General features: G+C 44.0%; 3 protein-coding genes across 7 annotated transcripts; all 3 read right to left on the reverse strand.

Annotated features, from left to right (window-relative positions):
* Positions 1-4064: 4064 nt before the first annotated feature.
* Positions 4065-5193, reverse strand: TCIM (transcriptional and immune response regulator). The gene has a single exon (XM_056569187.1). The coding sequence runs from the start codon at positions 4850-4852 to the stop codon at positions 4565-4567; it is 288 nt and encodes a 95-aa protein (XP_056425162.1). The 5' UTR covers positions 4853-5193; the 3' UTR covers positions 4065-4564.
* A 37894-nt stretch (positions 5194-43087) lies between these two features.
* LOC130368021 (indoleamine 2,3-dioxygenase 2-like) lies at positions 43088-96476 on the reverse strand. 4 transcript variants are annotated; one of them, XM_056571196.1, is made up of 11 exons: positions 96375-96476; positions 89021-89202; positions 86585-86680; positions 82557-82676; positions 71798-71916; positions 70157-70171; positions 66707-66806; positions 63555-63672; positions 63350-63401; positions 44044-44192; positions 43088-43955 (listed from the first exon to the last, which is right to left on the reverse strand). In XM_056571196.1, exons 2-11 carry the CDS (start codon positions 89087-89089, stop codon positions 43591-43593), a joined length of 1203 nt encoding a protein of 400 aa, XP_056427171.1. In that variant the 5' UTR covers positions 89090-89202; positions 96375-96476; the 3' UTR covers positions 43088-43590. The 4 variants fall into 4 exon arrangements, with proteins under 4 accessions (XP_056427171.1, XP_056427172.1, XP_056427170.1 ...); XM_056571197.1 differs by lacking the exon at positions 96375-96476 and adding an exon at positions 95892-95948; XM_056571195.1 differs by lacking the exon at positions 96375-96476 and having other exon boundaries at positions 89021-89495.
* Positions 96477-109680: 13204 nt separating this feature from the next.
* On the reverse strand, positions 109681-130064 carry STAMBP (STAM binding protein). 2 transcript variants are annotated; one of them, XM_056571194.1, is made up of 10 exons: positions 129263-129844; positions 124201-124424; positions 118549-118624; positions 118373-118468; positions 117948-118287; positions 117168-117292; positions 116224-116361; positions 113891-114003; positions 111546-111645; positions 109681-110573 (listed from the first exon to the last, which is right to left on the reverse strand). In XM_056571194.1, exons 2-10 carry the CDS (start codon positions 124401-124403, stop codon positions 110517-110519), a joined length of 1248 nt encoding a protein of 415 aa, XP_056427169.1. In that variant the 5' UTR covers positions 124404-124424; positions 129263-129844; the 3' UTR covers positions 109681-110516. The 2 variants fall into 2 exon arrangements, with proteins under 2 accessions (XP_056427169.1, XP_056427168.1); XM_056571193.1 differs by lacking the exon at positions 129263-129844 and adding an exon at positions 129927-130064 and having other exon boundaries at positions 109682-110573.
* Positions 130065-142743: the final 12679 nt, after the last annotated feature.

The following is a 142743-nucleotide window of genomic DNA, read 5'->3' on the forward strand; positions in this document are numbered from 1 at the left end:
TGCTGTCCTGTACTATTACTGCCCTATACTACTACTGTCCTGTACTATTACTGCCCTAAACTACTACTGTCCTGTACTATTACTGCCCTATACTACTACTGTCCTGTACTATTACTGCCCTATACTACTACTGTCCTGTGCTATCACTGCCCTATACTACTACTGTCCTGTACTATTACTACCCTATACAACTACTGTCCTGTACTATTACTGCCCTATACTACTACTGTTCTGTACTATTACTGCCCTATACTACTACTGTCCTGTACTATTACTGCCCTATACTACTACTGTCCTGTTCTATCACTGCCCTATACTACTACTGTCCTGTACTATTACTACCCTACACAACTACTGTCCTGTACTATTACTGCCCTATACTACTACTGTCCTGTACTATTACTGCCCTATACTACTATTGTCCTGTACTATCACTGCCCTATACTACTACCGTCCTGGACTATTACTGCCCTATACTACTACTGTCCTGTACTATTACTGTTCTATACTGTAATATAATACTGCTCTATACTATAATATAATACTGCCCTATACTACTACTGTCCTGTACTATTACTGCCCTATACTACTACTGTCCTGTACTATTACTGCCCTATACTACTACTGTCCTGTACTATTACTGCTCTATACTACTACTGTCCTGTACTATTACTACCCTATACAACTACTGTCCTGTACTATTACTGCCCTATACTACTACTGTTCTGTACTATTACTGCCCTATACTACTACTGTCCTGTACTATTACTGCCCTATACTACTACTGTCCTGTACTATCACTGCCCTATACTACTACTGTCCTGTACTATTACTACCCTACACAACTACTGTCCTGTACTATTACTGCCCTATACTACTACTGTCCTGTACTATTACTGCCCTATACTACTACTGTCCTGTACTATTACTGCCCTATACTACTACTGTCCTGTACTATTACTGCCCTATACTACTATTGTCCTGTACTATCACTGCCCTATACTACTACCGTCCTGGACTATTACTGCCCTATACTACTACTGTCCTGTACTATTACTGTTCTATACTGTAATATAATACTGCTCTATACTATAATATAATACTGCCCTATACTACTACTGTCCTGTACTATCACTGCCCTATACTACTACTGTCCTGTACTATTACTGCCCTATACTACTACTGTCCTGTACTATTACTGCTCTATACTACTACTGTCCTGTACTATTACTGCCCTATACTACTACTGTCCTGTACTATTACTGCCCTATACTACTACTGTCCTGTACTATTACTGCCCTATACTACTACTGTCCTGTACTATCACTGCCCTATACTACTACTGTCCTGTACTATTACTGCCCTATTCTACTACTGTCCTGTACTATCACTGCCCTATACTACTACTGTCCTGTACTATTACTGCCCTATACTACTACTGTCCTGTACTATTACTGTTCTATACTGTAATATAATACTGCTCTATACTATAATATAATACTGCCCTATACTACTACTGTCCTGTACTATTACTACCCTATACTACTACTGTCCTGTACTATTACTGTTCTATACTGTAATATAATACTGCTCTATACTATAATATAATACTGCCCTATAATACTATTTCTGTCCTGTACTATTACTGTCCTAGACTACTACTGGTCCTACTATACTGAGGAGTCCCTAAATAGGAAGTCAGCATTGTTAAATAAACAATTCACATATGTATTGCTTTTTGTATTATGGTTTTTAACCCCTTGATGGTATTCCATTCTCAATTTGCAACCTAAAAAGTTATGCATACTTGCCAACCTGAGCTTGGACTCAATGCCAACAGTCCGCCCTCTTATAAGAGATATTCCAAATCAACAGGCATAGACGGTAGAACTACAAATTCCAGCACATCTATTAGCCTGGTGCCCATGTCATACTATGACTAATGGTCTGAGAGACTGCTGCTATTTCTAGGGGATTCATGTTTTCTTACACACGGTCGCCATCCCAGGTTATTCTTTTGTGGGTCCTGAATCCCCCAATCCTCATCATTTGTATACATGTTTTAAGTATTTATAGATTAATTGGCTGTTTGCACTAATTTTGTTTTGTCCTTTTGTACCCGGTACCCCTTTTATATGTTTTTAGCATCTAAGTGCTTTCACCTGCACATGCAGACGTAGCAGTGCTGTGTTTGCCATTCGTCACATTGAAGCATCAATAAAGAATATTATTTTAGATATTTTTTGTGCAACCTCGAGTTTTTTCATGGTACTTTGTTGTTTGATCCAAATGCCATACCAGGACTAATAGTCTGAGACTGCCCCCTTTATGTATATAGCATCTAAGTGCTTCAACCTGCACATGCAGATGTAGCAGTGCTGTGTTTGCCATTTGACACAGCGTCTGTTTTATTGTGTTACCGTTATGATGAAAGAAAAAAAAAAAACTTTTGTTAATTGACAATTTCAGCTCTGCTACATCCATACTACGACAGCTGATGAGCAGCCATGATAACGCGTGTCCTTCTGTAGATAAGTAATCAATTGTCGCCCTTTAGCTTCAGGCTTGTATTTGGCGGTAAATAAGCACACCCATGACATCATCAATTTCACTGGTATGTGAGGTATTTCTGTTGTCTCCTATGATTGAATTGAAACGGCATTAATTATGTGTGTGTGTATATATATATATATATATATACACACATATATACACACACACACACAGTATATGTATTTTATAGATATCCCAGGCTGTGTTTTCCCAACCAGGGTACCTCCAGCTGTTGCAAAACTACAACTGCCAGCATGCCCGGACAGCCTTCGGCTGTCCGGGCATGCTGGCAGTTGTAGTTTTGCAACAGCTGGAGGTACCCTGGTTGGGAAACACCAGGCTAATCTGTTTTCATAAAGAGCTACAGGTAATCCCCTGCATTATCTTTGCCCGGTAAGCAGGTGACTCCTCTTCAGAGCTAAATAACAAACTCAGCTCTGCTACATCTGCATAGCAACACCACCTCCTTGTACACCTAATACTGAAACCTTACACCTTTGTAGTGAGCGCTCAGACTCACATGTACTTATGTTTATAGGTAGGTTTATTGTAACCCCTGGTTGCCCTTTATTTTCACTGAACAGAGAAGACACACACACCTTTAGGTTTAAAATTAACCTTTTGAAGGGCAAAATCACATGCGGTAGACTTGTTGCAGAAGTTTCTGCAACTAAGGATACATTTCCATTTGTTTGAACAGGGAGCTGCAGAAATTTTTGCAACAAATTTACTAAGAGATATATATATATATATATATATATATATATATATATATCTCTCTATCTATCTATCTATCTCAAACCAAAGATTGGCACAGCACTCCAAAAGACGCAAAAAACAATGGTGGTTTATTCATTCATGACTAAAAACAGCAAGGTTTCCACTCACAAAGAGCCCTTTTCAAGCTTGAAAAAGGCTCTTTGGGGGGAGATTCCTCAAAACCTGTGTAGAGGAAGAGTGGTGCTGTTGCCCATAGCAACCAGATTGCTTTCATTTTTAACAAGGCCTTTGAAAAATGAAAGCAGCCATCTGATTGGTTGCTATGGGCAACCTTTACTCTGCACAGGTATTGATAAATATCCCATTTTGTGAGCTGAAACGCTGCTGCTGTTTTTTTTTTATTTTTTTTTTGCCATGAATGAATAAACCACCAATGTTTTTTTTTCTCATCTTTTGGAGTGCTGTGCCAATCTACATGGACCCTAATCAGGTTTTTGGGCACTGGCACCCACTACAGTTTACTTTGGTGAAGGAGTGCTGCAAAGAGAATATATATATATATATATATATATATATTATATATACATATACACACACACACACAATATCTAGCTTTCTATATATCCATCCATACACATTTAAAGAAATACATGGTTTGCAACTACAAGCCCCAGCAGAGTATGTAAGGACTAGTAGTCCCAGAGCTGCCGATAACCTTAGACCAGGAATGAGGATGCTGAGGCAACATTCCCACCAGTTACAGTTAGAAATAAAAATAGGAGAAGAGGAAATTTAAATATAAAAAATAATTTATTAACAAAATATTTAAAACAATTGAGGAATAGCTTAATGAAGTATTACAGCACCAATAAAAGTCATGTCATCTCTCGCTAGTAACAGTCCTCTGCTTCCCCCACATAGTCCTTCTTGGAGGAATCTACTGGCCCCCCTTGATGGAACAGTTTCTTGGCACAGCCAGTTGGGGGCCCCCCCACACATCCCCAAATTTCTGGGTTTCTCCTTAGTCACCCTGGAGACACGTGCCGTCTCCTTTCTCTGGAGGGAACGCTCAGTCCTTTTAAGACCAGTCTCTTTTGGCGTCCATTCTTTCAACTCAGCAGGACAGAGATTCGATGGCAAGCTCTGCAGAACAGTCTCTCGATTCTTCATCTCGAGATCAGTCTTGGCCGCGAATGGCTTCAAGCTTTGTCAGACCATCCTCTCCTCTCCAGACGGGACTTCTCAGGCTCGGACTTCTCAGCTTAGATTGTAAGCTCTGCAGCCCAGGAGCTCAGATGACCTTGATGGGGAGTTTGCGGAGCTTGAGGAATTGCAGGATTTTGTCCCTGGTCCTCTGCTTTAGGGCGAGCAGAGCCCTGGCTTTCTCCTCATTGTCCTGGTCAATGCAGAAGATGATCCTGGCACGGTCCTCTGCTTTCTTGTCGCCAGTCTTTTTAAAGAGCTTCTGCAGCGACTCCTGGTCTACGCCCTCAAAGATGTTGGCTGAGGCCTTCTTGCGGGAAGCCGTGTCAAACCGGTAGCCGTAGACTGAGGGGCTGACTCTCAATGAGGTGGACATGATGATAATGCTGGTGGTAGTAGTGTTTAGGCAGCAAGATCACTGCAGCTTATTGCTGGTAGCTGTGATCACCACAACTGGTGCTGTATGAGCCGGCTGAGCCGCCTTTTATCCTGAGCTCTCACATTGCTCAGGCGACATCATCCACCCACAGGGAGGGCCCGGAAATGAGCACTTAACCCTTTCCTCTTGGAACATTTCCTCTGGCGTGAAGATTTTCTGCAGAAATTTCACCTGAAATCTTTTTTTTTTCTTGTTTTGTTTCGTATAAGAATTCCCTACATTAATAATATACAAAATGTAGCAGAGCTAAGTTTGTCATTTGCCATAACTTTTAGTTGCTTTTACACTGGACTAATAATAGTTATATTTATTGTGCTGCAAAAACAATCCAGCTGCACAGAGCTTGGTTTAAGTCAGTGTTTCCCAACCAGGGTGCCTCCAGCTGTTGCAGAACTACAACTCCCAGCATGCCCGGACAGCCGTTGGCTGTCCGGGCATGCTGGAAGTTGTAGTTTTGCAACAGCTGGAGGCACCCTGGTTTGGAAAACACGTGGCAAGGTCCATACTGCGCTTTAAAAGTCCGTCACATATATCCGTATACTGTCGCGGAGAGCAGCGAGTGACATTTATTTTAACGTCGCAAACGCGGTCTCCTCGTGACTCCGCTCAGGATCTGTTTGCTATTAAAATAGGGGTCCGCACTTTTGAGTTTGCCTAAAATATCGCACAGGTCCCGAACTGACTAGGGGACTCAGTTCGGCTGTAGAAATCAATTGGGTTTGCTGCATTTTTTGGCGGCATGGCGACGGACACGACTAATGGGGGGCACGAAAATAGTATAAACCTAGTCATTAGGGTACGAAAACGGGATGCCATCATTCACCGAGACCAGCAAACCCCATTCCCTTCTATGGCCAGAGTCAACAGCTCCCTCATCATGAGTCCGTTTAAGGCTTCTTTCACACTGCCGTTGCACCCCGTCAAGAACGGCTGTCCAACTCTCTTTTTTTTTTTTTTTTTTTTTGACAGCTGTTTTAATTTTGACGGGGCGCAACGGGCAACAGTGGGTCCCGATGGACCCCATCATAGTCAATGTGCTCCGTTGGGTGCCGCTGTTTTTCAGCGGGAGTAGCAGGATTAAAAGATGGTGCAAGCAATATTTTTTCTCCCCCGTGGCCGTCACACTACCATGTGACAACCGTAGTGTGAAAAGGGCCTAAAATAGCTGATACGTCCCAAAGGGAGTCACTACGTTCGGCCATAGAAGTGAATGGGGTACAGTGCTCCCTAACAGTATACATAGGCATCCCGATATCGGCGGGATGCTGACGGATACGTTAACGGAAGCAGAAACATAGTGTGATCGTACCCTTAATGACACATTCAGCTCTGCTACATGGTTACATCACCTGGTCTTCTACGAAAATTGGATTTTTACTATTGCAATTATTCGGATTATTGGGTGTGCACTCGGGAAAGTTTACTATTTCGTTATGTAAGAGCGCGTTCACGTGGGGCAGATTACGGTGGAGGAAACTCCATGCGACACGTGAAAAGAAATTCACTATGCTTGCCCTTTAATTGGGTTACACCTGCATAAGGGCGGTTCCGATGCAGAAATTGATGCCACATCAGTTCCATTGATGGGATCCGGGTTGTTTTTGCAACAAGCACATGGATTTCTGCAGGCTTCATTTATATGAATGGGACCCACCACAAATATACCTGCCACGTGTGAACTCTTATATGTGGTGCCTCTGTATCCGGGCAGTGCTGCTTGTGTGTGACTGGGCACCCCTGGTATAACCCCGCTGTGTGCTAGTGTGTCATAGGTTAAACAGGATTAGGATATTAGGAGATTGGATCAGTGATCTGTACAAGATTTAGATCCAGATTACTGCAGTGATACTGTCAAGCAACTTCTGCCGCAAGGTTTAAAGCAAAGTTTTAAAACAATACCTCCCATCATGCAGGTTTTTATGGCATGCTGGGCATTGTAGTTTTACATGATGTAGAGGGACATCAGTTGCAGACCAAAGTGACGTCTATGGATTGTGATTGCTGTACAGCGCTAGGGCCTTGTTCACATCTATAGCACAGCAGTACACCAATACCTGTAAAACAGTGTTTCCCAACCAGGATGCCTCCAGATGTTGCAAAACTACAACTCCCAGTCTTTGGCTGTCCGGGCATGCTGAGAGTTGTAGTTTTCTAAAATCTGGAGGCACCCTGGTTGGGAAACATTGCTCTAAAAGGTACTTATAGGAATCCCTCGGTGTACTCATAACGGGGGAGATTTATCAAATCTTGTGCAGAGGAAAAGTTGACCAGTTGCCTATAGCAACCAATCAGATTGCTCATTTCAGTAAAGGGGTACTCCCGTGGAAAACTTTATTTTATTTTTTTTAAATCAACTGGCGCCAGAAAGTTAAACAGATTTGTAAATTACTTCTATTAAAAAATGTTAATCCTTCCAGTACTTTTTAGGGGCTGCATACTACAGAGGAAATGCTTTTCTTTTTGGATTTCTCTTCTGTCACAACCACAGTGCTCTCTGCTGACCTCTGCTGTCCATTTTAGGAACTGACCAGAGCAGGAGAAAATCCCGATAGCAAACATATGCTGCTTGGGACAGTTCCTAAAATGGACAGCAGAGGTCAGCAGAGAGCACTGTGGTCGGGACAGAAGAGAAATCCAAAAAGAAAAGCATTTCCTTTGTGGTATACAGCCCATAAAAAGTACTGTAAGGATTAAGATTTTTTTAATAGAAGTAATTTACAAATCTGTTTAACTTTCTGGCACCAGTTGATTAAAAAAAAGTTTTCCATGGGAGTACCCCTTTAAGAGACTTTTTTTTTATTTATTTTTTAAATGAAAGCAGCAATCTGATTGGTTGCTATGGCCAACTGGTCAACTTTTCCTCTGCACATGTTTTGATAAATCTCCCCATATATAGACTTCTATTAAGCCAACATAGTCAAATGTGGTATTGTTTCTGCAAAAAATTGTATACATTGGGTTTCCTTTTGAAATGTAATAAGCCAGGTCCATCAGGGTCAACACTACGGTCCTGCCCCAGTTAATCGTATCCATTGGCATCCTGCTAAAAATGGGATGCTGATGTATATGGTTAATGGGAACAGTGGATCCCGTTTCCATCTATGGCTGAATGGAGTCACCTAGTGTATACGTCATCATCCCATTTTCGGCCAGGTGGATACGATAACCGGAGGCAGAAATGCAGTGTGATTGAACCCTTAGGCTAGGTTCAGACTACGGAATTTCCGCCGGAATTTTCGCTTTGAAATTTCCGGCAGAAATTCCGCTTACTATAATGCATAGTGTAGTGAATGGTTTTCCGTTCACAAATTCAGACTTCGGAATTTGTGAAGCGGAAAATCCGGATGAAAAATCAGCTAGAAAATTTCCGCCTGAAGAAAGGGGTTGCTCTTTCTTCAGGCGGAAATCCTAGCGGAATACATAGCAGTCTATAGGAGACTGCAGTGTCCGCGCGGTCCTAGCGCCGACTGAATCAGGCGGAACTCGGAATCTCCGGGCGGAAATTTTCTGCCTGGAGATTCCGTAGTCTGAACCTAGCCTTAAAATAGTGCACAAGTCCCGAACTGACTAGGTGACTCTCTTCAGAAATAGAATTTAATGGGGTTCACTGCTACCGTTAACAGTATACACCGACATTGAGTATTCGACATGATGCCGACAGATACAGTTAATGGGGCACGAATGTAGTATGAACCCAGCCTCAGTGACATATTCAGCTCTGCTACATGATTGCATCACCTGGTCTTTTTTTTACTGTTGCAATTATTCGGATTATTGGGTGTGCACCTGGGAAAGTTTACTATTTTGTTATGTAAGAGCGCGTTCACATGGGGCAGATTATGGTGGAGGAAACTTCATGTGACACGTGAAAAGAAATTCACTTTGCTGACGTATACTCTTAACGGGAGCAGCGGACCCCATTCACTTCTATGGCCAAACAGAGTCACCTAGTGACTCCTTTTGGGATGTATGCTCAATTTCAAGAGCCCAACAGCCCCCTCTTTTGAGTCCGCTTAAAAAAGCAGATATGTCCCAATTGGGGGGGGCAGGAAAGCCTTAGTGGCATATGGTGTCATATTGGCCTACTTGTGTATACCTTTTACATAGTCCCTACTCATTTTGGTGTCAATACACAGTGAGCGGCAACCGGAAGAGGAAGTCCTAGGCTGCCATTTTCACTAAAGTACTACCTGTGGCCGCAGGCTCCTGTGATGTCGCACAATGGGCAACAGAGGCTTTTGTAGTCATTTTCAACACAACAGGTGAGATTTATCAAAACCTGTGTAAAGTACGAGTGGTGCAGTTGCCCATAGCAACCAATCAGATCACCCCCCAATATCCCCCCCAATATGTTAAATCTCCCCCAATATGTGTTGGGAGCTACGAATCTCTCCACATTAACCACTCCGAATATGTTTCCTACAATCGTAGCCAAACGCATACAATAAAAACATATGCAACGTGATTCAAATTTGATGCTTTTTTTGTATGTAGATTTGAGGTATACTTCATACGTGGGTGCGTGGTGCAGTTTTTGATTAGTGTTTTGAGGTAAATCCAGAAGTGGATCCAGCGGGATGAAATATATTTCCTTACTTTGTATATTTTGCATTCACGTTCCACTCACTCGAGGGTTTAGCACAAAGAAACAAAACAAAAGAAGAGGCTAGGACTACACAGCGACTTTAGCCAGGGCGTGAGTTGGATGATCATGGATCGCAATGTTGCACTCCATGAATCGTGCTGTATTGCAGCCATTGTAAGTGTATGGGTTCACGTTGTGACCCCACAATCTCAAATACTTCATTGTTGAGTTGACATTTTGCCCTAGCTCAAAGCCACACTGTCATGATGGTCTGGCGGCAGTATACTGTAAACTTCCTTGTAGTCTGAGACTTGCCCCAAGACCTTTCTCTAAAAACGTTTCCTCTGGCGTAAATATTTTCTGCAGAAATTCCACCTCAAATCTTTTGTTTCATTTATTTTAATTCCCTACATTAATAATATCCAAATGTAGCAGCACTGTGTTTGTCATTTGTCATAACTCATAGTTCGCCTCTTTTGGTGGTTTTAAAACTAGATTGCAGGTAAACTAATAATAGTTATATTAAGCTGCAAAAACTATGTAGAGTTTTGAAGCACCGAGCTTAGGCTGGATACATATTGCATTTTAGCAGTGCGTCACAGGTATCAGTCGGCATCCCTCTGAAAACGAGATGCCGACATATACTGTAACGGAGAGAAACGGGTGGCATTTACTGTATTGTCACAAAAACAGTTTCTTCATCATTCCGTTTAGAGACCTATGGAGACCTATGCTCTCCATTCAGGATCTACGCTGAAAAGGCAGAATTTCCAAGCAGAATCCGGTGAAAAAAATCCACTTGGAAATTCAGTTGCAGCAGAGTCCTATTGTTTTCAATGGGATTCTGCTGCACTGAGCACACGGTAGAATTTCCATGCCAGGAACATTTGGCTCGGAAATTCAAATTCCAGCCTCTGCAGAAAGAATGGACATGGCAATTCTTTCTGTGGAATCAGCTCAGAATAGCATTGCAGTTCATGGAGACGGCGCAGTTTCAAGAAGTCCTAGCGCCAGTCTGCTGTCTGCAGAATGTCTGCCGGAAACTTTCCGGCCGGAAATTCTGCAAAAATTCCGCTGTGTATTGCCAAAAGACTTGCATGGGACTTATGGCATAGGACTTCCGGCAATACACCTGATCAGATTATTCTCGGGGCAAGTCTTAGGCTACGAGATTGCCCGGAAAGTGTAAACATATACTGCCGCCAGACCAGGACAGTAACACTTTTAAATGCACACTAGATGGATTTGCTGTGGAAATTTTCTGTAACAAAATCTGCACAAAAAATCGGCATTGAATCCTGCAGACTCATCAAAACCTGTGTAGAGGAGCAGTGGACCAGTTGCCCGTAGCAACCAGAATTGGTTTTATTTTTCAGAGCAGAGGCCTTTTAAAAAATCTAAGTAGCGATCTGATTGGTTGTTATGGGCAACTGTTTCGCTGCCCCATTGGACAGATTTTGATTAAATGTCCCCCAAAGTTTAAAAAAAAAAAAATGGTGTGGAATATATATATTATTATATATTATTGTTATTACTATATATTATTTTTTCTTTTTCTTTTTTTTCTTTAAATAAATAAATAATATCACTGTATTCCACTGCAGAGTTTCCCTGCAAAATTCCGAACACAGTAAAATCACAGCAAATCTAGTGCACATTGGGGGAGATTCATCAAAACCTGATGAAAAGTTGCTGAGTTGCCCATAGCAACCAATCAGATCGCTTCTTTCATTTTTTTTTTTTGAAAGGCCTCTGAAAGAAGTGATCTGATTGGTTGCTATGGGCAACTCAGCAACTTTTCCTCTGGACAGGTTTCGATAAATCTCCCCCATTGTCCTTGACGTCAGCTGAAACGGCTGATTTCGACCACAGCTAGCCATCGCTTTAAGGCTATGTTCGTATTTTCAACCGAATGTCCGGCAGATCATGCTGGCTCTAGGACCGCTCGGAAATGTGTCGTTTTCATAGACGGCAATGCGTTTCTGAGCGGATTCTGCAGAAAGAATTGACATGTCATGCCAGAATTTCATGTTTCTGGCGATGTGTGCGCAGTGCAGCAGAATCCAATTGAAAACAATGGGACTCTGCTGCAGCTGTATTTCTGAGTAGAATTTTTTTTCTGCCGGATTCCGCTTGAAAATTCTGCTGTGTGAACAAGGCCTAAAATGTATACGTTAACAATTTTTTTCTTTTGCAATGTCGGCAAAAGAGTTATCAGTCAGGATGGATTCTTTGGTTTCTTGCAATTATAAAGTGTTTTTTTTTTTTATTTATCCTCCAACAGCGGTGTTTCCCATCCTGTGACTCTCCAGTTTGCATAACTACAACTCCCATCATGCCCTGACAGCCGAAGGCTGTCAGGGCATGATGGGAGTTGTAGTTTTGCAAGCTGGAGAGCCTCAGGAAAGGGGGCACTGCCTTATAGGTTAAAGGGGTACTCCAGTGGAAAACTTTTTTTTTTTTTATCTTTTAATCAACTGGTGCCAGAAAGTTAAACAGATTTGTAAATTACTTCTATTAAAAAAATCTTAATCCTTCCAGTACTTATCAGCTGCTGAATACTACAGAGGAAATTCTTCTCTTTTTGGAACACAGAGCTCTCTGCTGACATCACGAGCACAGTGCTCTCTGCTGACATCTCTGTCCATTTTACTAGGAGATAATCCCCATAGCAAACATATGCTGCTCTGGACAGTTCCTAAAATAAACAGAGATGTCAGCAGAGAGCACTGTGGTCATGATGTCAGCAGAGAGCTCTGTGTTCCGAAAAGAAAAGGATTTCCTCTGCAGTATTCAGCAGTTAATATGTACTGGAAGGATTAAGATTTTTTTAAATAAAAGTAATTTACAAATCTGTTCAACTTTCTGGCACCAGTTGATTAAAAGAAAAAAAGTCCCGTCCCCCCCCCCGAGTACCCCTTTAACTTTAGTGGTGATACTACCCTCCACCCATGGGAACTGACCCCCAATAGTGTATACAGGGATATTTGTTTCTAGAAGCCCTTTTCCAGCTCATCGTTTCCCTGAGCTATTTCGGATCTAATTCCATTTATTTTTGGTGTAAATCTATGCAAGGAGTCATCTCCGTGTTTATACCTTCAGTATATTACTGGATAATACCAGATTGCGGTCTGTTTATATTGTCTCTGTGTAAACTTTGCCAAATTCTTCCTGTTGTAGACAAAAAACTTTAGTAGGGATACAGATTCAGCAGAGCCATGCTTGTCAGGTGTCACAATGCTGAGTTTGTCATGTAAACCTACTAGAGGATTTCAGCAATTATCGCCGTCGCCAAACTATTTAAAAAGGTTAAATGCCAATTTTGCAAATTCGGCTCTGCTACATCTCTCGGGATAACAGAGAAAATTATACAAGTTTGGATCGCATTATTACTTAGGTGCAGATCAAAAAAATAAATAAAATAAAAAGTGTGTCAATATAAACCAGCATAAAGTTGCAGCACAGTATGCAGGTAATGCTCAAAAGCAGTCATTGGAGTGCCCTCTAGTGAGACAACATAAGTACTGCAACAATGCAAGTCAAGGTTTTTTTTATTGAGAATATTGAATAATGACTCAAACACATTTGTTTTTTTTATCCTTTACATTTAAACCTCTTCAAAAGACCATCTCTTTGAGGAGACTACTCCCTTATCCAGACCTAATGTCCTGTGACAGGTTTTTTGTTTAACCATTAAAACCCTTCTAACCATTGTAATTATTGAAATGCATTCTTTCAGCAGACTTCTTTTTGGGTGGTTGGCTTAAAGGGACTATCCAGTATAGAATTTGGATTTTTAACAAATCACCACCAGGCTGCTGGCATATAAAACAAAAACCTTGACTTACCTGCCGACGTTCCCTCTGCGCCTTGGTATTGCTGCTCCCATCTTCTGCTGCGGTCCTCTTCCTGGTTGCTGGTGGTCGGCGCGTCACACTCAGCTAACCACAGCTATCTCCCACCTCGGACAGCGATAGGCTAAGCTGCAGTGTGACATATTTGTCCCCGTCACCAGGAAGAAGACCAGTGCTGGGACTTAAAACATCACAAAGCCATATCTACAGATCCTGTATGGTGGCACGCAGATTCTGTGTAGTTGCATATCACAAGAAGTGTGTCCATACCATAGAGGCAGGCCATGCGGCTGGTATAAGGCCTTTGGAGAGAGGGGTCCTGGTGGGTCCCATACGTTTTGTAGGAACTTGTGGAGTGGAGTGACAACTCATGGGGCCCACCCAATGCGTATCAGCACCAGGCAGCTCAGTATCATGACCCAATGAAGGGGTTGATGCTGGCAGAAGTGTCTGTCTCCTCATTGGCTGATGCTGGCGGCAGGAAATCTCAAGATCCTACTTGTGAAGGTGAAGTCGGTTCTCACCAAATCTGAAACTTTAGGAGAGTTTGAGGTGTCCCCCCATGTAAATATGTTTCTAATGTATTATACCATGTAATGTGTTCAGAAAACGAGCGTTGTCACTTTAAGACTTTTAACATGTGACTTGTCATGTGATTGTTACCCAGGAGGTACCAGTGACCAGGTGATCCCAGGGGTGACCTATGGGCTCCCTGCTAGTCTCCCCATATAAGCTCTGGGTGAAGATTTTGCTGAGGTCAAGTGGAGTCCTAGAGAATGTCCAGAGTCATAGGAGGCATCAGGTCCAGTCTGCAACCACAAGTAACCACAGTCTCAGTATTGTCAGTCATCAGTCAGTCAGTCACAGTCACCAATTGACAAGTCAGCGTGACCTGCATTAAATTGGCCCCCTCTACTACAAGTCCCAGCAAGCCCTTAAGGTCTCTGAGTCACTGGTCACCTCCTTGGGCCCTGGCTGAACTGTATAGACTTTACCATCTGTCTACCCTCAGTAAAGCTACCGTTATCCGTAACTTGGCGTCGGAGTCATTATTTGCCCCCGTGCCCAGCCCAGGATCCAGCCTTATACCTTCAGGTGGTATCGAGGATAAACCACGCCCTGGCGTCACGAATACAAGGGGTTAATGCCATCTGCCCCTAGGGTAATTCCATCTGCCTGCCTCACACCCTCTACCACACTTGTCTCCAGCAGAACATCATAAATGTAACTTGGAAGGGAACATAACATTTATTTTAAGTGAATGTACTAAATATAGAACAAAGACTTCTAACAGGAAACTGCCTATAGATAATGTTCACTGGGCACAGGGGATGGGAAGATGTATTTAACAAGCAACAATAACACCACCATCGGCAATGGTCACGTAGCAGCCTGTACATTAACCATTGGAATGCCATGCAAAGATTTAACATAGATAAGTGACAGGCATGTATAATATAAAGAATAGATTATAATATATAATAAGGCTATGTTCACACTCAGGCCTCGTTCACACGATTTCAATGGGATTCTGCTGCACCGTGCACACGGCAGAATTTCTGCACCAGAAACATCTGGAGTGGAAATTCAAATTCTGGCCTTTGCAGAAAGAATTGACAAATCAATTCTTTCTGCAGAATTCGCTTGGAAATGCATTGCTGTCCAGGAAGATGTCGCATTTCTGAGCGGTCCTGGCGCTGTCTGCAAAATGTCTGCCGGGAAATTTTCCGGTCTGACAGTCCGCTGAAAATGTTGTAAGTCAACACCGCTCAATAAAAGGGGTTGTATGATACTAAAAAAGACATGGGCTGCATGTGGTATCGCAATTCAGCCCAATACATCTGATTAGGACCAAGTTGCAATACCACACATGGCCAGTACACTAGAGTGGCGCTGTTTCTGGAAGACAGCAGCCATGTTTGGTTTTTTCACCTTTAAATCATCTTGAAGGGGATAGACAACAATCTGAAGAAAAGCCTCGACTTGATCCTTCTGTATAGAAAAAAACTGTAGGGCAGTGGGGGAGATTTATCAAAACCTGTCCAGAGGAAAAGTTGCCCAGTTGCCCATAGCAACCAATCAGATTTCTTCTTTCATTGTTAACCTCTTAAGGACTCAGCGTTTTTCCGTTTTTGCATTTTCATTTTTTCCTCATCACCTTCTAAAAATCATAACGCTTTCAATTTTGTACATAAAATTCCATTTGTTGGCTTATTTTTTGCGCCACTAATTCTACTTTGTAATGACATTAGTCATTTTACCCAAAAATCCAGGGCGAAACGGAAAAAAAATTAATTATGCGACAAAATAGAAGAAAAAACTCCATTTTGTAAATTTTGGGGGCTTCCGTTTCTACGCAGTGCATTTTTCGGTAAAAATGACACCTTATCTTTATTCTGTAGGTCCATACGATTAAAATGATACCCTACTTATATAGGTTTGATTTTGTCGTACCTCTGAAAAAAATCATAACTACATGCAGGAAAATGTACACGTTTACAATTATCATCTTCTGACCCCTATAACGTTATTATTTTTCCGCATACGGGTCAGTATGAGGACTAATTTTTTGCGCCGTGTTCTGAAATTTTTATCGGTACCATTTTTGCATTGATCTGATTTTTGATCACTTTTTATTAATTTATTTATGATATAAAAAGTGACCAAAAATACGCTATTTTGGACTTTGGAATTTTTTCCCGCATACGCCATTGACTGTGCGGTTTAATTAACGATATATTTTTATAGTTTGGACATTTACGCACGTGGCGATACCACATATCTTTATTTTTATTTACACAGTTTATTTTTTTTATGGGAAAAGGGGGGCGATTTTTTTGCAGTGTTATAGCTCCCATAGGGACCTATAACACTGCACACACTGATCTTTCACCCTGATCCCTGCAAAGCCATAGCCAAAGCCTGTAGCTCAGGCTTGGAGCAATCAAACGCCGATCGGACGCGACGGAGCAAAGTATGGGGGCCTCCACTCACATGCTAGCTGATCGGGACATTGCGATTTTATCATGATAGTCCCGTTCAGCTGACTGAGCTGCCGGGAAGCTTTTACTTTCGTTTTCGACGTGGCGATCAACTTTGATCGCCGCGTCTGAAGGGTTAATAGCGTGCGGCACAATGATCTGTGCCACGCGTTATTAGTCCAGGGTCCCGGCTATCAATAGCAGCCAGGACCGACCCGGTGTGATGCGGGGTCACGGCATGACCCCGTTTTAAACACCAGGCGCAGGGTGTACAGGTACGCCCTGCGTCCTTAAGAGGTTAACAAGGCCTCTGCAAAATGAAAGAAGCAATCTGATTGGTTGCTATGGGCAACTGGTCAACTTTTCCTTTGCAGAGGTTTTAAAAAAATCTCGTCCAGTATGACTACCTACAATGACAAGATGGAAAACCCTTATCTTATTTTGATTGAAATGGGGAAAGTAGAGCCGATAAAGTGTCAGAATACTGCCCCCTGTAGCCAGGAAGGTGTGATAGCCTGGGGGAGTAGGGTATATGGAGTGTAGCTGTGTGGTGACTAAAGGGTGAGGACGCCAGGGTGAGGGCTCCTCTGCAATGCTTGTCCTACCGCCACCCTTCCCAAGAGCGATAGGGAGGTATAGAATGAAAGGTATTGAATGTCCACAACCGGAGAGTTTGCTGAAAACAGTTGGAACTTTACTGAAGACAAACAGTCTCTATACAGGCAAAGTCTCTTAGAGATTGACAGTGGTTGGGACCTTAAGCGTTTTAGAGTCCGTAGACTGATATGTGCTGTTCCACTGGATTTAGGGGATTTAGTTTTGGTCCAGTAGTCACGCTAGCTTTAGCTGGGATTTAGTTTAGGACTCATGGTTTAGTTTAGCTGAGGCCGGCAGGTTTTCTGGTCTAGCTTGTCTTTGAAAGTTGCGCAGATCTGTCTTGCTAGTCCGGCATCCACGAGAGCAGCAACCCAAGAGAGCGATCATTGGCTACAGCTCTCTTATATGAGCAGGGGCTGGACTAGCGCTAATTGGTCCAATACTTCTGTCAATGGGTAAACATGTGACCCAAGGACCTCCAAAGGTCCTCCAACATACCATAGAGGAATTAACATAGTCACATGACCTGTGATGCTAACAAGGTAAGCACACTAATATGCATTATATTAAACATACACATTATTAAATATCTACATAAACATCATAAAATTAGAAAAGGAGGAGGTGACTAGGGGCTGTCTTACCTGTGGGACCCAACCTGAACGTAGTAACTCCAATAGTAGATCCAATGATGGAAAACTGGGAAATGTGATCAGCCGTCTATGTTTTCTTTAACTCCCATTACACACCATAACATGTTTATGAGTACAGCCCGTCCCACACGTCATGTTGGTGAGTACAAATCTACACGTCCTTCCGCATGGTTGTTTGAAGGTATGAGAAGAATTTTATAGAAGGTATGGAAGCCATCAAGTCATCCACTCAACAGGTATTGGGTTCTGGTCATTGACTCTGGTAATGAAAGTCTTGCTCAGAACATAGGGGGGCATTTACTAAGATGTGATTTGGTAAAAAAAAAAATTTAAGTTCTTTATTTTTTTTTTGTGTGACTCCACCAAATTTATTAAATGGTCGCAGGGCATTTGATATATTTTGTGGAGGATACACATTTTCTGAAATTTCACTCTTCACATACACCAAAGCTATGCTAGGTCTGGTGTAGAATTGTGCCTTAGGGTACGTTCAGATGAGCGGATTTACAGCGCGTATTTCGCTGCGAATCCGCCGCTGAAGGACCTCTATATGCTGCATTTACATGTGCCTGCTCGGTGCGGCAATACGCCGCTACGAGCAGACACACTGCAATGTGCGAGACGCCGCATGCATGCGCAGTATACTCGCACATCACAGCAGCTCTCGGACTAGCTCATAGAGCAGGAGGAGCGGCCGCGATGTGTGCGCGTATACAGCGTATTTCCGCTCCGAGCAGGCACATGTAAAGGCAGCATACCGAGGTCCTTCGCCGGCGGATCTGCAGCGTAAAATACGCTGTAAATCCGCTCGTCTGAACGTACCCTTAATGGTGGGTTTTGCGACAGTCGACGTTGATAAATTCATTCCCACTGCACAAGACTAACCCTTAACATCTGCCCTGTACACTCTTCAAAAAAAAAAAAAAAGTGTAAATCGAAAAGGCGCAAAAAATTGCCTGAGCCTAAATAGAGACAAATCAACGCTTAAAAAAACGCTCGAAACACAATGATAAATGCCCCAAATAGTGCCTGGTACCTGGGGAAAGCACAACACTAGGAGATTATAAAGTCTACTCATCCGAAACTAGGACTTCAATACAGATTTGTATGTAATGCAATTGAACACCGGTTATCACTGGATACTTTCGAGGCAAGTCTGGATAATCCCATAGTGATGTCTGCCGGGAACATTTCCGCAGCGCAACTTTCAGTATTGCCGTTATTATATGCTTAGAATTTGGATACTCAATAAACGTAATAATAGTGTATGCAATATGTATGCAGCAAATATGCCACCAAATTCATCAAAATGAAGAACTTGTTTATTTTCTTAGGCCCTATTCACATCACATTTCTGGGCTTGGTCACGAAAAGATATTCCGAAATATACCATGGGGCGACCATTGATGAAATGACGTCTTCTACATCTGGCCTGTTTCATAAATGTATACATTCTGTTTGTGAAACGCAACAGCATGGTAGACTAAGATTCGGTGTCCGACAAACAAAAATGTATATGTTTGTTAGATATATATTGAACACAGTCATTAGTAGAATACATTTGGTCTATGGAAGTCTATGGCCGCAACACAGTTCTGCTGTGGGGTACTGCACAATACCTTTTCTATGATATCCCGGTATACCAGCAACAGGGCCCTAAAACAATGTTAAATCAACACTGTCAAACTGTGATATGTCCTAGAGACCTAGGGAGATGCCAAAAGTTTTGGTCCATGTTCAGACGCCCATCAATTTTTTGAACAAGTGGTAAGAAGTTTGCAGCTAAGCTCGTTCACTCCCTGCTCTGTTTATGGACTTCAATAGAAAGTGTTTGAGCCTACAGAGAGCGGGGAGAAACAGGGCTTGGCCGCACACTTCTCCCTGGTCGTTCTAACAATCAGTGGGAGTCAAGACACCCAGACCCTGAGGGTACGTCCACATTACGGAATGTCTGCCAGGAGATATTCTGGGCTAGGATTCGGTCTATAGAACCGTTTGGAGATGCATTATCACCATTGACGGCAATGTATGTTCAAGTGGATTCTGCTGAAACAATAAACATGTTTATTCTTTTGGCGGAGTGTGTAATTTGAATTTCCAGTCAAATTCAGCAGTGTGGACTGTGCAGCAGAATCCCATTGAAAACATGGGGAAGTGCCAGCACTGGAATTTCCGAGTGGAATTCCTCTGCTCCGAAATTCCATAATGTGACCGTACCCTGACCGATCAAAAGTTTTAGTCAGCTCACCCAGATAGCCCCTATGCAGTATGATGTGGAAAGTCATCCGGAATAGTGAGAAAAGGAAATAGAATGTCCAGCGCAGCAGCTCAAGAATGGAAGCTTCTTACTTTTTTCAAGCATAAAGGACAGGTGAACATGCAGGGATTGACGCATTTCGTGCGATAGGAGCACTCTTAGTCATACTACTTGAACATAAACTGTACTATTTGTACATAACTGTAAAAGCTATAATCTACTAGATTCCGGTCAGTAGGTGTGCCCAGATTTATTATGCGTCTTTACATAAATCCGGCATGATCATGTGCTGGCGGAGGAAGACCAGCATGTAAGACGCCGTAGTAAACTCCTTGTTGTCCGTCAAATAACCAGAACAGAGTTTTATCCACTGGAGGTAAAGAATAAAGATTCTTACTGAATGATGACTTTCTAGAAAACCACAGGGTATGTATAAAGAATAGAGAAAGTAAGTTGGACAACTGTGTAGCTTTTGCAGTATAATAAATATGTGTTATATGCTTATCATGTAAATGGCACCAATATATTATGGAACATGGAGTCTTGTCCTCAGAACAGTCTCTATAAATCTGTATTATACAATCTATAGCTTCTGTCTACGCATTGTCCGTGTGTACGTGCATATATATAGTATGTACCGTATTTTTCGCCCTATAGGACGCACCGGCATATAAGACGCACCCAATTTTAAAGGTGCAAAATCTAGAAAAAAAAAGATTCTGCACCCAACAGTGATCTTCAACCTGCGGACGTCCAGATGTTGCAAAACTACAACTCCCAGCATGCCTGGACAGCCAACGGCTGTCCGGGCATGCTGGGAGTTGTAGTTTTGCAACATCTGGAGGTCCGCAGGTTGAAGATCACTGGTATAGGAGATAATACTCACGTGTCCCCGCCGCTCTGGACCCGTCACCGCTGCCCTGGATGTCGCTCCATCGCTGTCGCCGCATCCCCGGGGTGTCCCCGACGCTCCGGACGTCGTCTTCCCCGGCGACCGTCATCACGTCGCTACGCACGCCGTTCCTTTTGCATGACGGGACGGCGTGCGCGACGACGTGATGACGTCGAAGGAGAGCTCCGGCCATGCAGGGGATCCCGGCACGGAGTAGACACCGAGGAGGCAGGTAAGGTCCCTCCCGGTGTCCTGTAAGATGTTCGGGACGCCGCGATTTCACCGCGGCGGTCCCGAACAGCCCGACTGAGCAGCCGGGTTAGTGTCACTTTCCCTTCAGACGCGGCGATCAAAGCTGACCGCCGCGTCTGAAGGGTTAATACAGGGCATCACCACGATCGGTGATGTCCTGTATTAGCCTCGGGTCCCGGCAGTTGATGGCCGCAGGGACCGACCCAATAGGTGTGTATTCGCCATATAAGACGCAGCAACTTACCGACAGTTTTGGGGAAGAAAAAGTGCGTCTTATACGGCGAAAAATACGGTATACATTAAGTAATGCATTGCCCAGTGTTGAGCGGGTTACATTGGGTAGTGTTGAGTGATGGGTGTATACTGGCAGCTGCGTGCTCAGGAAGGGCAGACCGGCGCTCCAGCAGACAGACCTTGGACAGATGAAGCTTCCTGTATTGTAGTTGGAGGCACCAGGAGGAGGACGTGGGGGGGGCAGACAGTAAACAGATACTTCTCCATTTATCGTCTTTAGTACTGTGTGTTCCAAAATACACAAAGCCTTGCAATAGTGCACTAAATAGGAGGTCACAGGGGGCAGCCGGCTCATTGTTATACATCTGTATGGAGACTTTTCTAGAATGCTCTAACCTACACTAGAATATTAGGCAGGATGCCCTAATGGAGAAAAAGGTCACTTATTACAAGAATACGGCTATCCTCAGGAAAGAGTTTCTTTACTCAATTGATTCATACAATTGCCAACAAGGTTTATCCAGGACATAAGTATCTGTCACAACTGGGGCAACTTATCACATTCATACAGGATCACAGTGCAAAATCCAATCCAAAAAGACATTACAGGCAACTTTACATGCTATTTGGGAGATTTCAGAGAAAAGACTTCTTTTTTTTTTTTAGATATAATAATAATAATTATTATTATTTATCTATTGTTTCATTTATTCCAGGGTTTTGTCCTTCTAAAATAGGTGTAAGTGTATAACATGTGACAAACACAAGTAACATTATCTAAATATATAACAGACTGGTACATAGGGGTAGAGGACTCGTTCCACAAGGCCTTGCTATCTACAAGAGTAGACCGAAGATGAGGGTGAAGCTGCTGATATGGCAGTGTAGCGGTAGCAGGGTTATTGTAGTCTTTAAATGGACACTGTCACCAACTTTATTTTTTGATATGTTGTAGTACTTATGTACTACAACATATCTCTAATATACTTTTATTATTTTTTTTTTTTTCATTAAAAAGGTTTAATTTACATTTAAAAACCGGCCACTGAAAAAGGACTGATTTTGGAGTGGCAATCAGTCCTTTTTCAGTTAGGCTGCACTCGCTCCCTGCCTGTCAATCAGACAGGCGGGAGCGAGCTCATTGGATCCCCGGCCACTGGATGGCAGGCCACTCCTCCAGCACATCGCCGCCTCGTTGCCGCCGCTGTCCCTGCACGCCCGCTGCTGGACTCTGCAGTAACTGCAAGTGTAATGAGGGAACGGGGTATGAGGGGCGGGGGGGGGGGAGGTAACGGGCTAGTGCCATAGCGGGGGGGGGGGGGGGGGGGAACGGGCTAGCAAAGAAAAAATATTGGATGGTGGGAGCTACCCTTTAAGCGTTCCAAAGATACCCAGCCTGGATTGACAGATCTCTTCATATTGGCAATAGGGTGAGATCTATAAGTCAAGGCCAGCAAGACAGAAATAAGGCTCCGGAGGCCACCCTGATGACTTGTGGTTCAGGCAGCATTAAAGGGGTACTCTGCCCCTAGACATCTTATAAGATGTCAGATCGCGGGGGTCCCGCTGCTGGGGACCCCCGGGATCTCGGCTGCAGCACCCACCTCAACGGCTTCCGGCAACACTGGAGGCTTCGGATCCCGACCACGCGAGCGTGGTCGGGATCCGAAGCCTCCAGCGTTGCCGGAAAGGTAACGTTGGGGTAACAAGTTCTAGAGTATGGAGAATGAACATGAAAAATCATGAAAATTAATTCATAAAGAACAGACAAGAGAAGAGCAAAGTGAAAGGTCTTGTGAGGATCAGAGGTCATGTGAGGAGGTATCAGAAGATTAGGTCAGCCACGTATAGAAGACACACGTTATGGGCAGCCTTGTATGTCATTGTTAATATTCTGAAACTGAACTGAATTCACTGGGCAATGGGTAACCAAGGAATGGATTGAAGAGGGGAGAGGCAGAGGAGGAACGTGGGGAGAGGTTGATTAATCGGGCAGCAGAGTTGAGGGTGGATTGCAAGGGTTCAAGAGTGTTAGATGGGAGGCAACTGAGAAGGATGTTACTGTAATCTAGGCAGGAGATCATGAGGGCATGCACTTAAACTTTTCCTTACTTTAGGTTGGGAAATCACAAATTGAAAAAATGTTCTTGAAATGTGGCAGAAGGTGGTAAGGCAGAGTTAAAGGTTATCTCAGGAGAGCAGATGTGTGTGACCGGGAAGGCATGGAGCCATTTGGATCGGGGGGATTGGTAAGTGAGATGGGAGAAAGATGATAATTCCAGTCTCTCCAAGTTCAGTTTCAAAAATTGGCAGGATAAGGCTACTTTCACATTGTGCCCCATCCTTAAACAGACATTTCTTTTTTTTTTTTTCAGCCTTTAACGGCCGTTATCAGGACAGGGCACAACAGGAAATTATGGGTCCCGATGGATCCCATTTACTATAATAGGGTCCATTGGGCGCCGTTATTTTGTAGTGGGAGCAGCAGGAGAAAAAGACAGTGCAAGCAGTATTTTTTTCTCCCGCTATTCTCCCCGGCTCCCCGACGGCCGTCACACTGCCGTGTCCTAACAGCAGTGTGAAAGTAGCCTCAGAGAGAGGATTTAGCCGAAACACCTTAGACACTTTATTCTTGAGTGGTAATGTCTGAGTCAGAGAAGTAAAGTTGAGTGATCAGCGTATAAGTGGTACTTAAAACCACAGGGATTCTATGAGTTGTCACAAGCTAAACATATAGATGGAGAAGAGTAAAGGTGTAAGGACAGATCCCTGAGAGACACCAACAGAAAGAGCATGAGAGATTGAGGTTGTGTGTGAGTGGGAGACACTGAATTTTTTGTTGGTGAGGTATGCAGATGTGGTGAGGGTGTTGGAAGGGCAGATGTTGTTAACCCATAGGGCAGATGTTATTAACCCTATGTGTTCATGACACCAGGGCTGGTTATCCTCTACTACACACAAGGTAAGGCCGCTGCTTACTGGGCCAGGTACGGGGCAAATATTCACTCCGATGCAAGGTTACGGATCAACAGCACTTTACTGAGGCAGACAAGTGTTAACGTCTTTACAGCTCAGCATAGGCCCAAGGAGATGCTCAGTGAACTTTAGGGAGCTTGTTGGCTCTCCGGGACTTGTAGTAGACTTGGACTGAATTGTGCAACCCACGCTGACTTTAGTGACTTGACAGACTTGACTAGACTGCTCCCCTGTATTTGTGCTTACCGCCAGGCTTTGACTTTCACCTGCAGAGGTTACTGGTAGTAGCTGCGTGGCTGTGTGACTAGGCCTTGGTCTCCCTCAGTAACAGTAGACAACTACTCAGGTCTTCACTTGGCTGTACCTCAGCATGCACTCTCTAGCCTGACTTAGGCTTGGAGGAATCCCATCGGTCACCAACAAGTCACCCGTTCACCTTGCACCTTCGTTGGTAACATAGGGCTTAACAACATAGATTTAAAGATACAAACGCCTCAAAAGATTAACCAGCATATAACATAAGAGCTTTTAACACTTTCCAGTCCTTAGGAGGGATGTGGACCCAGGAGAATACTGAAATGGAGGCCGGACGGACAGGTGTACAGGATGACAACTCCTGTACTGGACCACCACACAGAGATCCAGTAGAGGGCTGAGATGATGCCAATGCATCAGAGATTTTATACCAGGAGGGAGTGGTCACTGTACCAATGAAGGAAGAAAGGCCTAAAAGGAGGAGCATAGAACAATGAGGAAAGTAGAGAACAATTCTAGAAGGAGGAGCACAGCGTACTGGAGTGAGGCTGTCAGTAAGCATATAACTATTGACTACGTTAAGGTGGTTTCAGTAGAGTTGTGGGGTCAGATGTACCAGATTGTAATTGTTTAAATAATCAGTGGGAGGACATTTCAAAGTGAACATGTTGTTCATGCTTTGAGGCAAATGGGAGTAGTAAGGATGGGTTGAGGGATGTTTTCTTAAAAGGTGATGACTGCTTGTTTAAAAGAAGCAGGACAGTGGTAATAGGCTGAAGAGTTGGATTAGGGCTAATATAAATGCAGAAGCAGGTTAGGGAAGGGGTGAGATGGGATTGAGTCAAGTCCACAAGTGTTGAGGTGCAATTTGGAGAATAGAGCAGTGGTGTTCCTAGGTTGCCAAAAGATACGGGGCACGGTCCATGGGCGTTGCTGAGGGCGGAGCCGCAAAAAGGAGAGGCCAAGGGGCAGGGCCAGTTAATGTTGCATGACTATACAAAATTTTGCTCCACGCATTGGGGTTTGAGGGAGGGGTTAATCTTATTGGCTGTCAGCTGATGCCACTTCAGGCCACGGAACACAAGTGTGGTGACCCAGTACGGGAGTTGTTACCCCGTACCCTTGCTGTCAGACAGCCTCCCTGCAGTGTCCCCTGGGCCCCCCTGCATCTGTTCTACTGTAATTGTATATTATCCCCTATGTTATGTATATAAGAATGTTGTATCTTTAAGAAAGGTTAACATGTGATCACCAGTTGTCATGTCAGTTGTCATGTGATTGTTACCCAGGAGGTATCAGTGACCAGGTGACTTAAGGGTGACCAATGGGAGGCCACCAGAGTCTCCCCCATAAAAGCCCTGGTTGGAGTCTCTTCTCTCTCTTAGTTCCTGAGTCTTTGCTGAGGTGCAGCCGAGCCTAAGAGTCTGGAGTCATAGGAGCCTCAAGTCAAGTCTGCAGCCACAAGCTACAAGTCTACAAGTAAGATAAAGTCACAGCTTAGTCTGTCTCCAGTCAAGTCAGTCACTGTCATCTATTGTCAAGTCAACATGGCCTGCACTAAATTGTCCAAAACCACTGCAAGTCCCAGCAAGCCCTTAAGGTCTCTGAAGACATTGGTCACCTCCGTGGGCCTGGCTACAGTATATAGACTGTACCATCTGTCACTCAGTAAAGCTACCGTTGTCCGTAACTTGGCGTCAGAGTCATTATTGCTCCCAGCTCAGGATCCAGTGGTATACCTTTGGGTGGTACTGAGGATAAACCACGCCCTGGCGTCACAAACACAAGGGGTTAATGCACTCTGCCTTTAGGGCCATTACATCTGCCCTCATCCCACCCTCTACCACAACTTTTGGCTGTGCGCCTTATGCCTAAAGTTCCCCCCAGTCTGAACTGTGTCCAGTATTAAAGAGTAAAATGCACGAGCGTGTGACAAAAAATGCACTAGAAAGTGTATGGGACTTTGACTGTGAAAAGTTTATGTCAAGAGGCACTTGTGAAATAGAGGGGGAGGTGAAGAAAGTACTGTTATCTGCCATTGGGAACAGTGCTGAAGTCGTGAATACTATGTGTAAAATTTGTGCTTAAGCAATGTTATTTGCTAGGATGTCTACCGCCATATCTGAAAGGGTTAATCTGTTGGAAGAAAAGCACGCAAAGGAATCCCGCCAAAGCCAGCATCCCACCCCTGGGCGTGGAAGCCAAGTCCCAGCTTCTAATCCTAAGTGGAACCTGAAAGGTTCGCCCCTTGTTGCCAGGAGGGCGGAAGTCAGGGATGCACCGATGAGTCACTTCCGGTCCCAGGCACTGCTGATGACGAAGTTCCGGTTGGCAGCCATTTTGTTGGCGACCAGTATAAGAAGCAAAGCTCAGCCGGACCTCTTCAGTCTTGCGGAAGTTCCTGGTGAGAGCAAGAAGATGGCGGAGGCAGAGCAGAACACGAGGTCAGAGAGTCCCAAGATGGCGCGGGGGGCCCAGCAAGTTGCCGCGGTGTAGATGTTCCAGGAGTTAGCGGATCGTCTGCAGAGATTCTCCATTGTGGCCATATATGCCCATCTCAAAGTTCTGCTGCCTGACGACGATGGGGACTGGCCTGCAACTCCGGGGGGTAGAATGCCCGCATCGTCACAAGGACCGTCACTGGTGAGGCTGTCTCCCCACCACCGGACCTGGGGATCCTGGGTGGAGATCCACAAGGAGGAGTTGGAAGGGAGTAACCCCAGCCAAGGCTGCGTTCTCTACCCCTAGCCAGGTACAGAGAATAGTGCTAGTACCTTGTATCATATTTAGTCAGTCTAGCATAGTTAATAATAATATTTAACTAATTCAGTGATGTTTATAGAGTTTTGTGCATAATCTAGTCAAATGTAATATCTAGTTAGGGCTGTAGCTAAACTGTATATTTGCAGTGCAAAAATAGTCAAATGTTCACATGTCTAACCATTTCTCCTGTCCTTGTGTACAGGGTGCTCCACTGGCCATAGGGTTCCCCTGCCAGTCAAGTAAGACACGTGTAGTGACAGGGTGTCATGTATAGGTAATATTGTTATACTGCCTAAAGTATGTATAGTGTTCTGGGGAGAAGTAGCTTCTGGGCCCCAGCAGATAAGGCCGAATCGGGTGTGTAAAATGTGTTAACTATGCAGTTACAAGGTTTACAAATTCCACATGTTCAAGATCCCATAACCCAAGGAGCATGTAAGGACATTGTCAACAAATGCCCCATGGACTAGTCCCCAGTTATTTGTTATTCCTTACTCCACTGGCCAATTCAGTCATCCACCCTCCAGGATTGGGCGCCGAGGACAGCTGTATTTAAGAGGGGGGAGTTTGTGGTGGCCCCGTACAGAAGTTGTACCCCTATACCCTAGCTGCCCTGTCAGACAGCCTTCCTGCAGTGTCCGCTGGGCCCCTTGCACCTGTTCCCCTTGTATAGTTATCTTTATGCTGTGTATTGTATATAAAAGTGTTATGTCTTTAAGAACCGTTGACTAATGTTGAGCAGCCACAAGTCTACATGCAGCCACAAGTCTACAAGTCCACAACCCCCAGGTCCCAGTCAGAGCCTGGTTATGGGGTATAGTCAGTCTCAGTCAAGTCAGTCAAAGTCAACCTGTCTGCAGTCAGCGTGGCCTGCATCAAAATTGTCCCAGTCCACTGCAAGTCCCAGCAAGCCCTAAGGTCTCTGAAGTCACTGGTCACCTCCGTGGGCCTGGCTAAGCTGTATTGTCTATTCCACCTGTCTAACTCAGTAAAGCTACCGTTGTTCCGTAACTTGGCGTTGGAGTCATTATTGCCCCTGCCTAGCCCAGGATCCAGCGGTATACCTTCGAGTGGTATTGAGGATAAGCCATGCCCTAGCGTCACAAACACAAGGGGTTAATGCCATCTGCCCCTAGGGTCATTCCATCTGCCCCTAGGGTCATTCCATCTGCCCTCATCACACCCTCTACCACAATGAGCTTACATATAACTGGAACGGCATAAAGCAATAAACAGAATTTACCAACATGAAAGGCCCCATGTAGCACGTAGCCGGTTTAGCAAAGTGTCAACGATAAAGTGATGGCTTCTACATCCCATCATCACACTCCATTCACTGCGTTATACTTCTTAGAATTTTTTGCCCACATTTGAAGTTTGTATCTGTTCCTGTCACGTAGTCATGTCTTATACTGAATATTCCGGGATCTCTACTGTCCTGGGTTGACTTGGAGGGAAATAACAATCAGAAGATGATGATGAAAGACTTGGCTGGCAGTGGCGGGGGACATCTAACACAACAAGACTGGATTGAGCAGCCCTGGTAATCACGGGCACTGCCAGCAATGTTTCAGTGCAGAACACATTATTACGTGAGTTGCCTATAAACAGTGTAGTAGACATAATAATAAAATATTGGCTGAAGGACAAATTTTCAACTAATCATCTGGTTCCTGTAATTTAGCACTGGTGCTGGTATGAATTAATATGTTTACTACTCATATATGAAGATGTGCAAATCTGAGATTATCTTTTGCCATAATTGTGAACTGCTATGTCTTGCAATGCATTCAGGGAGTCCAGTGATCTTTCTGGTATTATTTTACAACAAGAATAATACAGTTTACAGTGTAATTGCTGCCATAAAAAATACCAGAATCTTAAATGAACACCTATGGGCTTATTTAACACTATTTATATGAATGCATGCATGCTTCCTCCCTCCCCCACCCCTCTCTACATGATTGATGTACAGAGTTAAAATTTCAGCACTTAGCCCTGGTCGTCAATCAGTCAAGGCAGGGAAGAGGCGTGCACGCTGCAGCTCAGCCTGGCCTCTAGGACTCTTCAGCTTGGAAGAAAAACATAATTGTATAACTTTGCAATCAGCCATTTTCTGCCCATGTCTGCAGCTCTGAGCATGATATGGAGCTGACAGATTCCCATTATTTAATCTTCTACATGGGACCTAAGGCTATCCTTTATATAAGACAGAGACAAGGAGTATTCATAGTATCATAGTATTTAGAATATTAGACTAGATGGGCCAAATGGCTCTTATCTGGCGATACATTCTTGTTTCTATGATGTTAAAATCTGCATTAGTTAGTGTGCTGGAGGTGGTACCCCCTCAATAAAGTTTTTTATTTATTTAACATGACCATATCCAATATGGCGAAATGCATTATTACATGAGATTCCAAATCAGATGAATTTGAGATATGGCTTTTTAATGCTACCCCAAACTCTGCGCACAGCTAATATATGTATAAAAGACACTTGCATTATACCTATCTATAAACATAGGGTATAAATACACATATGTACAGGTACATGTATAAAGGTCTTTTACAAATTATTAACCATAATATTTGAGGGACGCAGCCTTCATATCCGGCTTTACTGTAGAGGCCCAACAAAAAAACAAACTCTCTATTTTAGCCTAAGGGAAACTTAAAAGCAACATAAATGAACATATCCAAATTCCCTGTGTTTCCTAATACCACACAAATTATAATCTAATTGAATAATTTTTTTCTTTCCTTGGGTCACAGACAAATATGTGGCAATGTCTAAATGCCTGGCTAGTACCCTTCCTGAAAACTATGGGTGGCAGGTCTAAAGTCTGGCTTTTGTGGGTTATGTAACGGTTATTGCAACAAAGACAGGATATGTTTGTAGCTTTTCCTTGTTCATAGACTTGAGGGCTCTTTGAGTTGCTTTGGTATTGTGGGAACTTCCATGGGTTGGCACAAGAGTAATAGAAGCTAGATCTAAAGTTTTCAAATGACTCTGTGTACAACCCAGTATTGCTGAATGGGAAATCAGGTTACATTGGGATCTCTCATCAATCTTCTCACTTCCGCATAGTCTAGGAACACTATTGACTTTCCAATGATTCACAGGTCCTGAGAGTCTTAAATGGACACTCTTATTAAAACACATGTTTGCTATTGCATCCCTTATGGTAAATAAAAAAATCTTTCTAATGAAGTTATCTATGTTTCGTGTTTTTAAAAGCTGCCACTAGGTGTCTCCCTACTTGTCCAGAGCACATTTTCCCCCATCTTTTGCACAGACTTTGAACTCCTGCTGGCTTGGCAGAAGTCCAAAAGCAGGAAATGCTGAGGGGAGGGTGGGTAGCGTTAGCCAATCAGAGCTCACCTCACACGCTGAACTGCTCTGGCTTGTGTGTAGCATAGTGAGGGAGGAAGTTCTCCCCTGTATGGCTTCAGATGATGTCACGCCTGCTGGGGAATGCCCCTTCACAGTCTGTAAATCTGACTGAGACTGTGCAGAAAATACAGAGCAATATCAAGGTAGAAAACTAAAAAATTATAAAAATAAAGGCAGGGGGTGGTTTATCATGATGGGGGAAGTGAACTGGGAGGATTATAACATTTTACAAGATCATGAGAGGTACTCTTTTATGGTATCTAATCTGTGATGGCTACCGGTGACACAGGAACATAGCTGCAACTACAGTGAAGGAGTTTAAACATGCATGGGATAGGTAAAAGGCTATCCTTCATATAAGATAGGGCCAGGGACTGTTTATGGTATTCAGAATATTGGGTAGATTAGATGGGACAAATGGTCCTTATCTGCTACCACATTCTATGTTTCTATGTAACATGGGACAGAAGCTGGCTGCACATAATTAGAATTGGAACCAATATTTGCCCAAGAATTGGAACCTGGATCGGCATTAGAGTTTGTAAAAGACGCAACCAGGAATTAGAGCTGGAACCAACCAGCAACACAATCAGAACCACAACAGATGTTGGAAATCAGGATCAGGTTTTTTCAACCACAATGGGCCAATGAAGGCAAAGGTATATAGACGTAGGGTCAAACCAATGCACTAGATGATACTCTGTAAAGCCTAGGCTCTGACATCATGGTGGGACCAAAGGCCCTGCAGCAGACAACAACATTTGGAGGAAACTTTGGAGTCAGTCACTATGGTCTATTTCTTATGATGTGTCCAGTGTATTCAATAATGATAAAAAATTACAATGCATGGGGAAAAAAAAGCATTTTTGTACAGATGGAATTGGACACTCATGCATGTGTTTGTATTGGGGGTATTAGGAATGCTCTCCTGCCTTTTACTAAAGCACTGAAAATAGTGGCACAGGGGGTTCATATGTATGGCGTGTGGCTCCAATGCCATATTTTTCAATGTTTTTGGCCAGAAGAAATACTGGACGATCAGATAATAAGTCTGTTTCTGCCTTAGTGATTTTTCTTTCTCCATGGGAATCTTGTAACCTTGAAAGGTTCATGATGAATTATACTGCGCAACATCCATTCTGAGGAAACCAAAGATAGCCTAAAGCGGCAAGACATCCTTATACCAATAAGACATGCCATTCATACTTTCTGGAAAAACGCAAAACAAACATTAGTGCATCTGTCATGATCACTTCCACATGGCGACATTTACTATAGAATGACTATGGGGACCAGTTATGATGCACACTGATGCAATGAAAATTGCTGCCATTTCCTCTAAAACACCCCCACTGATGGGAATGAGACATTCCATCACTTAACTATTCTTAGCGCAAACACCTACAACTTGACCAGTATCCGGGATAGTGATGTGGGGAGTATGGGGATATTCATTAAAATAGCATGGGACGGAAATAGCTGCAGGTTAGACCAGGCATACAAAACTACAAGCCTGAGAAATTAATAGACGGAGGTGGAAACTATATGTTTATTCAACATGTCAGAAGGGGAGATGACGCGCCATTCACAAGCCAAACTGTAGAACTCTGTGAAATGCAACTTTACATGTTCCACGATACAGTATATAAGACTGAAAGGACTGAAAGAACAGAGTGATAGTATAAAACATGCCCTGGTGATATACTATTACTTTTTGGGGGGATGTAATAGGATGAACATAATAAAATCCAAAGGTCATGAAGAAAACCCCATTTTGAAATTAAGCCAAATTGGTGATCAGTTGATCACTGGGGATCTGGATTCTGAAACACAGTGGCCACTGCAGGGAAAGTGTGGTATTACATGGCAGCCATTAACATTCATGGGCACTAATATACTGTGTGAGTTACATATACCTGCTTTTCAGTTTTCTACTAAGTCTATTTGAGGCAGTTGCTATGCAATAGTCACACGGCTGATCCATTGCTCTGGATCAGCTAATCTTGACTGCCAGCCCTGGATAGTTTATAGAGTGGAGTTCCTGGTTAGTTAGCCTAGTAAGTCCAATTCTATGTAGCATATCGTGTAAGCGTGGTGCCTCTGTTTATGTGTCATTTGTGCTTCTAGTGCCAAGTTCTAGTCCAGTTTTATCATAGTATTTTCCTGCCATATCTGTTTATCTTTGTGTTTGTATTTTAATGTTGCTCTTGTGATTCTCATTCTCCTGCTTGTTTAGCACTTAAAATTTAATTTCTGTTCTTTCTTGCTTTTGTCATTGTCTCATACTGCTTACTTATTCTAGGGAAAGCTGGTCCAGGTTTCCTTAGGGATATTTGCAGGGACAGTAAAACTTTGCGGCATCTAGTGTTAGAGTTGAGGGAAAGAGCTAGGAAAAGATTAGGCACAGCCTGCTAGGGCCAGTCCTTTGTATTTGCTCCTGTTTATTTATCATCTTCTGCTTAATTTCTGACTGCCTTCATGATCATCATCATCAGCTCTTGTCACCTATTGGTGAGTTACTATTCTAGTTACCTAATACGATGATACATATCTTTAAAAATGTTTTCTTGCAATACTACATTTAGAACCCAGAAATTGCTATAAGTGAAGTCCAGTTTTGCTGCCTTGTGACCAGCCAGCGTTGTTACAATGTGGACAGTCCAGGTCTGCTACAACAGGAACCATTGATGACTGCTGAGACACAATTAGCTCCTAGCAGGCTATAACTACCCCTCCCCCTTACTACAATAAATACTTAAATAATAACTGACACAACAATTTAACTTTTCCGTGGGTGGGGATCGGCCACAGCTTTATTTATAAAATTACTTATATAAATAACAATTTAACTGTAACAAAGACACCGATTGGCTTCTTACCAACCCGAGAGGTGCTGCCACACCGTCCTGTGTGGAGGTCTACCCCGGGTTGACCCCGCTTTCACCGTCTTCTTACCGCCACGGAGGAGACCAGTTAGCCCTACACTGGGCTCCGACCCCCACCCAAGAGATAGTGGATAGCCAACACCCGGGGCCACCTCCAGCCCCCCAGCACACCCAACACATTTCCTCTCCAGGAAATCCGCTCAACACTTTTCCTCTCCAGGAAATCCGCTCAACACTTTTCCTCTCCAGGAAATCCGCTCAACACTTTTCCTCTCCAGGAAATCCGGGTACCTGCCACCAGGACCAATTTTTAAAAATTTTTTTTTTTTTTTTTTTATAACCCGTGTGAACTCATCTCTCAGACTCGCCCATACACCGAAGGGCGCTGCAGCACTCGCACCACCTCGAAAGCCGCTCTCAAAACAAAAACACACCTGGGAAACATCAAACTGGGCGAATATAGCAACACAACATGCAGATCGCCCGCGGCCGTCGTGCAGCGCTACCCTCTCCGGAAACCCAGCCACCTCCGCCGGCCCCGATACAAAAAGAGAGCAAATCCAGAACTCACAAAACAGTCATTCGCGGACCCTCATGGAGCACGAGCTGCGTGTCCCGGATCGCCTAAACAGTCTCGGACCGACAGGCCTTTATTAGTTTTATTTTTTATTTTATTTTTTTAAACTTTTACCATGAAACGCACAAAATAGGCACCCAAAAACACAGACACCCAAGTCCCATGGAAGGAGACGAGGAGAAAGAAAAAGTGCCCCATCCACATAGCCCTGAAAAAAGCTAGCGCAAAATCTCGGATCAGAAAAACAACGCAAAAGCGACAACCAAAAACCTGCAGCCGCCACTAAGCGACCCAAAAACAGATAGGAAAAACCGGTCGCCGACAGCAAGGCCACCCACTCGCGGGCCCAGCCCCTATGTATACACCACCCGCAAAGCAGAAAGAAAATCACCCCCTGCCATGTGCCGTGCAGCACAGCGGGAAAGCCACCCAACTTTTTATTTATTTATTTTTTTAGATTATTTATTATTTTTATTTTATTTTTATTTTTAGCTGATTCACATGAACAGGTGAAGATCCCACATCACATATTCAGAATGTTATTTGGATACACTGAGAACACTGCCCAAATCTCGAACCTCCTTGGAGAGGTGACACAGCAGATAACTTCCGTTATCACATCCTATTAAAACGAAACAGGAAATCAAACATTAGCCTCGTAAGGTCACTTCAAAGGGCATTCCAAGTACCGAAACCAATATTTATTTATTACTTTTTTTTTTTTTTTTTTATGTTTTTATCCCCTGTCCACAGACCCTTTAGAACCTCCGGGACCCTCCACGACTGTAGATAGACATCCCGGCCTCCACACCAACACCAACCACTCGCAAGTACCGTACCGTGAGTGCGACCAAGTCGCAGGAGCCACCAAAGCGGACCACAAATTACACCACTCTCCCCGATGACCCACGGGCCGGCCACACAAGCAACCCTCCGGAACTACAGCCAGAGAAAACAGGACAAAGCGTCAACACCCAATACCGACCCAGGGAGCATAGCCCTGAAAGAAATTGTAACTCCAAACAGCGAAGCACTAGATGCAACAGACAGAGCACAGGAAGAAAAACACGCCCCGTGATCACTCAAATCACACACTAGAAAAGAAGAAAAGCATCACAAAATTAGCGCGCAACCAAGCGCAGGGGACTTGCAACCCACACAGTAACGTTACAAGCCTAGAACATGAGCTGCCGAAGCAAGCACCCAAAGTCCCACAACCAACACCAAGGGAGAAGCACAAACAAAACCCCAAGCATGGCAGAAACCCACTGACTACCAAGACCCAGGGGTAAACCACCCCACAGCACCACTGGAAAACCAAACACCACACCAACAACCGACCAAACCAGCCACATCCGAGAACAAAGCGAGCTCCCCGTGCAGGGAACTGAAAGCAGGCCAGGCCACCGCATGACCCTTGAAAAAACCCCAACCAACCGAAATGTCAGCCCAAAGCGTACCAGGGGCACATATGCAGGGGCCCAAATACCAGACACCCTCGGCGGCCAAAGACAACCTGCAGGAAAAAACTCCGCCCAGAACCATATTACATGCGGAATTTATAGTAAACCAGCAAGGACCGGAACAGGGGCACCCAGCGAGCCCCGAGGAAACCAAAGCAGAGAAAACGCAATCACTCCCCGTCCACAGGAAAACTGCAGACCAACGCCAACGCGGCATGCGGAAGACTGCAACAAACCACACCCCAACAAGCGTAGAGCACAGGAGTATCCCCCTCCGGAAAACCACCACAAACAAAAGAAACCACGAGGAAAGACAAACTGAGACTCAAAGCGAAACCTACCCACCGCCACATCAGCTAAAGCACCCAGCACGACATACAGGAGTCCCATGCCTACCAAAGATCGGGAGCAAAACAGGAGAAAACATCAGACAATACACTAGGACAAACAGAGCAGCGGAGAGGGACTACAACCAGTGACGGAGAGAAACACCAAACAAAGGGGGAGAAAACCAAAAGAAAAAACCGTAACTGGGTGCCACCGATTCAAAATAAGGAACAAGCCTCAGGAGCTAAATCCACAAAACCCGGTCATCCAGAGCGTAAGGCCAAAAGACCACTCACCTAAGCGTGCACCGCAGAAATTGATACCACACCAAAGCACCCCGTCAAGAAGAGACGTACCCAACTCACAACCAGAGACCAACATAGACATACACCTATATCCGAGACCCAAACCCAACAAACCCACAGGAACAAAAGGTGGAAACTACCAGAACAGCCATAAGCACACTAACCGGGGAAGGAGAGGGAACCAACCCAGCTAGCCAGTTGAAGACAACTGGCCTGCCAAAGCACCAAGGGCAGGCACGAAAATAGAGCCCCCCCTGCCCCCCCGCAACAGCACACTCACTAAGTCCAGAAGATGGAGAAGGCACAAAAGCAGGAGGAACCACTTCACCACCGCAGGCGTTGAACAAGGCACGCTGGAGACCACCTGGTTGCGGGTACTCTGCCGCCGCCCGGAATGGCGCCGGGAAACCAGCAGCAGAGAACTCAGGAAGAGGGACAGCAGCGGAGAGGGTTTGGGGTGCAGTGGCTGCCTGAACCATGCGCCGTGATCCGAAGTTTACAGCGATACAATTGTCGTGTCAAACAGAGTTGCGATATAAATATATATATATATATATATATATATATATATATATATATATTTTATTTATTATTATTTTTTTTTTATAGGTATGAAAAGCGACCAAAATACGCTATATGGGACTGTAGAATTTATATATTTAATTTTTAATTCGCGCTTACACGCGGATCAAATGAGGATATATAACTTGATAGTGATTGACGCACGTGGCAATACCACATGTGCCTGTGTATTGAAATCTACACAGTTTGTACTTTTTTTTTTTTTTAATTGTAATTTTTCTTAAATTTTTTTATTTTTTTTATTTTATTTTTTTTTAATTTTTTTTTTTTTTTTTTTAAATTAATTTTTTTTATTTATTTAATTATTTATTTTTTAAATTAATTAATTAAGTAAATTTTTTTTTTTTTTTTTGCGCATACGCCATTGAAGGAATGCTGCAATCGAAGACATATTTAGATAGTACGGACATGTACGCACGCAGCGATACCATATACATGCTTGATGTAATACAGTTTTTATTTTATTTATTTATTTAATTATTATTAGTTATGTATTTATATTTTAATTCATGTTTTTATGTATGGGGGAAAAAGGGGGGGGGGGGGGAGGAGTGATCCAAACATTTATCATGGCAAGGGTTAATTTTTTTTTTTTTTTTTTGTGCGCAATGCTATAGCTCCATAGGGAGCCATAACACTGCACACACAGATCACTTGCCATGTATTAACATGGCAATGATCTGGGTTGTCAGTGATTGATTGCTCAAGCCTGAATTTCAGGCTTGGAGCAATCAATCCACGAGCGGACGCGCAGGAGGCAGGTGAGTGACCCTCCTGCTGCGTTCCAGCTGATCGGGACATCGCGATTTAATCGCGATGGTCCCGATCAGCCCGACTGAGCAGCCGGGACGCCTATACATACATTCAGATGATCAACTTTGATCGCCGCATCCAAAAAGGTAATGCCGGACATCTGCCCGATCGGCGATGTCCGGCATTAGCACGGGTCCTGGTTGCTAATAGCAACTGGGACCCGACGGCTATGATGCGCGCTCGCCTTGTGAGCGCGCATTATAGCTGGGAACACGCAAATGGACGTTAATAAACGTCCATTTGCGCAAGGCTATACAAAACAGCCGCAGCAACCCAGGGGCCGCCACCGCAGACGGAGGGGACAGCAACGGGGAAGGAGGCAAAGCGCGCACATAAGGAGCACGCCTGGCAAAGGGGCTCGGGCCAGGGGCAGAGAAGTGGATTGGAGGAACGGGCAAGGAGAAGGATTAAAGGTACGGGAAGGGGATTAAAGGAACGGGGCAGGGAAGAGGAGTAAAGGAACGGGCAGGACAGGCGGACGGGGGGGGGGGGGGCAAAGGAGAGCGGGACTGTGAGAGGGCGAGAGGTCCGCCAGCCTCCCGAACCTAACGCCAGGGTGCAACAGGAGGGGAGGCCAGCTAGCCACAAGCGAGCATGCCAACCCTCACCCTCCTGCTCCATCCGGGCCATAATATAAGGGGCAGATACATACCAACCGGCAGACAAAACTCCGGGTCCTGGGCAGATTGAGGGGGGAAGGGAGGCACCACAGCTATAAATACCCAGGGGAGGGCCTCTGAAAGCCCGGGAAACTATTAAACCCCTGATTGGTGCACTCCTTCCCCCCCCCCCACCCATGGGACATACCACTGTAGCCATTTGCAAGTTTTACAGGCGGGGGAGGGGGCTAAAAACCTTGCCTGTATATTTCTTAACCTCTTACTGCTCACCAGTCAGGGGGCAAGCTAGTTATGCACAGCTTGCCCCTCCAATTTAGCAGCCCTGGGCTCTGGCTATAGGAAGAAGATGCTTGTCTTATAACTAATAGTAATGAAAGTTATAAGTATTGTAAAAGGAGAGTTGACTTTACCCAGGAATTATTATTGGGGGGGGGGGGGGGGGGGATGAAGACATTTTTTTTCTTAAAGGGTAGCTCCCAACATCCTATTTTTTTTTCTGTCCCTGCCTATATCCCTAACCCCCTCCCTGCTTTAAATTTTTCTTTTTATTATATTAAAAATAACTTTTTGTCTGCCTGGTATTGTGCTCGCTACCAGGCAGACTTCCCCAGCAGGCACCATGTCACTGATGCCTGCTGGGGACAACACTTCTGCCCTTAGTTTATCTACACAGGGTGACTCCAGCTGTTTCACCACTACAACTCCCAGCTTGCCCTGACATCTATTGGCTGTCAGGGCATGCTGGGAGTTGTAGTAGTGAAACAGCTAGAGGCACCCTGTGTAAATAAACTATAAGTTAGTGCCATGCGGCGCTACGGCGCTAGCCCGTTCCCTCCTTCAAACCCCCATACCCCGTTCCCTCCCTCACCCCGTTCCCTCCATCACAAACCCCCGCCCGCCTGCATATCCCATTCCCTCCATCACAAACCCCCCCGCCCCGCATACCCCATTCCCTCCGTTCTGATACCTGCAGAGTCCGGCAGCGGGCGTGCAGGGACAGCGGCGGCGACGACATGTGCGGGAGGAGTGGCCTCCCAGCCAGTAGCCGGGGAGCCAATGCGCTCGCTCCCGCCTGTCTGATTGATTGACAGGCAGGGAGCGAGAGCAGCCTAAATGAAAAAGGACTGATAGCCAGGCCAAAATCAGTCCTTTTTCAGGCGTGACGTCACGCCAGGCTGCAGCTGGCCACTGGGAGGGAGACCCCTAGTGGCCGGTTTTTAAACATAAATTTCACCCTGATAATCAAAAAAATAATAATGACAACATATTAGAGATATGTTGTAGTACATAAGTACTACAACATATCAAAAAATAAAGTTGGTGACAGTGCCCATTTAAAGCAAAATTGGTTTGTCAGCTCTGTATCCTATATATCAGTCATCTTAGCCACCAGTTCCTAAGGTCTGATGGCACCATCTACTTTCAATGATCATTGGGTTACTTCCCCCACACCCTTGTTTGTCAGATCTGCTGAGGGGATCCCTGAACAGGTTCTTATTACCCATTTAAATAAGAGACTCATTTGGGAACCTTTTTTCAGGGGCCTCATAGCAGCTACATGGTACACGCCTGTTATCTCTCAGCCCTTTTGCCTGTACATTAGCTGGCAGCCATTGGCACGACTGAATATCACACATCTGTAGACTCAACATGCCAGTGTCATAATTGCTACTGTATGACCTAGGCAGTATTAATCTTTTATATGACACCACGCTTAAAGTTTATATTAATGTTGGATTAACTGATATTCTATGTCATCATACTCCAAATAATTGCAATGAAACAACATGTTCAGCCTTTTATTAGTCTATGAAAAAGTTTGTCTCCCGGAGCTGAGTTTATCCTTTGTTCTCCAGTAATTGTACCACTGAGACGCTGTGGGAGAAGGCCCGGAACATTGTGTGCGCTGGGCCTCAGGCCACAATCCAAGTGCTCCTACTTTAGAAACTCTGCAGAAACTCATCAGCAAACTCCTTAAGCTCTCATATAATGGCTTTATCATCCCTGCACCTATGTTGGGCCTAACTATAGGGGGAGAAGAGATTACTGTCGCAACCCATTCCTTTAGGGATGGGTTGCTACAGTAACCTCTTCTTCCCTACCTTTATTCCTTTAGGGAGGCCTCTGCCCCATATGTGAAGGCCAGTACTGTAAATGTTGTAGGATAGTTGTTGGGGCCATTACGGATTAAAGGTGGTCAAAGATTGGTGCCTTTTCATCACACAAATGAAGGTGACAGATGCTGACCGAAGGCAGATATCTGTCAAAAAGTTGATGTGCCATGTTGTTTGTTTTCTCTTGTTGCCATATGTTGTAGTTGTAAAGAAGTTCTTACCGAGCAACAGATCTGTATCCCATCAGTGGGAGCCCAGACAAGGCCACTGACCGATCAGTCATTTTGCCCATATTGTCATTTTAACTTACAGATGTAACGGCTGCCAAGCTTGCTATACTGTTGGTGTAGAGCAGTGTTTCCCAACCAGGGTGCCTCCAGCTGTGGCCAAACTACAACTCCCGGCATGCACGGACAGCCCTTGGCTGTCCGGGCATGCTGGGAGTTGTAGTTTGGCCACAGCTGGAGGCACCCTGGTTGGGAAACACTGGTGTAGAGCACTATGGTACTGACGTATGCTTTCTGCACTGTGGGCCAGCAGCTTTCAGAGCCACAGGTCCTGCAGCACTTCTGGTTATTGAGCGGTGATGCATACAGTATTGAACTCATTGCTTCTCACATAAACCCGGCCCAGAGAATGTGGGAAGTGGCAATGTGTGCAACGCCGCTCATCACTCACACCCAGCCCTGCCGCAATGAGGGCCGCAGCACACTGGAACCCTGTACTAACAAGATAAAATGCTGCTGCACTTAAGTTGCCTGATGCTACATCTGTATGGCATTTTCACCTAAGTGAAATCCAGGATTACAAAAACAGAGCTAATTTCTTCCAAATACAGCACCACTCTGATCCTTGGGGCTGAGTGGTATTGCAGCTACGCTCCATTAAAGTGAATGGAGCCAAGTTGTAATACCAAACCCAGCCAAAAGACAGGTATGGTGCTGTTTTAGAAGAAAAAAAAAATTGCTCTGTTTTTCCATTCCTGGATAACCTCTTTAGTAGAGGATCTACAAAATTCAGCTTATAAATTCTAGAATGATTACAGGATACACTGAAGCTTATTGGTACAGCTCACCCGCTAGCCTCCTCTGCGACTCGGATGAGACCGGACCCGTGTCCCACATGATAAGCAGAAGAAGTAGACAAAGTCCAGCGCAGTCTCGGAACAATACGTTTCACTTTATTCAGCAATCAGCCAACATAGAGAACAGGTGACGCATTTCGGCTACGGTGAGTAGCCTTAGTCATGCCTAAGTATGACTAAGGCTACTCATGTTGCCGAAACACGTCACCTGTTCTCTATGTTGGCTGATTGCTGAATAAAGTGAAACGTATTGCTCCGAGACTGCGCTGGACTTTGTCTACTTCTTCTGAGAATGATTACACGGTATGGAAAACTTCTTTCCAGCAGGCTGTAACTACAAAGATATAGTTCTGTGTTCCACACTACTGTATATTGGGGAAAAAAGAGACCACAGGAGGATCATGTCCAACTGCTACCCTTAGCAATAAACAACATAGGCGTCCAAACAAAACAATGGGCAATTACCTGGAGTTGGTCACATCACACCTTGTTTCTGGATTGTTAAAGAATTTTTTTCTGGATTAGAAAAACATTCTGCCTTCTCCAAGAAACAGCACTACACCTGCATGTCTGGTATTGCTGGTACTGAAATGAAAGGGGTTGATTCGCAGTACAACGCACATCCTATATAGAAGTGTAGTGTTTTTTTGGGAACACAGAATCTATGTTTTCTAGTTCTGGAAAACCCAATTACCACCAAGTCTTGAAATTTCTACCTCTATTATCTGAACATTTCTCCATGAAGTCAACCTGTCATAACACGAGGTGTCTCAGTTAAGCAAAACAACGTGGCACCCCACCTATGGTGTAAGTAGAAGATATTTATTATACAATCGAACATATAAAGTAATGTTTTGGTCAAATTAGACCTTCTTCAGACCGGATTGCTGCAGAGGAAGAGGTTAAGGATGAAGATCGGTTGTAGTCGTCTTTCCACTTATCTGTGCCACGGTATTTGATCGTTCTTCATCCTTAACCTCTTCCTCCGCAGAAATCCAGTCTGAGGAAGGTCTAATTTTACGAAAACATTACTTTATATGTTGGATTGCATAATAAATATCTTCTACTTACACCACAAGTGGAGTACCACGTTGTTTTGCTTAATTGTGTATACGGTTTGGGACCCTACCTGTGCACCCACGCAATTAGAGAGTGTCGTATTCTTTCCATTATATGAGGTTTCTCAGATGATATTGTAAAACATACTGGTGGTCCTTAATGTCATCAGTCACCCTCCTGCATGTACAGCCCAGTCAGCCCATAAATATCATTCATGTGTATATGTGTATCTTGGAATCCAAAATAAAAAGCAAAATGCAACAAATTGTACTTATTAGGAACACATTAAGTATAAATTTAATATATTACATTGATTACTGTAAAAGATTGATAATTTAAAGGAAATCTGTCAGCAGTATCACCCGCACTAAACCTGTCACACAAGCTTGTAGTGCGGGTGATGCTGATCAAAATGATAATCACGGTGTACAGATTCGCCCAGCCGTTCCGTCGCAATTCGCCTTTTTCTTTTTATGCAAATATCCAAACCGCCGCTGACGTCATCTTCGCTTGGCGGCTGCTCCGCCCGACTCATCAATATTCATAAACCCCACCCCCTCCCTACGCTTGCGCCCCGTGTTAGTGTACGGCGCATGCGCTGCCTCCGGGAATACCCAGGAAGTACACTAACACGGGGCACACGAGCAGGGTTTATGAATATTGATGAGCCGGGGCGGAGTGCCCGCCAGGCCAAGATGACGTCAGCGTGTCCCTAGCTCGGTTCGGAGCTCCGCCCATGCCCCAAGGCCCTCATTTGCATTAAAGGAAAAAGGCGAATTGTGGGGGAACCACTGGGCGAATCTGGACGCGGTCAGTATCGTTTTAATCAGCATCACCCACACTACAAGTCTGTGTGACAGGTTTAGTAAGGGTGATACTGCTGACAGATTTACTTTAATGGTTACAGTAGTTTTGATCATCCTCTTTAAGGAATGGCAGGAGACTTGAGACCATGGAGCTCCAATGAATCTCTGTCAAAAGCCCTGGCCGTCTAGATAGCAAATTGAGACCTAATTATAGTCCAACCCAAACCAGGTTTCCAGTTTGGGTAGAATTATAAATTCCTTTGTTAGATACATTTTAGTGCTAGGTGGTTCCCACCTTGTTTTGTGAGCACCTTTAAAGAACGAGAATCATGGAGAAGAACGACATCAGTGGTCTCCTGGAGTACTTTGCCTAAGTATTCCCTCTTTGCAGGTGTCACGGACACTCTTTAAGAAGGTCATAGCTTGTGACCCACCAGTACCCCTCTCCTGCTGGTCTTGTCCATGATTCTCTATTTGCTTCTTCTTCATCCGGGCCCGAACTCCGGCTGCACTAACGTATTTAGATACAATGCGGATATGGAGGGAGCGGTTTTCTGTGAGTGCTGAGATGCCCTGGTTGAAACTGGACAGGAGAGCTGGATCTTGAGATCTCACTACGTACTCAGGCAGGCTTTGAGCCTCTCGGACCCAGTTGATAAACTGATTGTGGGCTGGAGGCATGTAACTGCGCATCTTCAGGAGAAAATCAGCTGCAGAAGAATAGGAGACATTATTGAATAGTATAATTCTGTCCTGAAACCCCAGGCCTGCAGTGCAGATAACTTGTCACTGACTTACCACTTTCAGGTCGGTGTTGAATTCCAAACAGTTCATCCAAGGCATGGTACACCGAGCTCTGGGCAGCACTACCCCCTGAGAAATAGAAGGGGTTGTCCGATACACCTTCATAAAGCAGACCTTCCGGCATGTTTGGGTTATCCTTCCAACTACAAGTTAAAATCAAAACAAAGACTTAACTTCCAGTTCCATACAATACATATAACCACATGTACAAATGTATATAATACTACACAATGATGCAACACAATAGAATTTTCAATAGATTTTTGCCACCATTGAATTTTAAATAGACTTAAACCGTCTGAATAATACAACAGGGAAAGTACTTTGAAAGCACAAAATACCTATTATTGTGACACAAACAATTATAAAATAGTTTACATTTGATGGATGCAGTATTTTATACTGTAAGTATTTATCCCAGACTCAATACTTGGTAGAACCATCAAATTCCAGCTGCCAGACTTTTGGGGGACGTCTTTAGTCTCTACCAGCTTTACACATCTAGAGATGGAAATGTTTGCACATTGTTCTTGGCAATAAAGCTGAAGCTCAGTCAGATTAGATGGAGACGTCTGTGAACAGTGATTTTCCAGTCTTGTCACAGATTCTCAATGGGATTCAGGTCTGGGCTTTGGCTGGACCATTTTAGGACATTAACATGCTCTTATCTAAACCATTCCATGTTATATCTGGCTGTATGCTTAGAGTCATTGTCCTGCTGAAATGGAACGCTCCATCCGAGTCTCAAGTCTTTTGTAGACTGCGTCAGATTTTCTATAAGAATTGCCCTGTATTTGGCTCCATCCAATTTTCCATCAATTCTCGCCAGTATCCCTGTACCTGCTGAAGAGAAGCCTTCCCACAGCATGTTGTTTCACTGTGGTGATGCTGTGCTCAGGGTGATGGGCAGTGTTAAGTTTCCACCCCACATGACATTTTGCATTGAGGCCAAAAAACAAAATTTTGGTCTCACTTCACCAGAGTCCTTTCTTCCACGTTTTCTGTATTTCACACATGGCTTGTGGCAAACTCAAAACAGGATGTGGCACGACTTGTAGTTGTCCTGTGGACCGATTCTCCCACCTCAGCTGTTGGTCTTTGCAGCTCGTCCAGAGTCACCGTGGGCCTCTTCGTTGCTTCTTCGATTAATTTTCTCCTTGCCCGGCTTGTCAGTTTGGGTGTACGGCCTTATCTTATTAGGTCTGCAGTTGTTCCATACTCTTTCCATTTTCCAATTATGGATTTTATGGCCCTCCATAAGAAGTTCAAAGCTTTTTTTTTTTTTTATAACCTAACCCTGCTTTGTTCTTTGCCACAACTTTATCCCTGGCCTGTTTGGTGAGCTCCTTTGTCTTCATGCATCCTTTGGATAGGGGATAAGATGTCTAGGGGCGGAGTACCCTTTTAAGCATTGATGGGCACGATGAGAATTGATATTGGTGGCATGAAAGAGGAATTTAATTGGTTGGGGAGTATTAGAAAGTTTTTTTTTTAATTATTGTTTTTGGCCCCCAAAATTTTGTTTTTATTCCTTTAAAATCAATGTAAACTAAACATAAAAACAAGTTATTGGATTAGTACTGTGTTTAGAAGGTTAAAGTGGTTTGATAGCAGTGAAACAATAGCAGTCCCCATCTCAGTGTGCACTATTAATCAGATATTTGTAAGAATAAATGTAGATGTAAAAACTTTCTTTAACCACACGACTTAACAATTCATAGTAAATTCCTTTTACATCTTATATGTTACTATCTGACCTGTGTCCGTGTCCTCCACAATATGTAAACATTTTCAGCCCAATCCTACTATTTGCTAATCTGATGGGCGTCTAGGGCCTGACTTCGAGGAAAAAAATCTGATGTAAAAAACAAAAACAAAACTATTCTGGGAAACAGAGGACAGTGGTAAACAGCTGCCGGAGAAATCACAGGCTTGACTCTATTGGGGCTCTGTATTCATTTCTAGCCTTCCACATACCAAGAAAGTTTCTTTTGAGGTTACATTTTTTTTTTATTTTTTTTTTTAGGTCCCCTGGGAAAATTTCGGAAGTTTCTAAAAATAAACAGATTTTCCGGGGAGCTTGAGAATTGGAGGAGGTAGCTAAAATTATCTTGACAAACAAAGTCTTAAGTTTAAAGCCAAGGGCAAAAAGGCTGGAAGAAGAAATATAAAGGGGGTGGGTGGGGATAAGATCTATACTGGATAAGTAATGAGGAGCTCATGAAGTTCAGTTAAAGGGGTTCTCCGGCGCTTACACATCTTATCCCCTATTCAAAGGATAGGGGATAAGATGCCTGACCGCGGTGGTCCCGCCACTGGAGACCCCCTGGGATCTTGCACGCAGCACCCCAGTTAAAATCAGTCCCCGGAGCGTGTTCGCTCCGGGTCTGATTATCGGCAACCACGGGGCCGGCGGTGTGTGACGTCACGCTCCGCCCCTCAATGCAAGCCTATGGGAGGGGGCGTGACAACTGTCACGCCCCCTCCCATAGGCTTGCATTGAGGGGCAGAGCGTGACAACTCTGCCCCCATGTGACGTGAGCGAACATGCTCCGGGGACTGATTTTAACTGGGGTGCTGCGTGCAAGATCACGGGGGTTTGGATAGGGGATAAGATGTCTAAGCGCCGGAGTAACCCTTTAAGCCAGATTCACACTGTGGTATCTCCGGACGGAATTTCCATAGGAGATTCCACGGGCGGCGCTAGGACGCGCAGACTGCATTGCCGTCCCCATTGAAGGCACAGCATTTTCGAGTGGATCTGCTAAAAGATCTGCTCAGAAATGCATTGGTGTCAGTCCAGGGAGCATGTTCGCTCACGTCACATGGGGGCAGAGGTGTCACGTAATTCAGTCTCAGAAATGCATTGGTGTCTTTGGGAACGGCAATGCAGTCCCGCATGGTCCTAGCGCTGTCCGCGAGATTTACAGCGGAAATTCAGTCCGGAGATTCCAGTGTGAACCCGGCCTTACTGTTCCAAGTAGATATTTCTACAGAATCTCTTCACACATTCACTAACTTCTTTTAAGTAGATCCCAACATTAAAGTAACTAGCTAATCTAATCTTAAATCTCTTTTATTTTTTATTTTTTTATTTTTTTTAAATCAACTGGTGCCAGAAAGTTAAACAGATTTGTAAATTACTTCTATTAAAAAAATCTTAATCCTTCCAGTACTTATTAGCTGCTGAATACTACAGAGGAAATTATTTTCTTTTTGGAACACAGTGCTCTCTGCTGACATCATGACTAGTGCTCTCTGCTGACATCTCTGTCCATTTTAGGAACTGTCCAGAGCAGCATATGTTTGCTATGGGTATTTTCTCCTACTCTGGACAGTTCTTACAATGGACAGAGATGTCAGCAGAGAGCACAGTGGTCATGATGTCAGCAGAGAGCTCTGTGTTCCAAAAAGAAAATAACTTCCTCTGTAATATTTAGCAGCTAATAAGTACAGGAAGGATTAAGATTTTTTTTTGCAGAAGTAATTTACAAATCTGTTTAACTTTCTGGCACCAGTTGATAAAAAAAAAAAAAAAAAAGTTTTCCACCGGAGTACCCCTTTAAAGTAATTAGCATGGCCTCTCTTCTCTTCATGAATGATGTGGACCTCTGCTGATCAGCTAGCTATCCCCTATACCAGTGATCTTCAACCTGCGGACCTCCAGATGTTGCAAAACTACAACTCCCAGCATGCCCGGACAGCCGTTGGCTGTCCAGGCATGCTGGGAGTTGTAGTTTTGCAACATCTGTAGGTCCGCAGGTTGGAGACCACTGCCCTATACTGTGGATAGTTGATAACTTTTAATCTTGGTCTAACCTGTTTTAAAGGGGTACTGTGGGGGACTTACCAGACCCTTATCCCCTCACCTGAGCAGTGTCTCTAACATGGTGCAGATGTGAACAGAATGTAGCTCAGCCAGTGACCTTGTTTTTAGTTACTAGCTATGCCATCTAGAGATGAGCGAATTTACAGTAAATTCGATTCGTCACGAACTTCTCGGCTCGGCAGTTGATGACTTATCCTGCATAAATTAGTTCAGCTTTCAGGTGCTCCCGTGGGCTGGAAAAGGTGGATACAGTCCTAGGAGACTCTTTCCTAGGACTGTATCCACCTTTTCCAGCCCAGCGGAGCACCTGAAGGCTGAACTCATTCATGCAGGATAAGTCAACAACTGCTGAGCTGAGAAGTTCGTGACGAATCGAATTTACTGTAAATTCGCTCATCTCTAATGCCATCCATTTGCAATTGAGCCCTGGGACATCTATATACACCATGCATCCAATTATAATTTCAACTAAATTTCATAGTTTTATCTTCTCTTTAGTGTCTGACACTCCTCCACGCTCACCCTAGAAGAGTTGAATGGAAATTCTGCTCTGGGAAACTGTGGTTATATAATGCATGCTCTGTACTTTTCCAGCCACCAAACTTGTACTTTTCCAGGATAACTTTATATAGTCTCATTCTTGCATGTACAGTATGTGTGTGAGTGTGTATGTGTGTGTATTTTCAAGCATAACTTCAAATGGCTGGAGATTTATCAATGAAATTTGGTACAAATATAGTAAAATATAGGATAGTTAAAGGGTACCTCTCATCAAAAAAACGTTTGATATATTATAGATTAATGTATGCAGAATAACTTTACAATTGCATGTTATTAAAAAATATGCTTCTTTCTATTTAATTTTCCACTTTGAAGAAATGACCACTAGGGGTCTCCCTACCAGTCCTGGCAGCAAGCATTTCAGACTCATGCTGGAGTCCTAAACACTAGGAGCTGCCAGTCAGCTTTGTTCACAAAGGAGAACACTCAGAGCTGCCAGCCTGCTTTGTTCACAGCCTGTTTGGCTGTGAACAAAGCAGGCTGGCAGCTCTGAGTGTTTAGGACTCCAGCATGAGTCAGAAATGCTTGCTGACAGGACTGATCGGGAAAAATACAATAGAAAGAAGCATATTTTTCATTAACATGCTATTGGAAAGTTATTCAACATTCATTAATCTAAAATATATCAAAAGTTTATTTGATGAGAGGTACCCTTTAAAGGGGTACTCCGGCCCCAAGACATCTTATCCTCTATCCAAAGGGGACCCCCACAATCTAGCATGCAGCACCCACCTGCAAGCACTGCATTAAGTGCTGGAGGCTCTCAGTGTTTTGCCTCCCAACCACGGGGACGGAGTATCGTGACGTCACTACTCTGCCCCCGTGTGACGTCACTCCCCCTGCAAGTCTATGGGAGTCTATGTGAGGGGGCATGACGGCCGTTTGCTATGAGGATTTGTTCCTGCTTTGGTCAGTTCCTAACACGGACAGAGGTGTCAGCAGAGAGCACTGTGGTCAGACAAAAAAGAACCACACAACCTCCTCTGGAGCATACAGCAGCTGATAAGTACTGGAAGGATTAGGATTTTTTAATAGAAGTAATTTACAAATCTGTTTAACTTTTTGGCACCAGTTGATTTAATAAAATTGTTTCCTACTGGAGTACCCCTTTAAAGCAGATCCCAATAAAAAATATGTTACTATGTACCTAATCCTGACCATGAACATCTAAATGTTATGCCTAGATCACCTATATGAAAAATACCTCTTTTCATTAGCTCACAGTGTTAGAAATCCTCTCGGGGGAATGGGGCGTGTCCCTCCTTTGTGGTGGTGGGAGGTGATTGGTGTGTGGTGGAAGGGGGCGTGTCCCTCCTTTGTGGTGGTGGGAGGTGATTGGTGTGTGGTGGAAGGGGGCGTGTCCCCCCCTTGTGGTGGTGGGAGGTGGTTGGTTCATCTGCTCATGCAGCCTTGTCCATGAGTCATCTCTTGTCCATGACTCACGGACAAGCTAATGCTGCTGCAGAACTGGTAAGTGTTCCAGTAGGTATGAAAACTGCAACATACCTAAGTTTTCAGTGAGGCTACAAAACCGGATGCAGTGCAAAAATGAGTCGGGATCCAGTGACCAGATCAGCCAAATGTGGGGTGAATGCACCCAAAGACAGTTTTTGTTTATTTCACTTCAATACATATTTACCAACATTAAATGTTACTATTTGAGATATTTAGGCTCCTCCAGTGAGTGTTTAAAAGTTGAACGAATAGTGAATATATTGAGGAAGTGGCCAACTGTGATATCAAATGGCTCCCCTTGTCAGAGATGCACAGAGCAGCATGAAGGATGTAATATTGTATAGTCTCCACAGTCAGAGATGAAACAACCTGTCCTAGAAATTAAGAATGTGCAACCTCCAAACCCCTGGGGACTGGGTTGCATAATCAGAAAGTGGTTAGTTTGAAGCCATTTTTCAGTTAACCTTTTCAGTTTTTCCATGCACCACATTCTCAAATGTGGCCTATGTACTTTTAAAAATGGGGTACATAATGAATAACACCACTTCCCTAGAGGTATAATTTGTTCCACCTTTATGTGCCAAAAAGTGGTGCAAATGGTTTAAAAATATGGCACAAAAAAACACCAGAACATAAGCCGCCCCGCTTTTATAAGTTTGGCAAGAGAAGTGCAACATTTTTTTTTGAGAACCAAATTTTAGAAAATCTGATATAAAGTACATGCAACACTTTTGAAAGAAAAATAGGGCACAAATCGTTTTGATTATGGCGCCAAAAGTGTCCAATTGTTTGTCACGCCCCCTCCCATAGGCTTGCATAGAGGGGGCGGAGTGTGATGTCACATGGGGTGGAGCCGTGACGTCACAATGCTTCGGCCCCATGATAGACAGTAATCAGACCTGGAGCGAACATGCTCCGGGGACTGATTTTAACGGGGTGCGGCGTGCAAGATCATGGGGGTCCCCCGCGATCAGGCATCTTATCCCCTATCCTTTGGATAGTGGATAAGATGTCTAAGCGCCGGAGTACCCCTTTAAGAGCTATGAATTCTGGGTTAGAGTGTCCACTGTTCTTTCATTGGCAATAAAAATTCCTCCACCATGGCAAAGGGTTACTTACCAAGCAAAACAGAAGCAACATAGTCGGCCAAGAATATGCACAACCATAGTAAATTTGGGAAAGCTACCATTGCGGAGTCCGCATAAAGAGTTTAGAGAGTTAGATGGTTGAGGAACATATAACTATCCCTCACAATTAAAGGGTAACTCATTAAAACTAATTTTTGCTATTGCACTCCTTATGGTAAATAAAAAATATTTCTAATATACTTTGTTTAAAAAAAATGAAGTTTTCTATGTTTTATTTGTGCTTAAAAAAAGCTCCCCAACTCCCCCCCAACTCATACACAGACTTTGGACTGAAGCCCAAACACAGAAAGTGCAGCCTGGAGTGCTAAGGGGGGTGTCCAGCCTCAACCAATCATAGCTCCTCTCACACTTAACTGCCATATGCTGTTGGTTGGACACACCCCCTCAGCACTCCAGGCTGCACTTCCTGTGTTTGGGCTTCGGTCCTAACTCTGTGTATAAGATTGGGGGGGGGGGGGGATGTGCCCCTGAGCTTTTTTAAGCACAAATAAAACATAGAAAACTTTCCTTTCTTAACCAAAGTACATTAGAAATATTTTTTATTTACCATAAGGAGTGCAACAGCAGAATTAGTTTTATTGAGAGTGCCCATTTAAGGTATACAGGAAATGAGAATATAGATACGGTTGCAAAAATAATGCACATATTGTAAAAAAGGAGGTCCCAGCACTCACCGATGCAAGAAAATTTGATTTATTGTATATCCAGGATCACAGGACGCGTTTCGGCAATTAACCTTCCTCTGCCTTCCAGCAGAGGAAGGCTAATTGCCGAAACGCGTCCTGTGATCCTGGATATACAATAAATCCAATTTGCTTGCATCGGTGAGTGCTGGGACCTCTTTTTTTACAATATATGATTGTCTCTCCTCGTGCACCACCATCACTCAGTTAGTGCCGACCTTTCCTTTTGCAAAAAATAATGCACGGCCAAAAGAATGCTCACCCTAAAAATGTATCTAAGTTTCTGAAAATTATTAGATTAGGGTAGAGAAAGGTTACAACAGGTTTCACATGGAACATTATCTTTAGTAGAGAGAGCGGAAGACCAAATAAAGAAAGCTGAGGTTTTATAAAGTCAAGACCTCTATTCTGTAATATGGAGCCATCTTTTTAAAGGATCGGACAATGTCTAATTGAATAAAGGACTGAACAAAACCAGACATTGGCCTCCAGTTGTAGTCCGTAAAGCTAATTTCTGGGAATCAAAGTGCGTATAATAAACCGTAACCACAACCTCTGTAATGTCTAATTAACACAGAATGACAATCTTAACCTTCTAGAATACATAACCTTTCAAAACGCAACCACATGTTTATCTATTTGTGGTCAAATCAGAACGGAAAAATGGGGAATGCCACATCATCCTGCACAATCTATATATATATATATATATATATATATATATATATATATAACTCAATGTATGTGTATGTGTGTGTATGTTCCAGCATCACTTCCACACGGCTAAAGATATTAACATGAAACTTGGCCACATGTTACTTATATGTCACCAACAAACATAGGATAGGTGATTTAACCCTTACCCACCCCCATTTGCGAGAGTCTGTGTTTTTATTTAAAGTCCCATACAAGTCTATGGTAAATATAACTGCATAACTTCCAAACGGCTCTGGAGATATTTCTGTAATACTTGGCCACATGTTACTTATATGTCAAATAAAAATATATAATAGTTAAATTAACCCCTAAATCGCCCCCATATGTGAAGGATGGGGTTTTTGTTTCAAGTCCCATACAAGTATATAGGACTTCTGGTGCCTTACTCCACAGGCTCTGCTCTGCATTTCCTGGTGAATGTGTCAGTCCGGCTGGTAAGCCACACCCTCCCTGAATGCCATACCCCATCTCACAGACACGCCCACCCTTTAAGCCACACCCCTTTTATTTTCATTTTACAAAATCTTTACCACAACGCAGCCCCAACTGAGGACAGGATATGAAGATTAGAAATGAGGATTAGATATGGGGACGGGATATGAGGACGGGATATGGGGTCGGGATATGAGGACGGGATATGGGGTCGGGATATGGGGTCGGGATATGGAGACGGGATATGAGGATTAGAAATGAGGATTAGATATGGGGACGGGACATGAGGACGGGATTTGGGGTCGGGATATGGGGACAGGATATAGGGTAGAGACATGAGAACAAAATATGAGGATCCGCACCTGCCTCCACAGAGGGCGGCGACCCGGCAGCTCGGATCGGATTCACACAGCCAGCACTGCAGAGAGAGTGAGTGAGCCAGGCAGGGGCAGAGAGCTGCGAGTGCGAGCGCGCCCCCCCCCCCCCCCAGATGTTGCGCCCGGTGCGGCCGGCCCCCCCCTGCACCCCCCACGCTACGCCTCTGATGAAGAGTGTGCCGGAATGTGACTGTGTTAGCCAGACACACTTAGAAGAGTGACTCTGACTGAAGAGGACCAAGTATTCGGCCCCAGAATAAGGGAGCTGGGGAGCAGAGTAGCAACTAAGATAATGATGGTTTTGGGGCTTGTAAAGTCTAAGCCGGAGGTGGGGGGGGGGAGGGGTTCCCCAAAAGTGAAAGGGGGCTTAACAGTGGTAAATGAAGGGGTTTAGTAGGGTTTTTGGGGTACCCAGCGCATAGCATATGGATGCATCAAAAGAATAGGCGTGCTTGGAGGTAAAGTGACAATGGTGTTAAAACTTGGTTAGTCTAAGGCTGGGTCCACACTATGTTTTGTCCCATACGGGAGCGCATACGGCAGGGGGGAGCTAAAAGCTCGCGCTCCCGTATGTGACCGTATGCGCTCCCGTATGTCATTCATTTCAATGAGCCGACCGGAGTGAAACGTTCGGTCCGGTCGGCTCATTTTTGCGCCGTATGCGCTTTTACAACCGGACCTAAAACCGTGGTTGACCACAGTTTTAGGTCCGGTTGTAAAAGCGCATACGGCGCAAAAATGAGCCGACCGGACCGAACGTTTCACTCCGGTCGGCTCATTGAAATGAATGACATACGGGAGCGCATACGGTCACATACGGGAGCGCGAGCTTTTAGCTCCCCCCTGCCGCATGCGCTCCCGTATGGGACAAAACGTAGTGTGAACCCAGCCTAAGCCAGAGCAGAAGGATGGAATGACCCAAGAATGAAAGGGGGCTTAACAGTGCGAACTGAAGCAGCTTAGTAGGGTTTCTGGGGCACCCAGCGCTTAGCATATGGAAGCAGTAAAAAGGTAAGGGGGCTTGGAGGTAAACTGGAAACCAAGATGACAATAGTCATCATGAGGCTTAAGGAGTCTAAAAAAAATGTTAAGTCACCTTCCTAGCCGGCTCCTTACATGACAGTGCACTCAGCCGATCGCCAGCTGAGGTGGGACATCGCTGTGGCCGACGATATGCTGACAGCGCTGTGACGTTTCAAGCCTAAGAAGCCTGAAGCCAGCAGCATCGGAGGAACGGGACGCAGATATCTCCGCAACGGGGGAACGTAGGAAGGTGAGTTAAAGTCTCTTTTTTTTTTTTTCTTTTTTTTGCAGCCCGGGCACAAGATGAGTTAAAACATTTTCACTGCATAACTCCTGTAAAAGTAAAAACTTTTCTAGGACACAGAAAATCACATATGAATATATCAAAAGATAAAACAAATCTGTACAGAATGACAGAACCAAGTATTTACATAGCATGAAATCTTTGGCAATCATGGGAGTTTTGTGGATGGCACAAGGGCTGTGACCTATACTCTGGGGAAAATAGAACAGATGGCATTCTGTGCATGATCCTTCCTTACAATTTAAAACATTGCTTTTGCCCCATTATATGTGGTTAGAATAAATTGGATAATATAAAAGATTAGAATTGAGGAAAGATTAGTTTGGAATGCAGATTCTTCAGATTTTATCTCTCTATTGAAATGTCCAGTAAAATCTAATTGCATAAGAATAAGGACTGGATGAAACAAAGACACCATTCACAAAGTGCAGTAAAGACAATTGCTGGGAACTTATATAAAACATAACCACAGTCTTATAACTTCTAATTACCATAGAATCCATGACTGTGCTGGGATCTGGAGGCATCCACTATCCCCGCCTGGGTACGGACAATCCCTCTGATCTGTAATTGTACAATTCCTGTTCCTATTTTTTGTTCATTTGCCTTAAACCACACAATAATTCAGTAGAAATAAGGAAACCACTTGAATGGATTCTGGGATATTTTTCAGATTTCTAAATATGTCCCCTAACCACTTGTGTGATTTGTTTTTCTGTATGCCGTACTTCTATGGTGCTCTCCCAACAGTATAATGTACACTATCGGAGTACTAGCGGACAACATAGACTGGTCATTGTGATGGGAAATGATTGGCCAGGCCTATTTGTTCTCCTCCCTCTATATGAATAGGGTGGGTGCATGTTCTTGTTTCATGGTTATTCCCCAACTTTTAATCACCTATGTCTAAGAGGTCCTTCCTTATCTAGTTACAGGTATATACAGAAATGGGAGCAGTGTCTAGGGGAAGACATATCTATAAAAACATAAATGATTTAACGTAATGCTTCTAGGTCACCCATCTGCACTTTATATAATGAAACCCACATTGATTTCATGTTCTACTTCTACCCCTCTCATTGGATCTCCTTTGTTTCCTAGGGGGTTTCTTGGGGTCGCGGGCCAATTATTCCTCTATCTCCTTACTACTGCATAATGACTTATAGATACACATTGGAGAAATACATCTTCTCTGTCTCGATACAACCTAGATTTCAATATGGAGTTTAACAGCTAGCCCGAACAACCTATCGTCCTGATTTTATGCTGTATGCATCCCATGTTTCCTTTGGGCAATGTGTTTTTGTCAGAAGGGCCCCCCTTCCTAATCATAAGCAATCAGCACATAAATGGGAACCTAGCAGCAATTACAGTATTGAGTTTCCCTGCAGTGCCACCAATGGACAAATGAAGAATTACACAGTTCCCACAAAATTAATCAGGTGTCAGAGTAATGCATGGGCAGGTCTGGTTCTCCAGAGACACACGTTGCAGCTACTCTCTGCTATGGCCTTCTATTACCACAGTATTACATCGGCAGTGTTGTTGAGTATGGGTCCTCTATACCAAACAGCCCCTTAAAGGGGTACTCCGCTGAACAAACTGTTCTGAATGCTGGAGCTCATGACGTCATATCCCGCCCCTCATGACATCACACCCCGCCCCCTCAATGCAAGTCTATGGGAGGGGGCGTGGCGGCCATCACGCCCCCTCCCATAGACTTGCATTGAGGGGGTGGGGCTATGATTTCACAAGCTCCTGGTGCCTGCTTCAGTGTTCGGAACAGTTTGTTCCAAAAGCTGAGCAGCGGAGTACCCCTTTAAACTGATTATTATACAGTGAAACCTCTCCAAAAGACCACTTATTTAAGAAGACCACCGTTTATCCAGACCAGGTTTGGGAATGGATTTTTAGTCCACCATATATTAGGCACCGTGCCCATTTTCTTTGGGAAGTTCACCCAAAACAGATGACCACTTTTCAATGCAATTTTCAGTGATCTTCTCAATTTCACTGTATAGTAATATGGGCAGGTTTTTATAATGATAGGTTAGTAATAAAAGGAAGACATCTATAGTTAGATGGTTATAAAGTAGGGATCGACAGATATTGATTTTTTAGAGCCGATACCGATAACCTGTGAACTTTCAGGCCGATAGCCTATACCGATATTCCGTGCATTTTAATCCCCCCCCCCCCACAAATATCCTTGGTAAAATGAGGATGCGTATGTGTGTGTGGTTATACCATGATAAACTGTTTCTGGCCCCGCAGAAGCCACTGCAGATCAATGATTTCAAGCAGGCGCTTTAAATCAATTAACTGCAGTGGCTTTTGCGGGGCCAGAGACCACCGCTTCTCTCCCCCTGCCTGTCCTGGGGTCCTGAGTACAACCACCACCGCCGCTGCCTGATTGCCTCCCCCTGTCTATCCTCTGGCCAGAGACCGCCGCCGCCCCATTGCCTCCCCTATCCCCGGTTTTATAATTACCTGTTCCCGGGGTCCGCGCTACTTCTGGCTCCGGCGGCGTCCTGAGCTGTCACTGTTCTCTGGGCCACTGACGGCGACGGCGTGTTGAGGATGTCACTCGTCATTGAGCAGTGCACAGCAACAGCACCGGACGCCGCAGGAGCCAGAAGTAGCGCAGACGCCGGGAACAGGTAATTATAAAACCGGGGATGGGGGAGGCAATGGGGCAGCGGCGGCGGTGGTCTCTGGCCAGAGGATAGGCAGGGGGAGGCAATCGGGCAGTGGCGGTTGGACTCAGGACCCCAGGACAGGCAGGGGGAGAGAAGCGGGCGGTGGTCTATGGACCCGCAAAAGCTGCTGCAGTTCATTGATTTAAAGCACCTGCATTATCACCAAGATAATTGCCGATACAGATAACTTAGAAAATCGTGAATATCGCCTGATAATATTGGCCAAACCGATAATCGGTCAATCCCTATTATAAAGCAGACGGAGGGTATACAATTAACACTTTGGCCTTAATTCCATAAAAATAGAAACCCTACAGTCAACTACTAAATGACTTCTCTACTGAATTTACAAAGGAAAATCCAATGGCAGATAACAGGGGAGGGAACAAAGTAAATTCTCTGGCAAATCTCACCTGTTTAAACCAAGAAAAGGTGAGGTGCAGCCTTAGTAACATAAAAACACACAAATCACCGGGCCCAGATGGCATCCATCCCAGGGTTTTGCAAGAATTAAATAGCATGCTAGACAGACCCCTATTCCTTATATTTAAAGATTCTATGACAGGGATTGTTCCACAGGACTGGTGCTTAGCAAATGTGGTACCAATATTCAAAAACAGATCCCGGGAACTATAGGCTTGTAAGTGTAACATCTGTAGTGGGTAAGATTTTTGAGGGTATTCTGAGAGATGCAATTCTGGAATATCTTAATGAAAATAGCCTTCTAACAGAGCACCAACATGGGTTTATGCGGGATCGGTCCTGACAGGCTAATCTGATCAGCTTCTATGAGGAGGTAAGTTATAGATTGGATCAAGGTGAATGTGTGGATGTTATATATCTGGACATTTCTAAAGTGTTTGATACTGTGCCTCATAAAAGGTACATAAAATGAGGATGCTGGGACTGGGGGAGGACATATGTAAATGAGTTAGCAACTGGCTTAGTGACAGGAAACAGAGGGTGGGCATCAATGAAACTTACTCTGGTTGGGTGACAGTTACTAGTGGGGACCACAGGGGGTCAGTACTGGGTCCACTTCTCAATATGTTTATTAATTACCTTGTATAGGGGTTACAAAGTGGAATTTCTATATTTGCAGATGACACCAAACTCGGTAGGGTGATTACCACAGAGGATGACAACATAATATTACAGAGGGATCTGGGTAAGCTGGAGGCTTGGGCACAGACATGGCAAATGAAGTATAACCCCTTAAGGACCAAGCGTTTTTCAGTTTTTGCACTTTAGTTTTTTCCTCTTTACATTTTAAAAATCATAACCTTTTCAATTTTGCACATAAAAATCCATATGATTGCTTTTTATTTGTGCCACCAATTCTATTTTGTAATGATATCAGTCATTTTACTCCAAAATCTGTGGTGAAACTGGAAAAAAATCATTGTGCAACAAAATTGAAGAAAAACACAATTTTGTAACTTTTGGGGCTTCCATTTCTACATAGTAAATTTTTCTGTAAAAATGACACCTTATCATTATTCTGTAGGTTCATACGATTAAAATGATACCCTACTTATATAGGTTTGATTTTGTCGTACTTCTGGAAAAAATCATAACTACATGCATGAAAATTAAGATGTTTAAAATATATAACTTTTTTATTTTTCCACGAACGGGGCAGTATGAGGGCTCAATGTTTTCGCCATTATCTTTACGTTTTTTTTGGTTCATTTTTGCTTTGATCGGACTTTTTGATCACTTTTTATTCATTTTTTTATGGTATAAAAAGTGTCCAAAAATACACTATTTTGGAATTTTTTTGCAAGTACGCCATTGACCGTGCAGTTTAACTAACAATATTTTTTTTATAGTTTGGACATTTACGCACACGGGGATACCACATATATTTGTATTTATTTCTATTTACACACTTTTTTTTTTAAATGGGAAAAGGCGGGTGATTTAGATTTTTATTAGGGATGGGGTTAAATCACATTTATTAACTTTTTTTTAAACTTTTTTTATGCAGTGTTATAGCCCCCTCTAGGGGCTATAACATTTCATACATTAATTGCAGGCACTGTTCCATGCATTGCCATAGGAATGCATTGATCAGTGTTTTCTGCACTTGATTGCTCAAGCCTGGATTTAGCACATACTTGTACATTTTGTTTTTAGGGCTTGAGTACATCACCTTACATTTATCTACATTAACACCTTAACGACCAAGGACGTATATTTATGTCCGTGGCAGGCTCCCGAACTGTGAAGCGTGCTCAGAAGCTATAAGCAACCAGGACCTGCAGCTAATACCGGACATCAGCCCGATCGGCGATCTCCTGTATTAGTTGATCACGGCATCTAAAACGGCAGCATATTCTCCCGTTCTAGAGGCTGCGATCAACTAATACCTGACATCAACTAATACCTGACATCGAGTCCATCGGATGAACTCTGGTCTTTTTTCGACCTTACAAACTATGTTACTATGTAACTTGGTCCATGATCGATATCCTCAACTAGGCCCACAATAGCAATCTTTAACTAAGCCCATGATAGTAGTCCTCATCTAGGCCCATGATAGCAATCCTCAACTAGGATCATGATAGTAATCCTCATCTAGGCCCATGATAGCAATCCTCAACTAGGCTCATGATAGTAATCCTCATCTAGGACCCATGATAGCAATCCTCAACTAAGCCCATGATAGAAATCCTCAACTAGGCCCACGATAGCACAATCCTCATCTAGGCCCATGATAATTTTTAACTAAGCCAATGATAGTAATCCTCATCTAGGCCCATAATAACAATCGTTAACTAAGCCCATGATAGCAATCCTCAACTAGGCCCATTATAGTAATCCTCATCTAGGCCCATGATAACAATCCTCAACTAGGCCTATGTTTTACCAATGAGTAATGTAGTGAGATGTATATAGTACAGTGCATTACTTTCACATTTTATTTTAGGATGTTCTTATTCTTTTTGTAAGCGATAGTGAGGGATGAGTAACTCAAACCCAGAGATCTTTAGAATTTATTCCCAAGGTCAAATTAGAACACGGAAAACACTGACCTACATTCTCTAGTTGTCCCATGGATGATTTCTCTATGAGTAACAGTAGTGGAGAATATCTTACATTTTACCAGGAAATTAAGAATTTCCATTTATAGAACTTAAGAGAAGACTAGATAGAGTTCAATAAGGGACAGAGAATGATTTAAAATTTGAGACAAATGAATGAATAGAATTATTGAGTGTTAAAAAGAAGAGGAAAAAAAACACCCGTCAATAGATTTTTTCATATTATTTCCATGTATCTAAATAATAAAATGTAGCTTCTAGTCATAAACATCAGTCAAAAACCTTGTTTCTACTATATAAAATGCTATATAGCAAAAGCACAAGGGGGAATTGCCCATGGACTTAAAGGGGTTATCCAGGAAAAAAAATTTTTTGAGATGTCAACTGGCTCCAGAAAGTTAAACAGATTTGTAAATTACTTCTATTAAAAAAATCTTAATCCTTTCAGTACTTATGAGCTTCTGAAGTTAAGGTTGTTCTTTTCTGTCTAAGTGCTCTCTGATGACACGTGTCTCGGGAAACGCCCAGTTTAGAAGCAAATCCCCATAGCAAACCTCTTCTAAACTGGGCGGTTCCCGAGACACGTGTCACCAGAGAGCACTTAGACAGAAAAGAACAACCTTAACTTCAGAAGCTCATAAGTACTGAAAGGATTAAGATTTTTTAATAGAAGTAATTTACAAATCTGTTTAACTTTCTGGAGCCAGTTGATATATATAAATTAAAAAAAAAAGTTTTTTCCTGGAATACCCCTTTAACAACCTCCATTGGTTCGATATACTTCCTTTAGCTAGACATGAGAGATTTTAAACACACAGGAGGATAACTTACTTAAAATTGGATATTACGTGGAGATGCAACTACTGAATGGTACCAATAGGATGGAAGTGCCCCTCCCAAAAGCTTGGTATGTAACAAAGTATATCACAATATTTCTAGTGAAAAAGCATTGAGTGGATTTCCCTAGCTATGTAATGGATGGGTCATCCCTAGGGTTGCCACCTGCCTGTTATTTCACTGACACAGCCGGTATTTTTAACACCCTGCCGGTATATTTGTATTAAAAATACAAAGATACCGTCAGGGTGTTAAAAATACCGTCTGTGTCGGTGAAATACAGATTTTTCTGGGCAGAGAAAGGCCAGATTAACATATGCGCTCCTGGAGCTCCTGCTCTAGGCCCTGTGCAACCCATCCAAACCCTCTTCATTTTAGGCATGCAGCCACTTTTAGACAGATCTGCCACTTTAAGAGCAGAGCTGTCTGCACGTCAGCTGACATTGCCCTGATGTCGCTGCTATATCCTGCCCGCGGAAGAGGAACAGAGCAGCTGCAGAGCCCAGTAGAAAGTAAATATGGCTGACCTTCACCTTCAGTGCTCCTCCGCCTGTCAGTCCACCACCAGCCTGCCAGAGTCACCCAACCGCCGACACTTATGGGGATCTGCCTGGGCTGCCTGGGGATCTGGTAAAAAGTTTTTGTTGCCACATGCAGTGTGCACTAAGTTTAGAGGTATATACCTATGCACACCATGCATGTGGCCAGCTCAGCTTTAGCTTCAATTGTTTAGCCTACAGAACACATATGAAGGGGAAAGGTAGGCAGCAGTCTGTATATAGTGTATACAGTATATACTATATACAGCCTGCAGCCTACCTGCTCCTTCCTTATGTGTTCTGCAGGGAGGACAAATTAAGATAAAGCTGTCGTGGCCACATGCATGGTGTGCATAGGTATATACAGACTACAGCACATTGCAGTGTGTAGGGGAGATGGTGCAGAGCACATGGCGGTTTAAAATGGCACAGGGGGAAGATCAGAGAAAGGGGAATTTAAATTGCACAGTTAATAAATGTGAATTAACCCCTTGCTTAATAATTTTAAATCACCTCCCTTTTTCCCATTTTATAAATGAAATAATGTAAACAAAAATAAAGATAGACAAATTTAGTATCGCCACGTGTGTAACTGTCTGACGTATGGCGTAATCGTAAAAAGATACCAAAGTCCAGAAGTGCTGTTTTTTTTTTAATCACTTCATATACTAGAAAATAATAAAAAGTGATCAAAAAGTCCTATCGAAAAAACAATGGTATAGTTAAAAACTACAGATCATGGCGCAAAAAATGATCCCTCATACAGGCCCGTATTGCTTGATTTAGGCGTGATTTAGGAAAATGTACCCCGCGTATGTATTGTATCTCGTAAATCACTTACTGTGATGTCACACACATATAATTAATTATGCAAATTAGCATGGCCGGTATTTATTTATTTTTTTGCAAGAAAGGCGGCAGCCGTAGACATCCCATATTATTTCTGATTAGGACTTCAAAAGATGGGTACTGCCACTTACGGTAGTCCAAGCCTGATAGACACCAGTGGAGCCTAAGTCAGTAAACCTGGCGCTTTCAGGGTCCCTTAAAGAGGTAATATGGCGGGGTGCATTTTATGACTCTGGACACTACACTTTATAGTTAATGTTTGACTGGCTCCTCAGCCCCATAAAACTCCGTAAGTGGCGCTTCTTTTCGGACCAACATCAGGTTTAAATTTTTAGATTTTTTTTTGTTTGTTTTTTGAGAATTTGCTCAAAGTTAACTAGTGTAGAAGTGCCCATAGTAAGTATTGTTAATGTCAGAGCTGGCAGTGCGGGAAGACTTGCCCTGCCCAAAGGTGTTTCCCAATACATTATGCATTTTTCAGAATTAAAGGGGTACTCCGCTGCTCAGCGTTTGGAACAAACTGTTCCAAACGCTGGAGCCGGGAGCTCGTGACGCCAAAGCCCTCTCATGATGTCAAGCCCCACCCTGCTCCCTCAATGCAAGTCTATGGGAGGGGGCGTGACGGCCATCACGCCCCCTCCCATAGACTTGCATTGAGGGGGCAGGGCGTGACGTCATGAGGGGGCGGGGGTATGACGTCAGGAGCTCCCGGCTCCAGCATTCGGAACAGTTTGTTTCAAAAGCTGAGCAGCGGAGTACCCCTTTAACATTATTTAATCTATAACACATATTAGACTTACCCAGAAAGGAATGTGCGGATTGTATTATAATACACATCAGAATCCACGTATTCTAAGGAAAAACAGATTGCAAATTTAAGTGCAAATACAGCAGGACAGAGAATGGTAATGGACAGGTATTACTGGTATACACAGAGGAACTGAGGGAATATGATATACGAATTAAGCGGGAGGAGTAGTAATATAAATACACATACTCACTGACCATGCATGAGTTGCAGAGCCGCGCTCATCTTGGTTATGGATTGCTCCAAGTCTTGTAGGGTTGTTAGAAGGGTCTGTCTGTCATCTTCTTGTATGGCTTTCACTGCCCTAATGATAGCCTGCATGGAAGGTAAAATACAGATCATTGCACCATCAGGAAGTGGCCCCTGTTTAAAGGGGTACTCCACTGGAAAAAAAAAATTATAAATCAACTGATGCCAGAAAGTTAAACAGATTTGTAAATTACTTCTATTTAAAAATCTTAATCCTTTGAGTACTTATCAGCTGCTGTATACTACAGAAGAATTTATTTTCTGTCTAACCACAGTGATCTCTGCTGCCACCTCTGTCCATATCATGAACTGTCCAGAGCAGGAGAGGTTTGCTATGGGGATTTTCTCCTACTCTGGACAGTTCCTAAAATGGACAGAGGTGTCAGCAGAGAGCACTGTGGTCAGACAGAAAAGAACTTCCTGTGGAACATAGAGCAGCTTTTAGGTACTGAAAGGACTGACATTTTTAAATAGAAGTAATTTACAAATCTGTTTAACTTTCTGGCACCATTTGATTTAAGAAAAAAAAAAAAAAAATGTTTTCCAGCGGAATACCCCTTTAAACACATATACATCCCTGGTGGGAAAAATCCTGTTGAGGCAACTTGCACATTAGATATTATTTTATATAATATGATCTCTTTCACCATAGCAATCACTTATATCAATCGGAAGTAATCTTACTTTTTACTTATCTTACTGCAATAAAAAAAGAAATAAAAAAAAAACGACTGTAAAAAAAACAAAGACTGGGCTGTCTTAGATGCAGTCCAAGGTATAAGCAACAGAGGGTTAACTTTATGCAGCAAGAAAGAAATAAATAAAATAAAATTGCAAAATGTAACCAATTTTTGGGGTATTTGTGGCATGAAGAAAAATGCATAAACTGAGAAACAGCTATTAAAAGGTGTATATGCACCACAATGAGATTATTAAAGTGTCTCTGTCATCTAGCACTATATGGTCTCCTCATGCTTCAGCCACATCCGATCGGATGGGGTCTGACAGGGACACTTTAAAGGAAATCTATCTGCTGCAATTCAGATTCTAAAATGCTTACACTGTTAGATAGCTGTTAGGGCAAGGAGAAACATGTCACCTTTCATATGTCTGTGCAAAGAGTCAGAGAGGCGTTTCCAAGCCCGTGAAGTGAGAGCTGGAACGCCTCCTCACTATCACTCCCACCCCTATCCCTGTTTGATTTACAGGCAGCTGGAAGCCAAGCCCTAGATCTTATAGTGCAGTGGTCTCCAACCTGCGGACCTCCAGATGTTGCAAAACTACAACTCCCAGCATGCCCGGACAGCCGTTGGCTGTCTGGGCATGCTGGGAGTTGTAGTTTTGCAACATCTGGAGGTCCACAGGTTGGAGACCACTGTTATAGTGGGATCTAACCCAGTGGCGTTGCTAGGGGTACAGACCATACCAGGTGACACCACCAAGCAGGAAGAAATCCTACAATGGTGTCACCCCAGCAATCCTTCACTGCTTCTGTGTCTGCAGATATATAAGGGTACGTTCACACTACGGAATTCCGCGGTGTGAACTTAAAGGGGTACTCCGGTGAAAACCTTTTTTCTTTTAAATCAACTGGTGGCAGAAAGTTAAACATATTTGTAAATTACTTCTATTAAAAAATCTTAATCCTTCCAGTACTTATTGGCTGCTGAATCCTATAGAGGAAATTCCTTTCTTTTTGGAACACTGATGACATCACGAGCACAGTGCTCTCTGCTGACATCTCTGTCCATTTTAGCAACCATGCATAGCAGATGTTTGCTAAGGGCAGCACGGTGGCTCAGTGGTTAGCACTGCTGCTTGGCAGTGCTGGGGACTTGGGTTCAAATCCCACTAAGGACAACAATAAATAAAGTGTTATTATTATTATAATAACGTCAGCAGAGAGAACTGTGCTCGTGATGTCATCAGAGAGCACGCCAAAAAGAAAAGAATTTCCTCTGTAGTATTCAGCAGCTAATAAGTACAGGAAGGATTAACATTTTTTAATAGAAGTAATTTACAAATATGTCTAACTTTCTGCTACCAGTTGATTTAAAAGAAAAAAGGTTTTCACCGGAGTACCCCTTTAACATTAGTGTGAACGGGTCTCCGCAAGACCCGTTCACACTGCGGAATTTAAGAGGCGGACAATTCCGCCGCTGAAACTATTCCGCGCAAAGAAAGAACATGTTCATTCTTTGCGCGGATTCCGCGAGCACTGCATAGCCGTCAATGGTGACGGCTCAGTGCACCGTGGCCCTAGCGCCGAAGTATTTTTCGGCGGCGGCCACCAGATGGAACCTCCGCTCGCTGAATTCAGCCACCTGAGATTCCGCAGTGTGAACGCCCCCCTAAGAAGGAAGGTGTTGTTATTGCTTTTTTATGCCATGATTAAGGACATGCTCGTCCGAAACGCGTAGGCTACTACGCTCTGCCTGTATTTTATTATCAGTGGACTTTTACTCGCTGCTTGATACCAGACATCGTTTTCTACGTCTTTTACCAAAACCCCATCCACGATAAATGTGGCAAACTCCACGATTTCAAGGAAGAAAATCTTTTTGGGCGCACAGGGTTAAAGTAGATAACTCTCTTGGGCATAGAATGTGCCCTTCTTATATGTTTTCTTGTACATTCATAAAAGCAGCTGGAAAGGTTAGTGTACACTGCGTTGTTCTGTTAACAACAGACATAATATCAGTACAAATATTACCTACCCGACACTATCTTGGGTTGATCAGTATATAGTACTGACGGAAGCGGGGCACATAACAACTACCGTAGTAGCATGAGAAGTCCTCTAAGCATTAGTAACACAGTGACACATAGTGCTGACACCATACACAGTCATGTGTATCACAAACTGTGGTTTTCTAATGTCGCACTGTTTGGCACGGTGTCCTTTGTAAGTATATAACAGATGACCGAGGCAGATTATCTCCCCGTACACCGAGAATAACACACACACAACACTGATAAATGGTATCCAAGCAGCCTACACACTTCATAAACGTCATCTCAAGATTTTCCCCAAGATCTGTTTACTAGACGGATTGCAGAACCCAATGATCCAGTCTGAGGATAGGAAATTTGTACTTACATTAACTGCAGGAATGGCTGCCACCTCCACAAGCAGCGTGACTAATACAAAGCCCTGCAGATTGTCACCACCTGGGATAGACACAATGGTGGACAGGTTCCTATGGACAGGAGAGATCGGGTCAGCGGAGTGTCTAGAGCGATTTATAGCAATAGTCCATGGGGGCAAGCATAGTCTAGAGCAGGGTTTCCCCAAACGGGGTGCCTCCAGCTGTTGCAAAACTACAACTCCCAGCATGCCCGGACAGCCAACGGCTGTCCGGGCATGCTGGGAGTTGTAGTTTTGCAACATCTGGAGGTCCGCAGGTTGGAGACCACTGTTATAGTGGGATCTAACCCAGTGGCGTTGCTAGGGGTGCTGGGAGATGTAGTTTTGCAACAGCTGGCGGCACCCTGGTTGGGAAACACTGGTCTAGAGCATTGGTCTCTAAAATGTGGCCCTCCAGGTGTTGCAAAACTACAACCCCCAGTATGTTAGGAGTGATAGTTTTTCAATAGCTACAGGTCAATAGTTTGGAGACCATTGCTCTAGGGGACCTGTACACCCCACTGATATGGTCAGATATAGCCGAATTATATCCTAAAAATCACTGGATTGGTAGAATGTATCAGACTGGTGTCATAAATACAGTATCCAAGAGTCCACTCCTTAAATTTTTGTAAAACGACCCTCTGCTACAGCGTAAAGTAGTGAGTGCACAGCCAGTATAACAGTGTTTAATGTTGTGTCCCCTCAAAATAACTCAACACACAGCCATTAATCCTAGGAACAAGAGTGAGTACACCCCTAAGTGGAAATGTCCAAATTGGTGTCATGCGACTCGTTAGTGTTCTCAGGTTTTAGGTGTGAATGGGAAGCAGATGTATTACCTTTGGTGTTATCACTCGCACACTCTCTAAGGGTACGTTCACAGGGGCAGATTTTTTTGCGGGTTATCCGCTTCATATTTGAAAGTGGGCGGGCTCTTCTCGGCTGTCCGCAGCAGATTTTCCGCGGTGGAATTTACGCTGCGGAAAAACCACAGCAAGCCCCATTGAAGTCAGTAGGGACTGTGGCGGATTTTCTGCAGCTTAAATTCCACAGCGGAAAATCTGCTGCAGACAGCCGCAAAGAGCCCGCCCCCTTTCAAATACGCAGTGGAAAACCCGCAAAAAAAATTTGATCGGGTAAACATACTGAAAGTTCAACACGGAGCCTTATGATGCACAAAAAAGCCTGCAAACAGTTTGCTGAAGACAAGCAACCATGTCCTGTGGTCCGATAAGACCAAGATAAACTTATTTGGTTCAGATGGTGTCAAGCGTGTGTGGTGGCAACCAGGTAAGGGGTACAAAGACAAGTGTGTCTTGCCTACAGTCAAGCATGGTGGTGGGAGTGTCATGGTCTGGGGCTGCATGAGGACTGCTGGCACTGGGGAGATACAGTTCATTGAAGGAACCATGAATGACAACATGTACTGTGACATACTGAAGCCGAGCATGATCCCCTCCCCTAGAAGACTGGGCCGCAGGGCAGAATTCCAAGATTCCATGATAACAACCCCAAACACCTCCAAGATAACCACTGCCTTGCTAAAGAAGCTGAGGGTAAAGGTGATGGACTGACCATGCATGTCTCCAGACCTAAACCCTCTTGAGCATCTGTGGGGCATCCTCAAACGGAAGGTGGGGGAGCGCAAGGTCTCTAACATCCACCAGCTCTGTGTATAGAGGAGTGGAAGAGAACTCCAGTGATAACCTGTGAAGCTCTGGTGAACTCCATGTCCAGGAGGCTTAAAGCAGTGCTGGAAAGTAATGGTGGGCATTAAAAATATTGACACCTTGGGCTCAATTTGGACATTCCCACTTAGGGGTGTACTCACTTTTGTTGCCAAGGTTTAGACGTGTGTTGTTATGGATGTGTGTTGAGTTATTCTGAGGGGACACAACATTATACACTGTTATACAGGCTGTGCACTCACTACTTTACATTGTAGCAGAGCGTCATTTCTTAAATGTTGTCATATGAAAAGATAAAATAACTTATTTACAAAAATGTGATGGGCCTTTCTGTCCTGTGGAGCAAAATAAGCCAGGTTAAAGGGTATTCCAGGGAAATAAACGCATATCCTGTGGATACGGGATACATTTCCCTGGAATACCCCTTTGAGGGTCTATTCACACGTACAGTATTCTTTACATTGAAATCTGCAGCAGAAAATCCTGTGTATCAAATCTGCGCAGAATACTGTACGCGTGAATAGACCATAAAGGGGTATTCTGGCTTTATACATCTCAGGGGTCCCGCCGCTGGGGACCCCCGCGATCACTGTGCAGCCCCCAGCATTCTGTGCCAGGTGCTGCCTCCGAGACGGGGACGTGACGTCAGTGAAGTCATGCCCGTGCTGCCTAGCGATGTCATGCCACGCCCCCTCCATTCATGTCTATGGGAGGGGGCTGCACCGAGATCACGGGGGTCCCCAGCGGTGGGACCTCTGCGATCATACATCTTATCCCCTATCCTTTGGATAGGGGATAAGATGTATAAAGACGGGATACCCCTTTAAGCTGTGCACAGACACTGAGCCAGTAAGAGAGCTGAGATACTTCAGTCCTGAAGCCTAAAGAATTGTGAAAGCAGCTCTAGAGTATAATACAGGCTATATTATGATCAATACATGATAACTAATACAGTGTATTCAGCAATCTTCATCCTACACCAACAATCATGGCAGATACCTGCAGGGGCACCAGACTGATACTGTCAATGATCTGCAGGCATCTGCAGAGCATTATCCTATTACTGCTCATGTCAGTGAACTGGATGACACTTATGTAATTTTTCGATCATACCCCTTTATCACCTGCACGGCATAAATATCTCTGGTACGGAGATCATCACCCTGTTGTTCCAGTGCACTGACTGAATTACATGTGGTGTCTATGGGTAAAATGTATGGTGACCTCTTATATAATGGATGAGGGACATATAAATAATACCCCCTGCAGCTGCACTGCCCAAGATCTGCACATTATCCAGAGCATATTATGGGGTACAAGAACACAATGAGGGAAATTTATCAAAACCGGTCCAGAGGAAAAGTTGCCCAGTTGCCCATAGCAACCAATCAGATCACTACTTTCATTTTTGAAAAGGCCTCTGAAAAAAGAAAAGTGATCTGATTGGTTGCTATGGGCAACTCAGCAACTTTTCCTCTGGACAGGTTTTGATAAATCTCCCCCCCATGTGTTTTTTGATTCCAAACTATTGAACCCATAAAACTGTATTGTCCTGCAGGACATCCCTCCTCCCACAATGCACTAGTTCTAAGCATTCCATCCACATATCTTATAACTATTAGTTTTTATTGGCAGTTTTGTCTTGCTAAGAAAACACATTACCCGAGTATGAAACCCAGCGCCCCCTCATTAACATCAAAGAGAATTCGGAAAGTAATGGAGTTTCACTTACTCTATTGTCAGAGGCCTGAGCAAGAATCCCCGGGAGCAGAGAAAGGAAGGAAACAAACAATTAGTATGTGAAGAAGGCTGCCAAAGGCTATCCCAACCCAATGAGCGGTTTCCATCTGCCCAAAATGTATTGTGCGCGACTTAACAATAGAATATACGTGCTCTATTTGTGGAACAAAGACCAACATTTCAGCAGAAATTTTTATTGTCTTTAACCCCCTCCATGAATGTCGGACCATGAGCATATAGCTGTAGCAGCTGCTATGGGGTCAACTGAAAGCCCAATAGAATTTTTTGCCACATCAACCTTTTGTTTGCATTATGCTATTTTATTATTTTGTGTGGTATTTGTGGACAGTAGTGTATTCTTTGGTTACTTGGATCATAGTGGGGGAGATTTATCAAAACCTGTCTAGAGGAAAAGTTGCCGAGCTGCCCCATAGCAACCAATCAGATCCCTTCTTTCATTTTTGAAAAGTCCTCTGAAAAATGAAAGAAGCGATCCGATTGGTTGCTATGGGCAACTCAGCAACTCCCCCAGTATCCTTACATAATATTACTGTGTCATAGCCTACTGTTGGTCATATCCCCCAAACTTTGGTTTGTTGTTTTATCCCTCACTTTATCTAAGTCAGGGACCATCACTGTGGTTGGAGCCACCCCGTTAAAGGGTTACTCCGCTCCCCATCGTCTGGAACTCAATGTTCCGAACACTGGGTGCAGGCTTCCGTGTTTACGCCCGCCCCCTCGTGATGTCACGTCCCGGCCGTCCGAGGGGGAGGGTGTGAACACGGAAGCCCGCACCCAGTGTTTGGAACGTTGAGTTCCGGATGCTGGGGAGCAGAGTAACCCTTTAAAGAGATGGCACCTCAAGAGATAGGGTCAGAGGGATATAGGGGGAGATTCATCAAAATCTTTCCAGAGGTAAAGTTGCTGAGTTACCCATAGCAACCAATCAGATCGCTTCTTTCATTTTTCTGAGGCCTTTTCAAAAATGAAAGAAGCGATCTGATTGGTTGCTCTGGGCAACTCAGCCACTTTTCCTTTGGACAGGTTTTGATAAATCTCTTATCTTGCTATGGGGTCCTATAATTTCTAGTTACACTCCTGTGCTGGACCTTGGTCCTTAAAGGGGTACTCCACTGGAAAAAAAAAATTTTAATCAACTGATGCCAGAAAGTTAAACAGATTTGTAATTTACTTCTATTTAAAAATCTTAATCCTTCCAGTACTTATCAGCTGCTGTATGCTCCACAGGAAGTTCTTTTCTTTTTGAATTTATTTTCTGTCTGGCCACAGTGCTCTCTGCTGACACCTCTGTCCATGTCAGGAACTGCCTAAAGTAGGAGCAAATCCCCATAGCAAATGTCTCCTGCTCCGGACAGTTCCTGACATGGATAGAGGTGTCAGCAGAGAGCACTAAGGTCAGACAGAAAGGAAATTCAAAAAGAAAGTAACTTCATCTTGAGCATATAGCAGCTGATAAGTACTGGAAGGATTAAGATTTTTAAAAAGAAGTAATCTACAAATCTGTTTAACTTTCTGGCACCAGTTGATAAAAAATAAAAAAATGTTTTCTAGCGGGGTACCCCTTTAACTCCTGCCATGTCCATACAGACACTGAGATAAGAACACCACTTACCCCGTGGGATCCTTGCGTTTCCAGTTAGCCAGAACAAAGTCTGCATGGATCATGATCAGCGGCATCCCGAGGATCTGGGACACTTTGTGATATGGCACAGCCAGGTTACGAGGCAGCACCTAAATCATATGGAGGGGGGGGGGGGGGGGGTTGTCAGTACATTGCAAATTTTAGGCTGGGGTTACACAGCAATTTCTGGCCGCGCAACCAAAAATCACCATGCCGTGATCATACAGCATTGCGAATCATGCAGGTGCTTGGGGTCGCTTTGTGACACACAAGTAGCTGTGACCACAACCCTGCAGTCACAAGAAATGCATCCAATTTCTTGCAAATGCGGGGTCAAAGTCACTTGTGGGTCGCAATATGACCCCAATCACTTACATGCGTCACAATGTCATGCGACACAGTAATTTTAGGTTGTGCAGCCAGAAATCGCCATGTAGCCACGGCCTAAGAAACATTCACATTTTGCTATATTGTGTAAAGTCCCATCAATGTTTCATCTGTTCCCCTTGTTACCCCATGTTGTTCATGTAGCAGAGCAGTGTTAGTCACTAATGGTAATATTCCAATTCCACATAAAACTGCAGGTCAAGATACCAAACACAGTTATCAGCCCTGCTACACCTTTATATTCCAGGATATATTTTTTTTGCACTTCCTTGGTGTAGATGGTCTGTTTTAGATCAGTATTCCCCAACCTGTGCTGCTCCAGCTGTTGCAAAATTACATATTCATGTCAGGGATTTGACTAGGACTCAGAATCTGGTTTCCTAAGGCAGCCGCACTCTAAGGCTGCGTTCACACCATAAAATTCATCCGTTTTAGAGATCCGTTTGATGTTCCGTTATGAAAACCCTGAAAATCGGTCATTAAACGTCCGTTAGAAAATGCCATTATAGTCTATGGGATTTTTACATTATCCATTTTAATCCGTTATTAATAACAGACGTTATTTTGTGACGGGAGGATGAACGGAAGAAATAGTGCATGCATTATCTTCCGTCACATAATAACGTCCGTTATTAATAACGGACTATAATGGATTAAAACGGATAATGTAAAAATCCCATAGGACTATAATGGCATTTTCTAAGGGACGTTTAATGGCCGATTTTCAGGGTTTTCATAACGGAACATCAAACGGATCTTTAACCCCTTAAGGACCCAGCCAATTTTCACTGTAGGACCCGGCCATTTTTTGCACATCTGACCACTGTCGCTTCAAGCATTAATAACTCTGGAATGCTTTTACCTTTCATTCTGATTCCGAGATTGTTTTTTCGTGACATATTCTACTTTATGCTAGTGGTAAAATTTTGTCGATACTTGCATCATTTCTTGGTGAAAAATTCCCAAATTTGATGAATAAATTGAAAATGTTGCTTTTTTTTTTTTTTTTACTTTGAAGCTCCCTGCTTATAAGGAAAATTTATATTCCAAATAAATTATATATTGATTCCCATATACAATATGTCTTCTTTATGTTTGCATCATAAAGTTGACATGTTTTTACTTTTGGAAGACTTCAGAGGGCTTCAAAGTATAGCAGCAATTTTCAAATTTTTCACAAAATTTTCAAAATCGAAATTTTTCAGGGACTAGTTCTGTTTTGAAGTGGATTTGAAGGGCCTTCATATTAGAAATACCCCACAAATGACCCCATTATAAAAACTGCACCCCTCAAAGTATTCAAAATTACATTCAAAAGGTTTGTTAACCATTTAGGTGTTTCACAGGAATAGCAGCAAATTGAAGGAGAAAATTCAAAATCTTCATTTTTTACACTGGCATGTTCTTGTAGACCCAGTTATTGAATTTTTACAAGGGGTAAAAGGAGAGAAATCTTCCTAAAATGTGTAACCCAATTTCTCTCGAGTAAGAAAATACCTCATATGTGTATGTCAAGTGTTCGGCGGGCGCAGTAGAGGGCTCAAAAGGGAAGGAGCGACAGTGGGATTTTGGAGAGTGAGTTTTTCTGAAATGGTTTTTGGGGGGCATGTCACATTTCGGAAGCCCCTATGGTGCCAGAACAGCGAAAAAAAAACACATGGCATACTATTTTGGAAACTACACCCCTCAAGGCACGTAACAAGGGGTCCAGTGAGCCTTAACACCCCACAGGTGCCGACTTTTTGTGAAAGTTGGATGTGTAAATTATTATTTTTTTTCACTAAAATGCTAGTATCCCTCAAATTTAAAATTTTTACAAGGGGTAATAGGACAAAATGCCCCCCAAAATTTGAAACCCAATCTCTTCTGAGTATGGAAATATCCCATGTGTGGACGTCAAGTGCTCTGCTGGCGCACTACAATGCTCAGAAGAGAAGGAGCGCCATTGAGCTTTTGGGAAAAAAATTATTTGGAATGGAAGTCAGGGACCATGTGCATTTACAAAGCCCCCCGTGGTGCCAGAACAGTGGACCCCCCCCCCCCACATGTGACCCTATTTTGGAAACTACACCCCTCACAGAATTTAATAAGGGGTGCAGTGAGAATTTACACCTCACTGGCGTTTGACAGATCTTTGGAACAGTGGACTGTGCAAATGAAAAATTACCTGTGGGGCGTAAATGCTCACTGTACCCCTTATTACATTACGTGAGGGTGTCGTTTCCAAAATGGGGTCACATGTGGGTATTTATTTTTTTGCGTTTATGTCAGAACTGCTGTAAAATCGTCCACCCCTGTGCAAATCACCAACTTAGGCCTCAAATGTACATGGTGCGCTCTCACTCCTGAGCCTTGTTGTGCGCCCACAGAGCATTTTACGCCCACATATGGGGTATTTCTGTACTCAGGAGAAATTGTGTTACAAATTTTGGGGGTCTTTTTTTTTCCTTTTAACGCTTGTGAAAGTAAAAAGTATGGGGCAACACCAGCATGTTAGTGTAAATTTTTTTATTTTTTTACACTAACAAGCTGGTGTAGACCCCAACTTTTCCTTTTCATAAGGGGTAAAGACCACCAATAGCAGGGATAGGAGGGGTGGCACCTCTGCCACCTCACTCCTATCCCTTCAGGGGGTTCCTGGGTGTCTTAGACAACCGCGATCCCCCTTATATTCCGGGTCACTATAGACCCGTAATGACCCGGAATCGCGCAAATCGCAAGTGTGAATTCACTTGCAATTTGCCGCGATCGCCGACATCGCGACTGATGACCCCCAGGGCGTTTGCACGGGATGCCTGCTGAACTATTTCAGCAGGCATCCCAGTCCGATCCCCACCCGGCGCGCGGCAGGGGCCGGAATTCTCCATGACATACGCGTACGTCATGGGTCCTTAAGTACCAGGTTGTCAAGACGTACGCGTACGTCAAGGGTCCTTAAGGGGTTAAAGCGGATGAATTTTATAGTGTGAAAGCAGCCTAACAATATCTATTATCAAAGTAACAATAATAACGACTTTAATATTATAATGTAATATAGATATGTTACAAGTGAAGTCATAGAATTATCATCTTGTACTAAAATCCATTGAAGATTCCAGCTAGACCTAGTTGTAGGGACAATCAAAGAAAAATAGTCCAATCTTCGAGCACCCATCAGTATGGTTGGAAGCAGGGATGAGGCAGAGCCGTTTCCTCGGTATCAGATGAACACAAGTGAAGCAAAATGGTGTCCAGCTCCCAAACGATTAAAAGTTCAAACTTTAATGGTCCAAATTAAAAACGCTCAAAGAAAAACACCCAGTGAGAGTATGAAAACCCCATACGCAGACGCGTTTTTGACCATAAGGTCCTTAATCATGGCAGACCTTATATACCCTAGATTCAGATGCACATGTTTTCCGGGAACCTCCCATACACCATCTGGAAGTTGGAGTCTGACCTCACTTCCTGGGAGGGACCAACACGGCCAGGTAAGTTAACCCATTAATGTAAAAAAACAATTCATTATATATTGATAAACAAAACATGGAATAAACGGCAAACCAATAGCAAAGAACCAGAATCTAACTTATCATCATTGTTAATAACATTAATCCAGTAAAATGTTCAGTAAAAATATGACAGGTCATTGCGAAAATTCAAACCTTCAGCCTGTATATCTAGAAAGCTTCCCTCTTGAAAACTGCATGGGGCCAGTCACCTCCCCTTTGTGGACAAGGGACACATTCTATTCCAGTAACCTGAATATATTGCGGGTTTCCTGCGTGCACTTCCAGAATATGTCTGCTTAATCCTGAGAATGCACGGGAGCCTGCATTTTCCCCCAGTTGTACATGAAAATCTTCATAAAATAATTTTTTTCAATTTTCTGGAGGTGCATCCAATATTTTGCACGTTACACATTGTACACACTGCTGAATATACCACATGTGTGGTCTATGAATATATGTGTGGTCTATGAATATATGTGTGGTCTATGAATAAATGAAGGATTTTATAATATAAACATTTTCAGGCGGGCAAAATAGTTTGGTGTGTACCATGAACTTGTACATACGTTTAGGGGCACTACTGTGGTAGATGTATACAGTGACATTTGACTAACCCTCAAACTGTTAAAATTGAGACATTTGCCAGTATATCCTTATATGAAGGACATACCTGAGCCCGTACACCAACGCCAAGGTTTCTCAAGTGGCACGGGACCTAAACATGGTGTGTACCATGAACTTGCAAAGGTTACATCTCGGGCGTGAGCAACCTTTAGCTGTCCGGACAGTAGGTTATATAAAGGATACCAAATCCCTATTAAGTCCTATGGGTAACATAAAATGGAGAGATGGTTTGCACAGATATCTTGTGATATGGCATCATTATATTCTTGCATCCCGCATGCGGAAGCACTAATAGCAGTGGAATACCATATCAAGAAATACAGTCGGTAGGATGATGTTTTATACCAATTTATTCTGGAGGTGTTATGTTTTTTGCTGAAACACAATTATTTTCGCTTTGACAGTGATTTTTATGTTCAGGTCTCAGGATGTCCCATGGGCGCGAAGTTCTCACCTACATTGGCTAATTTTTTTATGGCCTACTGGGAGGAGTGTCATCTGTATTCTGCCAGCAATCCATTCTCATCATATATAGGATGGTATGGCAGATATATGGATTACCTCCTCCTAGTCTGGAGGCCAACAGAAAGCCACAGATTTTCTGACTCACATTAATGATAATGTGATGAACCTCAAGTTTACCCTGGAGTGGGGTGATGAATGCATTCATTTTCTAGATGCAACATTATATGGAGATAAGAAGTTAAATAGCGTCCACACAAAGCTATATGGAAAGCCAACATCTGGTAATAGCATTCTTCCCACCAACAGCTGTCACCCCAAACATGTCACTCGCAATCTCCCAGTGGGAGAATTCATCAGAGCTAAACGAGCCTCCTCTGATGTCGCTGCATATGAAGATGCATGTAGTGACATCTGGAGAAGACTTAGGAATAGGGGTCTTAGCACGTAACCTCTACCTTGGGGGTGATACCATCTGGGCACGAGGAAACAGCAGTAACCGAAATATAAACTTCAGGGTTCCAATAAGCCGATAACGTTTTCCACTCCCTACAGTATGCAATTTTCGGAGATTAAAAATCTTATACAAAAACATTTACCTATATTGTATGATATGAATAATTCAACATTCTGAGTAATGGTGTCAGATTTGTGGCCAAAAAAGGTAAATCCCTACAAGGGAGGCTATCTAACAGTGACTTTAGGAGTGACAGCAGTAATGAACGTTGATTGAGACCATTGGGTAACTATAGGTGCTCACGCCCGAGATGTAACCTTTGCAAGTTCATGGTACACACCAAACAATTTTGCTCGCCTGCAAATGGCAAGATTTATAATATAAAATCCTTCATTAATTCATAGACCACACATGTATTCATAGACCACACATGTGGTTTATTCAGCAGTGTGTACAATGTGTAACGTGCAATATATTGGATGCACCTCCAGAAAATTGAAAAAAAAAAATGTTATGAAGATTTTCATGTACAACTGGGGGAAAATGCAGGCTCCCATGCGCTCTCAGAATTAAGCAGACATATTCTGGAAGTGCACGCAGGAAACCCGCAATATATTCAGGTTACTGGAATAGAACGTGTCCCTCGTCCGCAAAGGGGAGGTGACTGGCCCCCGAAGCTTTCTGGATATTGAAGCTGGACTCTCGTTCTCCACAAGGTTTGAATTTTCGCAAGGACCTGTCATATTTTTACTGAACATTTTACTGTTCATTATTATGAACAATGAAGATAAGTTAGATTCTGGTTCTTTGCTATTGGTTTGCCATTTATTCCATGTTTTGTTTATCAATATATAATGAATTGTTTTATGACATTAATGGGTTAACTTACCTGGCCGTGTTGGTCTCTCCCAGAAAGTGAGATCAGACTCCAACCTCCCCAGATGGTGTATGGGAGGTTCCCGGAAAACATGTGCATCTGAATCTAGGGTATATAAGGTCTGTGCATAGTAACCTCCACTGCCATGATTAAGGACCTTATGGTTCAAAACGCGACGGAGTATGGGGTTTTCATACTCTCACAGGGTGTTTTTCTTTAAGCGTTTTAAATATGGACCATTAAAGTTTGAACTTTTAATCGTTTGGGAGCTGGGCACCATTTTGCTTCACTTGTAGAGACAATGGCCCTTATTTGTGTTGTGTAGGTTTCTTTGTGGGTTTTAATTCGCTACAATTTATTTTCCACGGTATTTACGTAAGGTTTTCCTACATTTTCCACTTTCCCTACACTTTGCTTTTTTTGCACCTGCTCTGATCTGTCGGGTTTTCCTCAGCTGAAATCCACTACACTTTCTGTGGAAACCTTAGTAAATATGTTGGGTTTTTGTGAAAATGTTGGGGACACACCCCCTTTCGGAGAAAACACCCCCTTTCCTGGTGGCCACACCCCTTTTCAGGTTTTCTTAGCAAAATGGAGAGTTAGTCGGGTTTTTTCAATTCTGGTGCAAATTCTGGCACAGACAGAATTTCTGGCGCAATGCGACAGAATCTGGCGCACAACCCGTCAAAACATGTCTGGTTTGCAATAGTAAATGAGGGCCAATGCCTAGATCTATAAAGCCTTTTCTATTATAGAGGTGAATTGCCTGTGACCAATACCCTTAGGAATGTCTATATCAGCGATAAGCTACAGTTTTATTACTGATAACACAGACTCCTGGATATCCGATGTTAAAGTTTTACCTTTGTAGCTTCATTAACCTCTCCTACCTCCTTTTATGCAGACCTTACATAACTTTTTCTATTACTTCACTGAAAGCATGAACTTTTGACTTGGATTTTGCATGTCTGCATGTTGGTTCAGTAGGGGGACTGATGGATGAAGGTGCCAATAATTTACTGTACCTTGTACCTTGGGTATTTACATATGGGGGCCGGGCAGCACACTGAATCTTTGCACTGGATGAAGCTACATCTGTAGTAAGCAGCCGTCAGATATCCCTGAAGTCTGTTATACTACATGGAATAAGTAGGAAACCGGCTGAAACTAAACCACATGACCTGTGTTTTACCCGCTTTTCTGGAAAGTGATAAGGATCTTAGCCAAGTTGCCAAATACCCTCCAATGATTACTTACAGAAGGAGTAAAACCATATAGTGGTACTCTGTGGGTGCACAAGTTTTGATAAATCTCCCCCAATGTGTTTAATATGTTCACCGTTGCCTCTTCACCCTTTATAATTTCTCCCTCATTACTTTTCTGTAGGTTACCTAGCCACATAGGCATAAGTAACCCTGACTCAAGGGTTAAGGAGAATAAATGGAGTCAATCCTCCCACTCTGGTCTCTAGGGAGGGGTTTTGTTGTATAGTTACGCCCATAGATTATATTTGTCTGCCTCCCCGGATGCTCCCCCTCTTGTTCTCCAGCATCTTGAGGTGAGAGCATCCCCTGGGATGGCTGACGAACTGTTTTGGTCGAGCTTCCGGGAGCGGGTATTGGCTGATGCCTCCCTTGTCCCCCGTATCCTAGCTGAGCTCGGGGACGCTGCTGCGGTGCGTGCCCCGGCTCCTGGTAACCCCCCTTATACGTTGCCTTCTGCAGTTTCACCGCCGGCTCCTTTAGCTGTGCCGCCGGTGGCTGTGTCTGCTCCGCGCGGAAGGCGCACTGACGGGTAGTCCCGCCCCCCCCCTCCCGTCTCAGTCCAAGTCCCCCTCACCTGTCTGGCGGCGGACGCCACGGCAAGGACACGGTGCGCACGTCCTCGGCGGCCTGGGCCTCTGCAGTTAGTAGTGCGGCAGTGAGGAGTCGGGCGGTAGCTCCGCCCCTTCCGGACGCCGGGGGTTTCACTTCCCGGCGCGCTCCCTATGATATCGGCCGCATTGCAGTTAGCTCAGGTTCTCTCCCCCAGGTAATGGGCACCCAGGCTTCCAACAATTCCCAGGCAACCTCATCGGCTGATGAGGTGCCTGGTACCCCTCCTGCTGCGCAAGGTCCGGTTAGTTTACCGGTGGCAGGATGCCGCTCTGCAAGTGCTGCAATTAGTGCCCCCATGCTGCCCTCCTGTTCCAGCTCAGTGGACCGAGGTAGTGAGCCCATATTTGATGAGACTGATGATAATGTTAGGGGGGGGGGGGGGCAGGGTCTGCTGTCACTCCCTGCTCAGTCACAATTTTTAACCCCTGCACTGCCTTTGCCCCTGGCCCCCAGCTCTGTCCCCAACCCCCTGCCACCCCACCCACCACCACCACCCTTATTGCCTGCCGTTGCACTTGTGCCGGCACCAGTAGTCAGCCAACCACCACGTGACCGTGTAGATTCTGGGCCTGTGAGACGGTCTCGGGGGCGTCATTCTAGATCATCCTCCCGGGGTTCTGGCTGCTCCCGCAGGAGCAGAACCACTGTGTCTCACCATGGGTGTCAGAGGCATTGTCGCCGGGAGTCTAGGAGCAGGGCTAGGTCCCGCAAGTCCCGAACCTCCCGCTGGCGTTCGCCCTCCTCCTTGGGGGAGAGTTCCTGGAGCTCCATCAGCCCGGACAGGAGGTCACACAGACGGTCGGGCTGGAGGCACAAATCCAGGCCGGCACGAAAGTCATCCCATGGAGATGATCAACCTAGGGCTGTGGCTACACCTGCGCCTGTGGAGCGTGTGGATTCAGTTCCAGAGCCGCAGAGCAGCCCTTCTTCAACTACGCCGGTAGTTCCTGCGCAGACGGGTGAGTTCAACTTTGCTGGGGTTTGGGGTAATGCGGGTTCGGAACAGTTGCCTACCCTTAAGGTGGTTTTGACTAAGTTAGAGGGTTCGCAGGCTAGTCCGGCGCCCGCGGTCAGGAAGGGAGGGAGGGTGAGATATTCAGCGAATTGGGTGGTGGCGCTCCGCTTGCTATGCTGGTTATGTGCGTCCAGAATTGCTGCTCTAACATGTTTTTCCTTTCAGATCCTTCGGTGGCTACGGTTGTGTTCCTGGGCCATTCCTATATCCACCGGGCGGCGCAGCGAGCGTCTTGCAGTCCGGGAGGGAGATCGCTGGGTTTTCATCAGGTCGATGCCCAATGGCGGGGTATTCCCGGAATGAAGTGGCCGCAAGTGCTTTCAGAAGCAGTGAATATTTCCGGTAGGATGCGATCTGGTGTGGTTTTGGTGGTCCACGCGGGTGGCAATGACCTGTGTTATACTAGGGTCCCTGAATTGATCACCATCATGAAGGCGGATGTGGAGAGGCTCGGTTTTTTTTTCTTCGAGATGGTATTTGTCTGGTCAGAGATTGTCCCGAGGGTCAAGTGGCAGGGTGCTAGGGATGCAGAGGCAATTGAGCAGTCACGCCGCCTGTTTAACTCGCGTATGGCGAGGTTTGTCCGGTCCAAGGGTGGGGAGGTGGTCAGACATATGAAGCTGGAGGTGGATAACCGGAGGTTTATGATTAGTGATGGTGTCCACCTCAATGACATTGGGCTGGACATCTTCCTTTCTGGCCTTCAAGATGGAGTGGAACAGGCCCTGTTTGTTTTGAGTGGGGGTCGGAGCTCCGTGTAGGAGTACACGGGCTCCTTCTGTGGCGTGAGATATAACGTTGTTGGATTTCCTAGGTGCCGAAGGCATTTCATGCACGCTGTGGAGACTGCGGGGCATACTGCTTCGGCTGAAGCAGTACTTCGGCAAGTTGATGAGTTCACGGTTGCTGCTATGCAGTCTTATATTTATTACAGTTTGGGATATCTTTAAATGTAAATTTAAATGTAACCCAGCCCACTTTCATTTTTACTATTTATATTTCTATCTCATATCTATCTATCATCTCATATCTATCTATCTCATATCTAATCTATCTCATATCTATATCTCCTATATATCTCCTATCTATATATCTCATCTCCTATCTATCTCATATCTAATATCTATCTATCTCATCTAATATCTATCTCTATCTAATATCTATCTATCTCATATCTATCTCTCTATCATCTCATATCTATCTATCTCATATATATCTCTCTATCTCATATCTATCATCTCATATCTATTTATCTCATATCTAACTAATTCTCCTTTCACAGTAAAAAAATTAAAATAAAAAAAAAAAGGGGGGGGGGCTCACACACACTTGTACTGCAATAATTCTTCTCTCTTTATATATACTTCAATATAACAAAGAGTTAACAGTGTATAATGTGTGATGGAAGTAATTTTGCAACAGCTGGAGGCGCCCTGTTGGGAAATCCTGCCTTACACAACCCATTCTCAGTACTCCCAGCAATGGCCATTATTAAAAAGAGAAAATAACAATGGAGTTTACAGGCCCTGTATGTGAGATCTCCCCTCATGTTGCTCTCACCTTGACTCCCCCAGTCTCTCCATTCTGCCACATGTAACCCATTAATATATGACTGAGGAACACACGGGCCAAGCGGAGCTGTCTGTGCCCCTTCAGGTGCTGTATGTCTAGTTCTGGCATCTAGAAGAAACAAAAAGATAAAATCTCAGATTGTATTATAAAAAGCTGCAATAAATAAAAGACAGAATACAGTGCACATTATTCATAAAACTATGAGATGTGTCATGTACTACTTCTATGATGAAAGCTGAGGTACTGTGGGTTTGTAATGTCCTCCTGCTCTCTGCTGGTGAAAGCTGGTATATGTGGTACACAAAAAAAAGTTATAAACAGCGGTGTCCAAGCTTTTTTCGCCAGTGAGCCACGTCATCAGAAATGTGGCGTGGGCAAACTCTTTTTTCACTTAGAACCAAAAAATCTTGTCTTTTAGCTGTGTAATGAGTGATAATATTGCACGGCAATACAACACATATTAAAAATGTTTATAATGCTAAAAATATTTATTCGGAACGGAAAATGACTATTCCTATATCTCTTTCCTATTTTTTTGTATACATAACATGCCATTGTTTGCATAGTAAAAGTATATGGTCGTTGGGTCACTGACTTGACCTGTGACAATGGTCCAGCATAAGACGTCTTCACAGGGACCAGTGGGCCGGGCCGGGGCTGCAGCTGCCATGAGACCCTCGATGCGCTGTAAACTGCTGGTCAGTTTTAGTCACTTTAAAAGGTACAGTTTTTACCTTTAAGTGGTTGAAATATAGAATAGTTAGTCCCTCACCTCTTGGTCTAGCGAGTGGGACGTGTGTAGGCAGCAGCAGAGGCAGCGCGGGCAGTGCTCCATTGCTAGCAACTAGTCCTCCTCCATGGCTTTTTGACACTTCCTTTAAACCCAAGTCAGGAAAATATTTAACCTCAGATGGCACTGCCTTCCTATGTGCCTCTACAACTTGCAGGACCTGTGGCCTCTCCTGACCTCTGTTGTAGGAACTACTTGCATTCCCCATAGAAAAACAATTCTGGGACATTATTTCTTATAGCTCTGTGTTGTGCCGTTCCTCTGTTATTCTAACTAAAATTGTATGACTAAATACAGTGACCCCTCGACCTACGATGGCCCCGACATACGATAATTTCAACATGCGATGGCCTCTCAGAGGCCATTGCATGTTGAAGGCAACGATACTTTTGTATGTCGGGGCTATCGCATAAACAGCTATCCGGCAGCGCAGACTGCTTCACCTGCCACCGGATAGCCGTTTTACGGTGATGTCTCTTACCTGTCCTCGGGGCTCCGGCACGTCCTCTTAGGGATCCTCTGCATCGTCGGCGCTCTCCATCGACATCATCACGTCGCTGCGCACACCGTCCAGTCATCCAATAGGAGCGGCGTGCACAGCGACGTGATGGCTGCGACGGAGAACGCAGTTGCCGGGGAAGCAGAGACCTTTCCGGAGCGTCGGGGACACCATGGGGATGCGGCGACAGCGATGGATGGCGACATCCCGGGCAGCAGTGACGGTCCAGAGCGGCGGGGACAGGCGAGTACAACTTCCTCTAACAGTGGTCTACAACCTGCGGACCTCCAGATGTTGCAAAACTACAACACCCAGCATGCCCGGACCACTGTAGTCAAGTGGGTGTTACCAGTGGGGGGGGGGGGGGAGTTTGGCATTGGGAATTGCTAAATAAATACCTGCCCATCTGGGACTCCCACTGTACAGCATCTAAATGATCACATGTGGCTTTCTTGCCTCTGACATCTTATAAGAAGTCTAATCACGGGGAGTCCCACTCCTTTGGCCCCGTGATCTCCCGCAGAACCTGCAGCAGTGATTGTGATGTCACGGACACGCCCCTTGTGACATAATGCCACACCCCTTTCATTCATGTTTATGGGACGACACGCCCCCTTCCATAGACATGAATGGAGGCCTCCGGCTCAGAGCATTCTCAACTTATTTCAGACTTAGGCTATGTTAAGATGGGAGAATTTCCACAGTTCTGTATAAATTCCATTCAGCAAAGCCTGCTGAACGGAATGGCGGAATTCCGACAGAATTGCAGTGGAATTCTTGTGTTTTTAAACACAGAATTCTGCTAAGATTTAAGCCCCATTGTGTTTAATGGGATTCTGCCCGCAATTCCACGGAATATAAAGACAGGTCTTTAAATATTGCGGAGTGCGGAATTTCCACCGCGGACATTCCACTTTTTGATTAGGACAGCAATTTGCTGTGTGTATGGGACTGCGGAATCCCATTGACATAAAAGGGCAGTAAATTTAGGCAGAAATTTAGACAGAAGTGTCCAACGACATACAGCTGAAATTTAGCATTCAATAGCCTCCCGATTTTGCCAGCAATTTTTTTGGGCGACATGCAGGCAGATGCCGGGGTGACCCTACCTTTATATAGTCCAGAAACTTCACTGTACGTTCACATTGGGGGGGGGGGGGGGGGAACATCCAGCTGTTGCAAAACTACAACTCCCAGCATGTACGGTCTATCAGTGCATGCTGGGAGTTGTAGTTTTGCAACAGCTGGAGGCACACTGGTTGTGAAACACCGAGTTTGGTAACAAACTCAGTGTTTTGCAACCAGTGTGCCTTCAGCTGTTGCAAAAGCTACAACCCCCAGCATGTACGGACAGCGGAAGGGCATGCTGGGTGTTGTAGTTATGCAACAGCTGGAGGCATACTACTTTGGCTGGGGATTGTAGTTATGCAACAGCTGGAGACACACTGGTTTACTACTTAACTCAGTGTGCCTTCAGCTGTTGCAAAACTACAACTCTCAGCAGTCACCGACAGCCAACGGGCATGCTGGGAGTTGTAGTTATGCAACCACCAGATGCACCACTACAACTCCCAGCATGCACTTTAGCTGATTGTGCAAGCTGGGAGTTGTAGTTACACAACAGCTGAAGGTACACTTTTCCATAGAAAGAATGTGCCTCCAGCTGTTGAAAAACTACAAGTCCCAGCATGCCCATAAGGGCATGCTGGGAGTTGTGGTGGTCTGCCTCCTGCTGTTGCATAACTACAGCTCCCAGCATGCCCTTTTTGCATGCTGGGAGCTGTTGCTAAGCAACAGCAGGAGGCTGTCACTCACCTCCAACGATCCTCGCCGCACAGGTCAGTCCCTCGTCGTCTCCGCCGCCGCCGCTGCTCCTGGGGCCCCGATCCCAACAGGGGCGCCGGGGATCGGGGTCCCCAGCACCCGGGATGCACGTCCCGCACCCGCTCACGTCCTCCGGAAGAGGGGCGGAGCGGGTTGCGGGAGTGACACCCGCAGCAGGCGCCCTGATTGGTCGGCCGGTAATCCAGCCGACGAATCAGGGCGATCGTGAGGTGGCACCAGTGCCACCTCACCCCTGCTGGCTCTGGCTAATCGGGGCCGTCTCTGACGGCCCCGATCAGCCAATAATTCCGGGTCACTGGAGACCCGATTGACCCGGAATCCGCCGCAGATCGCTGGACTGAATTGTCCAGCGATCTGCGGCCATCGCCGACATGGGGGGTCATAATGACCCCCCTGGGCGATATGCCCCGATGCCTGCTGAACGATTTCAGCAGGCATCGGGGACCGGCTCCGCTCCAGATGGTTGCGGGGGGCCGGTAAAACACATGACGTTCTCATACGTCATGTGTCCTTAAGGACTCGGAAATGGAGACGTATGAGAACGTCATGTGTCCTTAAGGGGTTAAGAAAGACCCTACACAAAACCTGCACTGGACAGAAAGGGAATAGGTGGGCCTACTTCCAACTATTCCATTTAAATGTAAGCCCAGAACTAATTTATGAACTAAAGTATCAGAGAATGAATCCTAACTTTTCTGGACTCTTTATCTCCCTTGATACAGTATGTTTAGTAGTATATGTGACGCTATGTTCCCACACCAATTTTTGAGGTTCATTTTAAGTCTCAAAAGAAGAAAAAAAACAGGGTAAAAAAATTTGTTTTTTAAGCATTCCTATTTGTAAAACCCCAACTTTTATATATGTATTTTCTGCCATACTCACCTTTCTGACCTCATCGCGAAGTTTCTTTGTTTCAATCAGTTCGGTTAAATTCTCTGCTATGTCCATCCAGGGTTTATAGTATTCAGGAAGTTTAACCTATAGTAGAAAAGAATTGAAGACATGGGGGGTGATTTATCAAAACCTGTGTAGAGGAAGAGTGGTGCAGTTGCCCATGGCAACCAAATTGCTTCTTTCATTTGTAGAGACCTGTGGAAAATGAAAGGAGCAATCTGATTGGTTGCTATGGGCAACTGCCTAACTCTTCCTCTACACAGGTTTTGATAAATCTCCACCATGATGTTAATTATATATATATATATATATATATATATATATATATCCTCATATCTATCTCTCTCTCATATCTATCTATCTCTCTCTATCCATGTATTCTTTTCATATCTATCTATCTATCTATCTATCTATCATCTATCTCATAAGTATAACTCATATGTATCTATCTATCTCTTATCTATCTCATATGTATCTATCTATCTCATATATATATATATATATATACATCATATCTATCTATCTATCTCTCTCATATCTATCGAATAGCTTCCAAATAAAAGCAGCACATCCAGTAAAGTCAGATAGAAGTATAGGGGTGCCAGCATATCCGGGACCTCGGTCCTCCAGTCCCACAATCCAAATATAGTAAATAGATGCAGCACACCACGAGATAGAACAGTGGAGTCTGCACATTTTGGAATAAATCCACTGTTTATTCTATCCCGTGGTGTGCTGCATCAATTTACTATATCTATCTCATATCTATTTACTATATCTATCCATCTCATCTCATATCTATTTTACTATATCTATCTATCTCATATCTATTTACTATATCTATCCATCTCATATCTATCTATCTATCTATCTCTCTATCCATTTATTCTTTTCATATCTACCTATCTCATATCTCTCTCTCTCTCTCTATCCATTTATTCTTTTCATATCTATCTCATATCTACCCTTCTTATATATATCTACTGTATTTATCTTATACAGACATTGTCATGATCCAGATCAGTCTCTGTCCCCAGTTAACCAATCAGTAGGAGAAAACCCAGGCAAACACAGGGAGAACATACAAACTCCATGCAGATGTTGCCCTCTGTCAGATTTGCCCCTCAGGACCCCCAGCACTGCAAGTGCCTATCTCCGAGTCCTGTGCACCAATGGAGCTTCATCACTCACAGGCCAGAAATGCTGATGTCTCTCTCAACAATGTACGGCTTTCATTCTGACAACTTGCTTTATAAGAACGGGAACTTGGTCACACAGCAGGCTACAAATACCAGCTCCTAGTGACTGCACAATGGCCTCATGGCATCAAGGGATGAATATTCCTGCCACCATGTTACCAAACACCAGTGCGCCAGTTTTATTTGCTGTATAGACAAGCATAGGCAACTAAGCTATTCTGTACATTCAGTGAAAAAATATATATACTGTAAGGCAAAAGCAATGCTATTTACAAAGTTTCTCAACTTTTGGTGTAAAATGTATAGCCTTTTCATTTGCCATTGATAACGGTGTGTCTTGGCTTTATTTTAAAGGGTTGTGTTAAGGAAAATATAACATCTATATCTGCCATGGTAACAAGGGGGGGGAGATTTATCACAACCTGTCCAGAGGAAAAGTTGCCCAGTTGCCCATAGCAACCAATCAGATCACTTCTTTCATTTTTAACAAGACCTCTGCAAAATGAAAGAAGCGATCTGATTGGTTGTTATGGCCAACTTTTCCTCTGGACAGGTTTTGATAAATCTCCCCCAATGAGTATATAAAAACCCTACTGGACAAGGGCCTACATACCATAGTGGCAGACCATGCATATGCGATTGGGCCCTTGGAGAGAGGGGGGCCCCGTCCTGGTTTGTTCCATTCCAATTGGTAGGAAACTGTGCCAAACTCTCTCCAGGGAACTGCATGTCAACAAATTCATGGAGGGGGTATAATGCCCCCGCCCTGGGACATAATTAGGGGCCATAATAGGAGGTCCATTTAACTATTTATTTAGACCACTGTCATCTAGACCAGGCATAGGCAACCTTCGGCACTGCAGATGTTTTGGACTACATCTCCCATAATGCTCTTACAGCCAAAATGCTGATAAAGCATCATGGGAGATGTAGTCCAAAACATCTGCAGTGCCGAAGGTTGCCTATGCCTGGTCTAGACCAATGTTTGTTGTAGTTGTAGTTTTGCACCGTGGTTGGAAAACACCTAGACCTACTTGCACACAGCTGCAGTTTTAATGCACGAAGAAGAAATCCTTTATGAGCTAAACTCGCATGAGCAGAAAGTCATCTTAACAGCACAGAGACATTTTACCTTGGCATCCAGGGTGTAAGCTGTATAATAGGATATACCTCTCTAAAGTCAAATATAATAAATTAAATAAAACAATAAATGCTTTTATCTCACCAAGGGATCTTGGAGTATGAATCCATATTCCTCAGAGACATAACAGTCTTCCAGCTTGATCTTCTCCATGTCTTGAGCGCTGAACACCTTCACACCTCTATAGCTCCTGTATATATGGGACGTTCACCCCCACCTGTCCTTGTAAGAGCGTTATGTATGATAATGACTCTATAGGGCAGAGTCTAAAAAAGAACCATCCACCAGACATGAAAAGGGACTCAGACACCGCAAAGTCTCTTTAGTTGTGTCAATATTATTTCAGAGAAATGACAAGGACACCAAAGATTTACGAAACAAAACAACTAGTATAGAAGTTTTTTAATGATTTATTACATACAAATTATTTACTTATGTTAAATTGTTAAAGGAAGTCTGTCAGCCCTGGGCGCGATTTCATGTGATATAACTGCTTGTACAGTAAAGTGAATAAAACTATTTATCGTTGTTGTTTTCTGCAGGAAAAGTCGCAGTTGAGCAAAAAAATAAAACAAACATCCGACTATTATATATGCATATCTATCTATATTTTTTAATCTTTATTTTTTTTCTTACTTTTTTCACATTTTATTCACTTTTTTTAATATTTTAAATATTTCACATTTTAATTTTTTACTTTTATGCACATCTGTACTACACTGTACTACATTGTATTATACCTATGAAACACAGAAAAGGACTAGGAAGCAATATCTACTGAAATTAAATATACTTAATTACAAATATAATAACAGGAAAACACACCGGAATTAAAAATCCAACAATGTGGAAGGCAGTTATGGCAGTACAGTGTATGTTGTTAGAGGGTTAACAACTGGGAATAAATCCTACACATCCATAAACATACTGACATTAGGGGAGGATCATAATATCTATTTAATAGGATAGAGTAAAGTGCACTCTTTGTGGACCTACTGGTCACTTATCTAAAGTGCTAAGCCATTTTAAAGTGCATAGTAGCATTGTGTAAAGATCACTTACCCATGTCTATAGTGCCAGAATCTGCCTGCCCCAACGCACATTTCGTGTAATTGACTTTCTCAAGGGACTGCCATAACTGCCTTCCACATTGTTGGATTTTAATTCTGGTGTGTTTTCCTGTTATTATATTGTAATAAAGTATATTTATTTTCAGTAGATATTGCTCCCAAGTCCTTTTCTGTGTTTCATAGTTTAATTTGGAGCTATATTGATACACCTAATACAAGACCCTAGCACCTATAACAAAATGTATAATTAAGAGTAAAATGAAGAATTATATCTGGGGTGCATGTTGGTGTATATTGTATTATACCTATGCCTGTCTGTGTTACACTGACAGGCATAGTACAGTTGATCAGACGCTGCCTGATTGGCTGATTGATTGGCTTTTGTAACCATGGCCCCCATCGGCACCCCACAATCGGTGAAGAGTCCCCTCCCTTTGTCACCCTAGAGATGCTGCGGTCACACCTCTTCATAGAAGATCTAAAGTGCAATTTACTTTTGTTTTGCCGCTACCACAAAAGGTATTATTCACTTTTTTTGTACAAGCAATTATATCATTCTGCCAGCAGCTTGGATAATGTCCAATCTTCTCTTTAAAAGGAAATAAAAAAAATAAAAATAAAAAAGGAAAAGCTCAGATTAAATGTCTAAAAATGGGGGGGGGGGGGGGGAAGTAGTGATGAGATCTCAAGTTACCACCTATACCTTATGTGATGTGAAACCTATAGGTGTAAGACATATTGTGTCAAGAACTTGACTTTCCATATGTATCTGAGTTGTTTATGTAATAGACTCTCTAAATGTCCTTGTGTTCCTATTGAACTGTCTACAGTAGATCGATTGGCTGAGCCGCACTGAGAGCTACATCATCTGCAGACTATATGAACAGCAGAAAGACACCCTGATATCAGAACCTGGCAGGGAGCGAGGAAGGTGTGTAAAAGATTTTTATTTTATTATCACATGGCTTAAAAAAAAAAAAATTCTTGGATAACCCCTTTAAGTTCAAATTGTTTCCTAATATCCATTTTTATAAGTAATAAGGAGTTCATCCACAGATGAGAAACTAATAAAAAAAACATGTGAGGAGAAGCTCAGACTAAATGTCTAAAAAATAGGGGGTATTATTTTGTCTGTAATTTGTCGCTATTTCTTGGCACAGTTTTTTGCCACAATGTTTTGCGCCAAACCAAATATCATGCAGTGGCCAGAAAGTTATCATGTGCAACTTTTCAGTTTGTCGCAAAGTTTGGCACAACTGTGCTAACTGAGGCGCAATTCTACACTGGTCCTCAGTTGACTTACAAACAGATTGTGGAAAGTATTTTAAAAAAGTCGCACATTTGTCTCATGGGTTAAAAAGTCGCAGAGGAATCACCATACAAAGTGGAGTACTGAAGTAAAAAATGTGATCAGCACCAGATTTATCACATGCCCTGCACCATGAAATAAATCTGGTGCTGGTATACAGTTTCCACCATGTGAATTAATGCAGTAAAAAGCACCTATTACCCAAGATGCTAGAATAGTGAAGAATCAAACAAAAAACTGGGCTCTAGCTATATTTAATGTATGTAAATTTAATGCACAAAAATTTAAATACAAGAAGATAGAATCAATACTATGTGTTAAGCTACAATACCTGCCAAATACTTTGCAGGGCCCTAGCAGAATTATAATGGCAATAATACAATGGTAAAAGAACGTCATTTTATATACAAATACAACCATCAGTATCAGTGATGGCTAACGTGATCCCATTGAGGTATACCATACAATTCGTGATGGCTAACGTGATCCCATTGAGGTATACCATACAATTCGTGATGAGTCACGTGATCACATTGAGGTATACCATACAACTCGTGATGAGTCACGTGATCACATTGAGGTATACCATACAACTCGTGATGAGTCACGTGATCACATTGAGGTATACCATACAACTCGTGATGAGTCACGTGATCACATTGAGGTATACCATACAACTCGTGATGAGTCACGTGATCACATTGAGGTATACCATACAACTCGTGATGAGTCACGTGATCACATTGAGGTATACCATACAACTCGTGATGAGTCACGTGATCACATTGAGGTATACCATACAACTCGTGATGAGTCACGTGATCACATTGAGGTATACCATACAACTCGTGATGAGTCACGTGATCACATTGAGGTATACCATACAACTCGTGATGAGTCACGTGATCACATTGAGGTATACCATACAACTCGTGATGAGTCACGTGATCACATTGAGGTATACCATACAACTCGTGATGAGTCACGTGATCACATTGAGGTATACCATACAACTCGTGATGAGTCACGTGATCACATTGAGGTATACCATACAACTCGTGATGAGTCACGTGATCACATTGAGGTATACCATACAACTCGTGATGAGTCACGTGATCACATTGAGGTATACCATACAACTCGTGATGAGTCACGTGATCACATTGGAGGTATACCATACAACTCGTGATGAGTCACGTGATCACATTGAGGTATACCATACAACTCGTGATGAGTCACGTGATCACATTGAGGTATACCATACAACTCGTGATGAGTCACGTGATCACATTGAGGTATACCATACAACTCGTGATGAGTCACGTGATCACATTGGAGGTATACCATACAACTCGTGATGAGTCACGTGATCACATTGAGGTATACCATACAACTCGTGATGAGTCACCTGATCACATTGAGGTATACCATACAACTCGTGATGAGTCACGTGATCACATTGAGGTATACCATACAACTCGTGATGAGTCACGTGATCACATTGAGGTATACCATACAACTCGTGATGAGTCACGTGATCACATTGAGGTATACCATACAACTCGTGATGAGTCACGTGATCACATTGAGGTATACCATACAACTCGTGATGAGTCACGTGATCACATTGAGGTATACCATACAACTCGTGATGAGTCACGTGATCACATTGAGGTATACCATACAACTCGTGATGAGTCACGTGATCACATTGAGGTATACCATACAACTCGTGATGAGTCACGTGATCACATTGAGGTATACCATACAACTCGTGATGAGTCACGTGATCACATTGGAGGTATACCATACAACTCGTGATGAGTCACGTGATCACATTGAGGTATACCATACAACTCGTGATGAGTCATGTGATCACATTGAGGTATACCATACAACTCGTGATGAGTCACGTGATCACATTGAGGTATACCATACAACTCGTGATGAGTCATGTGATCACATTGAGAAACAGCATACAAGTCGTGTGATGGTAGATGTGTGATCCTAATAAAGTGCTATGGTGCATGAATGTAAACATTCACATATAATTTATAAATACAGGGCATATACGCCCCCAAATTTAATACACGTGTGTGCATAAAAAAGAAACATAGACAAGCATGTCTATATGTCCGTGGTCGATATTGTGGACGTGAACCACATTGCGCAGTCAGCGTTACCTGGGGCTCACTGCGCATGCACGAGTAATATAAGCCAATCGCCACCAGGACACCGATTGGACAAGTGCTAGTTGGGGAATCTATTAAACTATTGTGTGAAAGCCACTTAAAGGGGTACTCCGGCCCCAAGACATCTTATCCCCTATCCAAAGGATAGGGGAAAAGATGTCTGATTGCGGGGATTCCGCCGCTGGGAACCCCCGCAATCTCTCCTGCAGCACCCTCTATAATCAGCCTCATGGAGCGAAGATCGTTCCGAGCCTGATGACTCACGATCACGGGGATGGGGTATTGTGATGTCACGGCTCCACCCCCTTGTTATGTCAACTACAGACCCTACCCTTGTGATGCCGCCACACACCCTCCCATAGACTTGCATTGAGGGGGTGGGGCATGACGTCACAAGGGGGTGGAGCTGTGACGTCACGATACTCTGGCCCCATGATCGTGAGTCATCAGGCTCGGAACGATCTTCATTCCATGAGGCTAATGATAAAGGGTACTGCAGGAGAGATTGCGGGGGTCTCCAGTGGCAGGACCCGGTGCTCAAACATCTTATCCCCTATCGTCTGGATAGGGGATAAGATTTCTTAGGTCCGGAGTACCCCTCCGTCCCGCCCCCTCCCATAGACATGAATGGAGGGGGCGTGGTCATGACGTTACAGAATGCCGGGTGCGGTACGGAGATCGTAGGGGTCTGAGCAGAGGGACCCCTGCGATCAGATATCTTATTCCCTATCCTTTGGATTGGAGATAAGATGTCTAAGGCTGGAAAACACCTTTAAAGTATAAGGCAGTTAAACATAAAAGATGGAGAGACTATTATTATTATTAATAAACCAAAGCAACTCAAACCCATGAGCCCCCTGTAGAGGGAAATACATACAACATGCTTACACAGCAGTAGCAACTCCTAAACCAAAGGGAGGTGGTCTTCTTAAACAGGTTTTACTGTATATATCTCCTAATAACAGTTGGATAACTATTGACTACTGTAGACAACTGAATAGAAACCAAAGGGTGGGGGGGGGGGGGGGGGTGTTATCAACAGGTTAAGAACTTTTTTTTTCTGGTGCAGAACAGGTTTAGGACAGAGATGCGCAGAAATAAAAAATAAACTAAAAAGTATTTTTGGTTTTTCACTTCGCAGTGGTTGCCGATTTAGGTAGTGCTACTTTTCTTTTGAAAGTTGCAAGCTTGTAGCAAAGCCCTCAATTTGTCGCAAATGTACACTAGCCCAGACCTAACGTACAATTCTGGCTGTGAAGAGCGTTAAAAAGTGGTGTTCTATAGGGATTTATTGTTTTTGGTTATGTGTGCCAAATTTATCAACCCTAGTGCGATAGTATGATAAATGTCACATGTAAGCAAAACAAAAGTAAAAATAAGTGATTTTAAAACACTTTCTAAAGACAACGATTAATGTCCCTCTAAGACATTTAGAGAGTTTATTACATAAACAGCGGGAGACAAAAGGGGTACTCTGGAGGAATTTTATTTTATTTTTTTAAATCAACTGGTGCCAGAAAGTTAAACAGATTTGTAAATTACTTCTATTAAAAAGTCTTAATCCTTCCAGTACTTATTAGCAGCTGTTTACTACAGAGGAAATTCATTTCTTTAGGGATTTATTTTCTCTCATGACCACAGTGCTCTCTGCTGACACCTCTGTCCATTTTAGGAACTGTCCAGTGCAGCATATGTTTTCTATGGAGATAGTTCTGGACAGTTGCTGACATGGACAGAGGTGTCAGCAGAGAGCACTTTGGTCGTGACAGAAAAGAAATCCAAAAAGAAAATAATTTCCTCTGTAGTATAGTACTGGAAGGATTCAAAAATGTTTTAATAGAAATCATTTACAAATCTGTTTAACTTTCTGGCATCAGTTGATTAAAAAAAAAATAAGTTTTCCACCTGAGTACCCCTTTAATCAGAACTTGTGCAGAAGAAAAGTTGACCTGTTGACCAGTTTCCCATAGCAACCAGATTGTCAATTTGATTGGTTGCTATGGTTGCCAGGTTTTGATAAATCTCCCCCAATATGTAGAAGTGGGTTGTACACCTATAGGTTCCACATTACACAAGGTACCATCAATGGACTTATGTGATGACAACTTCCATAAAAAATGGGACTTGTTCTTAAAAACTCAGTCTTTGGTACCCATTCATCTAGTGCTCAAAAATAGACTAGAAATGCTGAAAGAAAATGAGGAACAGATTAAAGGAACTAAAAAAAAATCCAATAACGAAAACAAAAGAAACTACTAAACTCACGATAGATCAGAACAGTATCTTATAGCTAAGAAATCCAAGAAATGTTTATGAAAAAGGAAAAGACAACAAGAATTCAAGGGTGAACATTCTTATGCCCCTAAACCTAACCATTATGGTACCTCAAATAATGAATACATTCAATGGCCCAGATTTATCAAATTGTGTGAGAGAAAAACTGGAGAGATTTTCCCACAGCAACCAATCACAGCTCAGCTTTCACTTTACCAGAGCTAGTTAGCTGAGCTGTGATTGGTTGCAGTGGAAAAATCTCTCTACTTTTTCTCTCATGCAGTTTGATAAATCTGGGCCAGTATCCAAGTATTTTTTAGGACATGGGACCCAATCTGAACACGCACCACCAAACCAAGCCAAGGCTCAGGGGAGGGATACACCAGACTCACAGTCATTATCCAAACCGGTATTATCAACAAACGTACCACGATATCCTCAACATCTTCCACATTACCATCACCGCAGACACAAGACAGCAGGCAACCAACCATTACAGCAAAAACTACAGACCCTACCCATAAACACAGGCACCAAACAAACAGTATCAACGGTTCAGATGGAACAAGAGATCACACGAAACAACTACTCACCCTAAGAAGATACACACGGTCACTGTGCAAATACACCAAAATCCATCACAAAAGGGTGAAAGGGGTGGAGTCAGAACCCAGAACAGAAAAAGAGGATTCTCTGAAAAGCTGGACAAAATAGAAGAAGTTGAAATACCCAGAAACAAAAAAGGGAAGATGTAGGAAAAACATCCCCATGATATTTTACCTCAGTAATGTTGAATTAAATTACGACCAAATGTCATTATTGAATACAGGGCTCAAAAGTTGTCCCTGATCACCCTTTCAATAAATTTTGACACATATATTCACTTTGAGAAGTATTTGCGGAAATTGTGACCAAAAAAGTACTTTTGTAACAAATAACCTACTGTATATGTCACAGGATGTATATACCCAGCCACGTAAGTCCACTTTAATTTGCCTCTGTTGGTAGTCTGCCCACCCTTGAGGACCCTTTTTGTATAAAACAATAAGTCACTGTTGCATTCCTGCAGCTCTGATGAGTTCCTGGAGGTGACCCTGGACTGTGGGGACATCTTTAGCTCTTGCTATTACCTCAGCATACCACTGAAAACACTTTTCTACTAAAATAACCACTGATAACTCAATAAATGTTAGGATTGTTTCAGAAGTTGTTAGTTGCCACCTACTACTTGTGGTCATCCTACCAGTATCTCAGATAGACTCTGCTTATATCTGTTGTGTTTGTTGTTATGTCTGACAAATGTTAGAGGGCGCTGTTCTACTATAACCCCCCTGGTCTTTCTCTGGAAACATTTGTTGTGCCTACTATTATTATTAGGGTTTTCTGTAGTTCTTAAACTAACTCTATCCTTACAGGACTTTGTTACGCTGCCCTTACCAAACACAAACTCTGGTGGACACCAGCAGCACCTGCCATTCCCTCTAAATAATCTTAAAGAATACAGTGGCGCTACAAATACCTTAGTTTGATTATCCTTTCCACTATTACTTCTGACTTATTTCAGTGACCCCTCTGTTCTACAAGTGTCTCAGACTCTGAGGATATCTGTCATGTCTGTTGCCATTTCTAGGTAATTTAACTCCTCTAAGGCTAGGTTCACACTGTGGAATTTCTGGGCAGAATTTCTGCCGGAGATCGAGCTGGCGGCACTAGGACCGCACGGACTACACTGCCGTCCCCATAGATGGCAATGCATTTCTGAGCAGATCTCCCAAAAGATCCACCCAGAAATGCATTGCAGTCTATGGGGGCAGCAATGCAGTCTGCTCGGTCCTAGCGCCGCCGGCTCGATCACAGGCAGAAATTCTGCCCAGAAATTCCACAGTGTGAACCTAGCCTAAACGCTCCACAGGCATTATCTACCCACTGCTTCACCAGTCTGCCCTCTTCCACCATTAAACATAAATTTGGCCTCTCCCAGCTGCAAGAATGTGGTGCTATGGGTGGAATGTGGGTGAGATGTACAATTCGTGACATCAGGGCAAAGTTAACATCCACAATCTGAGGATGAGATGGCTCTCCTGGGCCAGGCACGGGGACAATAATGACCACGGTGCAAGATTACGAAAAACTCTTTACTGAAGCAGGAATTGTGTTTAAAATGCTCACAGTACAGATTTGGTTGGAGAAAAATACAGAATAACCCCGGGAAGCCTGTTGCCTTGCTGGGACTTGTAATTACTGAGACTTCAGATTTGAGATAAATGACAGCACATGCTGAATTTAGAGATCTTGTACTAACTGACTTACTGAAGACTATTTTTCCCCTAGAGCTTTGTGCTTACCGCCAAGCTTGAACTTCACCTGAGCGATGGCGTTTTCTTGAGATTTGCGAAACTGCAATTTTAGAGTTTTCTTCTCCTTAGACCTCCTCTGACTTCTTCATACACTTCTCCACACTTTACAATGACTGCACCTCAGCTAAACTCTAGACTAGGACGAGCCTAGAACTCTCCAGCTCCTCCCCCGACACTACTGAAGGCTGAAGATGGGGGCACCCCATTGGGGCATCAGGGTCACCTGGTTCACATATCCTTAACCCCTTAAGGACATTGGAAATAAATGTACGTCCTGATCTTCTGGGACTTAGCGCACCAGGAAGAACATTTACGTCCTGTTTATGATGCGAGCACCGGAACGATGCTCGCATCATGCATGGCAGGTCCCAGCTGCGATCGCACCGATGTCCGCCATTAACCCCTCAGATGCCATGATCAATACAGATCGCGGCATCTGCGACAATTTGAATGGATAATCGGATTGCCCAGGGTGTGAGGATCCAATCATCCAAGATGGCGGACAGAGGTCAACTCACCTGCCTCTGCCCCTCTCCAGGAGAAGATCGCCGACAACACTGAACAGTGTTAGCAATCAAATGATTTCTGGAAAATAGGCCCCTATGGACTAAAATAAATAAATAAAATAAAAAAGGAAAAAAAGAAATAAAATGTGAAAAATCCCCTCCCCCCAATAAAAATGTAAATCGCCCCTTTTCCCACTTTACCCCCAAAAAGCGTAAATATACTTATATTTTTATATATATAATTGGTATTGTTGCATGCTTAAATGTCCGAACTATCAAAATATAATGTAAATTATCTCGTACGGTGAAAAATAAAATGAGATCAAATAGTCACATATACGCAATAGTGTTGCCAAAAAAATACAGATCACGGTACAAAAAATGATCCCTCATCCCTCATACAATCAGTAAGTTATAGGTGGTCGAAATAGGGCAATTTACAAATGGGAACAAGAAGAAATGCTGCTCAGCACCAGGGCACCAATATTGGAAAGTCCCGTACAGTTGCAGCATAGGTGGGGCAAAAAACGTTGCGCAGATACAGTCACAAAAATGCAATAGGAAACTAAATTGAAGAACGTAGAGAATTGAAGCTAAAACATGGGCTCCTCTGAGCTTGGAAATATTGCACCTATGTTGCACCTATGTTTGCGAAATAAACGATCTTCAGTTTTCAGCATCGCAAATAGGGGTCAGTGCTACATTCTTTAATTTATTTTAAACATACTTATTTTATGAAAAAAAGTTGGAGTTGTTTTTTTCAAAAGCAGTACAATAATAGAAAAGCATGTAATCACATGACCCACAGAAGAAAACATGATATTTTTACTGAAAAGTGTACAGAGTGAAAATGAAACCCTCCAAAATGTCAGTTTTCTTTTCAATTTCCTCACACAAATAATATTTTTTTGGGTTTGCTGTACATTTTGTGGTAACATGAGTGATGTAATTACAAATTATAACTGGTTGTGCAAAAAAAAAAATAAAAAAAAAAAGGAGATTTTTTAATGCTTACCCTAAAATCTCGTTCTCGAAGGATCCATTGGGGACACAGACCATGGGTGTATGCTGCTGTCACTAGGAGGCTTGACACTATGGCAACCAGAAAAGTCGGCTCCTCCCAGCAGGATATACCCGCCTCCAGGCCCTGAAGTAATCAGTTTTAGTCCCAGAGCAATAGGAGAAGACCGACAGGTCAAGAGAAAACCACAAACTGTCCGAGCAATCAGAAGAAAAGCAACTGAACACACCTTCGGACAGATAACTGAAATAGGAACACCAGAAAAGGGTGGGAGCTGTGTCCCCCAATGGATCCTTCGAGAATGAGATTTTACGGTAAGCATAAAAAAATCTCCTTTTCTCTATTGGCTCCATTGGGGGACACAGACCATGGGACGTACCAAAGCCGTCTCTTGGGTGGGTAAGGAATCAGACAGGTGGACGGTTGGACCACCGTCACCTGCAACGTCTTACAGCCCAGAGTAGCATCTGGGATCTTCCTCTTGCAGCGGTAAGCTCCCAAAATAGCCGACCGGATCCACCGGAAAAAAAATGGTGGCCGCAGAAGCAGGTTGTCCTGTACGACGACCTTCCGGAGAAACAAAAACAGGGAGTCACACTGCCGAAAAGAAAGAGAGACAGAGATAAGTCTGAACAGCCCTCAGCACAACCAGGTTGAGGGAAAAAACACTTCCAGGGATGAGAAGGGACCAGACAAAAGGACGGTAAGACGGTCTCCTCATTGAGATGAAAATGTCAAAACCATCTCAGATAAAGAGGACAGACCTGGACGGAAAACAACTTGTCCTGGTATACAACCAGGAAGGGAGAACGGCAGGAGAGAGCTGCCAGCTCTGACGCCCTCCGAAGAGAGGTAAGGCAATAAGGAACACCACCTTCCGGGGAAGGAGGCGAAGAGAAATGTCCCTGAGAAGTACAAAAGGGGCGCCTTACAGAGCACCTAAGACCAAGAGTAAGTCCCAAGGGAAAGAAGGGGACTGAGAAGGAGGGCAAGTTGTGCCACTCCCTGAACCAGGTTCGGACATGATAATTGAACGCCAGTGGACATTGAAAAAAGAATGGAAAAGGGCCGAACCTTTGACCCTTAAGGGAGCTGAAAAGCCAACCCTTGGGCCAGCCCCGACTGGAAAGGGGTCGGAAGGGAAAACTACGACCGGAGAAACAAGGGCTGAGTTTCACACCAACGAAAAGAAGACCGCTCGGTATGGAGGCAAATCTTGCAGAGGAAGGCCTGTGAGCCCTCAGCATGGTACGAACCACTTGGGAAGAGAAGCCGCGGGTCCTCAGAACCGCTGTCTCAACCACCACGCCGTCAAAGGCAGAGACGGTAAATAGGGAAGGCGCAGCCTTGAGTCATGCAAGAATCTGAACACGACGACATACCACGCCCGCCGGGGCCAGGCTGGGTCACGAAAAAGGCGGAAACGCCCTACTGTGAGTTTCCTCAGGGCCCCAAAAAAAGAGGAAGGGGAGGAAACAGATAAGAAAGCCAGACTACGAGAGAAGAACGCTTCGGTTGTGGTGGGACAAGCAGTGGTCCACGCCAGGAGCGCCCCAGGGGTTGCAGATCACTGTAAACACCCCCGGATGTGGGGACCACTCGCCTTGGACGACTGGGGACCGGCCGAGAAGACCACAGCCCAGAAACGGCCGGAAAGAAGATAGCGGAGATGGCCGGAAACCTGAGTTCCTGCCCAGAAGGGAATTTCCCAAGAAACAAGCAAGGAAAGAATTGCCCTAGGCCCCAACATGCTGAAGGGGAAAAGGGCTCTAGGGGGACCAAGGCCCAGACCGGCCGGTCCCTGAAAATACCTCCCCAGCCCAACAGACTGGCAGGGAGGGGCAGGAAGGAGCGCCCCTGAAAAAGCAGGGGGGAAATGAAGCCACCATAAAAGGGACCTACAAGACTGTCGAGAGAGAACGATCTTGCGGTCGAGAGACAATGGAGACCTGTCCCACCGGAAGAAAACCACCAGTTGAAGAGGTCATGATGAAACTGGGCAAATGGCACGGCGTCCACGGCCGCTACCAACCGACCCAGGACATCCAAGCAAAAGCGAATGGAAACTGGAGCAGGGTGCCGAAGTCATCAGACTCTAGATAAGAGTCAGCCAATTGCTCGGCAGAGTCGTAAGCTGGCAGAGGCCGCGTTGAACTGGAGCCCCAGGAGAGAAGTTGGACTTGTCCCGATTGAGCATCCAACCGAAGTGAGATAAGGTCTGAAGGTTGAGACTAAGACTCTCCAGGATCTGGGCCCTTGGCTGGAGCTCTGATCAGGAGGTCGTCCAAGTAACGGATTACAGAAACAACTGTTATCCGTAAAAAGGGCTATCACAGGCGCGAGGACTTTGGTAAGGGTCCGCGGACAGGTGCCCAGATGGAAATGGAGAGCCACAATGAAAAATGACAGTCCGGAACTGCAAGGCGGGGGTAGCGCTGAAGTCCGGGAAACAATGAGGTATGGAGGCAGGCATCCTTGATGTCCACCGAGGAAAGAAAACTTCCCTAGAACCACGGACGCCAGCACCGAATGGAGACTCCATTTGGAATGGGAAGGCAGAAGATGCTGGCTGAGACACTCCAGAACCAAGACTGGGCGAACAGAAACGCCTTTCTTGGGGACCACAAAGAGGTTGGAATGAACCTCAAAAAAAAGGAACTGGGACAATTACTCCCTGGACAAAAAGGAGCTGGAGCGCGCTTCGAACTGTCTTCGCAAGAGATGGGAACCGGAGGGTCCAGGAAAGAAAAAGGCAATCCCAAGTAAATTCGATCCTGTATACGTTGACTACCACATCCCTGACCCACCCAGGGATCCTGAATGTGCGTGGTCCAGGCATCCTGGAAGAGTAAGAGGCGACCAACCACCCGAGAGAGGTCAGGTGGGGGCGACCCTCCAGGCCGAGGAAGGCCTACGGTAGCCTGATGGGGCCGCCAAACGGCTGCAACGGATAGCCGACCTCCGGGAGGGACAGGTCCGGAAGGAGGAAGCCCTCTTCCCCTGAAGGCGCCTGGCTGGACCCTTTGGTGGTACCAAAGTTCTGCAGAACCGGAAAGCGGAGGATTTTCAACGGAAAGCGGTTCTGTGAGCCTTATCCAGAGGTAATAAGGTACTCTTTTCCGCCCGCCACCTCACTTCCTGAAGGCGGTGTCGGAATTCCATGCTTTAAGCCACATGGTGGCTACCAGGTAGCTTGTGGCAAAGGCAGCACAGCGGCTGCGCATGGAAGCAGAACACAGAAAATCTCCAGCTGACAAGCATCAGAGAGCTAGATTAAATATATCAGGAAGGATCTTGAAGAATACCCTGGCGGAGACCATACTGAAAGGGCTTTTGACACCCAGGCAGAAGCAAAAGCAGGAAGAACCTGCTGTCTCAAAGGCAAAGTTTGCCAAAGTCTCCATCTTCATGTCCGCTGGATCCTTGAAGGCAGCCGCATCAGCTAACGGCCAGGTAGTCGCCTTAGAGAGGCGGGAGACCGACGGATTCACAGTTGGAGAGGACGTCCACCGAGCAATGAGGTCCTTGGCGAAGGAATACCACGCTTGAACCTTCTTTGTGTCCTGAAACTTCTTGTCAGGTCGCCTCCAGACGTAAAATTCAGCGTGAGAGCTGAAAGTCTTGGGTGCCGGTAGGGCACAAATAAAGGAGACTTCTGGAGCCACGTCCGAAGTTCCGGGGTCCTTTAGATGGAAGGTGTCTCTTATGGCCGAAACCAATGAGTACACCACATCAGGCATCTCCGTGTGGTCCACCGAGTCGGAGGCCAAATCAGAAACCTCATCCACAAGTTCTCCAGGTGAATGGGAACGAGGTGAGGCATCCCTGGAAGAGGTCGGGCACGATGATAGGAAACTTCTGGACCACGTCCGAAGTTCCTGGGTCCTTTAGCTGGAAAGTGTCTCTTATGGCCGAAACCAATGAGTACACCACATCAGGCATATCTGTGCGATCCTCTGGAGTCGGAGGCCGAATCAGAACCTCATCCACAAGTTCTCCAGTTGAATGGGAACGAGGTGAAGTAGTCCTGGAGGTTGGGCTCGATGAAAGGAGTCACGACCTAAGTGCCTGGGTCCTCTACATGGAAGGCGTCTCTTATGGCCGAAACCAATGAGTGCTCCATGTCCGACATATCCATGCAGTCCTCTGAATCATAGGCCGAATCGGAAACTTTACCCCCAATTTCTCCAGGTGAAGAACGTTAGAGGTGGTCTTGGAAGAGGTCGACTGATCTGGTACGCGGTCTGGAGAGCCAGAGCGGCGACCACGGAAGCGTCCTCCGGAGGAGAGACGCCTTGGACAAGTTGGAGTAGCGGCTAGCCCTATGAGGGGAGCGACCGTGCCTACCAGAAGACCCAGGGAATGAGTAAGAGAACACTCCCTCATTACACCTGCAAGAGCGGTAGAATAGGGAGAATGTGAGCGGGACCCTCCGGAGGGCCAGCGTAGAGGAACACTCCAAGGCTGTAGCCAAGCCGGGGAGGGGATAGTAGGGGGAGCAGTGGTGCAGGCAGAAGAAGTGAATTCTGCAGAACCGGGCATGGTAGAATTGCAGCCCCTGTAAGAATAATAGGAGACCATGGCCCTTGCTATTTGTCTAGAAGGAAAGACAATTCCGGGCTCGGCCATATCCAAAACACTCAGAAACAACCTTGTCCTGTTTTTTTTTTTTTTTTTCTTCACTCCTCTCCTTCCGCTCTGTGCTATTTGGGAAACCACTGTGTATAAGTGTGTCCCCAGTGAAGTAGCAGCTGTGAAAGCGAGAGAAAGAGAGAGAGAGACAGAGAGAGAGAGAGTCCCTGGCTCCTCTTGCAGCTCTGACCGCTGACTGAACCCAGCTAATGGTCAGCGCTGCAGAGGATGCCGTTTAACCCATTCCCTGCCAGCTGCTATTGGCAGGGGAGGGGTTCCTTGGGGGGGGGGGGGGGGGGCTCTGCACCCATCGGATCACCTCAGGAGACCCGAAGATCCCCTAGATCAGGGACAGAATCCACCAGAGGGAAAGGTAGGGAAATCCATGTAGTAAAGTAAAAAATTACAAATAAACAAAAACAGAAAAAGAAAAAAAAGGAGTAAAATGATGAAAGGTGGGCACACCGCCTAAGTAGTAGCAAACGTAACATGACATAAACAAGAAGAGAGCATTCATATGACTCAATAACAACCATATGTGGAACCCAATTTGGCCGCTGTGGGGACCCAGAGCGCCAGTAGCAGAGCATGGAAGCCCCAGAAGGAAACGTACAAAAGAAAAGATGTAACAGAAAAAAAAAAAAAGGGGGGGGGGGGGGGGGTGATAGAACACGACATGAGAGCACCTGAACTGGTCACATAGTTTGGACTGTAATATGTACATGGATAGTATTCAACAATGAGGAAGTTGCAAGGGCATACCGACTATTACGGAGGTATGTTCACTCAGGACGACTAGAGAACTCCTGCATCAAGAAGTACTAGCATCCTGAAAAGAATCTATGCCGTAAGAGATCCATTTTCAACTACAAGTCATAACGTGACCCCGTTCTGTGTGCATGCAGCGAGATTCCAACTAAAGTGCTGGGACGTCACCCTCAGGTAAAGTGGAATCTAGTGGGCTATGGTTCAGTTTCCACAATCATTAGGAAAGCTTAGTCAAACATGCACACATATATGAACTATATGCATATTTGATACGGAAAAGTGAATATAGCCTTTGATGAATGGCATATTTAGGGACCTTTTTTTTAGCGCTTTTTGATGTTTTATTGATTTTATTTGGTTTTCTTCTCTATCCCTATCTTTAGTTGATTTCAAAAATATACAATTTCATTTTACATTGTAAATTATATTAATGTGGTTAAATTAAATAAATTTGTTTTATTCTATATTGATTAGCAGTTTATAGGAATCTATTAGGTTGTGTGTGGCCTGGAGAATCCACTTCGTATTTTAATATATTTATTCTGAGTATTTGGAGGTGGTACTAGAAGTTGGAACTCGGCACTAGTAGTGGGCGAGACACTAAATTACTTTCCGTTTTAGGTATCGTGGAGATAATGGAAGAGACAGCCAATCCAACCACGTTTTATTAGAATGGTCAGTCTCTGCAGGAGTCAAAGCAATCAACTCCTCCATGCACTGCAAATGGGAATCTTAGTTAGCCACTCCACAACAGTGGGGGGATCCTATATAGTATAGCAAATAGTAGAGAAAGGAAAATGGTCTTTGAGGCACTGCTCAAAAGGAAGTCACAAATAGGAGACTCAGGCCAGCACAGGACAATAAATCATTACATTTTGGCAATACGGACGACACATTTCAGCACACAAGGAGTGCCTTCCTCTGGTCCAAAATGTACAATACACTCCTCAAAAGGTAGTAGGATGCAAGGGTGCTGGTGGGGATTCTGTGTAGTACAGCTCTGGCATTGGTCTGCTGTATATAGTATTCGGGAATACTCAAATTATTCTAAGGTTCATGACTTGCACGCCAACGTTGATTTCCTTATATCCGATACACTATTCTCCAAGACCTCCAATGCCCAAATTTACTGGAATTACTATTTTAGACCTTTGCCTGCTTTTGTTGTCCTCGGAACTGACTAAACCGACTCAAAACTTTGGAGGAGACTTCCCTCAAACTAGATTTCCAAGCATACCTTAAAACACACTGTTTTTACCAATATATACACTTTTTTTTACTCATTAAACCTACTGTGTGTGACTGCTGAATAATGAGAGCTCTTACAGCAGGATATCACTGACAGGAAGGTTCAACTTGCCATATGGACCCTGCCTAACAATGAAACAGCAGGCCCTTATGGTCTTTCTGGAAACTATTACAAAATCTCGGAGACTTGGTAACCTAGCATTTAAAGACCCACGACTACACTTTACCAAGACCAGAACGGTCCTTCTCCCAAAACCCAGGAAAGATGCCACCCCTCGCCAGTCCTACTGTATAACAATATCAAATTATTACCAAAACACTAAATGGGGAATTTTGGCTGCGGAACATCTGTAGCAAAAATTCTGCTGTGTGAATAGGTTTGGGTAATCCTATTGAAGTGAACAGGCTTGAAACAAAGGCAGAAGTTCCTTGGGGATATCAATGCGGAAATTCTGCTGTTTGGACATAACCTTAGGGCAGCGTTTCTCAAGTGCGGTCCTCAAGACCCCCCCTCAACAGGTCATGTTTTCAGGATTTCCTTAGTCTTTCACAGGTGATATAACTATGATGATGCCCAATTCACTGACCATAATTATATCACCTGTGAAAGACTAAGGAAATCCAGACATGACCTGTTGGGGGTGTCTTGAGGACTGTGCTTAAAGGACACTGCCTTAGGAGAGGAAAAGCCAGAGCGGATTTTCTATTATCAGTGTCAAAGGGCCGGGGATGGAAACTAGTCTCAGTCATGGAGCAAAACTTCCCCAAATGATTGAGCCAACATGGGTGATAATCCAAGCAGCCTTTTATGATGTTCTGTTGAGAGCCAAAACACCCTTTGAACCAAGTAAGGGTATGTTCACACTGAGGAATTGTAGAGGAAATTACTCTAGTAATCCCGCTCCAAATAATCCAACAATGAAAGTTCCATTGACTTGATGGACTTTCCGCTGCCCTGTTCACACTGAGGAATTTCTGGTAGCAGAATTCAGACACTGAATTCTCTTCCACATGAAGACAGAACATGTTTATTCTTCAGACAGAATCCACGAGTAATTAGTTTCATGACAAAATGAGTTTCACGTGGAATTTGCACAGAAATTCCACATGAATTCCAAGCAAGGGAGAAAATGGCAAAAAAACAAGTTTTTCCTGACCGAAATGATCCCTCTTCAATTCCTCAGTGTGAACATACCGTAAGATCCTTGGAAGAGCTCAATTTCTACTAATATGGATGAACTGAGGTGGAAAAGGTGTACAACACACTTACATATGCAGGCCTCCAGTACAGGGCAAAATGCAGTAAACCCACTCCCCCTGCTTGTTTAGATCAGGTCAACATAGAATGCTGTATTGTAGCCCTAGAACAACAAACAAATCGCAAGGCTTTTTTATGTAAACGTTTAAAGTATGACCTGGGTGTTTTCAATAAAGCAACCTACGGAGACTTTTCATCTTAAAGACACTTACCTGACCTTTAAGCAAGCTTTAGACTTCTAGCTAGTATGTACTAAAAAAAAAAAAAAAAAAAAACTAAAAGCATTATCTAGAGGTTTAAGTCATGAGAAAATACTGCATTGACTGTCTGTATGAGTAGAGTAGACGGGACCAATGGTTGAACAGAGCTTTCAACTCACTCTCTCTCCTCCATTTTCCAATAAATCTTAATGCAATAAAAATATAATTAGCATTTACCTGCCAGAACCGGGTATTTCCTATTGAATTTTGTTCTCTAAACTACACGTTCCATAGTTTGTAAGTATGAGGTCACTTTCCTTCCTCCCACACATCAGCCACCCCACCACACCTGTGATCCCTTCAATGCAATTCACCAGTGTTTTCTAATCAGGGAGCAAAATGAATTCTCTCCCACCCAGCGGTCGCTCCACCCAGGACAGGACAGATTCCCTCTGATCACCTGACTAGTGATGTCAGGTCTCGACGCACTGCAACCTGAGAAATCCCGAGACATGAGTAATTTTGTATGCTGATAAAAATAAACATTGGGGCGATAATCACAGAAGAAGTGAGAAAACCGTCACACACAGGTACAGACACTATATTATGAACTACACTAACTTTACAGCCCCTGTAGCATAGTCAAAAAACAAAAATCCTGGAATACCCCTTTAAACTCCTTCACTGTATTTGCAGCTACCATATCTGCAGGAAGGCTATTCCATGCATCCACTACTCTCTCAGCAAAGTAATACTTCCTGATATAACTGCAGAAACCTTTGCCCCTATAAAGTCCTCTTGCGGTAGTTTTTCTTCTTTTAGGGTAGGGTCACACATGCCGCATTTTGCTGCTGTGCATTTTCCTTCCCATTGAGGTCAATGAGTAGTAAAATCAGCTGCATATTTTGCCACCCTTTGGCTTTAATAGGAAGGAAATTACATAGTAGCAAATACGCAACGTGTGACCCTATCCTTAAATATGCTCTCCTCCTTTACTGTATTAATTCCCTTTATGTATATAAAAAGTCTCTATTATATCCCCTCTGTTTCGTCTTTCCTCCAAGCTATACATGTTAAGGTCCTTTAACCTTTCCTGGAGATCTGGCCTATTCCAAGTGAGGTCTCACTAGTGCTCTGTACAGGGTGTGAGCACTTTCTTCTACTGCTAATACTTCTCCCTATACACCCATGAGCACTTCCTTCTAGGGCTAATACCTCTCCCTAAACACCCATGAGCACTTCCTTCTAGGGCTAATACCTCTCCCTATACACCCATGACCACTTCCTGATTTTTCACTCTCAGCATACAGGCAGTAAACTTTTGTAATTTGTTTTGTTTCATGTAATTGTATGAGCGTTTGTTTTGTGGGATGACTTTTTAGGCGTAATTTTTGATAGTAGTTCGTTTTTTTTTTGTTTTTTTCACAGGTTGTTGTGTATCCTGTGGGTAGGGTATACGTTTAGTTCCACAGACTACCCCTTTAAGGCTGGTGGGGTAGGGAGAAGCCACCGGGGACCACTCCTATAACTTGTGGCTTATCCAACATGAAAGTGATGTTTCCTTTAGGTAAATCCTTTTTGCCATGCTAACAATCCACTCTGGCAACCTTAAAAATCATATTATGAAAAGAAGGCAACCTTTTTTTTTTTTTTTTCCCTTCTCACAATGCTTGTTAAATTGGGGAAAAAAAAATATTTTTTTCTTTTTGGGGAATGTTCCCCTAACATTTACTAAAATAAGAAGAGGCCAGTCAATCAATCACATGTAGAAGCATGAGCGAAGTCACCCAGCTGACATCTCTCCAGGCAGCATGAAAGTGATTACACATTTCCAATGAATGTCCTCCAGCATTCTTCAAAATGTTCACCATACCTGGAGTCTGACAAAATATGGAATAAGCCCACACCACGGACTACCTTCAGGAAGCATTGAAAATATTTAATGCTGCTAGAAAATAAACATTATACAGTATTATACTTTTTATCAAACAGTGAGATATTTTCTTGGCATTTGTTTTTTTTAGGAAAAAAAAAAAGATCAAATAAATTAAATTATATACAAATTTACTATTACTAAAATAACATCTGAATCAAGAAAGCTTGCTTAACTGTGGCTATATTGCTTTAGGGTATGTTCACACGGGCGGATTTATTTGCGGGTTTCCCACTGCGTATTTGAAAGGTGGGCGGGCTCCTCTCGACTGTCTGCAGCAGATTTTCCACGGCGGAAAATCTGCCGCAGATCCTATTGACTTCAAAATCTGCTGCGGACAGCTGAGAAGAGCCCGTCCCCTTTCAAATATGCAGCGAGAAACCCGCAAATAAATCCGCCCATGTGAACGTACCCTTAAAGGGTTACCTACAGCTCCACTATAAAAAAAAAAAAAAAAAAGAAAATATATATCTATTTATATGTAGTTTTGTAAGATTTTAGTCCCAAATACCCATGAAAGGAAACTTTTTCATACTTTAGCACCGAATGTGTTACAAGCTGTTAATTCTGCAAAGAGAAATGTATCAGTGCTTAAGGGTGTCGAATGGTCTCATAGGGCCAGGAACACTAGTCAGTGCCATTCTCTAGCAGATACCTGGCAATAACCGCAGACAGGAGGAGCCAATTCACAAAAGACACAACCTTAATAGCATCGGTCACTTTATAGTTCATGTCTACAAACAGTTCTTCACAGGGCGTTCAATGGCAAGTCACAGGGTTCAGTCAGGGAGTTGGCAGATTCTTTGCAGAAATTACCGTAGGTCCATGACAGTGACGACCTGCTGACAGACTGTAGTGTGGTTGCTGGCCTATAGGGGGAGAAAGGAGAGGGGTGTCCTACTAATGGCAAACCAAGATAGAGTGACAAGGCTATGGGTAAAACAAACATAGGGAAGGACAGATCCAAAGTGATAAAACTAGAAAAACAGATTATAAAGCAAACATCAGGTAAGTCAAGATTTGTGTAAAATCAGGATTTTGTGAAAAAACATGTACAGTATATATATTTTTTTTTTTTTTTACTTAACTAAAGTAACTTGGGAGTTACAGAAATAGCTTAGCTTTTGGTGCTATTCTATTTTCGTAATTCCCAATCACTTCTATGGGAGGTAAGGAAATAGCATAGGACAGCTCACTTGGCTGTTTTTGTAATCCTGGCCACCTCTGTTCACCACTTCAAGCTGGACGTGGCCAGAAGAAAATCGCTCTAGAGCAGTGTTTTCCAACCGGGGTGACTCCAGCTGTTGCAAAACTACAACTCCCAGCATGCCCGGACAGCCTTCGGCCGGGCATACTGGGAGGGTCAGAGTACTGTGGCCCAAAGCGGGGCCACCGCGCCCCCTCCATATATCTCTATGGGAGAGCTGAAGATAGCCGAATGGCTCTCCCATAGAGATATCTGGAGGGGGTGAGCCAGCCCCCGCTTCGGGCAGGGGTTGTGAAGCGCCACTCTGTGGAAGAGTCAGGGCTCCATACAGACTATCACAGGGGGGCCACAGCGCTCGGACCCACCGCAATCTAAAACGTATCCCCTATCCTGTGCATAGGAGATAAGTTTTGCTATACTGATCGGGCATGGGACGTCTTCTTTAAAAGGGGTAATGTAGTTTTGAGGTGGCTTTACCGTTTCCTGCCTGGATTTGATATTGCTTGAAATAAACTCAATTATGATTGACAAGTCAGTTTGGCTCTGTTACAGCAGTGCCACCTAGTGGTTAAATTTTTTTTTTTTTTTTTTTCCTTCGAATCATTAAAAACCACCCAATAAGTTTTACACTTACACAGAACAGGGGAGGATCTCTGCAGTGTGGGTGAAAACCCTTCTCTCGACAGTCACCAATCTCTTTCATGCCGTAATCTGTCAATCTAAAAATTCCTGTTCTTGAAAAAAAAAAAAAAAAGGAGTAAAGAGAGGACCCAAGTCAAAACAGAATCAGTATCCACAGTGGGCTTCCATTAAGAATTCAGTGGTATTAGCAGTATATTAGGAGTATGTTCACACTCTGTCGCCCGTGAACATACTCTTAGGGTAGCCTCACACCTAGTGTATATGCAGAGCGTTTCCCTATGAGCAGACATACAAGGCTTCTCCGCAGCAGTGAGGTTTGGAGGCAGGCTTGCATGTCACAGTCACCGATTTACTGGCTAATAACTCCTGATCGCAGCTTCTGATCAATATGTAAAAAGTTGTTTTTTAACCCCTTAAAGATAGTTTTTTTTCCTCCTCACGTTTAAAAATCATAGCGCTTAAAATTTTCCACCTACAGACCCATATGAGGGCTTGTTTTTTGCACCACCAATTGTACTTTGTAATGACATCAGTCATTTCCACAAAATCTATGGCGAAACCAAAAAGACTCAATTTTGTAACTTTTGGGGGCTTCAATTCAACGCAGAGCAATTTTTGGTACAAATTACACATTATCTTTATATACGATACGATCGCTTTTTGTACATTTCTTAAGGGCATACAAAGTGACCAAAGATACACAATTCTGGACTTGGGTATGTTTTTAAAATATACGCCATTGACCGTGCGGTTTAATTAAACACTATTTTTATAGGTCGGACATTTACGCACACGCAATAGCACATGTGTTTATTTTTATTAAAAAATTTTAATGGGAAAAGGGATTCAGATTTAATAACTTTTTTTTTTTTTTTTTACACTATTTTTTTTATATGCAATCATTAGATTGCATACACTGTTCACTGCTATGCCATAGCATAGCATTGATCAGTGTTATCGGTACTCCATTGCTCCAGCCTGGCTGACTGGAGCCTTGGAGAACCAATCAGATGGAGAGGAGGAGGGTAAGGGCCCTCCTGCCATCCTCTCAGCTGATCGGGACATCAAGATTTCCCCGCGATGATACCGATCAGCTCCGCTGAGCTGCCGGTAGTGTATTTTCGGCATTTTAGATGCCGCGATCGCTGGATGGATATAAAGCGAGCTCAGCAGTGCTCTATATATACGCTGCAGGTCGTTAAGGGTACGTTTGCACCTACGCAGGTTTGATGCACAGGATTTTCTGCTGCAGATTTCAATGTAAACTAAATGACTGAGCACAGCTTCTAAATCAGCAGTTACAAATCCATCAAATCTGCGCAGGATCCCGCCGTATGTGTGAACGTACGTACCCTAAGGGGCTAACGACAGTGACATGTTAAAGGAAAATGGTCATCCTGTTCACCCACACTAAACCCAATACACTGGGTTATAGTGCGGGTGAACAGGAGACCGATGCCAGGTCTTTGACTAAGATATGCACCTGCAGCTCGGAGTGGTGTCCCTCTGAAGGTTCGCTTCCTTCTTTGATGAATTGCGCACAGGAGGCGGGCCCATCGGGTGAATTTGAATGTTTATGGGCGTTGGTCACGTGAGAGCTTGCACCTACTGAGCGCTCACCTGAGCAGCGCCCATGAAGATTTAAATTCACCCGATGGGCCCGCCTCCTGTGTGGAATTCACTGTAGACCTTCAGAGGGACACTACACCGGACTGCAGGTACATGTCTTAGAGACCCCGCATCGGTATCCTTTTCACCTGCACTATAACCCAGTGTATTGGGGTTTAGTGTGGGTGAACAGGAAGACCGTTTTCCTTTAACAGAACAGAAAAAGATAACTTAAAGTTTGCCTTTTTTGGTAGGCAGGAAACTTTTTACTAAATCTTATTCAACTTCATTTTATATTTACAAGGTTTGATAAACAGGGCCTTATTGGCCAATGCTTATGACAGACCCATCTTATGACATTCTGCGATCAGGTCACAGGCTGACAGAGAGAGACTTATTTCTTGCAAACACTTTAGATGCTGCAGTCACTATTCACTTCGGCATCTAAGGGGTTAGTTGGCTGGGAATAGAAGAAGTTTATATGACCCTGGACATTACAGTGGGAGCCGGTTGTCAATCAACATCGGGCTCCTATGGCACAACTTCTGAGCAGACTCCATAGACTTATTAAAGGGGCCAGTCTACTGTAATCATATGGAATGAGTTCCGAGTCGGGAGTGAAGGCCGCTAACACTCTTCTTCCGGCTATTTCTGACTTTCTTCTTATTACCTACATGCAGGCAACCATCAATATTGAAAATAAATGTACTAAACTAAAGAGGTACTTACTCCTGGAATTTTGGGGAGCAGACAATGGCAATGGATTCCGCGAGCATCATCTGGTATGAGCAGTGAGTGTGTAAATCAACACTAGAGAGAAAGGCGGTCTGAGTGGGATGTGTCTGTTAAATTAAAAGCACAATTCCATGATACAGTCATTTACTATTCCTACTACTTTTACCCTCTACATAGTACAAGATAACATTATTATAAAGTAATTCTTCACTCGGATAACTCAAAAATAGAATAACAGAACATGGCCGCACAACCACAACTTGTACAACGATCTAATTGCTTCCAAAATGAACAGGTTATTGTACCTTTTGATCAAAATGTGCAAGCCTACTCACCACGTGAAGCCCGACAAATAAGAGTGGGTCCCTAAACCAATACTGTTGTAGCCCTGGGCAGCGACCACAGCCACGACACCAAGCCCACAGGGGAATGACCCCGTGGCCAGGCAGCCCCAATATTACCCGACAAAGCCCCCAGCTGTGGGCAACGCAACCCCACAGACAAAGCATCACAGCAACAATGGCCACAGCAATGCACCACACAAGTGTGAACACTAGTGTTGAGCGGCATAGGCCATATTCGAATTCGCGAATATTCGCGAATATATGGACGAATATTCGTCATATATTCGCGAATATTCGCATATTCGTTATATTCCCGTTTTATTTTCGCGTATGCGAAAATACGCGCATGCGAAAATTAGCATATGTGGAAATTCGCATATGCGAAAATTAGCATATGCTAATTTTCGTATATGCGAATTTTCACACGCCAGTCTCACACAGTAGTATTACAGCCTTCTTTACACCACACAAGCTGGAAGCAGAGAGGGGTGATCACTGTGATGTGTACTGTGAAGAAAAAAAAACAACAAAAAAACGAATATTCGTAATTACGAATATATGGCGCTATATTCGCGAAATTCGCGAATTCGCGAATATACGATATTCGCGAATAATATTCGAATTGCGAATATTCGCGAGCAACACTAGTGAACACCTACCATGTGCTCTCTGCCAGAGCTGGGGGAACGCTAGGAGGAAACCCTTATGGAGTCTCCTGCTGAGAAGCTGAGAAACAGTACAAGTTTTCGATGTGCGGCCATGTTCTGTTTCTCTGTTTGTGTTATTCTTTACTATGATGTTAATTGGGCTCCGTCAGATACAAAAACATTTCATATGTTGTACATCTTGGCAAAACATTATCCTTTCTAATATACTTCATAAGAACATTTTATTTCCTTTTTATAGAAATCATGGCTTATAAAATCATGGCTTTATCCAAGCTGAAGCACAGGCATGGACAAAGTCCAGAAAGTGAGGGTGGGCCAGCACTCCTCTGTGCTCTCTCCTGTCTGACAGCAGCACTCCTCTGTGCTCTCTCCTGTCTGACAGCAGCACTCCTCTGTGCTCTCTCCTGTCTGACAGCAGCACTCCTCTGTGCTCTCTCCTGTCCTATCAGACAGGAAAGAGCACAGAGGAGTGCTAGCCCACCCTCACTTACTGAACTTTAATGGACAAAGCCATGATTTCTATAAAAAAAAGGAAACAACATTTTCTTATGAAGTATATTAGAAAGGTTAATGTTTTACCAAGATTTACAACATATAAAAAGATTTTAAATCTGAAGTGCCCATTTAAGACTAAATCACACATAGATAACTGGCTGTTCATATAAGATCCCTCACAATGGAAAACTGTGACCAGTTCAGCCCCATCTTGTGTGGAAATATTGCATTAATGATTATTTGTGATATTCATTATCAATGGTCATTTGCTTAAAAAAAAAAAAAAAAAAAAGTAATTTTTGGACATCCAAATAAAATAGCACCAAATATCTAAGTCTCCTTACTTCCTCAGAAACATGAATTTTAATAGGATACTCCAGCATTTAAAATCTCCCCCGCTGCAGATTTGGGGCAGATTATGGAGATTGGACCCCCTGCGAGTATTGTGACGTCAAGGTTCCGCCCCCCGTGTGACGTCACCCTCCGCCCCCTAAATGCAAGCCTATGTCACACGGGGGGGCGGAACCTTGACTTCACAATACTCTGGCCCCATGATCGGCAGTCATCAGACCTGGAATGAAAATGCTCTGGGGGCTGATGGTAACAGGGTGCTGCCCCAGCGGCGGGACCCCTGCGATCAGTCATCTTATCCTCTATCCTTTGGATAGGGGATAAGATGCCTTAGCACCGGAGTACCCCTTTAAGGTTTTGGGCTAGTTGTATTAAACCAAGGGTATTTTTTCTCCACCATTAAAACACATTAGGTTTTCGAGCAATAGAAAAAGTGCAACACTGGTAAAGAGCCTTTGTTCTTACATACATGTATCCAGCCCAGTGTGATAAGCCCATGTTGGTCCTGTATCACAAACAGGTCCTCCTCATTCTCAGTGTTACAGTAATCTGGTCCACCACACTGTTTGGGCACAATGACGTGAGTGATAGTAAACTCATTCTGCATCTAGAAAATGAAAATGACAGAAGAATTATGCAAGCACATGGAGAAAAGAGATTACAAAACATTTTTGGGGTCTTTTAACCCCTTAAGAACAGTGAACATAAATATACGTCATGATGCAACCTGGTTATCAATACACCAGGATGTGCATTTATGTCTTGCGCGGCATTAAGTCTATAAAGCGAGTGCAGAAGCTGTGATGGCCACTATCTCACTGTTCTTCGTCACTGACCCCTTAAGGGCTGTGACCAATAAATATCACAGCACTTAAGCTCCAAAGTGACAGTGCCCTTGTCCAATCGGCACCCCCGCAACATGTATGCGGGGGTCTGAACAGTCTACCAGAGGTCCCATCATCTACGTATGGGTCCCGCCTCCAATCTGCTGATAGAGCCTGGTTAGCCAGTCTCTATCAGTAGATCCCCAATAACATGCAACGGCAAAGTATTATTCAGTGTTAGGAATCTGAACATAGCATGTCATACTGCCCTTCAGCCCATCACTGGCAGCGGCAATATCCCACCTCGGCCAGTGATTGACTGAGGGGCAGTATGACACTGTGGACGTCACTCCGGCCCCAGGTGTCACGATTTCTGACATGAAGAGAATAGTGACCGGGGACCAGAGCAGGACACCAGAGGCACTGTGGAGGTACAATGGAGGTACGTTAGAGTTTGTTTTGTTCTATCCTGTGCAGTGGCCAAAGGCCCCTCCTGCTGGATAACCCCTTTAAGGGGTTAAAACTAACATAGACACATCTTGCAGAATATTTACTGAACAGCATAAAAAGTCACTGCTGTCATGCTTACCAGCTTCCCACACAAGATGCCGCAGGTCTCCACTCCTCTCTGTGTATTATTCTCTGCAAGTTTCAGAAACTTCACAAACACTTCATGAGGAATCCTAACTTGACGAAGTCCATCTGTGGACACCACTGGAAGCAAAGAAGAGGTGACCCAGATTAACAAAAAATAAATATATATATATATATATATATATATATATATATATATATATATATGATATATTCCACAGATATCAACCGCAGCGGTCGCCAGTTTATCATCTCCTGCCTTCTGTTTTGGGGTAACCAGGATAATAGTGAAAAGACTGCAACAATCACATTCATATTGGTAATTCTGACTGTGTTGCTGTCCTTAAGCTACAATGCAGAATCTGCGGCAGAAAACAGAGGCATATCCTCACATTTGTGACACATAATGTTACAATTTTCTTTCTGTGTATTTAGTTGCATTTTTTGTCACATTAGCTCTATTTTTGGGGCTTTATTCACATACTGCTTTCCAGAACCATTTTCCTTTCGGAATCTACACCTATAAGTGACATAACTTGTTCACATGTAAAACCTGTCTGAACTTTGACATGTATTCCCATAAAAAAGAAAAAAAATTGTATTTGTCCAACACGTTTTTGTGTATATTTTAGCCCCTAGCAGGCAGCAAAATACACCATGTAAATATGGCATAACAGTGACAGGGAAGTGGCAGCATAATTAATTTTTTGTTCTGTATTCTAGTAGATCTGTATTCTAGAGACCTAACTGAAAATTTTGCGTAGTCTTTACTCACAGCCTTCATGAAGACTGATGGATGTTGGCTTCAGAGTTCTATCAACAACAGGCGGTCGCGGAAGGACGGTATCATTGGCGGGTAGCTGTGGCATAGGAGGCTCATTGACCCCTGGGATGAGCACTCCCTCAGGAGTCTGAGTGTTAGAGTTGTCAGTAGAGAACTGGTGGAGGATCCGTAGCCGCTCATTCTCCAGTTCCTTCCTACGAATCATTTCTTCAAAGACATTTAACTGCTCCTGTTGTTCTTGCTGCTGCTTTATGCGCGCTACACGCTGCTTCTCCGCTTCAAGCTGCTGCAGCACAGCGAGGCGGCGAGCACACTCTTCTTCCTCGCATCTCTATTTGAACAGGACCAAATAATATCACCAGTCAGTCACATAACCCTGTTGTGCTTCATACATGACTTCTTCACCACATACTTACCTTTCTATCCAGATATTCTCCATACTCTTTACCGTATCGCTTGTGCAGTTCTTTCTTTAACTCTTCAGCTTTTGGGAAGGCCACTTCCTTTAGTTTCTACAAAATGAGCCTCAGAAATTAGTTTCTTGCATACAAAACTTCTTACAAGAGCTGAGCCTGCAATCCACCTGACTTACTTTCAACGTTTCTTTCTTCTCTGGAGCATTGGCGGTTTTATAATCTCGATGTTTTGGAAGCTTTTCAATAAAAAGCCTAAAAAGGAAAAAACAAACATATGGAAGAATTACTTCCAATTAAAAATAAATAAATAAAACAACTAATAATACTGTGAAGCCAGAATGGACAAATTAGAGTTTGCAAGCAAAAATACAATTTTTTTTTTTAGTTTTTTTTGTTTTAGCAGCTGTGTAAAAATAGTACCTGTAAAAGTCTGGATGTGTTTTGCTAGTAAAGGCAACTTAAAGGGTACCTTTCATTAAAAAAAACCCGTTTGATATATTATAGATTAATGTATGCAGAATAACTTTCCAAATGCATGTTATTAAAAAATATGCTTCTTTCTATTTAATTTTCCACTTTGAAAAAATGACCACTAGAGGTCTCCCTACCAGTCCTGGTCGCAAGCCCTTTTTATAGATTTCAGACTCATGCTGGAGTCCTAAATCTCAGACTGTAGCCGGGACACAGACAAGCTCAGCTGGCAGCTCTGAATCTTATCCTCTCTGTTTACAACTGCATGTGCAGAGAGAAGAAAGATCAGAGCTCAGATAGTAAAATGAATGAGGGCATGCAGTAAGGCAGAGTCAGGAGTATGCTCTGCTGTACTATGAGCACAGTGCTGGCTCCTGCCTGTCTGATTGACAGGCAGGGAGCAGTGCTGAGCTTGTCTGTGTCTTGGCTGCAGTCTGAGATTTAGGACTCCAGCACGAGTCTGAAATCTATTAAAAAAAAAGGCTTGCGGCCAGGACTAGTAGGGAGACTTCTAGTGGTCATTTTTTCAAAGTGGAAAATTAAATAGAAAGAAGCATATTTTTTATAATATGCAATTGGAAAGTTATTCTGCATACATTAATCTATAATATATCAAAAGTTTATTTTTTAATGAAAGGTATCCTTTAATTTTAGGTGTAGTTACACCCAGACCCATTTTCATTGATACTCTGTATCACCAATCAGAAGAAACAAAAGACGTGCAGAACAGACTGGTTTATTTATCCAAGGTGTGGCATGAGATTATAAATCACTGACTAACAACCTATAAGATCAGATCTCTTGAATGGCAGGGAAATAGCTGTACAATCCAGAGGCTAGTTTTTCAATCAATATGTAGTTCAGACAAGTGGTTATTATGTAAGCTATACCATCCTCCTCTTATCTGATTGGCTCTGAATATTTATGGTATTTCAACACTGTAAAGTGGGGGGAAAAAAAATGGAGAGCTCACCCGGTCTCTTGCTTCAAAATCTTCTTTATTTCATGAATAAGAAATACATGCAGGGGAAGCGGACAGCAGAGGTGGAGTGGATGGGCGACTGACCGTATGGTGCGCTTGGTGCTTCGTCAGGCCCCGAGACGGTCCCCCCCCAACCCCTTTCGTCAGGCCCCACGACGGTCCGTATTGTGAGCTTGGTGCTTCGTCAGGCCCGAGATGGTCCCCCTTCCCCCCTTTTTCAGGTCCCGCCACGGTCCGTATTGTGCGCTGCGGGGCCTGACGAAGCACCAAGCGCATGGTACGGACTGGTGCCCATCCACTCCACCTCTGCTGTCCGCTTCCCTGCATGTATTTCTTATTCATGAAATAAAGAAGATTTTAAAGCAAGAGACCAGGTGAGTGCTCCATTTTTTTTTCACTTTACAGTGTTGAAGTATCGCTAGATGTATTCAATGTAAGCACTGAAAAAAGTCTTGACAGTGTATGTAGCCGTAAGAGCTGTAGTGAGTGTCCGATCATAATAGTGATAGCGGTGCCATGGTATCCTCTCGCATACGGAAAACTTTAATAATGGTGTATTCAGCACCAATGATATTGAATTGTATAGCCAAAAAGAAATGTACAAGATTTATTAATGGGTGCGTGACCCTTAATCCCAAAAAGGGACTTTCGGATAGGGATCGACCGATATCGATTTTTCAGGGCCGATACCGATAATCTGTGGAGGTTACGGCCGATAACCGATAACTTATACCGATATTCCGGTATAAGTTATCGGCTATTTAACCCCCTCCCCCCCCTGCAGATCATTGATTTAAAGCGGGCGCTTTAAATCAATGAACTGCAGCAGCTTTTGCAGTGCCATAGGCCGCCGCCACCCGCTTCTCTCCCCCTGCCTGTCCGAGGGTCCTCCTGAGTCCTATCACCGCCACCGCGCCCCCCACCGCGTCGCACCCCCCACCGCACCGCCCCGGCCCCATTGCCTCCCCCATCCCCGGTTTTATAATTACCTGTTCCCAGGGTCCACTCTACATCTGGCTCCGGTTGCGTCCTCCTGAGCTGTCACTGTGTGCACTGACGGTGACGTCGCATTGAGGACGTCACTCGTCATTGTGCACGGCGTAACGCAGGACACAGCAGGAGCCAGAAGTAGCGTAATTGCTGATAACGCCCAAAATCGTGAATAATAGCAGATTATATCAGCCAAACCGGTAATCGGTCGATCCCTACTTTTGGATGTGTTCTGATGACTGGTCACATGAGGGCTTATTCTTTTTACAGTAACTACCCCTTGGAACTGATTGGATTGGCTCCTTACTGTTATATTCTATTGGATGAGTGTTATGCTTGTCATGTTTTCTTCACAAGCGATTGGATGTGCTAATGCAATTGTACACCTCCCTTAGAGGTCACAAGAGGAGGTTTTATAACCCCTATCTGCCTCTTGACAAGGTCACTGCTATTGGGGTGGAATCACATGACCAAATGGGATAAAAGCACAGATTTTTAAATTGTGTGTAAAGGTTCAATAAAGATTACAAATGTTAGGTACATGGGAAATTAACCCCTTAAGGACTCATTTCACCTTAAGGACTCAAAACAATCTGTGTTTTTGCACTTTCGTTTTTTCCTCCTCATCTTCGAAAAATCATAATGCGTTCAATTTTGCATCTACAGACCCATATAAGGGCTTGTTTTTTTGCATCATCAATTGTACTTTGTAATGACATTATTTGTTTTATAACATAATCTTTGAGGGGTGAAATGAAAAAGAAAAAAAAAAAAACACGCCATTTTGCACATTTTTAGGGCTTCCGTTTCTACGCAGTGCACTTTCCGGTAAAATTAACACCTTATCTTTATTCTGTAGGTCCATATGGTTACAGGGAGAATGTATGTAGGTTTTATTTATTTTACTAGTTAAAAAAAGAATTATAAATACATGCACCAAAATTCGTATGTTTAAAATTTTTCATTTTCTGACCCTATAACTTTTTCATTTTTCCGCGTTATATTGGGGCTTATTTTTTGCGCCATGGTCTGTAGTTTTTATCGGTACCATTTTTGTTTTGATGGGACTTTTTGATCGCTTTTTATTAATATTTTATGGTATATGAAGTGACCAAAAATTCTCAATTTTGAACTTGGGTATTTTTTTTTTTTTACGCGTACGCCATCGACCGTGCAGTTTAGCTAACCTTATATTTTAATAGTTCGGACATTTACGCACGAGGCGGTAACACATAGGATTATTTTATTTTTTTATTACATTATTTTATATAAAAAATAAAAAAAATAAAAAAGGAAAAAGGGGGGTGATTCAAACTTTTATTATGCCCTGCATCCTTAACCCCTTAAGGACACATGACTTACTGGAACGTCAAGAGTCCGCTCCCGATCATAGCGGGTCGGGCCCGGCCTCTAACAACGGCCAGGACCCGAGGCTATTAGCGCGCGACATTGATCGTGGTGCCACGCGCTATTAAGCCTTTAGACGCGGCGTTCAAAGTTGAACGCCACGTCTAAAGTGAAAACATGCCGATTAGCTCTGGGAGCTGTTCGGGATAGCCGCGGTGAAATCGCGGCATCCCGAACAGCTTACATGACAGCTGGAGGGTCCCTACCTGCCTCCTCGCTGTCCGATCGCCGAATGACTGCTCAGCGCCTGAGATCCAGGCATGAGCAGTCAAGCGGCAGAATCATTGATCACTGGCTTCCTATGAGAAACCAGTGATCAAGGATAAAGATCAGTGTGTGCAGTGTTATAGGTCCCTATGGGAGCTATAACACTGCAAAAAAAAAAAAGTGAATAAAGATCATTTAACTCCTCCCCTATTAAAAGTTTGAATCACCCCCCTTTTCCCATAAAAAAAAATAATAATAATAAAAAAAAAAAAAAAAACAGTGTAAATAAAAATACATGGTATCGCCGCGTGCGGAAATGTCCGATTTATAAAAATATATCGTTAATTAAACCGCTCGGTCAATGGCGTATGCGCAAAAAAATTCCAAAGTCCAAAATATTGCATTTTTGGTCACTTTTTATATCATGAAAAAATGAATAAAAAGCGATCAATAAGTCCTATCAATGCAAAAATGGTACCGCTAAAAACTTCAGATCACGGCGCAAAAAAATGAGCCCTCATACCGCCCCATACACGGAAAAATAAAAAAGTTATAGGGGCCAGAAGAAGACAATTTTAAACGTATTAATTTTCCTGCATGAAGTTATGAATTTTTCCAGAAGTACGACAAAATCAAACCTATATAAGTAGGGTATCATTTTAATCGTATGGACCTACAGAATACATATCAGGTGTAATTTTTACCGAAAAATTTACTACGTAGAAACGGAAGCCCACAAAAGTTACAAAACGGCTTTTTTTTTTTCAATTTTGTCTCACAATGATTTTTTTTTCCGTTTCACAGTAGATTTTTGGGCAAAATGACTGATGTCATTACAAAGTAGAATTGGTGGTGCAAAAAATAAGCCATCATATGGATTTTTAAGTGCAAAATTTAAAGAGTTATGATTTTTTAAAGGCAAGGAGCAAAAAACGAAAATGCAAAAACGGAAAAACCCCTGGTCCTTAAGGGGTTAAGTGGTTAAGGAGATTTTTTGGATTGCTTGAATTAATAATCTATACTATGTTGAATTACCCTCCATGTACTGGTCTTGTTTTTTTTGTATTCAAATACAGAAGATAGACAAATTAAAAAAATAAAAATAAACATATTTTAGGGCTGCACGATATGGGAAAAATGTGCGATTGCAATTTTGGGCCTAAATAATGCGATTTGCGATGTGATATAATAAAAAAAAAAAAATTTTAAAATTTAAAAATGGTGAAATCCCCCCCCCCATTTCATGTCCAATCGCCTCCATAACACATCTACCTGTCCATTTTATGCCCACCGCCTATTTCACATCCCCCCCCTTGTCACATTCTCCTCCCCCCTTGTCACCCCCCCCCCACATCCCCCCCCCAGTCACATTTTCTCCCACATTCTTGTACTGCAGGAATACATTGGGATTTCGCGATATATCGTGCGGCCCTAAAAATATATATATATACACACACACACACACACACACACACACACACACTAGTGTCCACTGTGTAGTATATATTTGTTTATATATTCTTAATGATGTATTTCATCCACCTAGTTGGACTATATGTCTAGTTATTGTGTTTACAATTTGTGTCCTGCTTTGGGCATGCCGACCCCACAGTAGGATGTCATTGCCTCTGTTCCACGGTTACCGCTCTCTGTTGTTTTTTTATTGGTTTATCTAATTGTATCTCACTATGCTTTGTGAGTATATGATGTCATGTATTGTTATTAAAATGTCAAAATTTTGATACGTTATGTTTATGAGTGTAAAACTCACGTGATATACTTGTTGTACAAGATAAAGGCATTTTCGGTGTTCCCCTCTCCTGCATACACATTAGCCATCCGAATCATCTCCACACCGGAGCGATAATAGCGTTTAGGAGGTATATCATCGTTCACTTCCACAGACGTCCCCTTCAATACCAGAGCTCGTAGCCTCTCCTCTGGTGGGAGGCTGGGATCATTGTACTCCGGCATGGCGCTATGTCACTGATATACCTGTAATAAAGAAAAACACAGATTACACATCCTTATCATCATAGTAGCCTAGAAGCTGGGCTAGTCACTGCTCTCATGGAAACAAGGGGGAGGGTATTGAAAGAGCTTTATTGATCACCCCACTTTTCCTAAAAAAAAAAAAAAAAAAAAAAAATTTATATATATATATATATATATATATATATATATATATATATATATATATATATATATATATATATATATATATATATAAAAAAATCAGTGTAAATAAAAATAAAACATATCTGATATGGCCGCGTGCGGAAATGTCCGAATTATAAAAACATATCGTTAATTTAACCGCATGGTCAATGGCGTACGCACAAAAAATTTCAAAAGTCCAAAATAGCGTATTTTTGGTCACTTTTTATATCATGAAAAAATGAATAAAAAGCGATCAAAAAGTCCAATCAATACAAACAAGGTACCACTAAAATTTTCAGATCACGGCACAAAAAATGATCCCTCATAGCGCCCCGTACGTGGAAAAATTAGAAAGTTATAGGGGTCAGAAGATGACAATTTTAAACGTATACATTTTCCTGCATGTAGTACAACAAAATCAAACCTATATAAGTAGGGTATCATTTTAATTGTAATTGTATGGACCTACAGAATAAAGGGAATGTGTCATTTAAAAATGTACTGTGTAGAAGCGGAAGCCCCCAAAATGGCATTTTTTCTTCAATTTTGTCGCTCAATTATTTTTTTTCCGTTTCGCTGCAGATTTTTGGGTAAAATGACTGAGGTCATTACAAAGTAGAATTAGTGGTGCAAAAAATAAGCCATCATATGGATTTTTAGGTGCAAAATTGAAAGGGTTATGATTTTTAAAAAGGTAAGGATGAAAAAACAAGTGCAAAAATTGTAAAACTCTCCATCCAAGGGGTTAAAGGGGTACTCCCCTGCCAGAAAGTTAAACAGATTTGTAAATTACTTCTATTTAAAAATCTTAATTCTTCCAGTACTTATCAGCTGCTGTATGCTACAGAGGAAGTTCTTTTCTTTTTGAATTTCCTTTCTTACTGACCACAGTGGTCTCTGCTGACACCTCTGTCAAAGTCAGGGACTGTCCAGAACAGGAGAAAATCCCCATAGAAAACATATGCTGCTCTGGACAGTTCCTAAAATGGACAGAGGTGTCAGTAGAGAGCACTGTGGTCAGTCAGAAAGGAAATTCAAAAAGAAAAGAACTTCCTCTGTAGCATACAGCAGCTGATAAGTACTGGAAGAATGAAGATTTTTACAAGTCTGTTTAACTTTCTGGCACCAGTTGATTAAAACAATGCTTTCTAGGGGAATACCCCCTTTAATTACAATCACACAAAGAATGACTGTAAAATATACAGCATAGGTTCCATAAGCTATACACTATACCACATGCTACAATAACATTCCGCTCCATCACTCGTTATCAAAGAAACAAAGTCGAAAACAACAAGAGCATTACTCAAGCTCTGTATATAATCGTAGACCTGATGCATGGAGCTGATTTCTGGGACACCTACCGACCCCGAGAATGGACGGGGCTGATATATTACTGCAACCCTTTGCTGTTTTAACCTGCAGCCAGAAATAGAATGTGTCGGCAGATAAGAACCATTTGGCCCATCTACTCTGCCCAATAATCTGAATCCTATTAATATTCCCTGGCCATATCTTATATGAAGGATAGCCTTATACCTATCTCTATCTTATATGAAGGATAGCCTTATACCTATCTCTATCTTATATGAAGGATAGCCTTATACCTATCTCTATCTTATATGAAGGATAGCCTTATACCTATCTCTATCTTATATGAAGGATAGCCTTATACCTATCCCTATCTTATATGAAGGATAGCCTTATGCTTATCCCATACATGCTTAAACTCCTTCACTGTATTTGCAGCGACCACTTCTGCAGGAAGACTATTCCACGCATCCACTACTCTCTCAGTAAAGTAATACTTCCTGATATTACTGCAGAAACCTTTCCCCTGTAATATAATACTATGGCCTCTTGTGGTAGTTTTTCTTCTTTTAAATCTCCTCTCCTCCTTTACCGTGTTGATTCGCTTTATGTATATAAAAGTCTCTATCATATCCCCTCTGTCTCTTCTTTCTTCTATACATGTTCAGGTCCTTTAACCTTTCCTGGTAAGTTTTATCCTGCAATCCATGGACTTGTTTAGTATCTTCTCTGAACTCTCTCTCTATAGTATCTATATCCTTCTGGAGATACGGCCTCCAGTACTGCGCACAAATTCACTCTCTCCTCTTCTACAACAACAAATACCTGGCTTTCCATTACTGGCCACTGAATTCTGGACATTTATTGATCACAATTACAGCTCATCTGTCATGACATTTTGGTGCAATAACCTGCACACGGCCTTTGTACTGAGTGCAGGTGGTGGGTATAGCAATGTTTTTACCTGAAATGTGGCGGCTTTCATGACTGCAAAAAAGGCTTTTATTCAAAGCCACTGATGGTCGGATAGGCATGGCGCGAGGTACGCGATGCCCCACCGTCACATCCACCCCCACGCCTACCCCGTACGTCCGCGCTGGGACCTCTGTGTGATTGACATACAGGTCCCAGCGCATGTGCCCTTCAGCTAATCTAACCTGTGCGCTGCTGTGTGTCATCCAGCAAGCGCTCGCTCCCGCCGCCGTCTTCCTCCTCAGTGCGCCTGCGCAGTGCTAAGTGCAGAGAGCTCGCTTCCTCTCTGCACCTAGTATCGAGAACTAACCTGATTGCGCGCTGCTCTGCGTAGGCGCACTGAGGCGGAAGATGGCGGCGGGAGCGAGCACTTGCTGGATGACACACAGCAGCGCAGGTTAGATTAGCTGAAGGGCACATGCGCTGGGACCTGTATGTCAATCACACAGAGGTCCCAGCGCGGACATACGGGGTAGGCATGGGGGTGGGCATGGCGGCGGCGAGGCATCACGTACCTTGCGCCACGCCTATCCGACCGTCAGTGGCTTTGAATAAAAGCCTTTTTTGCAGTCACGAAATTTCAGGTAAAAACATTGCTATACCCACCACCTGTAGTCAGTACAAAGGCTGTGTGCAGGTTTTTGCACCAAAATGTCATGACAGTTGCGCTTTAACATTGGCACCACATGTGACCACCCTGATCTATTAGAACTGGTGAGGTCCTGGGATAAAATGATGTAGATCTATAATGCACTGCTGCTTATTACAACAGGGAAATTCATCCTCGGGATATCGTGTGTGAGGAATTTCACATGATCCACAATGCAACCATTTATAAGCTGCAGATCGATTCAGAACAAAGAGCAAGTGTTTGCATCATCGTGTATTACCCTGGATGATCCTTGTTTCCAGTAGAAATGGTTTCTATGTAATACTATTGTACATTTTCATGGTGGTGGGCCTATCCTTAAAGACTACCTGTCACCAAACTAAACTTTTAATATATTGTTCCTTATGTAATTATAAGACACTTTGCTATTTACTTGCTGTAAAATTCTCAACCTTTATATGTTTTTAATATGATTTGAAAAAAAAAAAAAAAACGGCCACTAGGTGGCTCTGTTCTGTTCACTGCACAAGTTAAACAGTTAGTTTGGTCTCCTCCCGGCCTGGCAGGAGACCAAACTCAGGAAGCGCATGCAGGGCATGGGGAGGCACCGCTCTCACAGGCTTCAATGACGTTGTGCCTACTGGGGAATGCCCACTTTCTCCTGCCGGGAGCTCACACAATGTGAACAAGGGGAAAGTTATGATACACAGCTTTTTATAGATCAAAATAAATTTTAGGGAATATAATCAGAGTTAGTTTGGAAAATATGATTTAATGACAGGTACTCTAATCTCTAGAGGACAAATTATGTAAACTTACATCATGGGGCCCTGGTACTTGACATATACATTCGTGCAATGAACACAAAGCGAGAGTAGGAACTGCGCTCACTTTATGCACTGCACCCGAGACCTAATCAATAATTTAATTGCTGATGCTCACCATTAACCCCTTAGATGCCATGATCAATACTGATCACGCCATCTAAAACAGTTCATGTGCTAAATTACACTCATCAGACCACCTGCAGTGTGGTGGCGGGGGTGCGATGAGTGAAAATGGGGTATGGAGGTCCCCTGAACTGATCCGTGCTTCTTTTCTGGGATCTACTTGTATAGTCTGCCATCTGGCAAGCTGTGCAAGTGGATCGCTGACATTACTGATCAAAAGATTGCTATAAATATGTGAAAACTAGTTATCAAAAATGTTAATAAGCCCCTCCCTGTGTGTGCGGGTTGCAGGGGTCAGGCACGCCCCCTCATGATGCCACGCCCCCTTATGATATCACACCACGCCCCCTCAATGCAAGTCTATGGGAGGGGGCGTGACAGCCATCACGCCCTCTCCCATAGACTTGCATTGAGGGGGCGTGGTGTGATGTCACAAAGGGACATGGCCGACCCCCGCAGTGCACACACAGCCTTCGGAAATAAATAAAAGAACACAGCATGAATTTATCAATGCTATATTAAAAAGTCATCAGCTGTCCGGGCATGCTGGGAGTTGTAGTTTTGCAACAGTTTGGAGATTACTTGCCTAGACTAAAAAGAGTCCAGGAAACCCCTTCAGCTGCATAGAAAAGCGAAAGCTATTAGGCTTTTTTTGTTTTAAAGCAATGTATGTCTAGATCAGTGTTTCCCAACTGGGGTGCCTAGAGCTGTTGCAAAACTACAATTCCTAGCATGCTGGGAGTTGTAGTTTTGCAACAGCTGGGGGCACCCCGGCTGACAGTGGTCTATATAGTGGCTCATATCAGTATATCCTCCAGTGGTCGGCTCACCCCTGACTCCGGCTGCTGTAGGAGGCGCCATTCACAGATCAATAACAGCGCAGTGTCCAATACTATTTTTGCAGTCAAAAGACAACAGAAACCACCCATTATAACCCAATGAGGTCTGTCAGGTGACACGGGGAGGAAAAAAGGTGCAACCCGGGCTGCACTGGGTGACTGGCGATCCAATTCATTGCCATATATGTCACCAGATAGTAAAATACACCAAGGAGGTAACAATAAGGTAGTGGTCTCCAAACTGTGGGCCTCCAGCTATTACAAAACTACAAATCCCAGCATGCCAACAGCTGGAGGACAGTTTGGAGACCACTACAATAATGGGTGACAGAAGAGGGGAACATAAGCAGGTTGCCTAGCAACAATGCCATAAAGCAATGCAGCCCCAGTAACCAATCAGATCCGTGCTCTCATCTATACAGCACAGATAGAAAATGAAAGACAAGATCTGATTGGCTCCTGGAGGTAACTGCTCCCGCCCTTATGCTCTCTGTCATCTAGTACTAAGGCCTTTACTCCATAGACTCCCCTGTATAACACCCAGATATCCTCGTGGCTGCTCACTATCACACCCGGCCCCGTCTACAAAGCCGCCGCACCCCCCAGACCCTGATATAACGCCCTCCCGGTCTGTTCTCCCCGCAGTGTCACTCACTCTCAGCGTCCCTCAGCCGCTGCCAGCATTCTTCCGGGTCACATGACCGGCATACACCTCACCACCTTTTCTCGTCATGTGGGCTGCTGGGGGCGGCCTCCATATTTTTTTTTATTTTTAGAAAAGGGCAGAACCACCAATGCCTTGTTCCCTTGGTTACCGTGTCACGCGCTGGCCATGTGACCGTGATAAGTTCACTAATAATGATAGGCGTGACTGCCACCTACTGGACAAAATTGTGTACTGAGCAGATTACCTTAGCTGTAATGTATGGAACTGTTGCACTATATATATATATATATATATATATATATATATATACATATATATATATATATATATATATATATATAAATATATATATATATATCATTTTTTTTCTTTTTTTTTCTTTTAACCCCTTAAGGACTCAGCCCATTTTGGCCTTAAGGACTCAGACAATTTAATTTTTACGTTTTAATTTTTTCCTCCTCGCCTTCTAAAAATCATAACTCTTTTATATTTTCATCCACAGACTAGTATGAGGGCTTGTTTTTTGCGCGACCAGTTGTCCTTTGTAATGACATAACTCATTATATCATAAAATGTATGGCGCAACCAAAAAACACTATTTTTGTGGGGAAATTAAAACGAAAAACGCAATTTTGCTAATTTTGGAAGGTTTCGTTTTCACGCCGTACAATTTATGGTAAAAATGACGTGTGTTCTTTATTCTGAGGGTCAATACGATTAAAATGATACCCATTGTTACATACTTTTATATTATTGTTGCGCTTAAAAAAAATCACAAACTTTTTAACCAAATTAGTACATTTATAATCACTTTATTTTGATGACCCCTAACTTTTTTATTTTTCCGTATAAGCGGCGGTATGGGGGCTCATTTTTTGCGCCATGATCTGTACTTTTTTTTGATACCACATTTGCATATAAAAAAACTTTTAATACATTTTTTATAAAAAAAAATTTTAATAAAATGTATTAAAAAAGTAGGAATTTTGGACTTTTTTTTTTTTTCGTTCACGCCGTTAACCGTACGGGATCATTAACATTTTATTTTAATAGTTCGGACATTTACGCACGCGGCGATACCAAATATGTCTATAAAAAAAAATTTACGCTTTTTGGGGGTAAAATAGGAAAAAACGGACGTTTTACTTTTTTATTGGGGGAGGGGATTTTTCACTTTTTTTTTACTTTTACTTTTACATTTTTTTTTACACTTGAATAGTCCCCATAGGGGACTATTCATAGCAATACCATGATTGCTAATACTGATCTGTTCTATGTATGGGACATAGAACAGATCAGTATTATCGGTCATCTCCTGCTCTGGTCTGCTCGATCACAGACCAGAGCAGGAGACGCCGGGAGCCGCATGGAGGAAGGAGAGGGGACCTCCGTGCAGCGTTATGAATGATCGGATCCCCACAGCAGCGCTGCGGGCGATCCGATCATTCATTCAAATCGCGCACTCCCGCAGATGCCGGGATCTGTATTGATCCCGGCACCTGAGGGGTTAATGGCGGACGCCCGCGAGATCGCGGGCGTCGGCCATTGCCGGCGGGTCCCTGGCTGCGATCAGCAGCCGGGATCAGCCGCGCATGACACGGGCATCGCTCCGATGCCCGCGGTTATGCTTAGGACGTAAATGTACGTCCTGGTGCGTTAAGTACCACCGCACCAGGACGTACATTTAAGTCCTGCGTCCTTAAGGGGTTAAAGCTACCGCCACTTTATCTCCTGGGACCCAGGGCAAAATGCTTTCCCTGATCCCCATCCTGCCATTTGCCGTTTAATTAACGGGTTTGTTTAACATACACATATGTGCAGACAAAGGAGACATATGATTGGCCGCAGCATGCCATGCTCAGCGTACAGGGGGCATCTTTCAGGCACTACCACTGCAAGTGGCAGAGGGCTAGGCAGGCTTGGACTGCCCCTCGGGTGGGCCCCCTTTTGTAATAAAGAGGTATTCCTGAGGAAACATAAATGTCTTCAAATATCAACTGATGCCAGAAAGTTAAACAGATCTGTAAATTACTATTCTTTAAAAATCTTAATCCTTCCAGTACTTATCAGCTGCTGTATACGTTAGAGGAAGTTGTGTAGTTCTTCCCAGTCTGACCAAAGTGCTCTCTGCTGACACCTCTGTCCATGTCAGGAACTGTACAGAGCAGGAGAGGTTTGCTACGGGGGGATTGGCTCTGGATAGTTCCTACTCTGGACAGTTTCTGACATGGACAGAGGTGAAGGCAGAGTCCAATATTCAGCACGGGATGGGGGTTAAAACTACATTCACACTCACACATACTTTTATTAAAATTTGGCTGGGGATCAGAGAAATTCAATAGTATTGAAATATGCCAGTGGGTGTAAAGTAACCACACAACCTCCCTCCCCCATTCCAGCCCTGGCAGTCAGTGATATATGTAGCATTTGTAGCCTGATGAAAAGCCCATCAATGTAAGTAAGACCTAGTAGACATTGCCATTAGTGTTGAGCGGCATAGGCCATATTCGAATTCGCGAATATTCGCGAATATATGGACGAATATTCGTCATATTCGCGAATATTCGCATATTCGTAATAGTCTCGTTTTATTTTCGCATATGCGAATATTCGCGCATGCGAAAATTAACATATACGAAAATTTGTATATACAAAGATTTACATATGCGAAAATTCGCATATGCGAAGATTAGCATATGCAAATTTTCGTATATGCGAACATTCGCGCACCAGTCTCACACAGTAGTATTAGAGCCTTCTTACACCACATAAGCTGGAAGCAGAGAGGGGTGATCACTGTGATGTGTACTGTGAAAAAAAAAAAAAAAAAAATATTCGTAATTACGAATATATAGCGCTATATTCGCGAATATTCGCGAATTCGCGAATATGCGATATTCGCGAATAAAATTCGAATTGCGAATATTCGCGAGCAACACTAATTGCCATCTCCATAGACGGCAATGTATTCTGTGCGAAATACAATGAAAGAATGAGCAAGATAATTCACTGGTGGAATTTCAGCGGCGGAAGCTCTGCTGTTAAATTCCATAGTGTGCACTGTGCAGCGGATTACAATTGACAGCAATAGGATTCTGCTGCACCGAAATTTCAAGCCTGAATTTCAAAACGGAATTCCACTTTGAAATTCTGTAGTCCAGCCCCGCTAGTCATTGGTACAAAGTAGTATTTTTAGTATGGTGAGAAGTACATCAAAGTAAGTTTCATGCTGCGCATTCGACACCTGCAGTCATAGAGCTGCGGCGGGGAGCTCGCTCTGCAGTTGCTCTGTGACTGTCGGCAGCGCATCCGCAGTGTGAAATACGTTACCTCACAGTTTTTTTTTCTGACTTTTTTGGGAAAAACTGCCACTGCAGTTTTTGAGCCAAAATCAGAAGTGGATTCACGAGGAAGGAGAATTATAAGTCCTTCCTTTATATTTCCATTCCTTTTGAATCTACTTCTGGCTTTGGCTCAAAAACTGCAGTGGCAGTATTCCAAAAAAAGGCAGAAAAAAGCCAATGTGAAAAGCCAGCCTCAGCCATGTATAAGAAATATAACAGCGTGATAGGCCAGGGTTACTGCATGTCATTCACACTGGCAGCTAATAACAACCATTTACCCACATTTTATCATCTTCTGAATCTTGACTTACCAGCCATCAAAGTTAATATGCAACAAAAGCCTTTATTATATTAAAACACACTGTAATCACAACCATGGAGAATAAAATTTCATATTCGACATTATAGACTTGACCTTGCAGATCATAACTAAGGCATCAGGAGACTAGTAATATGTAATAAAGCAATATTAGAGCAATAAAGACAGCAGGGTACGAAGTAACCATGGAATCCAGCGCAAAACTTGGAATTGGCCCCTCACCTCTATGACCAGAAAATTCAGAACATAAAAAGCACATGATTTTATGATATCTCTAATGCACATGAAAATTATATTTCAGCACAGTGATAATGCTCAAAATGATGTCTTAGTACAGGGATAATGCCCACAATGATGTCACAGTACATAGATAATGCACACAGTGATGTCTCAGTACAGGGATAATGCCCACAATGATGTCATAGTACAGAGATAATGCCTTCAGTGATGCCCCAGTATAGAAATAATGCCCACAGTAATGTCCCAGAACAGGGATAATGCCCACAGTGATGTCCTAGTACACCATGGGTGTCAAACATGCGGCCCACAATGAATATGTTTGCGACCCGGCAGGGGGGCCCTGCCACATTCGGGGCATCCCTGTGTCCCGAAAAATCTTTTCAGGACACAAGGATGCCCCGGTTACCTCTCTACGGCCCCGCATTAACTTTTAAAAAAAGCAGGGGCCGCCTGGACGTAGTGCACGCAGGGACGTCACTGACGTCCCGTGCGTGTGCCCAAAGGAGAAGAGCAGAGCGGAGCAGTGAGGAAGTATGAGTGGGTATGGTAAATCACCACTCACCAGCACATCATCTTCGGTGTTCCGACCACCGTTCCTCCGGTCCCGGGACCTACTGCTATGATCTACAGGCAATAGCAGTAGATCGTGACCCTGGGCCGGAGGAGCGGTGGTCGGAACACTGAAGTGGGGTAGTAAACAGGCATACAGCCTCCAGCCATACACTGTATATGGCTGAATGCTGTATGTCTGTGGGGGAACTGTACTGCAGCTAATGTGGGGGAACTGTACTGCACCTAATGTGGGAAACTATACTGCACGTAATATGGGGGAACTATACTGCACCTAATGTGGGGAAATATACTGCCAACCTAATGTGGAGGAACTGTACTGCAACCAATGTGGGGGAACTGTACTGCACCTAATGTGGGGAACTATACTGCACTTAATGTGGGGAACTATACTGCACCTAATGTGGGGAACTATACTGCCAACCTAATGTGGGGGAACTATACTGCCAACCTAATGTGGGGGAACTATACTGCCAACCTAATGTGGGGGAACTGTACTGCACCTAATGTGGGGGAGCTATACTGCACCTATTTTAGGGGGAACTGTACTGCACCTAATGTAGGGAACTATACTGCACCTAATGTGGGGAACTATACTGCACCTAATGGGGGGCAACTATACTGCACCTAATGTGGGGGAACTATACTGCACCTAATGTGGGGGAACTGTACTGCAACTAATGTGGGAAATTATACTGCATGTAATGTGGGGGAACTATACTGCACCTAATGTGGGGAACTATACTGCCAAACTAATGTAGGGGAACTATACTGCCAACCTAATGTGGGGAACTATACTGCACCTAATGTGGGGAACTATACTGCACCTAATGTGGGGAACTATACTGCACCTAATGTGGGGAACTATACTGCCAAACTAATGTAGGGGAACTATACTGCCAACCTAATGTGGGGAACTATACTGCACCTAATGTGGGGAACTATACTGCACCTAATGTGAGGAACTATACTGCACCTAATGTGGGGGAACTATACTGCACCTAATGTGGGAAATTATACTGCATGTAATGTGGGGGAACTATACTGCACCAGGGGCGGACATACCATATGTGCAGCCTGTTCAGCTGCACAGGGGCCCAGGAGCCCAGGGGGGCCCAGCCGGAACTGAAACTGTTAGCGAGTCAGTGAGTGACAGTCACTCACTGACCACTGGGGCCAGGCCCGTCTTTAACGTGGGGCAAAAGGGGCGGCTGCCTCGGGCCCTCTCATTCCTGGGGGCCCAAAAGCAGCTAGCCCCTTTTCCCCCACGCGGGGCCCTGGTCATGACATCCCAGGCTGGGAAACAGGCGGGCCAGGCGTCAAAATTTTAGACTGAGGGAGGGAGGGGGTCCACAACCGCCGCCGCCCGCTACCTTTTTTGGGAGGGGGCCTTTTTCTAATTCATTGCCACCGCCTCCGCCGTCAATCTTCCACAGGCAGCCACTATCCCAGGACCGCTGTGGCTGCCTGGGAAATAGTCACGCCCGCTGACGTGACGTGCGACGTCACGGCGGGCCGCGGGCATCATAGAGATGAGAGGAGCGGAACAGAGAGGAGTCCTCCGCTCCTCTCTATCAGTGATTTACAGCCCCCACACACGGCCTCCAGGCTGCAGCGTCACTCACCGCCAGATGGAGCGGTATATCATCCTGATTACAAGTGAGTTGAGGGGTAGGGGTTGTTTGGCAGGGGGGTGGGGTGAGGATTGGAGGGGGGGGGGGGTGCAGGGTTGCGATTGTGTGTGTGTGTGGGGGGGGGGGGGAGAAATTATGCATGTGATTGCAGGATAATAATGATTATTATAATCCTCCCCTCACATGTATGTATCATCTCCCCCTGTATAGTCTAATAACCCCCTCACATATAATCTTATTAGGAGATTATACTTGTGAGGGGACTATAAATGTGAGGAGGGGATTATCAGACTATACATGTAAGGGGGAGATAATACATATATGTGAGGGGAGGATTATAATAATCCCCTCCTCACATTGATTATCCCCTCACATATACTCTGATTATGATATTACATATGTGAGGGTATTATCAATGTGATGAGGGGATTATCAGATTATACATGTGCGGGAGATATGATAAATATATGTGAGGGGAGGATTATAATAATCCTCTAATGTGTATAATCCCCTCCTCACATGTATAATCCCACCCTCACATGTATAATCCCCTCCTCACATGTATAATCTGATTTTGCGATTATAAATGTGAGGAGGAGATTATTAGATTACACATGTGATGGAGAGATGTTACATATATGTGAGTAGAGGATTATAATAATCCCCTTCTCACATGTGTAATCCCCTTCTCACATGTATAAGGCTTGGTTCACATTGATGAATCTCCAGAAGCGATCCCTTTGGGCGGCGCTAGGACCGTGCAGATCTTTTTGCAGATCCGCTCAGAAATGCATTGCTGTCTGAAGATTTTTCAGTGTGAACCTAGTAATTATAATAGTTATATATCCTGTATTATATTCCAGAGCTGTACTCACTATTCTGCTGGTGAGGTCACTGTGTACTTACATTACATTACTTATCCTATACTGATCCTGAGCTCCTGTATTATACTCCAGAGCTGTACTCACTTCTGCTGGTGAGGTCACTGTGTACTTACATTACATTACTTATCCTATACTGATCCTGAGCTCCTGTATTATACTCCAGAGCTGTACTCACTATTCTGCTGGTGAGGTCACTGTGTACATACATTACATTACTTATCCTGTACTGATCCTGAGCTCCTGTATTATACTCCAGAGCTGTACTCACTATTCTGCTGGTGAGGTCACTGTGTACATACATTACATTACTTATCCTGTACTGATCCTAAGTTATATCCTGTATTATACTTCAGAGCTGTACTCACTATTCTGCTGGTGGTGTCACTGTGTATATACATTACATTACTTATCCTGTACTGATCCTGAGTTATATCCTGTATTATACTCCAGAGCTGTACTCACTATTCTGCTGGTGAGATCACTGTGTACATACATTACATTACTTATCCTGTACTGATCCTGAGTTATATCCTGTATTATACTCCAGAGCTGTACTCACTATTCTGCTGGTGAGGTCACTGTGTACATACATTACATTACTTATCCTGTACTGATCCTGAGTTATATCCTGTATTATACTCCAGAACTGTACTCACTATTCTGCTGGTGAGGTCACTGTGTACATACATTACATTACTTATCCTGTACTGATCCTGAGTTATATCCTGTATTATACTCCAGAATTGTACTCACTATTCTGCTGGTGAGGTCACTGTGTACATACATTACATTACTTATCCTGTACTGATCCTGAGTTATATCCTGTATTATACCCCAGAGCTGTACTCACTATTCTGCTGGTGAGGTCACTGTGTACATACATTACATTACTTATCCTGTACTGATCCTGAGTTATATCCTGTATTATACCCCAGAGCTGTACTCACTATTCTGCTGGTGAGGTCACTGTGTACATACAATACATTGCATTACTTATCCTGTACTGATCCTGAGTTATATATCAGACAGGAGGCTCATATCTTATGCATTATTCTTTCTTTAATAATGCCCATAGCAGAAAAATCCAGTAATCAATTTCAATGTAAATGAAAAAACTTTGCAAAACTACAACTCCCAGCAGTCCTAGGGCCACGGTAGCCACTCCCAGTCTGTGGGCCCTATATAAAGGACTGCCCATGGAAGGATCCTCCTCTTTCTTTCTGCTCATGGCAGACCTGTACAGATAAGTATACTTGAATGTTCTGATTTATATAACTTTTATAATATATGGTATTACTTCTGGGACACTGTGTGGCCTGACAGAGAATATAAATCCTCTGCCGACTGCAGTGCTCCCTTAACTTGAATTTAGTTTATTCTTTTCCTATTTATTTATTTAATTATTTCTTTCTGGTTTCACTTTATTCCTTCCTGATCTCACCCCCGCTTGCGGCGGTGACCCCTTTGGACCTTTTCACTTTTTTCCCCTCTATATTTTCAGCGTTCGCCATCTTACCGGGCGGCGCCATTTTCTTCCCCTGTTGTTTCTCTTCTTCTCCACTTCTTCCCGCGTCCCTTCGCGCGCGCGAACGGGGGGCGGGTCCCTGGCTCTGAGCGCGTCTTCCCGCGGCCTGCTCAGTTGCTGGAGGCGGTCCCACCCAACGTTTTGGTGGGCGGTTATCTTCATCCTCCAATAGGATTCCCAGGTAACGAAGTCTCGTGAGACTTCGTCCCTGGTCTCTATATCCCGGGCTCTCCTCCCTCCACAGCGCCAGTACAGTGCTAGCGGCGTTGGAGGAAGGAGCCTGGGCTACTAATTGTAAGATTCTTCTGTGAGTCGGAATTTATTCCAGTCTCACTTCTTTTAGTGTGCTATTCTTCTGACTAGAGCAGTCCTTACATAAGCCATGTCTGAGAGCTCTTCTTTAGTCCCCACTAAGGGTGATGAGCTGTCCCTAGATACAGCACAATTTATGAGTGCCTCACAAATACAAGATCTTATAGATAGATCTGTACAGACGGCCCTGGCCTCGGCCATTATGCCCTCTGGATCACAACCAACTTTATCTTTTACCCCTATACCGCTGCCCCGCAGCGATGAGCCGCCTATTAAAAAAGGGAAAGCTTCACACAAGCGGAAGCATACTGTTACGGCTCCTGACTCCCCGGCAGGGGAAGTAAACAATGTGCTCCAGGCAGGTTCCACCATGGACTGCCACCCCATGCAATCCTCAGACTCCAATCGACCCCTGGGCCTCAGGGAGTTACCAAGGAGGCAGAAGTCCGCCAGGCGGACAAAACCCGACTCTTATGTAGAATCTTCAGATGAGGAATCGGAAGCCGAATCGGGTGAGACTGACGTCTCTGAGTCTGACTATGCCGATGAGGATGCTGGGACATTGACGCTCAACACTGATGCCAACCCTGCTACGCAGGACGAAATCATCCTAGATGCTCTAGGTGAAGCGTTATTCCACCCAGACGCGATATCCCATCCTCGCTCTGGGGATTGGACTCCGTTACCCCACGTATCCCAGTACGTGGAATTCTGGGCACGAAGGTCCCTTGAGAGGACCAATCGAAATAAATTAAGGGCGGAATGCCCCAGACCTTTTATACCCAAGAAAGTGGTTACTACCCCTGAGGTAGACCCTATTCTATCAAAATACTTAGCAAAGTCTGGCAAGTTTCCCAAGAAAGGGATTGAGAGGTCCTTTAAGACCATACAGGACCGCGTTCTGGACCTCCTCGGTCCGCTTACGAAGATTCTGAATTTAGCGGAGCAGGCGGCAGCAACAAATCAACCTGTCGACCTGGTCCAACTTCGTGGATGGGCTCAAAGGGCCATTTGTCTAGTGGGCAGCGCCAACACTGCATGCTCTACTGAGCGCAGACGCTCCATCCTCATGCGGCTTGATCCGCAATTGGCTCATTTAGCCGAGACCGAGCCAGGTCCATCGGCAGAAGGTAGGCTGTTTGGCGGACACCCTAGTGAAAGATATCAACAAGTTTGTGGGTGTCACGATGCCGGCTGGCAGGTAGTGGATCCTCTGTGCCAGAGAGGGATTGGCGAGGACCGCGCTAGTGGACCGGTTCTAAGTCACTACTGGTTTTCACCAGAGCCCGCCGCAAAGCGGGATGGTCTTGCTGCGGCGGTAGTGACCAGGTCGTATCCACTAGCAACGGCTCACCTCTCTGACTGCTGAAGATAGGCGTGGTACAAGGGAGTAGACAGAAGCAAGGTCGGACGTAGCAGAAGGTCGGGGCAGGCAGCAAGGATCGTAGTCAGGGGCAACGGCAGGAGGTCTGGAACACGGGCTAGGAACAAACAAGGGAACGCTTTCACTAGGCACAAGTGCAACAAGATCCGGCAAGGGAGTGCAGGGGAAGTGAGGTGATATAGGGAAGTGCACAGGTGATCACACTAATTGGTAATTGGGAAGATTGGGCCAGGCACCATCATTGGTGCACTGGCCCTTTAAATCGCAGAGACCCGGCGCGCGCGCGCCCTAGGGAGCGGGGCCGCGCGCGCCGGGACAGGACCGACGGAGAGCGAGTCAGGTACGGGGACCGGGGTGCGCATCGCGAGCGGGCGCCACCCGCATCGCGAATCGCATCCCGGCTGGAGGCGGGACCGCAGCGCACCCCGGTCAGTGGATCTGACCGGGGCGCTGCAGCAACGAGGATGAGGCGAGCGCTCCGGGGAGGAACGGGGACCCGGAGCGCTCGGCGTAACAGTACCCCCCCCCCTTGGGTCTCCCCTCTTCTTGGGGCCAAAGAACCAGAGGAAAAAAAAGTCAATTTTTCCGTGATGAGGTCCGATGCACATTAGGAGGGGTTCTGTGCGGAAACGCATGAGACAGTCCAATCTTTCATTGTTAATACAATAGATGTAGAGGGGTCTGGCGAGACTGGTCACAGGGACGTAGAACCTGTTGATAAGAGAGGCCAAAAAATTTTTTCCTGCAGATCCGGAATCCAAGAAGACCATAGTAGAGAAGGAGAAGGTAGAGGCAGATATCCGCACAGGCACAGTAAGGCGTGGAGAAGCAGAGTTGACATCAAGAACTGTGTCACCTTTGTGCGGAGTCAGCGTACGTCTTTCCAGGCGGGGAGGACGGATAGGACAATCCTTCAGGAAGTGTTCGGTACCGGCATAGTACAGGCAAAGATTCTCCATGCGGCGTCGTGTCCTCTCTTGAGGTGTCAAGCGAGACCGGTCAACTTGCATAGCCTCCGCGGCGGGAAGCACAGGAACGGATTGCAGAGGACCAGAGGAGAGAGGAGCCGGGGAGAAAAAACGTCTCGTGCGAACAAAGTCCATATCCAGGCGGAGCTCCAGACGCCATCCGGAAGAACGCATGTCAATGCGAGTGGCAAGATGAATGAGTTCATGCAGGTTAGCAGGAGTTTCTCGTGCGGCCAGAACATCTTTAATGTTGCTGGATAGGCCTTTTTTAAAGGTCGCGCAGAGAATCTCACTATTCCAGGACAACTCGGAAGCAAGAGCACGGAACTGAATGGCGTACTCGCCAACGGAAGAAACACCCTGGGCCAGGTTCAGCAGGGCAGTCTTGGCAGAAGAGGCTCGGGCAGGCTCCTCGAAGACACCACGGACCTCAGCGAAGTAGGACTGGACTGTGGCTGTGGCAGGATCATTGCGGACCCCATCAAATTTGTCCGGCAGGGACAAGCAGGGGTTAGAAGCGGCCGGTTGCTGCGGAGGAGTTGCAGGAGCCGGCGGAGGAGATGGTTGTTGCAGCTGTAGCTGTGACTGAATTTGCTGTATCTGTGACTGAAGATGCAGTGTCACGGAGGTCAAGTATGCCAGCTGTTGATTTCGTTGGGCGATCTTTAGGGCTTGCTGGGCGACCAGTGTAGGGAGGTCGGCGACAACTGGCAGAGGAACTTCAGCGGGATCCATGGCCGGATCTACTGTCACGATGCCGGCTGGCAGGTAGTGGATCCTCTGTGCCAGAGAGGGATTGGCGAGGACCCGCGCTAGTGGACCGGTTCTAAGTCACTACTGGTTTTCACCAGAGCCCGCCGCAAAGCGGGATGGTCTTGCTGCGGCGGTAGTGACCAGGTCGTATCCACTAGCAACGGCTCACCTCTCTGACTGCTGAAGATAGGCGTGGTACAAGGGAGTAGACAGAAGCAAGGTCGGACGTAGCAGAAGGTCGGGGCAGGCAGCAAGGATCGTAGTCAGGGGCAACGGCAGGAGGTCTGAAACACGGGCTAGGAACAAACAAGGGAACGCTTTCACTAGGCACAAGTGCAACAAGATCCGGCAAGGGAGTGCAGGGGAAGTGAGGTGATATAGGGAAGTGCACAGGTGATCACACTAATTGGTAATTGGGAAGATTGGGCCAGGCACCATCATTGGTGCACTGGCCCTTTAAATCGCAGAGACCCGGCGCGCGCGGGCCCTAGGGAGCGGGGCCGCGCGCGCCGGGACAGGACTGACGGAGAGCGAGTCAGGTACGGGGACCGGGGTGCGCATCGCGAGCGGGCGCCACCCGCATCGCGAATCGCATCCCGGCTGGAGGCGGGACCGCAGCGCACCCGGTCAGTGGATCTGACCGGGGCGCTGCAGCAATGAGGATGAGGCGAGCGCTCCGGGGAGGAACGGGGACCCGGAGCGCTCGGCGTAACAGTGGGGCTATTCAACAGCCTTGATAAAGCCCAAACCTCGCTGAAAAAATCTGGAGCAAGCAAGATTTTTCCCCGGGCCGGCAGAAGTAGGGGCCGTTCTGCCGGCCGTAACTCTACCTACAGACCTTACGCTAGGGCAACCGCCCCACCTCAATATCC

Source organism: Hyla sarda, chromosome 4 (assembly GCF_029499605.1).
Source record: "Hyla sarda isolate aHylSar1 chromosome 4, aHylSar1.hap1, whole genome shotgun sequence".
Lineage (NCBI taxonomy): Eukaryota > Metazoa > Chordata > Amphibia > Anura > Hylidae > Hyla > Hyla sarda.

What these genes read in the sequence shown, in the direction of transcription:
- LOC130368021 (XM_056571196.1), bottom strand. Translation starts at nt 89,089, where the DNA reads ATGGAGAAGATCAAGCTGGAAGACTGTTATGTCTCTGAGGAATATGGA. An exon ending in TCATACTCCAAGATCCCTTG is followed by an intron (nt 86,681 to 89,020) that starts GTGAGATAAAAG and finishes TTTCTACTATAG; the next exon opens with GTTAAACTTCCTGAATACTA. An exon ending in ATCCGCACATTCCTTTCTGG is followed by an intron (nt 44,193 to 63,349) that starts GTAAGTCTAATA and finishes TTTAACTTGTAG; the next exon opens with TTGGAAGGATAACCCAAACA.
- TCIM (XM_056569187.1), bottom strand. Translation starts at nt 4,852, where the DNA reads ATGTCCACCTCATTGAGAGTCAGCCCCTCAGTCTACGGCTACCGGTTT.
- STAMBP (XM_056571194.1), bottom strand. Translation starts at nt 124,403, where the DNA reads ATGCCGGAGTACAATGATCCCAGCCTCCCACCAGAGGAGAGGCTACGA. An exon ending in TGCTCCCCAAAATTCCAGGA is followed by an intron (nt 111,646 to 113,890) that starts GTAAGTACCTCT and finishes TTTTTTTTCAAG; the next exon opens with AACAGGAATTTTTAGATTGA. An exon ending in GAGATCCTCCCCTGTTCTGT is followed by an intron (nt 110,574 to 111,545) that starts GTAAGTGTAAAA and finishes CTCCCCCTATAG; the next exon opens with GCCAGCAACCACACTACAGT.